Genomic DNA, 144,179 nt, shown 5'->3' with positions numbered 1-144,179 from the left:
TCCTTGAAAATAAGACTTGGTCTTATTTATTTATTTGCCTCTAAAAGAGGCACTAGGTCTTATTTTGGGGGGGATGTCTTATCCACTTACCTCAGGAGTGCCGCAACCAGGCCTCCCACACCCTGACACCTGTTGCACTACCGCCTGACTTCTTCTGTGGCCATTCACTGTAGGAGGCCATGTGGTGCATCATGCCGGTGCCACTGTTCGTGGCAGGAGGCCATGTGACATGTCGCCCCAGTGCTACTGCTTGTGGCAGGACACCATGTGGTACATTGCACTATGGCACATTCGACTGGTGGCACCAGCATGATGTACCACATGGTGTCCTGCACCAGTGCAACACACCACACAGCATCCTACCAGTAGGCTGACTCTGTAAACTACTTAGAGAGGGCTGTAAAGCACTGTGAAGCCATATATAAGTTTAAGTGCTATTGCTAACAACAATGGCAAGAAAGGTCATGAAATGGGGTAAAACTCATTTAACAACTGTCTCACTTGTAAACAGAAATTTTGGGTCAATTGTGGTTTCAAGTCGAGGACTAACTGTATCACCATATTTATATTTGAATAAAAGCTCAGCTTTTAGACTGCTTATTTTAATGTATCGCTCATATTTCTATTTCAATGAAAGCAGCAGTACACAGAAGAGGAGAATGCTTTATCCATATTATAGGGGTGCATTTTAAATGAAAAAAGTGATTGCCATCAAGATTTTAATCGATGATGTCCTAATACCACCAAAGCCATAATTTGATTTTTATTTCAATACATGACAAAACACCAGCAGCTATCTGACATACTACCATTTCGATTTGATTTCTTAGATAATTAAGAAGATATTGTTTTATGGGGGAAATGGGAATAGCTCTATACTGCAAGAAAAGTGCAGTAGATCAAGAAGCAATGGCTGTTTTAACACAGAAATGACTTTTTATTAGAAGCACTCCTGGGAATAAAGACATTTCCAATGCAAATTCAGTTTCTCCAATGGACAAATCATGTTTTTCTACCAAATAGGAAGGTTATCAACATGCCTTACCTTTTCTTCTGCTGCACATTTGGATGTGGCAAACATGGACACTTCAAGTGTTTCATGTTCATACAAATGTCAGAGGAAAGAAAAGGAATATACCAAAAGGTATCTCAACTAAGATGTTAATTAGAAGAGAATAGAGCTGGAAGGGGCCTTGGAGGTCTTCTAGTCCAGCCCTCTGCTCAAGCAGGAGAACCTGAACCATCTCAGACAGGTGATTGTCCAGTCTCTTCTTTAAAATTTCCAGCGATGGAGCACCCACAATTTCTGGGGGGTAAGCTGTTCCACTGGTTGATTGTCCTCACTGTCAGGAAGTTTCTCCTTAATTCCAAGTTGCTTCTCTCTGATCAATTTCCAACCATTGTTTCTTGTCCTGCCCTCTGGTGCTCTGGTGAACAACCTGACCCCCTCTTCCTTGTGGCAGCAGTATTCATATACTGGAATACTGCTATCATGTCTCCCTATTTCTTCTTTTCTTTAGACTAGCCAAACCCAAGTTCCGCAGCCGTTCTTTTTTTTTATTGAAAAGTTTTATAAAAGGTTACAATATTATCCCATTCCCAACCCCCCCAGGCCCCCCTCCCCCACTTCCCAGAGCTGATTACAGGGTTACAAATATATAGTAATCATAATCTAACTAACATTAATCAACTATATAAAAAACCAAATACATAATACACTTTAACCCGCCTTTAACATAATTACCAACACTCTAAAATACCCAACTTCTAGAAAAAAATTAAATTATAACAATAACAATCTAAAATTTACTCATAAGCTAAGTGATGAGCCTTGGTGGAGCAGTAGGCTAATGCCTCCTTAAGTAACACCAGCTGCCTGCAATTAGTGCAGGTTGGCATCCCACCAGGCTCAAGGTTGACTCAGCCTTCCAAGGTAGGTAAAATGAGGACCCAGATTGTTGTGGGCAATAAGCTGACATTGTAATAATGCCGCTTGGGGGGGGGGCGAAAGCCCTAATAAGCAGGCATATACATAGAATGAAGGCTATTGCTAAGCACATTGGTTTGTGCTTAAAATTGTAAGCCGCCCTGAGTCTTCGGAGAAGGGCGGGATATAAATGGGATTTAAAAAAAAGTGAAACTTTTTAGTCCCATATTTTTTCTGAATATAATCTATCCATCTTCTCCAAACCGAAATGTATCTTTGTTGTGAATGATCCCTCAAGTAAGCAGAAATCTTAGCCATTTCTGCTAGATTTGACACTTTAAGCGTCCACTCCTCTATAGTAGGCAGACATTCCTTCTTCCAATATTGCCTTACCAATAACCTCACAGCTGTTATCAAGTTCAACATCAAATTAATTTCTTTAGCATCACAGTCTGTAATAACATCCAATAAAAATAATTGTGGAGTAAACTTTATCTTTCTCTTAAAAATCTTTTGAATGTTCCACCAAATTTTAATCCAAAAAGCTTTTATATTTCTACAAGTCCACCAAATATGAAAATAAGTAGCATCCAAACTACCACATCTCCAACATTTGGGCTGTAAATTGGAATACATACAAGACAGCTTTTTAGGATCCAAATGCCATCTATGAAACATTTTATAAAAGTTTTCTCTTAAGTCCGCAGCCGTTCTTTATATGTTTTGGTCTCCAGGCCTTTGATAATCTTACTTGCTCTTCTCTGAATTTTTTCCAAACTCTCAACATCTTTTTTGTGATATGGTGACCAAAATCGGCTGCAGTATTCGAGGTGTGGTGTTACTGGGGCTTTATAATGAAGTAGTAATACTTTGCATGATCTTGCATCCTCTGTTTATACAACCCAGGATTTTATTAGCTTTTTTGTTTGCTGCTGCACACTGCTGGCTCATAGTTAAGTGATTGTCCACTAGGATGCCAAGGTCCCTCCATCTGTTAAGATAGGCTTGATGGAACAATTCTGGAATTATTGACAACAAAGCAATAAAAGTTGCAAGACGTCAAACAAAATTGCAAGAAAAGTGAATATAGTTTGGTTGTGCTGTGTTCACACTTAGATATGTCAACAGCAGTGAAATTCATTCTTTACAAGAACCTTCCTGAAGTTGTTAACATTTACAAGAAGAAAATCCTTCAAAGAAATCTGAGGAAACAAAAAAAAACCCTCAGCAAAGATTTTCCTTTAGAAAGAGTCCGTCTGTGACTTTAACAGCTATAAAATATTAAATTATTTTAATGAAATTCTATACAGGAGGCAGTGCCTGGCATCTATGAATGTCAAAATCTCCAGTACCGTAGTCAGAGATCCATCTGTGAAGCAATGCTGGTTGATGAATCTGAAGAATATAGGAGGATTTGGCCTTTGTGTAGTTGCTGGAGTGGACGTCAGATACATCTTCAGTTTTTAAATCTCATTTTAGCATAACAAGCATACGGTTGTTAAGTGAATCTGCCTTCCCCATTGACTTTGCTTGTCAGAAGGTTGCAAAAGATGATCACATGACCCCGGGAGACTGCAACTATCATAAATATGAGTGAGCTGCCAAGCGTCTGAATTTTGATCATGTGACCATGGGGATGCTGCAAACGGTGGTAAGTGTGAAGAATGGCGATCAGCCACTTTTTTCAGTGCCATTGTAACTTTGAACGGTCACTAAGCAAAGTGTTGTAAGTTGAGGACTACCTGTACACCAACCTGACCCTCACTAAACATGGACTTAAAAACAATGCTAATGGAGGGAGGGGATGAAAGATTGCAAAAGACGCCAACGTGGCCTTATAAAAGCTGAAAATCAACAAAGATGCATATTGGAGGTGGAAATGAGGACAGGCCACAAAGGAAGAGTGCATATACAGATGGCTGGGATTTTCTCCATTGGAGAAGTGATGCCGTTTGACGAAGCTGGAGAACATAAAACTAGAAGGATCTGGGCCTTATGTAGTTGCTGGAGTGGACGTCAGATGCATCTTCAGCCTCCCAATGTACCACGTTAGCAACGACATAAAATTATAATGCTGGAGGAGGCAAAAATGAGGCATAACCTTTAAGACTAGCAAATCCCACACTAATCCCTGGGTGTTTTGCTGCATCAGAACACTTCTGCTACACTGCAGCCAATTGATTTACATTCCCTACAGATTCTTGCAATAATGATGTTTTTTGTTTCCAGGACTTCACACCTGGCTTCAGCTTTCTTTTTGAGATGCTTCCCATTTAGATGCGAAAACATCAGTTGGATTTCTTTTTTTCCAAAATCCTCTATTATTTTCTGAAGCACAGCATTGTTGCTCTTTCAGAATATATTGTACGGTACATGCTGAGTTCAGGAACACAAGCTATTTAGTCTATTTTATCCTCCTTGAGTTCCCCCCCCCCAAAAAAAAGAAGGTGCTGAGGGTTTGTTGATAGGGTTGTGCTATAATCAGTTATGTAAAAGAATGCTCCAAAATAATTTAATAGTACATCATCAGAATCCTGCAGATTCTGGGGGGATTAAAACATTCTTTTTTATTGGATATAAATTTTGAACACTTTTCCCCACAGGGGATGTAATCTTCATGTATTTTTCTAATAACCAGTTTTCGTACTGCTTTTCAGAATTGGCTATACTGTAAGGTCAGTCCTACCATTAGGCAGAACGAAGTGGTCAGTTCAAGCATATGAAGCTAGATGTCTCGAAAGCACACTGCCTAACAGGGCTGTTGTGAGGGCACAAATGTGCTAACAAACATGAATGTCCCCATGAGCTCCTGAAGTCAAGGAGCACTATGAAGTTCTGTTTGTGCTTCTGTAAATAGAGCATTTTTAGACAGTTCGCCTATTTGAAATTATTATTATTATTATTATTATTATTATTATTATTATTATTATTATTATTATTATTATTATTATTATTATTAAAATAAAGTCCAAACTACTGTTCTACCATGTAAAGAAAAAACCGTAAACTTTTGGAAAGAACTGTGGGAAAACCCAGTGGAACATAATAAAACTGCCTCCTGGATCAAAGATATCCAAAAACAAGCAACACAAAACAAAATGGAGACTATTGTAATAACCACTGATATGGTTGCAAAACAAGTAAAGAAGGTCAAGAACTGGAGTGCACCTGGCCTGGACGAGCTGCATGGATACTAGTTGAAACACCTCACCAGCCTCCATCACCACATGGCCACTCAGTTTGATGAAATGCTTCTAAATGCCACAAGTGAAGAATGGTTAACAGCTGGTCAAATATACTTGATAATGAAAGACCCTGAAAAGAGCAAAGAACCAAGCAACTACCGCCCAATTACTTGTCTGCCAACAACATTCAAACTTTTTACAAGAATACCGGCAAATTCAGTATTCAATCATCTGATGGAAAACAATTTGTATCCAGCAGAACAAAAAGGAAATTATAAAAAATCAAGAGGAACAAAAGATCAGCTGCTCATTGACAAAATGGTACTTAAAAATGCAAAACGATGAAAAACAAATTTAAATATGGCATGGATTGATTACAAGAAAGCATTTGACTCATTACCCCACAGTTGGATTAATGCGTGTTTGGAAAACTTTGGAATTAGCAAAAACATCTGTACACTTTTGAAATCAACATCAGACGAGGAATCTTCCAAGGGGACTCACTTTCACCACTACTGTTCAACATCGCATTAATTCCATTGAAAATAATATTACGAAACACAAAACTGGGATTCCACATCTCAAGCCAGCATGGCAAGATAAACCATCTATTATACATGGATGACTTAAAACTGTATGCGAAAAGCCACACTGAACTTGAATCAATACTCAACGCAGTTCAACTGTTTAGCAGCGACATCAGAATGGACTTCAGACTTGGAAAATTTATTTATTTATTTATTTATTAATATAATTTATATACCGCCCTTCTCCCAGGGGACTCAGGGCGGTGAACAGGGCAATACATAAAAACTAGATACAAAAATTAAAATTATTAAAACATGATTAAACAATGCCCATAAAATTAATACAAATTTAAAATTAAAGTCGTTTATAAAAATCCCACCCCATCCCATCAGGCCAGGCTATATGTGCTATATTATCCATGCAATGAGGAAAAATGGGAAAAATAGAAGGAATAGAACTGGGAAACGGAAGTATTATGAAAGCAGTAGCAAAGCATGACAGTTACAAATACCTAGACATATTGGAAGCAGATAACATCTTGAATGGAAAAGTCAAAGAGTCAACACAAAAGGAATACATCAGAAGAGTCTGCAAAATACTAAAATCAAAGCTGAATGGTGGAAATATAATTAAAGCCATTAATACATGGGCAGTCCCAGTGATACGCTACCCAGCTGGAATGATCAACTGGACATTGGCCAAATTGGAGCACCTAGACTGGAAAACGCATAAACTGCCAAGAAGAATAGGGGGCAGAGGGCTACTGCAAATCCACCAAACTGTAGAAGAAGAAAAACGAAGTTTGAATGACTATGTGAATCAAAGTATAGAAAAATTGCTGCAGGCTGTGAAAACAGAGAGCATTATCAAAATAACAGAAACAAAGGAAGAATATAAGGAAAAACGGCTGGATGATAGATTAAATAGATGGAAAACCAAAGCTTTGCATGAAGAACATTTGAAAAACATTGAAGGAAAATGTGATAACAACTTGACATGGGCATGGCTTAAGATGGGAACCATCAAGAAAGAAACGGAAGGCTTAATACTGGCTGCTCAAGAACAAGCACTACAAACTAATGCCATGAAAGCAAAGATACAAAAATCTACTGACAATCCAAATTGCCGACTTTGCAACAACAAAGCTGAAATTGTTTCACATTTAATATGTGAGTGCAGCAAAATCACGCAAACTGATTACAAAACTAGACATGACCGAGTTGCTAAACTAATCCACTGGGCTTTGTGTAAAAAATATGACTTGCCTGTCCAAAAAGTCGGGAACATAGGGTGGGAAAAGTTGTCGAGAATGAGATGGTGAAGATCTTGTGGTACTTCCGAATACAGACAGATTGCCATTTGGAACACAACACGCCAGATATCACAGTTGTAGAGAACCGAAGCGTACAGCTGATTGATATCACTGTACCAGGAGATGCCAGAGTCAAAGAAAAAGAACTGGAAAAAATTATGAAATACTGCAACCTGGCCATCAAAACTGCACGATTATGGATGAAATGTGTAACAGTGATACCCATTGTCATCGGGGCACTGGGACCTATGTCCAAAAACTTTACAAAATACATCAAGAAATTGCAACTTCCTGCAATAACTCCAGCAAAGCTACAAAAAACTGTGCTACTCGGAACATCTTACATTTTAAGGAGATACCTGGTTGACACTTAGGATGCTGGCAGCAACCCGAGTCAACCATTAATGCCAGTCAATTTGAGTGTTCAGTTGACTGAATTTCATGTTTTATGAATAAAAGTTTTATAATAATAATAATAATGATGTTGATGTTGGAAGTGACCTTGGAGGTCATATAGTCCAACACCCTGCTCAGGCAGGAAACCCTATACCATTTCAGACGAATGGCTGTCCAGTCTCTTCTTAAAAACTTCCAGTGTTGGAGAATTCACAACTTCTGGAGGCAGGTTGTTACACTAATTAATTATTCTGTCAGGAAAATTCTCCTTAGTTCTAGGTTGCTTTTCTCTTTGATTTAGTTTCCATCCATTGCTTCTTTTCTTGCCTTAAGGTGCTTTGGAGAATAGCTTGACTCCCTCATCTTTGTAGCAACCCATGAGATATTGGAACACTGCTATCATGTCACCCCTAGTCCTTCTCTTCCTTAAACTAGACATACCCAATTCCAGCAATGTTCCTTATACGTTTTAGCCTCCAGTCCCCTAATCATCATTGTTGGTCTTCTCTGTACTCTTTCTAGTCACAACATCTTTTTTACATCATGGTGACCAAAACTGGATGCAGTATTCCAAGTGTGGCCTTACCAAGGCATTGTAAGTAGTATTAACACTTCGTGTGATCTTGATTCTATCCCTGTTAATGCAGCACAACAATGTGTTGGCTTTTTGGGTAGCTGCAGCACACTGCTGGCTCATATCTAAGTGATTGTCCACTAGGACTCTGAGATCCCTCTCACAGTTGCTACTATTGAGCAAGGTATCACCTATACTATACCTGTACATTTGGTTTTTCTTGCCTAAATGTAGAACCTTACTTTTTTCACCATTGAATTTCATTTTGTTAGATAGCTTCCAGTGTTCAAGTCTGTCCAGATCCTCCTGTATCTTAAGCCTATCTTCTGGAGTTTTGGCTATTCCTGCCAACTTGGTGTCATCTGCACATTTGATCCCCTCATCAAAATCATTGATGAAGATGTTGAAGAGCACTGGGCCTAGAACAGAGCCCTGGGGCACCCCACTACACACTTCCCTTCATGTAGATGCAGTTCCATTGAGGACCACACACTGCGTACGGCCGGTCAGCCAACTATAAATCTGGTGGTGATGCTGTCTAACCCACATTTTTCTATCTAATCAAGTAGTAGCTTTGGACATTAAAAGTATGCCATATTATGTCTTGTGTCACAGAGTAAAATAGCTAGGTCTGGCTCTGATCCATTACTATTTTGAACGCCATAGAAGCTTCTTTGGACCTTCAAATTGATCAAAAAGTAACTTGGAGTGACATTTTAAATCAAGTGCTAAACTTCGACAAAATTAAATCTCTGCTGAACAAAGAAACTCACTAGGTAACACTCTCTCACAGTTTAGACCATACAGTGCATTTTGCTGTGGTTCTTAGAGCCCAATTTATTATTATCTCCATGCTGTGAGACTTCAATAGATCATATTCCTCCATCCTCCCCCAAACCAAAGAAATTGCTTATCATACCTAATACATTTTGCACAATGCATTGTTTTGTGAAAACTAAACAGTATCATCATAATTCCATAACTGAGTTGCTAGGAGATAGCTTCAGCCAGTAGGCAATTTTATGATGGCCTATTAGTACATGGAATGAAGGACATTGTTAGATTGAATAAACTCACAGTCTCCCCTAAGAGCAGGGGTGTCAAACTCAATTTCATTGAGGGCTGCATCAGCATTGCGGTTGCCCTCAGGGGGCTGGGTAGGTGTGGCCAGGGTGGGTGCAGCCTACTGGGTGGGGGTGGCTGGAGTGTGTGTGGCCTACTGGGTGGGTATGGTCAGCTCTACATCATTCACCTCAATGGTGCCTTTGAGGGCCTGTGCAGGAGTGGGACAGATTTGAGAGTCTCTGGCAGAAGGAGATGGGACTGGGGCAAGTGAGGAGACCTGGCTTTGTATCCAAAGCTTCCTTAGCAATAGGATGGGAGACCCCCCCCCAAGATAGGCCAGGAGGAGGGGGCAAAGGGATGGTGAAAGGGCAGCAGGGAAGGACTAAGGCAGGACTTCCCTCAGATCTTCCCCTCCCTCCCTCCCTCCCTTCCTTCCTTCCTTCCTTCCTTCCTTCCTTCCTTCCTTCCTTCCTTCCTTCCTTCCTTCCTTCCTAAGAGTGGTGAGAAAATATTTGAGATGAGGGAGGGAGAAAAACAGGCAAGAAATGCAGCTGGGGAAGTCTCATCCTTCATGACGAATGAAGAAATGCACCATCGCCTGGAAGTGGCCAGCACATGGCCCTCACCTACTTCACATATCTGGCTTGGTGGGCTCTGGGGAAGGGGATGCCATGATCAGCATGAGAGTTGATGTTACCTGGGCAATGCTGTCCAGACCCCAGCCTTCCGGGTTTTGGCAGGCAGCAGGGCGCTCTCCTCACAGTGCTGAGAGGCTGAGCTGGGTGGCATGAATCTGAAGAGAAGCGCAATGCTGCCCAGCCCCTAGCCTGCCTGAAGTAGGCTGGGCCATGTGCTGGCCACTTCCAAGCAATGGTGCATTTCTTCATTCCTCACAAAGGGTGATACCTCACCAGCACGCACCCAGTGGGCAGGGCCGATGCAGCAGGGGCTGGTCCCTTGCTGTTTCCAGATGGCTTTGTGGAGCTAAGACTGAATGTGTTTCAGCATAGATGGCCACCACAAAATTGTACATTGGCGGCTGGCCTGGGACAGATCTGAGGGTCTCTGGCAGAAGGAAGGTCTCAGGGCCAAGGCAGTGGGGGCCGTTCCCTTACTGTTTCCGGGATGGGTTTGCAGGCCACATGAAACCATTTCACGGGCCGAATCCGGCCCCCAGGCCTTGTGTTTGACATGTCTGCCTAAGAGGCTTGGTTTTATTTATCTTTTCAATCTAAAAAATGTGACAAAATTGTTCTTTAGGAAACCAGAACAAAAAGCAAGAACTGGACTATAAAAAGGCAAGGACAAGCAAGGGACCAAACCATTCCTTTTTGCACTGAAACTTACACTGTTCTGAAATTTAAGGCCCATTCAGAGTTTAGTGATAATTCTAGCTTTTCTTTATGCTATCTATTTTCTCCTTTCCACCCCAAGTAAACATTTTTGTATCTGGCATTTTTAGATAATTCACCTGTTTGAAACAGCAACTGAGCATTAAATCACTCTTTTTTATTTAAGCAGTAATCAGCATTAAGTACTAAGAATTAATGAAGTATTAAGTGGTAATTAGGATTGTCTCTCAGTGGATGTGCTGATAACATTTTATTTCAAATTCAAAATGAACTGCTGCAGCATTAACTCCTCCAACCCCCTACCCTATCTCTGCAAATAAGTAGAAAATGCATGATCATTGGGTTATATTCTACTGGGTAAAGTCAGTAAATACTTTCCTTTTTAAATTAAAATTGCAAATCATTCAGATTTGCAAAACTGACCTTAAAATAGCAGCCAATGTTTTACTAAATTTTCCCATTTACATTTCTAGCTCACTTGTCTTCAACCTCTTTCAATCAATTATAGTATTTGCAGTTTTGCTCTACTGCAATTAGCCTTAGAAATTGTCATATTTTACAACATTTTTTTATGAGTTAACCAAAACATTGCCTGCTAAAATCAGAATAAATTATTCTGAGGATAGGAAGAATAAGCTGATGTTACCCTTAAAAGCCAAAACATCACAAAAATACTATCTTCCCTCTTTTGATCCTGGGTTTGTCTACATTGTTACTCCAGGTCTGAGGTGGGGAACTATGGCTCCTTTATGACTTGTGGACTTCAACTTCCAGAACTTCTGAGACAGCATGGTTTAGGGTACAAATCTAAGTGCTGTTGCTATTGCTATTATTGTTTGGTTTTTTTAATCTTGCCCAAGTAATTGGTTTGACTACTTAACAGTTGATAGAGTAATCTTAGCAGCGAATCATTATTAAATCATACCTGTTTGACTGCAACATGGTTTCTAGTCTTGGTCAGTTACTTGAGACAGTGGGGGAAAGAATTTTCTGTGGTTATTAAAATTCTTCCCACCAAAGGTAATAGAAAAAGAAGCCCAGCTGGAAGGGAAAGTGCTAAAGAAAGAAATATTTTGGGGTTTTTTTTCCAATCAGTTATGTCTGTAATTTTCTCATCAAGGTTTTTCAGAAGGAGTTGCCATTGCCTGTTTCCTAGGACTGAGAGAAAGTGACTTGTCCTCAATGGGTTTCTGCCTAAGGCAAGACTAGAACTTACAATCTTCTGATTTCTAGCTAGTTGTTAAGTGAGTTTTGCCCTACTTTACTACCTTTCTTGCCACAGTTGTTAAGTGAATCACTGCACTTGTTAAGTTAGTAACACAGTTGTGTTACTGAGCTAATTTAAGGCAGTGGGTTAGGACACGGAGCTTGTCGATCAGAAGGTTGGCAGTTTGGCGGGTCGAATCCCGAGTGCCGCATAGCAGAGTGAGTGCCTGTTACTCGTCCCAGCTTCTGCCAACCTAGCAGTTCAAAAGCACGTAAAAATGCAAGTAGAAAAATAGGGACCACTATGGTGGGAAGGTAACAGCGTTCATGCCGGCCACATGACCACGGAGATGTCCTCGGACAAGCGCTGGCTCTTTGGCTTTGAAACAGAGATGAGCACCGGCCCCTAGAGTCGGAAACGACTAGCATGCATGTGCAGGGGAACCTTTACCTTTACCTTTTTATAAAAACAGCAAAGCAGGCCTATAGTCAGAAAGTACAGAATTTCTTTCAGGCTCCTATGGACCCTAGACATAAATGGCAAGGTATTCAGGCTATGAGCAACTGTAAGGCAGTTTCCCTGACATGTAAGGATGACATGGATTTTCTAAAAAAAGCTAAATATGTTTTTTGGGATGATCTGAGCTGCAAACAACATTCCAGCAAGGAAGGCTGTTCCCCTTCCTGATGAACAGGTGATCATGTTTGATACAACTGCTGTTTGTAAGGTCCTGCTGAAAGTCAACATTCGAAAATCTGCAGGCCCTGGTAATAACCCTGGGTGAGTACTTAAGGAGCATGTTGACCAGGTGGCCACCATTCTCACAGACATCTTCAATCTCTCGTTGCATCAGGCTGTGGTTCCATCATGTTTTAAGACTTCAATCATTGTACCAGTGCCCAAAAAAATCTATAATCATATGCCTTAATGATTACTGTCCAGTTGCACTCACTTCCATTATGGAAGTGAGAGATTTTTGAGAGATTGGTAAATGATTATATGGTTTCATGCCATCCCTCTACATTTGACTCATTACAGTTTGCCTATCAGAAGAATCACTCTATAGATGATGCACTTTCCTATGGGCTTCACCTTAGCTTGGCGCACCTGGAGGGGAAGAATACTCATGTGCAAATGTTGTCTATTGATTTTATTTCTGTGTTCAACCCAATCATTTCTCAGCATTTGGTGAACAAACTGGGCCTATTAGGTTTTAATACTGCCTTATGTAACTAGATACTTGATTTCCTTATTGATTGGCCCCAGTTTGTGTGAGTTAGAAAAAAAGTTTCTAACTCCATCTCCTTGAGTACAGGTTCTCCACAGGACTGTGTCTTGAGTCCATTACTGTTCACCTTCATGACCCACGACTGTTGTGCCAAATCTGCTACAAATGATATTGTGAAATATGTGGATGACACAGCAGTGGTGGGTCTTATCCAGGCTGAAAATGAAGACTGCAACTCATAAAAAATGAATTATGCATATCGAAGCACAGCAGAAATATTTTATTCCGCTAATTATAAGATATATAGAATTTGGAGGAATTATCTATTGGTTCTGCATCCTGACCCAGAAACAACATGGTGCTTTGAAAGATGCAAACTCATCCTCAATTCTCTGCCTCAGTTTTAAATTTGGAACAAGATGCATTACTATGTTTACCTTGAAAGAATCTACAGCATTCATAGGAAATTTCATGAAAGTATTAGCATTGGAAGGTAGGAAAATTTTAAGAAAGATTTCTCCGCTGCAGCTTGCTAACAGGTTTCTTTCAAACAAAATATATACTATAAACACACGTAGAAAGTCGGCACCCACCCACCTTCCTAGAGAAGGAAATATTTTGTGGGATATTTTTTTAAAAAAGGCAAAATATTATATTTCCTCGAAGGAATAATGGAGAAAAAAATCTTAAAAGGCAGAAACCATCCCCTGCCCCAAGCAGAAACTGAGGAGGCCATTTTTTAGAAATGCAGATTTGGTAATCCATTCAGAAAGACCGAGGGCAAGAAGGCTGGAGCTGAGGGGATTAAAAAAACAAAAACTCCAAGGGCAGGACATGAGCTTTAGGACATAAAGAAGAGCCTTGGTGGAGCAGTGGGCTAATGCCTCCTTAAGTAACACCAGCTGCCTGCAATTAGTGCAGGTTCGAGTCCCACCAGGCTCAAGGTTGACTCAGCCTTCCATCCTTCCGAGGTAGGTAAAATGAGGACCCAGATTGTTGGGGGCAATTAAGCTGACTTTGTAATAATGCCGCTTGGGGTGTGTGTGAAAGCCCTAATAAGCAGGCATATACATAGAATGAAGGCTACTGCTAAGCTTGTAAGCCGCCCTTAGTCTTCGGAGAAGGGCGGGATATAAATGGAATTAAAAATAAAAAATAATAAAAAAAATAATAGGATTAGCCCACCACCGTTAGAATAGGGAAAAGCACAAGACTCACTAGATTGCACAGCATCTCACAGAACCCTATAAAGATACACCCACTCTTAATTCCATTTGGTCAGCTGTCCCAGAACCACATGCTGTTGTTGGTTCTGTTCATCAATAAACGCCTTCAGATCAGTCCTAAATTCCTTTCATGTTTTTTTAAAAAATTATTTTTTTAAAAAAAAATAACTTTTAGCTTTAATTTTTTTAAAAAATAAATGTAGCTTTGGGTAGTTCTGCTTTTAGTGAACTCTCTTAGCAAAGGTAAAAGTACTGATCCTTAAGACTGCAAATAATTTATAACAAGGTCCTCTGTCATTTCAAGGTATTGGATACAACTCTGTCGGAGGAACTTCGTGTGTGCCATGAGCAACTCACTCAGGGTTTTAGGACTGGATCCAGTGTTCTTTTCACCTCTATTAATTAGCTGCAGGGGCTCAGGCATCCTGCCTTCTGCTGACAGAGATGCATAAACTCTACAAACTCTACAAATTAAACTCCAGTCATGAATTCCCCTGATCACTTTAAACTATACGGCAAGCTCAAATCCATAATCCAGCCAAAGGCAAATAAATTCGCTCTCTGTGAGAACAACAGACACACGGAACAGGGGGAACAGATGCTTTACGTAACAAAGCCAATGATCCAAGCCTGAATCACCAGGTCTGAATTTGCCTGGTGGAGCACAGTGAACAAGGGGGAGAAATAACCTATGTCGGTAAGGGAGAGAGTCGTCACCTTATATGCTGGGATATAACATGGAGAAAAAGGGCTGAAGAACATCAAAGTAGCTCCAGATTGTTCAGAATGTAGCCAAGGCCACCTCCTCTTCTCATCTGATCTCCTTACCCACCCACCCACTGGTCAAAACGTAAATGCCAATGCAAGCAATATCGTATAAGAGCTTCATCATAGTTTTGCAGCCCATGATTAGGAAGTCATATTAGATAGACAGTTAGAATAAGTAGGTGGGAAAGCCTGCAAGTCTTACCATCTCCAACAGAGGTTTGCCCCCATCCCTCACCAACCCTTGACAGTGGCAGGTGGACTAGTGGCTGGTAACATGAAGCCTTCCAGTCTGCTCACAATCAATCATTCCTCATATAAAGTTCTTACCTGGGAAAGTGGCTGGCAAGGCATGGAAATTGGTTGAAGATGTGATATTGTCATGGAAAGCCTCAATCATCCAGGTCATCATTGTCCCAAAGGTGCTTTTTCAAAAGGCAACTGGACTTTCTTGATTTTCCTTGAAGACATTTTGCTTCTCATCCAAGAAGCTTCTTCAGTTCTGACTGAGTTGAGTTTGCTATTATCAATAAAGTTGTGACTCTGAAGCTTCTTGTCTTAAACCCAGTGCTTTTTTTGTAAAAGAAAAAGGTGCCGGAACTCCGTTCTGAGTGTTCTATGACAAAAAAAGCCCTGCTTAAATCTCTCCATTCTGGCTCTGAAATCTGCTAAACCAACTCTTTTGTCCAAAGCAACAGGATGCAGCATACTTGCTTAATCCCTACAAAGAATTCCTTGTGCATTTTCTGCATGTACCTGCAAGGAGTATCTACAATGGAAAGAATTCTCTACATTATCATTACTCTTTTGAAATGAAGAAAAGTTCAAATGAAATTGCAGTAGATCTCATTTAATCCTTGGTACATTTTGAATGTGTTCTTAGCTGCACAATTCAAAAGTTTTTAGAAAATGAAGACGTGTGTTTGTGTGTGCATGTGTGTGTGCGTGCGTGTGTGCATGCTTGTGTGCGTGCTTGTGTGTGTGTGTGTAAAGAGAAATTCCATTTGCTCAGCTACACCATTCTCCTATTGAAGTATCAGCTATATCACAGATTGTTTTCATAAAGTGTGGGGGGGAAATCACTCCTTATAGATGTCAACAAGCTCTTAAGTATAGATATTGTATTAATACTCTATTTATCTATGATTGTAGCAAAAGTGAGGCATGCTTTATTTTCTCAGGAAAAGTGGCATAATTTCTAATCCACATCTCCCTTCCATTATATTGGTGCCACCTTTGTTCACTGAAATGTGTGAAAAATCAAACTTCCTATTGTGAGTGAAGTATAGTCCAGAATTTTTATTTGCATCCTTCCTTTTCTACAACCATCATTCTCTGTCATCAAAGCTGGCTGGTTACAGGTTTTTCAGTGCCCTGGGCATAACGCTTTAAAAGCTTCTCAAAACAGAAGAGCTTATTTATTATTTAGAAAAAATTATATGGCCATCCAGCTCACTCTCAGTGACTCCGGGCCACTTACAAATATCAAAACCCAATAGAAAAACAATAAAAAGCAATAATCTCTCCCCCTCCAGTGACAACAATCAAATGAGTCATTCTGGGGGGCCCAGGCCTGTTGGCAAAAGCAGGTCTTTGTGTTTATATTGTGAGGTAATACTTGTACATATTTAATTCTTCACTTATTTCCATATTGGCACTGGGATGGATAGAATTATACCCAGGACAGAAGGTCAGTAGCAATAGCACTTAGACTTATATACCGCTTCACAGTGCTTTACAGTCCTGTCTAAGCGGTTTACAGAGTCAGCATATTGCCGCCAACAATCTGGGTCCTCAGTAATGACAGAGATGGTAGTTGTTCTGTTATTTGTGGTTGTCCATAATTTCTGGAGCGTTGGAAGAGGAATAAGAGAAAAGAGGACCAAAGAGGACCATAGGTAACCTCCTGAAAGTGCTGTCTACTCCTTTTGGGCTTTCATGGAAGAGCAAGCTTCCCATATTTGATTAGAGCATATCTAGGGTGAGAAGAAGTAGCAAGAGAAATTAAGCACTGATGATGTTACCTAGTTTGGCTAATGAAACATCTGCAAGAAAACAACCAAGCTCAGAGAGCACCAAGGACTCCTCACTTCAACCCTGAGCTACAAATATTCTCTTCTATTGGTAGAATGCAGTGATTAAAAAGTGGGGACAAACAGCCCAAGACTTAAACCTCAGTTCTGCCTCACTGTTGTTTACTGTACATGGGGGGGGATATTCAAACGGATGAATAATTGATGCTATTTAAGGCAAGGTATCTAGTTAAGAAAGTATCTGCCATTCAAAACTGGGAAGCCCTTTGCTGTTTCACCTCTGAAATATCGTATTTCAGGATGCTGACTTATCTAGCTTGAACTTTTAAACCAATGTTTGCCAAGTAACACCGTTACACTTCCACATGAACCACAATACCTGAAAACATTTCTGTTGGTATGCTGTTAGCCAGGGAACTAGCAAATTAAAATGCCATGAAAACATGCAGTCTTTCTGGCCAGAAATTCTTTATTTATTTTTAAGTAATTTTATGAAAAGTGTTTTTTTAAAGATAAAAACTAGTGCAAAGTAATAAAAAGTAAGAAAGAGAAAAAGAAAATTAAAGGAATCATCAGTGAGAAATGTAAAAGTGTTAAGAAAACAACATATAAAGGAGTGGTTTCTGATATTTTTTTACAGCAATGGTAAGTACCAATGAAGGAGAATATTTGCAGCTCAGGGTTGAAATGAGGGCTGATGATGTTACCTAGTTAGGGTAATGAAACGTCTGCAAGAAAACAAGCAAGCTCAGAGAGCACCAAGGACCCCTAATTATAATTATAAATTTATCTCTTTCTCTAAATTTACAACATGGCTTTCTTCTTTCTATAAACTACCCTGTCCAATCATCAGAATGATAAATTTAAGTTCATTTTTTTCTGTTTTCTGCAAAAAGTCCATAAGGGATCTCCGCTCAGGAATAAATGTGGAAATTGTCTTTTCTCTAATCAAAAATGTCAGTTTGGCCATCTCAGCATCTCTTACCATCTTCACCAACCAATCTTCCATTGTGGATAGTCAAGTCTTTCCATCTTTGTGCATATAATAATCTTGCTGCAGTTATCATATACAAAAAACAATGTTCCATGACTTTTTTTTCCCAACTATGTGTTCATTCAAAAGACCTCTGGTCTCAATTATATATTAATCTTTAAAACTTTCTGAATCAGTGTGTGTATTTGAATCCAAATATTTCTTGCTCTATAATAAAATGCCCCTTCCTGTTCTTCATATTTCCAACATGTATTTAAAGTGCCTTTGTATATTTTAGGCAATTTCTCTGGTGACATACAACAGTTCATCATTTTGTAAACTTCTCTCTGAGATTATAACATGGTGTAAATTTCAGTCCATTTCAGCTACATATTTTCCCATTGTTCCATCTCTATATTACAGTCAAAAATTTTAGCCCACCTTATCGTATATTCTTTCACTTGTTCTGTTCCAAATTTCAATAGATGTTTTGTCAATTCCATGGCCATCACTTGTAGATAATTCCATATCCAACTCAGTTTTACAATGTTCAAAACCATAGCGTCTTTTGTCAGGTTCTTTATTATTCAAATGACCTGACATCTATTAATTAAGCACCAAGTAATATATACTTATTTCTTCTTCTTTTGCCTTCAACACACATATTCCAACTAGGCATTTAATAATAAAATTAAAGATGTAGATATCTGTGACAAGATGATACTCAAACATCACCTTCATAAATACATATACAAACACACATAATCCCCACCCAATCAGCACACTTCCACTCACAGAACACACCCCCTCTGGCAGTTTAAAAAAGAAAAACAAACAGCCACATACTTCTCCCAGAAGAAGGAAGCAGAAACCACTAGCCTGATGATGACGGATGGGATTTCGTCGAAACGTTGCGCCTACACCTTTAGTTCTACGCGGGGAAAAACCCGAAAAACCAAGGATCCACATACAGGCACCCGCGAAAACCTCAGAAAACAAATATCTTACCTCTACGGGGAGGAAATCTACCAGCTAACCAAGACCTACGAAAAACTCGAAGTACGAAGAGCTTCCATTCTGTGTGACCTCACATTTCTACGCAACTGCCGAGATCAAAATTTAATCCCCACATCCTTCCAATTGAAATTCCACTCCAACTCTGCAGCCATCAAACGCATCCTGATAAGAACTGAACTGGCCCTAATCAGAAACGAACTCCACACAAAAAGATTCCTCCTGGACCGAATCAACAGAGACCTCCTCACACTTCACCTCAAACTCAGCAACAAGATCCACCCCACACTTTGGGACAAATTCAAACAAATTGCTGTCTGGAGAGCTGAAACAGAGACTGCCTACAAAACAGACACACACACCAATAAACTCCGAAGACTAAAGGAACGCCAGAAACAAACCCCCCCTCCTCTCCCACAGCAACACATGAAACAAACTGTGCACAACATCTCAGATAGGATTCTCACCAAAGCCGAAACCAACGTCCTGTCTAAAGGATTTAATTTTGCAGTCGCTCCCAAACACATTCCCACGGAAACCATTATATGCGGAGTCGAATCCAGCCTGACCAAAATCAACCCTGATGACGCCAACAAAATCAGACTCGAAGTTACCAACATCCTCTGCACCAGCAAACCACCCAAAAGCAACTTACCCAAAGAGGAACAGACAGCACTACTTAACCTAAAAAAAGACACCAGCATAATCATTCTGCCAGCAGACAAAGGCAATGCCACGGTGGTAATGAACTCATCTGACTACCATACCAAATTATCCAACCTACTCCGAGACTCCACATACAAACTCCTCAAGACAGACCCCACCACCTACCTGAAAAAACCACAAAATCCAAAATAAAAGCCACCCCCATCAGTGAAGAGATCCAGAAAACAATCATTCCCAGAGAAAAATCATCCAGATGTCCCAAGCTCTATGGTCTGCCCAAGATACACAAAGAAGGAACCCCTCTCAGACCCATAGTCAGCTCCATAGGCTCACCTCTACAAAATCTAGCCAAATTTCTTGCCAAACAACTACAGCCTTACGCAAATTCCATCACCTCACACGTACAAGATTCATTCCAATTCATAGAGATCATAAGTAAACTAAACTTACAGCCCTGTGACCTACTTGTGAGCTTCGATGTCGTATCCCTCTTCACCCAAGTGCCAATCAAAGAAGCCTTGACAGCTATCCTAAATAAATACAACCCCCCAAAACACATCCTAGATCTGACCAACCACTGCCTATCTAACACATACTTCATCTACAATGGACAAAGATACAAACAAATGGAAGGAGCACCCATGGGATCACCCCTTTCACCTGTCATCGCAAACCTCTACATGGAACACTTTGAAACCCTCGCTCTAGAAAAATCCAACCACAAACCCAAACTCTGGCTCAGATACGTAGATGACACCTTCGTAATCTGGCCACATGGCAAAGAAAAACTGGATGACTTCCTCACACACCTCAATAGCCTACACCCCAAAATACAATTCACCATGGAAACAGAAGCTAACAACCAACTTCCCTTCCTTGATGTTTTAGTCTACAAGAAATCCAACGGCTCCCTAGGACACACTATCTACCATAAAAAAATGCACACAAACCGCTATCTGAATGCACTCTCAAACCACCACCCAGCACAGATCAACTCCGTAGCCAAGACACTCATCTCCAGAACAAAACAACTAGCTGACAAACAACACCTAAAAACCGAACTACACAACCTCACTAATGTACTAACAGCCAATGGATTCCAAAGAAACATGATTACCAACTTAATCCGAAGAGAGACACCCACAAAAACCCAAGACAGAGAACAAGAAAAAGGCAAAGCCCTCCTCCCATACTTAAAAGGGACCACAGACAGAATCAGCAAAGTCCTCCAAAAACACAACATCAAAACAGCATTCTACACAGACAGAAAAGTATCCACCATCCTAAGAAACCCCAAGGACATAATTGGGTTAGAAAACCAAGGAGTATACGAAATCCCATGCACCACCTGCCCCACCACATACATCGGACAGACCAACAGAAGAATAAGTGCATGCATTGAAGAGCACAGGAACTCACTCAGAAAGGGAGAACAAACTTCATCCCTGGTCCAACACTTTGAAGCCACGGGACATGAAATTGATTTTAAAAAAACCAAAACTATCGCCAAAATTGAACATTTTAACAACAGAATAATCAGAGAAGCCATTGAGATAGAAAAACACCCCCACAGCATGAACAAACGAGATGATACCTCTCGCCTACCAGCTATTTGGAAACCCGCCTTGATTGACAGACGAGTCTCAACCACCAAGAATGATACCAGACCCAAACTCATGATAACATCACATGACATCACCACCACACAACTATTCAAAAAGCAAATCCGAACCCACAATGATAAAGAGGCACAACCACAAAACAGAAACCTAACTACAGCTGCAACATCAGCCACTTTAAACCCCTCCAAACCACATAATAAGCAAACTGACACCCACTATAAAAACATGGCACCACCACAAACACGAAGGCAAACAAAAACAGCACAACTCACCAGCTCAGGTCTAAGGCTGGCAGCTGAGACCAGCCCATCCACTCAAAACACACCCCCACCCAATCAGAACACCCTCACCATTCAAAACACACTCCCATCCAATCAGAACACACATAATCCCCACCCAATCAGCACACTTCCACTCACAGAACACACCCCCTCTGGCAGTTTAAAAAAGAAAAACAAACAGCCACATACTTCTCCCAGAAGAAGGAAGCAGAAACCACTAGCCTGATGATGACGGATGGGATTTCGTCGAAACGTTGCGCCTACACCTTTAGTTCTACGCGGGGAAAAACCCGAAAAACCAAGGATCCCCAAACACACACACACACACACACACACACACACACACACACACACACACACACATATATATATATATATATATATATATATATATATATATATATATATATATATATATATTGCCTTTGTATGCCACCTAAATCTAGACAAAATATTAAAACACCACAATGGCCACAAAGGTAAATGTTGCCAAGGTTATGATTTTCTAAGTCTAAGACATAATATATGACTGTGCAAGTTGGACCATCAGAAAGGCCGAACAAATAAAAATTGATGCCTTTCAATTGTGGTGCTTGAGAAAATTGCTGAAAATTCCTTGGAACACAAGAAGAACAAATCATACAATATCATTTGAAGGAAAATCACAAATGAGAAAACAAATAGATCCAGAGGGCCCAGTGGAAGTACTGATAAAATAAGCTAAAACCTTGGTACTTTAGACATATCGTGTTAAGGAAAGAGTCATTGGAGAAGACTCAATACTTGCTAGAATAAAGGCAATCAGAAAAGAGGTTTACAAAAAACACAGTGGCTAGATTTTATCGCTGATGACACAAGTGGAAACTAAAAGCACTGCAATAAATGAGTTGCTGATAGAGAATCCTGGCCAACTGATAGGTCCACGAAAAGTTGGAAACAACTGAATGACTTCACACAAATAATGCTGTCTACAACAGAAAACTCTTGGATGGCTTCTAACAGGATTTTTTTTAATGGCCAACATTTCTGCCCACCACCACTACTACCAAAAATTTGGCACAATGTATTTCATTCATTCATTCATTCATTCATTCATTCATACATTCATTTGCTGCCCATGACACTATCCAAAGTGACTCCAGGCAATTTACAATATAATATGTTTTGGAAGCCCAAACTAATCATATTGATGTGACAATTTCAAAAATGTCTCTTCCAGGTAAACCTGGATTTACAGTTAATTGCATCCTGACCTTTGAAGCAGATTAGTTAGCTTGAATCATCCAGAGGCAGCTCCTGAATTAGCAGGATTTGCCTAGCACAGCTGACACCAAGAGAAAAGGTAAATGCTTAGCACAGTAATAGACCCACAACAACCATTTGCTTTTTAAGAAGATGCTGACTAGACCACAGGTCTGCAACCCGCGGCTCCAGAGCCGCATGCGACTCTTTCAACCGTCTCCTGCGGCTCCCAGTCCTCTGCTATGTGTACTCCAAAAAAAAAAAAAGTGAGACTAAAAAGTTCAACCAACTAATTCAAATATGCAGGGTAGGTTCATATCTCGCCTTGGCTCCACTCTTCAGTCAAACTCTGTTCTGCGCATGCACGCATGTATGCACATGCGCACACATTTTTTGCGGCTCCCAGTTTTTCCTTTTGTGAGGGAACTGGTTCCGAGTGGCTCTTTCACTGTTTCAGGTTGCTGACCCCTGGACTAGACAGTCACTTATCTGAAATGGTATAGGTTCTCCTGTTTGAGCAGAGGGCTGGACTAGAAGACCTCCAAGATCCCTTCCAGCATTATTCTGCTCTGTTCTGTTCTTTACCTAATCCCCTTGACAAATGTGGGCTTTGTGGACAGCCTGCTTAAATGGCATCTAGTAAGGGCACAGTGCCTCAGACATTTGTTAAAACTATTTTAAGCAATTTGTAATTTTGTAGCCTTTTTTTTAATAACACAACATCCCCAAAAAGTCATCATCCAGTCTCTTTTTAAACAATTCCAATGTAGGAAAGTCCACAGCCTTCCAAGACAATCTGTTCTACAAGTCTGAAGGTTAGGAATTGTTCCCTAATGTTCAAAGGAAATGTACTTCCTCGTAATTTAAATTTGCTGTTCTTGTCCTGTCTTCTGGAACAACTGGGAGCAATTCTGTCCTTCCTTTACATGATGGTCCTTCATATATTGACAAACCCCACCCCCAAACCTCCTGCTGTATTTTCCATGTTAACTATACCAGAAGCCTTCAATTATTCCTCATAAGTTTATCTGGGGTTGTTTTTCCTAGACTTCAAATTATCTTTTTTTAATAGAAGTTTTATTGATTTTTTTAGTTTTACATCCAGGTATTTATGAAGTAATACGGTGGTTGGGTAGTTAAAAGTAAACAGTAGTAAATAACAAAGTCATTTGTAGATAGGTTAAGTTACATCAACAAGAATTCTCTCTCCAATTCCCTTAGTTATGACAGCATAGTCTAATTAATCAAATTAATACATTTCTAATTGTAACACAATCAGTTAGAACAATTTTCAATATATTTTCACATATACATATGTCCTGTTTTACCTAATTGGAATAAGATATTCCGAACTAGCCTATAATATATAAAAGAAAACTTAATTTTCGGGTAGCCCCCATTTCCCCCATTTCATTATATAGTAGTTATCCTGTCTAAAATACATATATTGTTCATTTCAGTGTATTCTTATGTTATACAAATTTATTCTATTTAACATCTTAATAGTTCACCAATTATTGAAAAAATATCTTTTGTTGTCTCCTTCCAAATTCTGTAATATAAGTCAATTCTAACAGCTAACTTTCCTTTCCTTTAAAGGTCTAAAAGTTAAGTATAAAATCAATATGTATCTTTTAAAGATTCCCCTTAGCCCATTAAGAAAAAAAATTAGCTCTGTCATTACAACAAATATATTCTCTTTATCATCTTAGTAGTTCATCAATTTTTAAAATAATATCTTTTATTATATCATTGCAAATTCTATAAGTTATATTCTGATAGCTAATCTATTTCATTCTATAGTAATTATCATGTCTGAAATACATACATATTCTATTTGTCATCCTTACAATTCATCTATAGTTAACAAAGTAGGTTTTATTGTTTGTAGCTAATTTTCATTCCCTTAAAAATCTAGATCGTAAATATAGACTCAGTTTATATCTTTTAACAGTTCTCTTTGGCCCATTGAGAGAAAAAAATAAGCTTTATTATTGCAAGTCCCAACACTTACAAGAGAAAAAGGAGAAAAGTTCATTTATTTTATTTATTTTTTTCTTAAACCTAATTTTAGCTTTCTTCTTGTGCCAGGCAGGCTTCCATATCATTGCCTTTAGCTTCTCAAATGTGTCTCCCTTTCTTCCTACACATGATGTTTGAATCCAGGGAGACCATCCAGTTATCAATTTTTCATAGAGAGTGACCACTTTGTAGTCATTAAATTTTCATTCCAGTAAATCCAATCTCCATGTTTGGCATAGTGCAGTTGTCATAATTTAGTTTGGTCTTCTTCTTCTTTCAAATCCATCTGGCTTAGGTAAGAGGTCATGTCTGATGTTGTAGTTATTGTTTGGTTGGTTGAAGTCTTGGTGTACTGTATTTGAAGGCCTTTGGCATCCTCCATCTTAGTATTGCTTTCTTCAGGTTCTGTTGCTTGTTGGATTGTAGGTTTTATAGTTGAAATCAATGTTTGGGCATCAAGGTTCTCAGTAGATTGTACTTGTTGTACTTTAAAGTCCCCTGTTTTGTTGTTAAATTCCTCATCCTCTGTTTGTTTTTGGATTGGCAGGTCATCAATTAAAGTAAGAGTCTCATTTGGTGAGTTTGTGATGTCAGATTTGTTTATGTTTTGTTTGTTTATGTTTTATTTGATTTCTATACCGCCCTTCTCCCTAGGGACTCAGGGCGGTTGTCTTTAAGTCTGGCTTTTATTTCTGCAGTCATTGGCAAAATTGTGTCAAGTATGAGTTTATAGTCAAGTGGTAGAATATATTCTTCCATTTCTTTAGTATTTTACAGATAGGCCTTTAGTGGAAGCTATTTTAATCAAAGTCAATAAATGTCCACTTCCAGTATTCCTAAAAGTTGTTTTCAGCACCAGGTGTTCCCAATTTTTATCTTTAAAGATAATGTCAAGGACAAATCTGTTAGAGCCAAATCTCAAAGTAAAAAAAAAAGTTTACTTGCTATACCAGGTTTCGCCACAAAATGTCCTTAATAGCATGTACAATCCTTTTGCAGACTAAGATAAGTCTTTTATCCAATTAATTCATTTTTAGTAGTAAATAGGGTAGTAGGTCCCTGTAAAAATAAGCAATAAAAACTTTTTAGTGGCCCCAAAATTTCAGAGGTACAAATAAGGTTGCTTAGTTATTTAGCTTAGTCATTTGATTTCTTTTGAGGCTTTAAGGTTGTAAATCCCCAAGTAAGCAATCGCTGATCTTTCAAGAAGTGGGGAAAAGATTTTCAAGAGAGTCCCACAGGAATGTAATTAGGGAAGTAAGAAAGGTAAGGTCTCACCCAAATCCTCCAGATTGCTTCATTGTGCTTGATAGTGATTTTGGCTTTCGGCAGAGAACGGCTTAGTGATTGGCCATTAACATAGCTGATCTCTTCTTCTTCAGGCCCGAGAAGTAACTTTGGATCAAATGGAGGGCTGCCACCCTTCCGCGATCGCAGAGAAAGCCTCCTCATGGTGGTTGCCGCTCCAGGGTGACTTTTAACCCTTTGCAGGGTCCTCCGAGGGAGAAAGACTGGACGGTGGGGGGAGAGCTTCTCCCGGAACGTCCGCCAGCACCGCACGTGCAAACCAGAACTTCCAATTATCTTAATTATTCTTCTTTGGACAATCCTTCTAATTTGTCACTATTCTTCCTAAAATGCAGTGTCCAGAATTGAAAACAATATTTTAGATGCCTTATCACTACAGAATAGAAAGGAAGAATAAAGATTAACTTAATTGGAAATTTATTCCCAATCAGTCAATTTGACCTATCATCTGACTGCTGTAAAAAAAAAGCAGTTAACAAGTAATCCCCAAAACAATCTAAATGTCAAAGCCCTCTCTTAATGCAGATGGGCTATCACTTTGCCCCAGAATATTTTAAGTGCAGGGGCTATTAGGTGACCTCCATTGGACTAGAAAAATTTCAGAATTGTGCCCACTGTGCATTTTCCGTACAAGAGACTTAGGGAAGGTAATGCCTAAAGCCTGAAATTAGGTTTCTTTGTCATTGCACATCAGGGAACATATGCATCTGTCATTTGGGCATGGTTGCATAGGTATTCCATTTATGTTTCTCCCAATGTTAACCTTCTGGCTAGGGGCGCTGAAATAGCAAAGCACAGAACAGGAAGTCAATCAACCAATCAGCATGCAGGATGCACACTTCCACACAACAGGCAGCTGGGATTCAGGAGGTGTGTGCATTGGCCTAGCACAGTTGTGGCCAACTCTAAATCAAGCTTAAGTGGCATTGCTCTATTTGTTGGGCACTGATTGTTCATCTGTGTTTACTGCTACTTCTACCAAAAAAGACCACCTTTGTTTTAGCATAAGTTATTCTCATTTTTTCTCTTTCACAATAACCAGCTAATCTGGCTAATAATCTTATATTTTTATTTTTATTTTTTTGGCGGGGGGGACCTGGGGCAGCGTGGTGGCTCAGCAGTTAAGATGCTGGGCTTGTCAGCTGAAAAGTCAGCAGCTCAGGTTCAAGACCCAAGTGCCACATGATGGGGTAAGCTCCCATTACTTGCCCCAGCTCCTGTCAACTTAGCAGTTGGAAAGCATGCAAGTAGATAAATGTAAGTAGATAAACAGGTACCACTTTGATGGGAAGGTAACAGCACTCCATGACATCATGCTGGCCACATGACCATGCAAATGTCTTCAGACTGCTGGCTCAGTGGCCTTGAAACAGAGATAAGCACCACCTCCTATAGTCGGCAATGACTAGCAGAATAAAATCCTTAGGGACTCCTTTACCTTTTTTAACTTCTTTTGATGCAGCCCATAATTCCATTTACTTTTATTTGCAGCTGCACCCCTCTGTTCTCTCCTATTTAGCTCATTATCAAGATACCCAAATCGTTTTTGCATGTTTTGCTGTTCAGGTTGATCCTCCAATTCTTTACTTTGATGATTCCAATAAAAGACTTTGCATGGGTCTTGAAATGCATCTTACCGGTTTCTACTCATTTTTCCAGCTTGTTAAAATACTCCTAAATCTTGGTAGTCTCCTAAGTTATATTGCTTTCCTCCTTTCTTTCTGTCATCTATAAATTGGACAGAATCTGTATTTTCTAACCCCTCAGTCAAGCTATATATCGGGGTTTCCCGATACTCCCATGTAACACCTCTACTCCGCGAGCTGCATTGGCTCCCGGTTGCCCTCCGGGTGAGATTCAAGGTGCTGGTGATGACCTATAAAGCCCTAAATGGCTTGGGTCCGGGATATCTGAGGGAACACCTCAGGGAGGGTCTTCTCAAGGTGCCACCGGTAAGAGATTGCCGGCGGATGACACCCAGGGATAGGGCCTTCTCAGTGGGTGCGCCTGCCCTTTGGAACCAGCTGCCCATGGAGCTGAGGACTGCCCCCGACCTCCGTTCATTCCGCCGGGACCTGAAGACCTGGCTCTTCGAGCTCTCTGGCACAGGCTGAGAATTTTAATTTTAATTTTAACTGGGGTTTTATTTGTTCAGGGACGGATATAATTTTTAAAAATTGTTTTTAACTTTTGTATTTTTGTTTTTAATCACCCTGTAAACCGCCCTGAGTCCTTCGGGAAAGGACGGTATATAAATGTAATAAAATAAATAAAATAAATAAAATAATATATAAATACTGTGTATATGTATATGTATACGTATACATATACCAAAAGACCCATTAGGTCTTATTTTGGGGGGGGGATATCTTATTTTGTAGCCACCCACCTGCTCCCTCCCACCATCTGCTTGCCCGCAGCCACAACGGCTTACAGGGCTTCCCTTTTAAATATCCTGTAAACCGCCCTGAGTCCTTCGGGAAAGGGTGGTATATAAATCTAAATAATAAATAAATAATAAATAATAAGGCAGATGCCACTTTTCTCCCAGAGGGAGAACTGAGAGAGACTGGAAGCGTCATCTAATTGCAAAGTGGGCGCTTTGAAAGGGAGCAATGCGAGGGTTGCTCAATTATCTTTTTCCATTATTTTCCCAACTCCATCCAGTTGCTAAACAAGGCAGTTGCCAGACAAGGACTGCCAGTACTACAATCACATAGGAGACTTTGCTGAATGTTTTGATTAAGTCAAGATAATTACCACGTTCCTCTGATTAAAAAATGATGCTCAGGTTGATTTGGAATGAATACATTACACAGATAGTCCTCAACATACGACTACAATTGAGCCCAACATTTTTTGTTGCTAAGTGAAACACTTGTTAAGTGAGTTTTGCTCCATTTTATGACCTTACTTGCCACAGTGGTTAAGTGAATCACTGCAGTTGTTAAATTATTAACATGGTTGTTAAGTGAATCTAACTTCCCCACTGACTTTGCTTATCAGAAGGTCACAAAAAATGATCATGTAATCCTGGTATTCTGCAACTGTCATGAATGTGAATCAGTTGCCAAGCATCTGAATTTTGATCACACGACAATAGGGATGTTGGAATGGTCATAAGTGTGAAAAATGGTCATAAGTCACTTTTTTGGTGCCATTGTAACCTTGAACAGTCACTAAAGAAACTGTTGTAAGTTGAGAACTACCTATACATTGTGGAATTGCATTGATTGGATGGTTTAGGTATTCTTTTACTGCTTTACCTAAGTACACTTTATTCTTATTGGTCTCAATAAGTACATAGCATACACATTATTTATATATATACATATTTTACATTTATGCATATTCATAAATATGAATATTTATCCCAGTGGTGGGATTTAGCCGGTTCGCACCACTTCGGCAGAACCAGTAGCTAATTTTTTTGTTGCCCACACCCAGAACGGACTTCAGGAAGTGGCATCCACACACAGAGAACCAGTTGTTCACATATTTGAATTACCCCACTGCTTATATCTTATATTTGGATTTATATGGTTTGGAGTAGGTGTATATCTAATGCATTATCATACTACTAGAATCAGTTTTTCCATGGACAGTAGGGTAAAGGAGCTTGAAATAGTTAAGACTTGAAAAGATTATATAAAAACCTACAAAGCTGCTTCCAGAATATACTAAATTTTGCTGATAGATCAACAGTTTGACTCACTATTAAGAAGCTTTGGGCATAACATTATCCACACTCTTACGTTAGCATTAATTTAGGAGGATGATAGCAGCAGATTAAGTATTTTTTTTAAAAAAAATCTTTCTATGCCACATGCTATCAGTATGTTTAAAGCCAAGTTCTAAACCAAATGAATCATCCAGGGTACAACTCCAGTATTAATTGGACTTAGACTAATCAGTCTCCATGTCTTTTCTGAGAAATAAAACAAGCTCTTTGTGTCTCCCTCAAAATGAAAAATGTATAGCTCAGTTTTAATGACATTTTAAACATTTCCACTTAAGAAAAGATGAAGTATTAATTTAGTATGTAGCTGTCTCTGCAAAAGCAAAAACACGGCCAACAAATCATGATTTAGAAAAGCAATCTCTTTTGTGCTTCTGTAGCTGTCGATTGGCAAAGAAATAGGAAACACCAGGAGAGCATTTTGTGTAAGCAGCTGAACAATTTTTAGCATTCTGCATTTTTACTGATTCCATTGTAATAGGCCAAGTTAACCTCAACTAGCCATTGTAATTTCTTAGGTGATAAAATCCTGGATGACCCTTTTGGCAGCTGATACTACTTATACATTTTGGAAGCATCTTGAGGGCTGCAAAGGAATGAGGCTGGTACCAATAAAAGAGAATAATTTTAGCTCAGGGTTGAAATGAGGAGTCCTTGGTGCTCTTGGAGCTTGGTTGTTTTCCTGCAGACATTTCATTACCCAGACTAGGTAACATCTTCAGTACTATGAGGCTGGGTTATTTTCCTGGATTTGGGAAAGGAGTGTTTGGAATTTTATTAACAAAACAAAGAAAAAACATCACCTGTTGTCTAATGATAAGACTAAGCAACTGGTCATAACCAGCCACTCTGGTTTCTAAATAGGGACATACATTGTTGCCCGCCTCAAAATATTATTCAGTCAATTCTTATACAATTCTTCTTGCGGTGGTTAGTATGCAGTACTGCATCCAAACTCTGCCCACTGCCAGGAGTTTCATCCTGACTGGCTCAAGGTGGACTCAAACTTCCATCCTTCTGAGATTGATAAAATGAGGGCCCAAACTGTTGGGAGCAACAGGCTGATTCTGTAAAACCCTTAGAGAGGGCTGTAAAGCACTATGAAGTGGTATATAAGTCTAAGTGCTATTGCTATTGCTACATTTGAGATATGGTTAGAGATGTGTACAGTAAGGTTAATCCAAAGAATATAAAAACATGAAAATTTATAGTAATAAGATTAATTAATAATTCTGCATCTTTTGTTGCTGCCTACATGATAGTGGACCTGACAGCCAGTTCTTCCTTGCTTGATAGAGAAAATTATCTGCATTTCAATCCATGCCACCTGCTCAAATCCAAAGGTGCTCTGGGACTTGCTATGCCTAAGCTACTGACAAAAATGCACAGAAACGAGGAGAGGCAGGGCTTAAGTGCAAAATGTTGTTGTTTACTTTGCGTCAACTTGGCAAGAATATCTGCAGGATGAGACAGGGGTTTCTGCTCCATTCATTTTTCAATCTCACATCTTTTAATTGGATCAGTGCAAGTAGTCCCTGACCCCGAGCACAACTGAGTCCAAAATTTACATTGCTCAGTAAGACAGTTGTTAAGTTGCCCCATTTTACAACCTGTCTTGCCCCAATTGTTAAAGTGAATGACTGCAGTTGTTAAGTTAGTAACAAGGTTTTCAAGTGAATCTGGCTTCCCCATTGACTTTGCTCATCAGAAGGTCGCAAAAGGTGATCACATGACCCTGGGACACTGTGACCGTCATAAATACAGGTCAATTGCCATGGGTCTTAATATTGGTCACGTGATCATGGGGATGTTGCAACGGTCATATGAAAAATGGCCATAAATCACTTTTTTCAGTGCCATTGTAACTTTAAACAGTCACTAACAAATGGTTGTAAGTCAAGGACTACCTGAAGGAAAAGGGGGTTATAAAATTGTACTTGGTTTTTTGTCTGAGCTTCATTAAGGTGTGCTAAATCTTAAACCTTAAACCACCAGGCAGCATATGCCGTTTTAAGGATGAAATATCACAGAGTACAGCTCTCATATAAGAACAAGCTTTTTTTAAAAAAAGAAATCCACCCTGCAGCAAAATATCTGAAGTAATTTACTATGTCTCCTATGGTGTGATACAGAAGATTGGGCCCCAAGTGAGATGTACCAGTTTTGCCATAGATATAATTCTCTTGAATTTCTTCTTTTCTTTATTTCTTTCCAACGTGTATAGAGACTTCAGACATGGATGAAAAACCATTCCAATGTATTAAACCTGTCAAAGAAAAGAATACCAAGAGTTCAAGGTTCAAGGAAAGGAAACATCTGAATGTATCGATAGTAGAAATCAGCCCTGAAGGAAATATCTGTGGTATCATATAGGGTCAGTAAAAATAATAATGTTTTCCCATCTCAGAACACTGGAATGTTACCTCATTAAGAAATTTTTTGGCATAAGTGAAAAACATAAACAAAAAACTGATATACCTGGTATTGGTAAGAAATGTAATATTATTCCTCCATGAAACAATGATAATTGTCAGGAAGGAAGGAAGGAAGGAAGGAAGGAAGGAAGGAAGGAAGGAAGGAAGGAAGGAAGGAAGGAAGGGGAAGGGAAGGGAAGGGAAGGGAAGGGAAGGGAAGGGAAGGGAGGAAGGAAGGAAGGAAGGAAGGGAGGGAGGGAGGGAGGGAGGGAGGGAAGGGAAGGGAGGAAGGGAGGAAGGAAGGAAGGAAGGAAGGAAGGAAGGAAGGAAGGAAGGAAGGAAAGAAAGAAGGAAGTCTAAAAGCATCATACATTAAATAACCTAGCAAATTTGTTTTCATATAAGCTTTATGGTTTTCCATCACTTTTATCAGATTCATGGAGTAAAGTCCTGAAGAAAAAAGTTATAAATGCACAGTTCATGTTGGCCTTGGAAAAAAGAAAGCTGAGACAGGAAGAAGAATTGAGGGGAAGCGGCCAAATTTCTGAAAAGGCTGAAGCTGGAGATGTTCAAGTTCTTAGCATGCTAATTGTTAAGTGGTGGGCTCTTGGGTGCAGGAATGACGACACGAGGCTGAGTACAGGATAACTCATACTTTATTCTTGCTAGAACTGTACTGAAACTTGGGCTGCAACCAGCCACAATATACTGTATAGTCTAGCCCAGGGGTCGGCAACCTCGGCTCTTTTATGACTCGTGGACTTCAACTGCCAGAATTCCTGAGCCAGCATAGCTGGCTCAGCATAGCTGGCTCAGGAATTCTGGGAGTTGAAGTCCACGAGTCATAAAAGAGCCGAGGTTGCCGACCCCTGGTCTAGCCCCTAGGCAGCAGCCAATAGGTTTGAACCCACTCTTGCCGCCTAGGGCTAGCCAATTGCAGGACCGGAGACAGCTAGTCTGGGTTGCTGGAGAGCTGTTAGCTGCTCCAGCAACGCATGTGGTGTATCACCACAAGCCCAGTACATAACACTAATCATGAATAATAGTGAGAATAAAAGAATCCTCTTTCAAGAGGAGTGTCTCTTTTCAGTGAGAGCTACCAAGAGTCTTTTTTTTTATTGAAAAGTTTTAAAATACAGTTTTCCTTTAAAAAACCCCCCTTCCCCCTCCCCCCTCCCCCCTACCTCCCCTCCTCCCCCCCTCCCTCCTCCCCCCCTACCTCCCCCCCTCCCCCCCGACTTCCCAGAGCTAAATACAAGGTATATATAAAAAGCAATCATAAACAATCATATACTAACAACTATAAATACTAAAATCCATCACTCTCTAATTTATATAGGATAAAACAAACCTTAGCAATATTAAATATATATAAAAAACTAAAAGAGAAAAAGAGAAAGAAAAAAAAAGAAAACGAAAGAAGACTTATTCGAATGCTACATAAAATTTCTTAACCCTATACTTGTTCTGGATAAACTCAATCCATTTTCTCCATTCCATAATATAGCGTTCTTGCGAGTGGTCTTTCAAATAAGCCGAAATCTTCGCCATCTCAGCCAGGTCGGAAACCTTTAAAGTCCATTCTTCTATAGTCGGCAGTTCCTCTTTCTTCCAATACTGGCCTATCAAAAGTCTCGCTGCCGTAATTAAATTCAACATCAACTTAGTGTCCACAACTGTAGCGTCTACAATTATTCCCAACAAGAAAAGCTGCGGACAAAACTTTATCCTCTGTTTAAAAATCTTCTGCATATTCCACCAAACTTTTATCCAAAAGGCTTTAACCTTCTTACATGTCCACCATATGTGAAAATAAGTTGCATCTTCATCACCACACCTCCAACATTTAGGCTGATACTTCGGATACATACTTGCAAGCTTTTTAGGATCTAAATGCCATCTATAAAACATTTTATAAAAGTTCTCTCTTAAATTTTGAGCTTGAGTAAATTTTACGTTCCTGACCCAAATCTTTTCCCAAGTATCCATTGTAATAACTTCCTGAATATTTTGGGCCCATTTTATCATACAATCCTTAACAAGCTCTGTTTCTGAATCGATCTCTATCAATGCAAGATATATCCGTTTGATATGTGCTGGTCCCTGATTTCTAATTTGCTTTATCAAATTTTCATCAGTCATTGCAAATCCATTTTTCTGGTCCTCTTTCCACCTGGCCCGTAACTGAGTATATTGAAACCAGTTTTGAACAACCTTCTCTTCTCGCAAGAGGCTATATGATTTCAAACACCAAGCATTTCTTTCCAAACTAAGAATCTCCTTGTAGGTAGTCACATCATGTTTGAAGCCAGCATGTATATTTTCTATTGCGTGTTTTGGAATTGCCCACAATGGTATCCTACAACTTAACTTATGTCTATACTTCTTCCAAACTCTCAACAATGCCTGTCTTAAAATATGCAGCCTAAACACGTTGTCTACCTTCTTATCATACAACAAATATGCATGCCAGCCAAACAACAAATCATGGCCCTCAAGATTTAATAACCTCGATTGCGTCAAATTAATCCAATCACTTATTCCTACTAATGCAGCAGCTTCATAATATAATTTGAAATTAGGCAATTTAAGGCCACCTCTCTCACGAGTATCCTGCATAATCTTAAGTTTAACTCGTGGCTTTTTCCCTGCCCAAACAAATTTATTGATACCACGCTGCCATTCCTCCAAATTAGAATCTTTCTTAAGAATCGGTATCATTTGAAATAAGAATAAAAATTTGGGCAGGACATTCATTTTCACTGCTGCAATCCGTCCCAACAAAGACAATTGCAATTTTTCCCAACTCTCCAATTCTTTTTGAATTTTCCCCCATAATTTTTCATAATTATTTTTATATAGCTTTGTATTAGAGGGCGACAAAATCACCCCCAAATATTTAACCCTTTTAACAATCTCAAATCCGGTTAATCCTTCTAAGAGGGCCTTCTGTGAAGCTGTCATATTTCTAGCCAGAATTTTAGTTTTCTGTGTATTTACTTTAAATCCAGAAACCTTACCATATTGTGTTATTATCTCCATCAGGTCCACAACAGAGTTCTCTGGCTGGGTCACTGTAACAACCAGATCATCTGCAAATGCTCTCAATCTATAGTCCTGATCTCCAACTTGTATCCCCTTAATTTTTTGCGAATTCCGAATCTTAACCAATAATATCTCTAACGTTAACACAAATAACAAGGGCGATAGCGGACACCCTTGCCTTGTGCCCTTCTCAATATTACATGCTGCTGTCAAGCTATTGTTAACTATAATTCGGGCAGTTTGTTTTTGATATAATGCCCTAATCGGTTGTAAAATTTTTTCCCCAAAATCCATTTTGTCTAAAACTTTCAACAAAAATTGCCAATTCAATTGATCAAAGGCCTTTTCAGCATCTAAAAAGATTAGCGCTGCAGAGATCTGGTTGTGCCTTTCCAAAAACTCTAACACATCAACTATATGTCTCACATTATTTTTCATCTGCCTACCACAAATAAACCCCGTTTGATCCCCATGAATCACCTGTTGCAGAACCCTCATCAATCTATTAGCCAAAACCTTAGCAAATATCTTATAATCTGTATTTAAAAGCGATATCGGTCTGTAATTTTTAACTAGAGTAGCATCCTGGTCTTCCTTCGGAATCAAAGAAATAAAAGCTGTTCTCCAAGACGGTGGCACCTTTCCCCCCCTCTGGATTGCCTGGAACAATTCCTTTAACGGTTTTATCATCTCTAACTTTAAATTTTTATAATAGGCCGCAGTCAAGCCATCCGTGCCTGGTGCTTTATCCATCTTCAGTTCCTTAATTGCTGTAAAAATTTCTTCTTCTGAAATCAGTTGGTTAATCCCCTCTTTTTGTACTTGCGTAAGAACCGGGATGCTAGCATTCTCCAGATATATATCAATATCTTTTACATTAATTTCCTCTTTGGTATATAATTTCGAATAAAAATCCACAAAAGCATCCTTAATAAAATTCTGTTGAAACACAACCCTTCCTTTATACTCAATCTTATCTATATTAGAGGCCCTTTGTTTTTTCCTCAGTCTGTAAGCTAACCATCTGCCTGGTTTATTAGCGTTGCAAAAAGTATTATGCCTGGCAAACCGCAGATTGGTCGCCACTTGATCAGCCATTAATTTATCAAATTGTCCTCTTAGCAGTCTAATAGCCTCCTTAATCTTCACATCCTCTGTGTTCAAAATCAAAGCCTTTTCTTTTTCCTTTATTTCATTCTCCAGTTCTTTCCTTCTAGTTTCCACTGCACGTCTATGTCTATTATTCATGTATATCAACACCCCTCTCATATAGGCCTTGCTAGCATCCCAAACCATATCCATAGAGGTACCCTTATTCATATTAATCTCAAAGAAATCCTTCATCCGCTGTTTACATTCTTCCACATTTCTCTGATTTCTAAACAAATTCTCATTTACGCGCCACGAGCGCCTATCTCTTTTCTCCTTATCAATCTCCAACCAAACTGGACTGTGGTCAGAGATAGTTCTTGGACAAATCTTCACCTTTTTAGTTCTCAAAAAAAAATCATTAGTCAACAAAATAAAATCAATCCTCGAAAAAGATTTATGTCTGTCAGAGTAAAAAGTATAATCCTTCTCCCGCAAGTGTCTCTCACGCCAAATATCTCGCAATTCCAGGTCTTCCTTCATTTCAAAAAAAGATTTAGGCAGTCTAGCATGGCTTGGAGTGCTCTTAAAAGCTCCAGCCTTATCCAACTGCACATCCAAAACACCATTCCAATCCCCCATAAAAATAAAAGATTTATAATCCAACTGGGTAAGCTTTGTGTGAAGTAAGCTAAAAAAGTCAGTTCGTTGTTGGTTAGGTGCATATAATCCAACTAAAAGCGTCTTTTTACCTTCTAACAACAGCTCAATCATAACATATCTTCCATTCTTATCTGCTTCAATTAAGTCTGCTGTTAAGGCACTTTTAACATAAACAACCACTCCATTTTTCTTATTCTCTGCAGAAGCAACAAATTGCGTACCCAGTCCCGAGTTCATTAAATACTTTTGATCCAAAACTCTAATATGCGTTTCTTGCAGACATATAACATCTATCTTAAATTGTTTTAAATATTGAAAAACTTTCTTCCTACCAAGAGTCTTATATTTCCTCAAAGGGCAGTAAATTCATTACTGGGACTTTTATTATCCCAAGAGAGGCACATGCTTATACAATCAGTTGTTTAGGAGAAGAAAGGAAATAATGAAGGAAAGTTAAAACACAGATTTTAAAAGCTAGAATTTTTACATTGTGACAAGAAGCTATACTCTTTAAATTCAAGAGAGAAAAAAAAACCTTTTCCCATATAAATAGTCATTCCAAACCAATTATTATATGTATATGCTTCCTCTATACTAATTTTGTTGCCTTTTCTGTATTAAATGTGTGTTCCTGGAGGAGGAGGAGGGAAGGAAGGAAGGAAGGAAGGAAGGAAGGAAGGAAGGAAGGAAGGAAGGAAGGAAGGAAGGAAGGAAGGAAGGAAAGAAAGAAAGAAAGAAAGAAAGAAAGAAAGAAAGAAAGAAAGAAAGAAAGAAAGAAAGAAAGAAAGAAAGAAAGAAAGAAAAATTCCATATCTCATTGGAATTCATACTTGTTTGAGGAGGTGGACAAATTCAATCTCTCCTTTTCCACCACAATAATTTGAGCAGATTTTTCTTACCTTTAAAAAGACTCTGACAAATTCTCCTCCTTACCTTCTGACAGTGTTTGGACTAGTGATTCCATTTTGCCATAATGAAATCTCCAAGGGTTTTGGGCCTTCAGAATTTTTCCATACCGGAACAGGCCAAAAGAATTTTTTTCTTAGCTGAATCTTCAGAAATTGCCTACTTAAGCAACTGCAGTTCAGTATATCAGGTTTTAAAGAGAGGCAGGCTGGCATAAACTTTCAGAAGCTCCATATTGTTTCAGTAAATTGTAGTTGTGCCAGATCCTAAGGGGTTTTATATCTCTGCCATAAACACTATGGATTAAAAAGAGAGAGAGAGAGGAAACATTTCCTGAAGCGTTTGTCCTTCCCTTTTTCTTCCCACTTTACAGTTCATTGCGGACCTTCTCAAAGCTGATTTGTCCTGATGCAGTCATTGCTTCTTCCCTTCTCTTTTACTAGATGAATTTCAGCAAGTTTGTTTTAGCAATTATACTCAGAAGATAAAGGCACAAGTTAAGGTCTTGAAAATGCCTTTGGAAAGCTGCAAGAACATACACTGCTCTGACAGAAAACTGCAGTATAATAAATAATACTTATCATCAAAACACAGACCTCTAAACAGCCAGCCAGCTTTCTACATGTGGTAATGTGATCAGACAGAGACAACTGAAGGGAGGAAGCTGTTTTTGCTGAAGGAAGACTTTTGTAACAACATTGCGCTTTTCGATAAAACATTCTTTGCAGATGAATAGGCTTTGATACTGCTGAAGGGACTTTCTTGCATCAGGGTTTCACAATTAATGCAGAATTAGGTCTTGGGCAAAGTAGAAGCAAAAGCAGAAGAGCAGTTCAAAGGAAATGGGGGAGGGAGTTGGCCAATATATTTACCATAACGAGTGGGTCATTACATGGCACTGAAAGTTGGATGTCTCAGGGGAACTGATGGGACCAGATAATTCTGGGAGAAAAATGTGCTTTATCATTTCCACTGGCAATAGAAAATAACAGAACAGCAGCACCAAATGTGTGCCTTCCAGATGTGTTTGGATTACAGCAACCAAGAGACTTAGCCATCAAGGCCAGTGACAATATCTGATTCCTCTTCCTTCCAGCTGTATCCATTCAAGCTGCTCCAGATAAGATTACAGTACAATATTAAAAATGTATCACAAGTGGTCCTTAAAAGAACCTTATAATCTTGAGTGCCATCTACTGGTCGTAAGATAGAATATCAGTCCTAGAAGGAAGCAAACAAGGTGGCCGTATATTTTTGTTCTCTGTTTTTCCAATCCCTTTTTCCTTATCTGGATATGTCTTTTTTAATATTATAATCTTCAGAATAGAGCCTTGACTTTCTTTTTTAAGAAAAATGATATGTACTATTAGTAAGTCGAAGGTCTTTCCAGCTAAGAGGTGGCTATAAATGGTTTAAACGAACATACAACAGGGCCACAATCATGTATGAACCCAAGAGAGAAGAGAAAAAAAATACATATCAAACTCTGAGGAAGAGGAAGACTAGAGAAAGAATTCCTAATCATTCAAACACTACCCCCATGACCATTCTGTTTCTTGCACAGCTGCTACATAAAAATGTATTAATTGAAATGTGATTTCAGTGATTAATTGATTGATCACGTGCTATCTAGTAAAGGTTGGTTCTTAGCAGTCACACAGATAGATTTTATCCAAGATGATCCATCCCCAGTTTGAGCTTTCAGATCTATCGATAGTGCACTCTTTCACTACTGTGATTACAATCATGCTGTAAGAGACAAGTATCCAGGGACAGGTTGTTGTTGTTAGTTGCGAAGTCATGTCCAACCCATTGCGACCCCATGGACAACGTTCCTCCAGGCCTTCCTGTCCTCTACCATCTTCTGGAGTCCATTTAAGCTCATGCCTACTGCTTCCGTGACTCCATCCAGCCATCTCATTCTCTGTCGACCCCTTCTTCTCTTGCCCTCAATCTTTCCCAGCATTAGGCTCTTCTCCAGTGAGTCCTTCCTTCTCATTAGATGGCCAAAGTATTTGAGTTTTAGCTTCAGGATCTGGCTTTCTAAAGAGCAGTCATGGTTGATCTCCTCTAGGACTGACCGGTTTGATCGCCTTGCAGTCCAAGGGACTCGCAGGAGTCTTCTCCAGCACCATACTTCAAAGGCTTGAATTCTTTTTGGTGCTCAGCCTTTCTTATGGTCCAACTTTCACAGCCATACATTGCAACTGGGAAGGCCATAGCCTTGACTATATGCACTTTTGTTGACAGGGTGATGTCTCTGCTTTTTAGTGTGCTGTCTAGATTTGCCAACCAGGGACAGGAGTTTAGTTCACTTCTAATTTATTCCATGCTACCTATAGACAAGACTTTGATCTACTAACAGTCAAGGAAATAGACTTCAAGGGGAGGCTGAAATTAGACCCACCTCAGTTAACCACCCAAGAAAGCAGAACTCTTGAAACAGGCATTGCCTCAAAAGGAACTGTTATTAGGGGTTAGCGACAGTAGGAAAGTCAAGGCGAGATCTGGGGGAAATTCCGCCTAAACAGTATAGTTAAACTAGCAATCTTCCTCCACCCAGCAAAGTCATAGTGTCCATTTGAAATCCAGCCAATCCACAGGTGGCACAATATTTGGGTAACTGGCACAGTTGGCGGCATCTCAAGGTCTTCTCCAGTTTTGTTTCTCCACAATCATCTCCCTGATAAGAGAGACACATTCTTTTCTCAAGTGGATAGAGGCAGGAGAAGAAAAGCAGAAAGTGAAAGTTATCCCAAGCAAAAGCAAATTCCTCCCACCCCCACCTCCCAGCAAAATGGCAGGCCCCAAACAAGGGCACATATGCAGGGAAAACAATAAGGATTTGGGGACCTGACATTAGGGCTCTTGTCGGAGTGCCAACTTGATGTCTCTAAATTGATGACGTGCCTGACCCATGCCCTCGGACTCAGCCCAGTCATCTCCTACACTTCCACCTTGCTACTAGTCATCCACTTCTTCTCTTTCCCCCCACTTCTCAAAGGAGATGAGATTTTGCATAATGTTTTCAAAATGTGACCATTTCAACCTGGTGATTTGTTCCTGAGGTGACAACTCTGGATTAATTCATTCCATCATCCATTTGTTTTATTTTCATGGCTATCTGTGGCAACAAAGGTGGCACTGTAAAATATAACCTATGGACCATTGCATTCCAAATGTTGCAATTGTTAGGGGTTAGGAAGAAACCACAGTCTCCACAGTTGAAGCTCTCCTGAGATCTAATCCTAAGTGCTTCCACTGGGACAGTAAAATGGAAGTTGTGGGAGGGGGCACTTGTTTGAGGGAGGAATGTTTACAGGGCCATTCTAGGAAGTGCTAGAAAAGAAGGCCGTGCAGTTCAAAATGGCTGAGGTTGCTGTACACGTTTTGTCTTAAAATTTTAGAAATGACTGCTGAGCCATCTTGCTGAAGTGTTTAATCTAAGTACAGCGAGACCCCAGATTCTAATCTGATTATCTTCTGCAGATCGTTAAGATTAAACAAGATAGAAATTTACCAGGTCACAAATCTGTTCTTTAAAAACAGACTGTAAAAAAGGCAGAATAAATGAACCCTGTTTGGCTTGTTGTGATTCTGTCTTCAGAACATATCACTGAAGGAAGTTTGACAACTGAGGTCTGAACCACAAGTAGAAAGTAGAATAAGCTTGTAAAATAAAAGAAATAAAAATGTGAGTCAGTTGGACATTTGATGAGAAAATATGAAGGAGGAGATGGATTGATGTGATTGCTTTTCTTGAGAGCCAGACATTGTTTTGAAATCTTACTGGATATTGCAAGCTGGGAAGTACATGTGAAGAAGAATACAGAAAAACAGAATTGGAAGGGGCATTGCAGGACTTCTAGCTCAAGTAGAAGACTCCAGACCATTTCAAATGACTGCCCAATCTCTTAAAAACTTCCAGTGATGGGGACTTCTGGTCTTGCACAGTAGTGCAGCAGCCAAGGGATTTTGGGGTTCTGTGCCCTTTGGCTGAATTTCTTTCTGTTAGGGGACCCTAAATGGGCCAGAAGATGCCTCGAAGAGGAGGCAAAAAAGGAAGAAAGACCCGTGGATCATGGAGAGATGGCGGTCGATCCAATCTGTCCAGGAGAAGCCTTCCAGAAACCAACAGGAGAAAGGCTGGCCTAAGTTCAAAGTCTAGCCCAAGCTTCAAGCAACCAAAGTCAAAAGGCCCTATTTTAACCTGATTGTAATCAGTGCGTTTGAATCTGGGTAAGAAAATTGATTTTCTATATCCTACTTATTAACTTTTCTTGGGGAAAAATCCCAAGAAGCAAAAAACCTCCAAACGTGAAGGAAGGGGATTTTTGCCCCACCCTTTTACTAACTGAAGTGGAAAATTAAACTTTTTATGGAGGACCAAAACATACAGAAATGAAATGAAATGAATATAAAACCTAAATTTGGATAAGTTTGGAATTGTTGTATGGTTAAGATTCTCATTTTAAAGGCAATTTTCTATTTTGATAATTTGAAAAATAAACTGGTGCTGACATCTACTGGTAGATAAAGACTATGACAGCTATGGCTTTTATACAGGACTTGGCAAAATCTGGAAAAAAACTAAACTGTGTTTGTGACCTTCAAAGCTATAAGGATAGAGAACAGCTGTGACAAAAAAAGAAAACAATTTGGGTTGCAGACAAAGAGAGGATTATAAACTTCACAAAACCTTTTTGAACCTTTTTGAATTATAAATATCTACTAAACTGTGATTCTAAAGCTATTTGCAAAGAAAAGAAAACAGAGACTTGCAGAAAGAACTTATCAAGAAAAAATAAATACCTTTCAAGAGGAGACATACTGTATGAGATGCTGCAACTAATTCAAACAACGACTTCAAACCACAAAGAAATCCAAAATAACTTTGAAAACATAAACCAATTCATCTCTAATTTAACTTTACAACAAAAAACCCCCAGGAAATAACAATAGAGATTGCAGAGAAGTCAGGAACACCACTAGAACTGGAGAGACAAAAAGTGATAAGAGATACAGAGAGAAAAAGAAAGAAAAAGATTTTCAACAAACATGAAAGAGCAAATGCTTCTTACAAAGATATTGTACTTGACTTATTTTTTTATATCTACAGTGACACCTACAAGAATATGGAAAGACTCTTTGATTCAGCAGAATGTATTGATTAAAGATATTGGGCAAAAGAAGAAGGCCAAAGTGAAAATTAAGAAAACAGGTGATGGGACTTATCAGAGAGAATATTTAAAAAACAAACACCTGTTTGGATATGGTTAAAGTAATAGAAAGATTTTGGAGTAAGTAAGGCAAAAGTTATTCCTTAGGTAAGGTAAAAGTTACATGAGAGAAAATAGAACCAAATATCTAAATGTAATTAACTTTGAGAAAATTTTAACCAGTAAGAATGTCTTGAATATGGTGGGAAAAAGAAATGTAAACAAGAACTGTAAATGGGATCTATGATGAGGCAACCAGAATGACTAGATAGAAAAGAAATATTGTATTGATGTGATTATTATTTGTGGAAATATTAGAATTTTTTGTATATTCAATTGTTATCTATTGAAACAATAAGAATTGTATTAACCTAAGGCTGGTAAAAGAGAACATTATGGGAAGAAGAAGAAATCAAGTAAAGCTATTATGTGGATTATAGATCATAAAAACCAATTGTTAGCAAATGTTTTTTAAATATAAACCCAGACAACACACTGTTTACCGAATATTAAGGTGACCATGTTAAAAAATTAATAAAATATATTATAAAAAATTTTTTCCAGTGATGGAATGCCCACAACTTCTGAAGGCAAGCCGTTCCACTGATTGATTGTTCTCAGGGACAAGAAATTTCTCCTTATTTCTAGGTTGGTTCTCTCTTTGATTAGATTCCATCCATTGCTCCTTGTCCTGCCTTCAGATGCTTTGGAGAATAAGTTGAAATAGGAAGAAGAAGGAAGAATACAGATTCCCCTTCAAGACATCAGCATCTTGAATAGAATAGAATAGAATAGAATAGAATAGAATAGAATAGAATAGAATAGAATAGAATAGAATAGAATAGAATAGAATAGAATAGAATAGAATGGAATGGAATGGAATGGAATGGAATGGAATGGAATGGAATGGAATGGAATGGAATAGAATAGAATAGAATAGAATAGAATAGAATAGAATAGAATAGAATAGAATAGAATAGAATAGAATAGAATAGAATAGAATAGAATAGAGGAATGGAATGGAATGGAATAACAGAATAGAACAATGACTTTATTGTCACTTTAAATGTACATTAATCAGCACACATTAAAAATGAAATTTCATTGCATACAGCTCTCAAAGGGTAACCACCTCCAATATACACTCCATAAATATGACCAAAAAATAATAATTATGAATATATATATATATATATATATATATATATATATATACCCATGGGCCAGATGCATCATCATCCCAAAACTGCGCCCACCCATTGCCAGCAATGGAGAAAAAGCTCCGATATGTTGTGCAACATCACATGACGTCGTAGGTTTGACTTGTCTGACCTAGAGAAACAACACAGTCTAGTTCAGATGTATACATATACATGGCGAGAAAAACAAATCTTACAAGTTTACCAGACAGATGAAATAAGGAACAAAGCTGTTACAGAATCTGGTAGTCCTACTAGAAATACTTTGAAACCTCCTACCAGAGGGGAGCAAAAGAAACAGACCGTGAAGTGGGTGTGTGGGGTCTCTAACAATGCTTTGAGCTCTAAGCACATAGCACTTATAAGCCTTGTCCTGAATCATGGGAAGCAAGCTTCCTATGATCTTCTCAGCTGTCCTTACGACTCTCTGTGTGGACCTTTTATCTGAGGCACTGCTACCACCAAACCAAACAGTAAGCACTTTGTTAAGACACTCTCAATCGTAACTCTGTAAAAAGTGGCCAGGACAGAAGGAGAAAGATGTGCTGTCCTCATCTGATGCAGGAAATGCAGACGCTGGTTTGCACGCTTCACTAAGGATAAGTTAATACTTAACTGTATAAGCGTAGGAACAATTGTCATTGTCTTTTCTTATAGCGTTTTTCTGTCCTCCCTCCACAAGCTCAAAATCAGTTCTCTTATTAACAAGCTCAAAATCAGTTCTCTTATTAACAACAAATGCTGCTCTTACTTGAGACGAAGCGTGGGAGAAAGAGCTGAGTCTTCCACTCCTGGCCCAACACCTTTACCCCAGAACAAAGCTGGCTCTCTTATTTTTTCCAATGGCTTCAGTGGGCAAGCTAGAGGTAAAATGATGGCATGGGCGAAAGCAAGATGATATTCTGGACCGGTTTGTTTGTTTGTTTGTTTGTTTTCATTTACAGGAGGATTTTCCCCCCTGAAATCAGTGCATTGTTTCCTGCCAAAACTCAGAGGGAAACTGCATTGCTATTTTGCAGCACCTTGTTGCTAAAAATCAGCAATGTGATATTTGGGAAGTACATGAAGAATGCAGAATTACAGAATAGCAGAATAATAGTTGGAAAGCACTCTGGAGTTCTTCTAATACAGGAATACCTGACTATTAGTGGCCTATCCCATTCTAAATATAACACCCAAAAGACACGGGGGGGGGGCTTCCCTGAAAAATGCTGAACTTCAACTACTATATACCTACCCTTGTATCTCTATGGTGGGAAAGTTTTTCATTTGTATTGACATGAAAAGAGGCAGCTTCAATCAGATGTTTTCCCATTGAAGATGTTTGACACACATCAACATTGATAATTATGCTAATTAGTACAAAGTAATTTGTTCTGTAGTCATGCCAACAAATGCTGGAAGAATAGAAAGGGCAGCACATTTGTCTAGATAAAGAGGGTTTATTTATGAGTTTGCAGCCTAAAGATAAAAGCATGTCATTAAAGCTGTATATCATATCATTGTTTTGTCTGGCGGGTTATAAGCAAGAAAATGATCCGACACATATAATCAAGAGGGTTCCTTGGAAGGATATTTTTGTGACCAGAAAACTAATATGGGTATAAGCAAATGCTTTATTATGAGAGTTTATTTTCTTTGATAAAAGCTGGCAAATTCAATTGCAGTCCATTTCATAATTTGGATGTATTGTGTTATCTTGAGATTTAGAGGAGAGGAAAGGAAAGGAAAGGAAAGGAAAGGAAAGGAAAGGAAAGGAAAGGAAAGGAAAGGAAAGGAAAGGAAAGGAAAGGAAAGGAAAGGAAAGGAAAGGAAAGGAAAGGAAAGGAAAGGAAAGGAAAGGAAAGGAAAGGAAAGGAAAGGAAAGGAAAGGAAAGGAAAGGAAATTACAGTTTTGGCCTATATATTTTCTCAGATGAAGATCAGCCTTCTACAGCCTGGTACTATCCAGGAACTTTAGGATTACAGCCTCCAGAAATCTGATATAAATGCATCTAAATTTGAAGAAGATAATATTTGTAGCCCAGGGTTGAAGAGTGAGGTCCTTGACGTTTGCTGAGCTTGATTGTTTTCTTGCAGACATTTCATTTTCAAACTAGATAACATCATCAGTGCGAGTGGGAAGCAGGGTTTGCTTTCTTTTTATATAATAGTGGCTTGCCCTACTTGAGGTTTACAGAAATAAAGAATGCCAATATCATCTTTTTAAACTGTTCTGTGGATACAGTGGTATTCACAGTGAAGTCTTTAATCGCAAAGCCTTTTAAACATCTCCTTACATGGGCAAAAGTCAGAAAGAACCTTACTGATTCAACTTCGTGATTACATTTTTTTTTTCTTCTGTTCCAATCATGTCTGATTCTTGGACACTGCTTGGACAAGTCCCTGCAGCTTTCTTGACAAGGCTTTTCAGAAGTGGTTTGCCACTGGCTCCTTCCTGGGGCTAAGCGACTGGCCCAAGGTCACCCAATTTGTTTCGTGTCCAAGGCAGGACTAGAACTCACAGCCTCCCAGTTTGTAAACCTGGTGCCTCGATCACTACACCAAACTGGCTCTCAGTGATTACATAATGGAAAGCAATTTGTTTCATCTCTTCCTCTGACCTGTTCTCTCCCATAAAGGCATGGAGACAGAATGAGAAACAGGCAACTATCTGACACTGGACAGAGGGACTTTGCATATGGGAATCCCGCAAAGTCAATGGGGAAGCCAGATTCATTTTACAGCCGTGTTGCTAACGGAACAACTGCAGTGATGCACTTAAAAACTGTGACAAGAATGGTCATAAAACTCACTTGAAAACTGTCTTGCTTAGCAATGGAAATTTTGGTCTCAATTGTGGTTGTAAGTCGGGGGCTATCTGTCCCTCTGTTGGGTTTTATGTTGTATATAGTATGTTTAAATGTGTGTTATGTATCCATACACTTTCAGAGCAAGCAACTAAATTTCATTTTTAATGTGTGCCATTGTGCCCACAGTAAAAAATGACAATAAAGGTTATCTAATTTATTCCCCGCCACGTAGTCCACTCTGTGTAAAAAGCACTTTGTAATCCCTGGTTAAAGTTTTTAGGAATACATAGTGCTGCATTCTCACCATTTTCTCTCTTCCCTCATCCCTTTACTACTTATCTTCCGACAGTGGAAGAGATCCATTTACCATCCGCAGTGAGTGGTCAGGCATGATAGCAATCACATGGACCAGTTACTAAAATGGTAAATGAAACTATTTCTTTCTGTCTTTTTTTTTAAAAGAACATTCTGGAAGATTCCTGTGAAAGGAAAGATACTCAGCAAATACTCTGCGCTGTAAAAAAATTTTGTCTCCTAATTCTGAAGGATGTAAGGTGAACTAACCGATGATGATTCATTTAGAAAAACCTCTTAGATTTCAGATGACACAGGACTCACAGGTTGACCGATGAGCGTAGAAATGCAATACAGGTAGTCCTCGACTTCTGAGCATGACTGAGCCCAACGTTTCTGCTGTTAAGCAAGGCAGTTGTGAACTGAGCTGTGCCCCATTTTACGACCATGTTTGCCACAGTTGTTAAGTGAATCACTGCAGTTGTTAAGTGAATCATGTGATTTTTAGACAAATCTGGCTTCCCCCATTGGCTTTGCTTGTCGGAAGCCGGCTGGGAAGGTTACAAAAGGTGATCACAGGAACCCAAGACAGTGCTACTGCCACAAATACACAACAGTTGCCCAAAGCACCTGAATTCTGATCACATGACTGTGTGGAGGCAGCAGTGGTAGTAAGTGTGAAAAACAACCTTTTCCAGTGCTGTTATAACTTCGAACAGTCATGACATGAATAGTTGTAAATTGAGGACTACCTGTCATAATATTCATTTTATCTCTGGAGAGAATTAGTATTTCCCGGTGTTCAAAAGTAACGTACCCATTGAGACTGAAACCAGCGGCATCTAAATCTTTTTCAGATCAAGCCGCCCACCAGGAAATCGGATCGGCCCTAAACCTGCTGTCTTTTTCACAAGACCCTGAAGACAGATAGGCATGGGAATCTAGAAATGTGGTAGAGCCAGTGGAGTGGCTGTATGAATAGAATAGAATAGAATAGAATAGAATAGAATAGAATAGAATAGAATAGAATAGAATAGAATAGAATAGAATAGAATGGAATGGAATGGAATGGAATGGAATGGAATGGAATGGAATGGAATGGCATGGCATGGCATGGCATGGCATGGCATGGCATGGAATGGCATGGCATGGCATGGCATGGCATGGCATGGCATGGAATGGCATGGCATGGCATGGCATGGCATGGCATGGCATGGCATGGCATGGAATGGCATGGCATGGCATGGCATGGCATGGCATGGCATGGCATGGCATGGCATGGCATGGCATGGAATGGAATGGAATGGAATGGAATGGAATGGGATGGGATGGGATGGGATGGGATGGGATGGGATGGGATGGGATGGGATGGGATGGGGGATAGCAGAGTTGGAAGGGATGTTGGAGGTCTTCTAGTCCAACCCCCTGCTCCCATTGCTTTGATGAATTGGAATACCTCAGCTGCAAGTTCTATGTATTTTGTGATGGCTTTTTGTATGTTTTCCTATCGCTTTGGAATTGTTGTGGTTTTTAGATTTGTTTTTAATTATTCGTAGCTGCCCAAAGTCATATATATAAAATGGCTGCATGACTGAATAATAATACAGAAGTATATAAATTCTCCCAATCTGAAAAACCTTCCTTCCCATACATTTCTTGCTATCCCCTCTTCTAAAAAATTTGTAGACTGATATAGTTCTTGATTTACAACTGCAACTGGAAACCAGAATTTTAAGCAATTAGAACGTGATTGTTAAGGGACTCAGGCCTGACATCACATCTTTCTTTCTTTTTTTTTGCTATGGTTGTTAAGAAAAAATGCTGCAGTTGTTAAGCGGAACTCTGAAGGCATTAAGCAAAACTGTCTTCTGTCTTGGAATTTGCTTGTCACAGACTGGATGGGAAGGTCGCAAATGGCAACCACAGGACCCCAGGATGCTGTAATTGTTGAAAATGAATGCTGGGTTGCCAAGTGCCCAAATTTTGATTACAGGACCCTGGGAATTCTGCAACAGTCACGAGTGTGAGGTTGAGTTGTGAGTCATTTTTTTCAGTGCTGTTGTAACTTCAAATGGTCATTAAACAAGCAGTTGTAAATTGAGGACTACTTGTACTTCCATGTCCAATTCCACAAAGTCTCAAAGTTTGGCATGTAAAGCGATCGTTTGCATTTCTCTTCCTTATGACCAGTTGCAATGGCTGCATTGTGAGCTTCTTTACGGTCATCCTCACTAAAAAAAAAAGTACAGCATCGAAAGACGTAGGCAATGCCTCACAGGCTTCATTTTGCATTTCAGTGGGTGAAGTCATCCAGTTGCATTGTCAAAAACAAAAACAAAGGACTGCTCATCTCCTGGAAGCTATAATTTTCTGGCAGAAGTATAATGCTTTTAATAATCTCCCATTCCCCAAATGACACGTTTGCATCGAAACGACTGAAGTGAAAAGAATTGGACTGTTTTTCCTGAAGCTTTCTTTTGAAACTTTGTTCTTTCGGTGCCATCTAGAGGTCTCGTCATCATACTCACAAGTTTTCAAAAAATCCACTTTATTTTCTCCACTAATGCCTCCTTTAAGAACTGGGTTCTTCTTCTTCTTCTTCTTCTTCTTCTTCTTCTTCTTCTTCTTCTTCTTCTTCTTCTTCTTCTTCTTCTTCTTCTTCTTCTTCTTCTTCTTCTTCTTCTTCTTCTTCTTCTCCTTCTTCTTCTTCTTCTTCTCCTTCTCCTCCTCCTCCTCCTCCTCCCACTTCTTTCTTCTCTCTCTCTCTCTCTCTCTCTCTCTCTCTCTCTCTCTCTCTCTCTCTCTCTCTCTCTCTCTCTCTCTCTCTCTCTCTCTCTCTCTCCCTTTGAGTCATTTTTTGATTCCTGGTCACTGTTTTTTATTATTATTATTTTAATTCCATTTATATCCCGCCCTTCTCCGAAGACTCAGGGCAGCTTACAAGCTTAGCAATAGCCTTCATTGTATGTATATGCCTGCTTGTTAGGGCTTTCACACACACCCCAAGCGGCATTATTACAAAGTCAGCTTAATTGCCCCCAACAATCTGGGTCCTCATTTTACCTACCTCGGAAGCATGGAAGTCTGAGTCAACCTTGAGCCTGGTGGGATGTGAACCTGCACTAATTGCAGGCAGCTGGTGTTACTTAAGGAGGCATTAGCCCACTGCTCCACCAAGACTCTTTATATTAGTCCCTGCAGTTTTCTTGGCAGGTGTTTTTTCAGAAATGATTTACCATTGTTTGCTTCCTAGCCCTGAGAGAGAGTGACTGGCCCAGCTGGCTTTGTGCCTTCCCAATCCTTGGTCCATGACCCAGTGTCAGGCTGTGCCCTGTTGGGAACTGGGCCATGCAAGCTGCAGGCAAATGCAAAGCTGCATTTGCATAAGCACCGGGCCTGTTGTAATCATCCCCTCTATCCCCACACTGTCACCAGTCTGCAGAGCTGGAAAGGTTGGGGACCGCTACCTTAAGCAGAACTATAATTCATGGTGTCCTGGTTTCTAACCTGGTGCCCTAACCACTACTCCACTACTCTCCTACAAGGACCAATGAGCTTAGCAATATATTTCCCATTCTTGGCCTTGTACAGAGACAGCTTTAATTATGAAGATTCCACCTCATTTAGACTGAGATGAACCATTCTCAATGAAGGACAATCATGCTATAGGAAAACTGTGCCTTAAAAAATGATCGGCTCCAGACTGCCTTTCAAACTTAAATGGCCCAGAATTTACCATGAGCATGTGCTGCCTAGAGCTGCTTCAAAGAAAGGTGCAGAAGTGTTTCCAATCTTGTGTGAGTGTAGCACCTGTAGGAATGGCACCCCTATCTGCTGGCTATGCCTGGGCAGCTGATGGTTCTTTGGTCTCTCAAGCAAGAATGGGACAAAATGAGTTTGACAACTAATTTGTTGCCTGTTTGTCACAAAGCAGAATGCCCAGCTGGAGGCCCCAATGCTCTGTGCCATGGGTCTCCAAACTTGGCAACTTTAAGACTTGTGGACTTCAACTCCCAGAACTCCTGGCTGAGGAATTCTGGGAGTAGAAGTCCACAAGTCTTAAAGTTGCTAAGTATGGAGATCCCTGCTTTATGCTGGCATGCAAAAACTCTGGTGCCACCCTTGGTGACCTCTAAAGAAAAAAAATAAAGCCCAACTACTGTAAATCTCAACTTTGGATCATTTCATGGAAAACATTTGTGCTCTTTTCTTGGCAACATTACTCTAGTTTCCCAATGGCCTTTTTTTGGGATTTGACTTCTCAGTCTGATGTGCAGCACCATGATTTCCTGGTAGTCCCCCACCCAAATATAAACAGGTCCAGCTCCAGTTCACATTTCAAAATTGATTGGGTGCATTAGCCTAGCTGGACAATTGGCAAAAGTCAAAGCTAAATTATCATTTTAAATGCAAAAAAACATAGGAATAGCCTGGCTGGATCCGATTTACATTGGATTCAGGAGCTTAAAGCAATTATCATAGACTGCCTCCTCCTATTTTCCTACAGCAGCAGTTCTGTGTGTAAAGCTGGACAAAGAGAGAGTGACAGATTCAAAGTCTGCCAATGGATCTCTTTTCCATTGCACCACATGCCCGCCACAGGATCCTTGTGAAATATAGTCCTCGACTTAAAACCACAGCTGAGTCCAAAATTTCTGTTCCTAAGTGAGACATTTGTTAAGTGAGTTTTCACACCACTTCACAACCTTTCTTGCCCCAGTTGTTAAAGTGACCCATTGCTGTTGTTAAGTTAGTAGCATGGTTGTGAAGTGAATCTGGCTTCCCTGTTGACTTTGCTCATCAGAAAGTTGCAAAAATTGATCACATGACCCCGGGACCCTGAACTGTCATAAATACATGCCAGTTGCTATACATCTGAATTCTGATCACGTGACCCTGGGGATGCTGCAATGGTTGTAAATGTGAAAAATTGTCATAAATCACTTACGGTATTTCAGTGCCGTTGTAACCTCCTCTTCAGGTTAGAGACAAATGGCCTGTCTCAGGAGAATAAACTCATAGGTTATTGATAGGCTGTTGCAGAAATGCTTGTTTTGGTCAGTGCTAGATCATCATCCCCTTCCATACATGGCCCCATATTTTACCATTTTCCTCCCTGCCCATTTTGTCCATGCATTGCATGATTTTACCTGCCTCTGTCATGTCAAAAGCACCCGTTTCCTAAGTCCTGAGCATTTTAGCTTTTGTTCATAGAGACATTTTGGTTGCCATGTTGCCTGTTTTCAATGTATAGTAATAGAAAAAAAACATTATTTAATATACGACTAGAGATTAGTAGTCCTTCACTTACAACCCCAATTGAGCCCAAAATTCGTCCTCCTAATTTCTGATCGCATGACTGTGGAGATGCTGCAATGGTCGTAAGTGTGTAAAACAGTCATAAGTCACTTTTTTTTCAGTGCCGTTCTAACTCTAAACGGTCCCTAAACAAACTGTTGTAAGTAGAGGACTATCTGTAAACAGGCTATTATGGTATGCCATCTCTCTGCACAAACCTTAAAAAAAATTCAAATAAAGTAGCTTCTCTGAAGTCTAAGAAGGGGGGATCTAGGTGGCCATTATTAAAAAAATCTTTAGAAAATAGCATTCTGGCAAGTACTAATATCTTTACTTCAGCAAAAGATTAAATGTCATCATAAATTCTTTTCCTCATACCTGAAAGGTAATGGCTGAGGCTTAGTTAGCTAAAATGGGCCAGCTAACAGCATAGTCAAGAGGAGTTTAACCTTGTCTTCAGTGCCCAAGGATACTTCTCAAAGGCTGCCAGAATGCAAAATAATAAATTGAGTCTCTATTTTTCTCCCCATCTCACCCCCTCTGTGTATGCAGGTGTGTTTGCTAAAAGGATATCATCAGTGAATCTGGATTACTTTAGATTACTGTTTCTGAACCTTAGTAACTTTAGGATCTGAGGACTTCAACTCCACACACACACACACACACATATATATATATATATATATATATATATATATATATATATATATATATATATATATATATATATATATATATATATATATATATATATTTTCTGAGGTTTTCGCGGGTGTTTGTTGGTCATTCGGGGTTTTTTTCCCCCACGTAGAATTGGAGGTATCAGGGCAACGTTTATTATTTATTTGCCATTCATCTTGCTTCAAAGCAATTCTATTAGAGGACAATGCTGTATGTTCCAGGCAGATACCCTAAATCTCCTAAATTTGTCTCCTTTCCTCAAATAAGACAGAGGAGTATGTACCATAATCAATATTGGAATAAGAATAAACTATAACTTTGGTCACTTCCTGTATGTGGAACGTTAGGGAACCCATCTTATTTTTTACCTCAGGTAGTAAAATGTATTGGCCAGCATAAATAAATAAATAAATAAATAAATAAATAAATAAATAAATAAATAAATAAATAAATAAATAAATAATAAATTTCATGTTCTTATCTAACTCCCTGATACAAAACCAATGAATAATCCCACTAAAGTAATGTGAAATTTCTGGCTTGGGCTACAAAGACAGAGAGAGGGAGTTGACTACCTGAAGAAGACCCTAGTGAAAAGCAAAGGTGTCCATTCCTGACTATGATCATGCCAAAAGGATGAAGATGAGTTGTGATATCATGACATACTGTAAGCTCAGTCCTTTTGCTTCTCCATCCCATTCAAGTAGATAATGGGTAAGATTTGCACCACAACACACATCATTGGTCTCTCCCTACCTCACCCAAAGACACCTATGGTTGCAAATACAATAGCAATAGCACTTATATACCTTTTCATGCCACGCTGTTTGGTTTCTGGAGCCCTTGTTGCCGCGGATCAGCTGTGGATGCCACGGATCAGCTGTAGATGCCGCGGATCAGCTCTGGATGCCATTTTCGGCGGCGCTGAGGTTTCTTCCTCCCTCCAGAATGGTGGTTAGGGGTTTGAGAGGCTTGGCATTCATGGACTTTTTTGCCATTTAAAACAACTGATGGATGCCGTTTTTAGGACGCTGTGGCCTTCCCCCCCCCCAAGTGGTAATTGATAGCTGGAAGATTATGGTGGCTATAGGTCGTTTTTGGCTGCCTTGGAATCAGCTGATGGGCGCCTTTTCTGTGGCATAAAGATTGGGGATTGTCATAAAAGAGCCTGAGATTAATCTTGCACCTCGGAATAGCGATTAGATGCTGCTTTGCCTTCCTTCCTTTTGGAATGGTGACAATGGCTGGGATATCATGGCGGCTTGAAGATCAATCGTGGCCACAATTGCGCCTTGGAACTGTTTATGGGTACCGCTCTATGATGCGGTTCCCTCCCCCCAAAGCATGTCCCTGGAACATCTCCGCCAATTGCTACCTTGCCACCCATTGGGTCGGCTTGGCTGGATATGGACATGGTGGATATATTCTTGCTTCCATGACTCTCCTCTGAATAGCCTGGAATGGACCCAGGAATCAACCGTGGTGAGAGGGCGGTTGAACTGACCATCTACCCACCCCACTGATGTGAGAGATCAGTTGGGGTGGGTCTATCCCGGAGGTCTGTGATCAGTCTACCCCAGATTTGACACCCCAACTGCTGTGAGAGGACAGTTGTGGTTCCTTTGTCGGGTTGCCAGCTCGGGTGAGAGCGTAGCCGGATTGGTGGATCTGAGACATTCTCCGGACTTAACATTCTTAACTTCATTGTAACATTAATTGACCATCTGCCTGTTCATAACTGCCCTAGCGGACATTGTTAGTATATGGTTCTGTTGTATTATTCTAGCACGGACTTGTATGCCCTCAGGAGGGTTCCTCCCTCCTGGGTACGACCTGCTGCTCTATCCCTTGCTTCCCTTAAGGACGGGCCCAATTGTTGGGACCCTGAGAGGTGGTTGGGCATTGAAAGGGTCCATTGGTGGAAACGTATCAAGAAGCCCCTGGTATGTTTTTAGCCGGTTGTTTTAAGGGGTTAGGGATGGAGGGGAATGGTAGGGTTGGGAGGGATATGGGGTGTATTTTATCAACCGCTTTTCAGTCCGGGCCTGAGACGGTTCCCGGTGAGATGGGGTTGGGGTTGGGGACCTCCAGTTTTCCCAGCAGTGGGGTGGGGTTTTCAATCCCCACGATGATTGGGAATGGCAGCAGGCGGTTACACGGAGGGCCATATCAACATCTGGGATCACGCCCCCGCTACCTTCAAGTGGTGGCGTGCTCCGACCCTCTGGCTGGTACCCATTTATCCGGGGGTGAGGGGGATCAGGCCACTGATCTCAGGCTGGTATATTTTAATGCCAGATCCATTGTGAACAAAGCTCCCCTCATCTGTGACTTGATCGAGGAGGAACACGTGGATCTGGCATGCATTACCGAAACCTGGTTGGGCTCAGAGGGAGGTGTCCCTCTGACTGAGCTTTGTCCTCCGGGTTTCTGCATGCTTCACCGGCCGTGGGCTCGGGTAAGGGCGGGGATGTGGCGGTGGTTATACAAGAGACCTTATGTCCGCGGGAAAGTACTGTTGTACAGATGGGCCACACTCTAAACCTAGTTTTTCTATCTGGACAGTGGTTTGATGATCTGGGAGGGTGCTTGCCAACTATTGTCCCCCTGTCATGGTCCGATCATCACCTCCTGTGGCTGGTCTTCTGTTTTTGCCACCCCTCACTGCTGGGCTGCGGAACCGAATCTGACCGATTGCGGTTGAGAGCCGCTACGAGGACTTACCTTGTGGCGATGAGGACGGCGAAGTCTAACTACTTTGCTGCCCTCATCGCGTCCACCGATAATCACCCGGCCACCCTGTTTAGGGTGACTCGCTCCCTCCTTAATCGGGAGGTGAGGGAGGAGCCCTTGCAGGGGCAGGCCGAGGAGTTTAATCACCATCTTGCAGACAAAATCGCTCAGATTCGGGCCGGTCTGGACACTGACTGGACAGAGACTGATGGGGAGGAATCGAGCGGTCTTGAGAATGTCATTTGGAGTGAGTTTGATCCTGTTACCCCAGATGAGGTGGATAGGACCATGAGGAGATTGAGTTCCACCATGTGTTTATTGGACCTGTGCCCCTCCTGCCTGGTGTATTCAGCTCGAGAGGAGACATGAGGCTGGTTCCAGGCAGTAATAACTGCTTCTTTGAGAGAGGGTACCTTCCCTACCGCCTTGAAAGAGGTGGTGGTGAGGCCTCTTCTCAAGAAGCCTGCTCTGGACCCGGCTATTTTGAATAACTATCGTCCAGTCTCCAACCTTCGCTTTTTAGCAAAGGTTGTTGAGAGTGTGGTGGCGCATCAGCTCCCTTTGTTGCTGGAGGAAACTGATTATCTAGACCCATACCAATCAGGTTTTAGGCCCAGGTACAGCACAGAGATGGCATTGGTCACACTGGTGAATGATCTCTGGCGGGCTCGAGACAGGGGTTGTTCCTCTGTCCTAGTCCTATTAGACCTCTCAGCGGCTTTTGATACCATCGACAATGGTATCCTACTGCGGCGTCTCAGAGGGTTGGGAGTGGGGGCACTGTTTTACAGTGGTTCTCCTCCTACCTCCTGTGCCGTTTGCAGTCGGTGTTGATGGGAGGGCAGAGATCCGCCCCGAGGCCTCTCGTTTGTGGAGTTCCTCAGGGGTTGGTTCTCTCTCCCCTCTTGTTCAACATCTATATGAAGCCACTGGGTGAGATCATTTGTGGTTTCGGGGTGGGGTATCATCAGTACGCTGAAGATACCCAGCTTTTTCTTTCCACCCCGAACCAACCCAGTGTTGCCCTCGACGTGATGTCCCGTTGCCTGGAGGTGGTCCGGGTTTGGATGGGGAAGAACAGGCTTCGACTCAATCCTGCCAAGACTGAGTGGCTGTGCATACCGGCATCTCGGGAGAACCAGTTTTGTCCATCATTAACTATGAGGGGTGAGGTGTTACCCCCTGTAGATAGGGCCCGCAACTTGGGTGTCCTCCTGGATTCACGGCTCAGTTTGGAAGACCACATAGGAGCCATGACCAGGGGGGCTTTTACCCAGGTTCGCCTCGTGCGCCAGTTGTGGCCCTAACTGGACTGAGATGCCCTACGCACAGTCACTCATGCGCTCGTGACCTCCCAGTTAGACTACTGCAATGCTCTCTACCTGGGGCTGCTCTTGAGGACCACTCAGAGGCTTCAGCTGGTGCAGAATGCAGCCGCGCGAGTTGTGATGGAAGTCTCCCAATACTCCCGTGTAACACCTCTTCTCTGCGAGCTGCATTGGCTTCCAGTTGCCCTCTGGATGAGATTCAAGGTGCTGGTGATGACCTATAAAGCCCTACATGGCATGGGTCTGGATTATCTTAGGGAGCACCTGCTGCCAGCATCAACTTCCCATCGTCCTGTGCGCTCCCATAGAGAGGGCCTCCTTAGGGTGCCGCCAGTTAGGGAGTGCCAGCAGGTGATCCCCAGAGGGAGGGCATTTTCTGTGGGCGCGCCTGCCCTTTGGAATGATTTACCTGTGGAACTCCGGACCGCCCCCAATCTGCGATCATTTCGCCGGGACCTGAAAACCTGGCTTTTTGATTTATCAGGCCTGGACTGAACAGGTTTTAGCTTTTTAATATTGTTTTAACTGTTGGGCTTTAATTAATTTAATTCATTTTAATTTTATATTATTTTTTTATATTGTCTTTTATATTCTGCCCTGTAAACCGCCCTGAGTCCTTCGGGAATAGGGCGGTATAGAAAACTAATTAAATAAAATAAATAAAATAAATGGTGCTTTACAGCCCTCTCTAGGTGGTTTATAGAGTCTGCATATTGTCCCTAACAATCTGGCTCCTCAGTTTACCTAACTCAGAAGGATGGAAGGCTGAGTCAACCTTGAGCTGGTCAGGATCAAACTGCTGGCAGTCGGCAGAATTAGCCTGCAATACTGCATCACCCTAGGCTGCTACCAAATACCAGTTCCTGGTTTCCAACTTCCACTATAAAAAGGGAAAATAATGTGGCTAATGGAGCGACTCTAAGTAGCCATCATTTACTTGTTTTATTGTGAATCCATGATCTGCCTCCTGCCAGCTGTGAAACTGCAACAGACCATAATTAAACAGCCAAAGGAAGGAAACACAACTAAGTTAAGAGTGATTTGGTGCAGAGAGACAACCACAAGGTGACTTTTTTGGAGCTTTTTATTAGCACAAAGCAGGGGGGAGAAACAAACAACTGTGAAACTTATGATTTAAATGAGTCCGCAGTGACTGTAAAGTATGACTAAAGATTTGCTTGCACTACAAAATAGCAATGTCACAAAGGATAACTTAGAAGGTCATGTGTTCAGCTCCTCTGATTTATTTGCAGCTGCAGTCCTCGATTTGTTTACATTGCTACAGCGTTGTTGTTTTTTAGTTCAGCGGGGATTTGCAAAAGCCACGAGAGTCACAGCTCATATTAAGAAGCGGCGCTCCTGATCTATAGCTAAGCAGTTCCCAATTTCCACTTGCAAGACAGAGAATTGCATTTCATGGATAGAAAGAACCATGATTGAAACAGAAGCTCCTGACAGCTGCCATGGTTATTGTCTTTTACTACTGGCAAGCCATAGGACACTCCTATTGGGAGTGATGTCATTGCCAACTGTGATGCCATTAATAAGAAAGAGACTAAGGTGCAGCCTTCAGAAAAACATAACTGTCTTCTAGACATCGCCAATTTTCTATTGCAGAGCTACTATACAAGCAAAACTACAGCTTCTCTCTAGCCTTTTGTTCATCAAGCACACTCGTTTCCCAAAATGTTTCTTCCCATTTATAATTATTCACCTGGCTTCGCAGGTATCGCCTTTACTCTATCACCTGAGAGAGGTTTAATGTCAGGTATCTCTTCCCCGTGCTTGTACACGCTGATGGTGACATCTACTATCTCTCCCCCATATTTGTTCTTGACACTGATGCTGTATTTTCCAGAGTCTTCTGATGACACCCCCTTAATTACCAAACTGGCAAGCTTCCCTTGTTCCAATTTAGCTATGTAATGATCACTCTGTTCGATTTCCCTGTCATTCTTAAACCAGATCACATCAGGATCAGGACTACCAAACACGGTGCAGGTCAGATTCAGGGTCTAAAAGAAAAAGAAGAAGAAAAAAATAAGCAGTGGTTTTAGACAATGAGAGGTTTAAGGAAAGGGAAGATTGTAGAACACTCCAGAATTTCAGACTGTATATAAGAGAATCCAAGAGAGGATGAGAAAAATTTCTTCCATTTATTTAACTTCATACCCAAGTCATTGTAAACTGGCCTCACTCTACCCTGGCACTGGCTAAAGACTTTGTTGTGGGTTTTTTTGTGTGTGTGTGTGCTTTGGTATGCTGCTTCCATGATGCCGTTCATTAAATCTCTTGTGTGTTTATTCACAATTTCTTCTTGTCTTAGCTGCAATACCAAAAACACTAAGTGTGTTCTTCAAAAATAAATTTGCATTAGATATACCTGCAAATTAGCATCTATTGTAGACTTATATGGGATGTATCTTTTACTGATTGATTGTATGCTATTGAGTTGATGTAAATTCTCACATAGATGGATTTTCTCCAATACATTCTGTTCCCAACCTGATTCTCTGGGTCGTCCAATGGGACACCCATTGGTACTACAACTGAGTTCATTCACCTTTGTAATCATCTTCTTCTCTTCCAAGAGGTGTGTCTTCACATATTTTTTCTGAGTATGATGATTTGAGCCTGGTCATTTGTGCATCAAGAAAAAACTCTAGGTAGATTTGTTTGCTGATTCATCTATCTATCTATCTATCTATCTATCTGTCTGTCTGTCTGTCTGTCTGTCTGTCTGTCTGTCTGTCTGTCTGTCTGTCGGTCTGTCGGTCTGTCTATCTGTCTATCTGCCTTATCTATCTATCATTTATTTATTCTTGGTATTCTTGGGCATTTTCTCCAATATCAAATTTAAAAACATCTATACACTTTCTATCCTGCTTCTTCAAAGTTGAATGGGTTCATATTACTCAAATGTTCTCTCGAGGAAGCCCTTTTTGCTCTATACACAAAGGCTCCTATTCAAAACTATCCAAGCCAACCAAGTTGTTTTATCCATACCTTGTCTTCCATTATGGTCACAACATCTGGCAAACCACCAACCAGTTTACCACGATCTGTGAATATACAAATATAAAGTTACTATGCTCTGTCCAAGTCCTCTGGCTACTTCAGAGAAAATATAGCATAGCAGGTTCCAATAGCACCCAGTCCTTCTTATGCAGGAGCCTAGGTGCTCTGACGCCATGCTTTATGGGATCTATGGCAGCCACTCCAAAAGAATCTCCTATGACTCTGAGGGACATTGGCAATTAAGAAATATGAAATAAAGAAAGAGAGAAAGAAGAAAGCGAAAGAAAGGGAAAGAAAGAAAGAAAGAAAGAAAGAAAGAAAGAAAGAAAGAAAGGAAGGAAGGAAGGAAGGAAGGAAGGAAGGAAGGAAGGAAGGAAGGAAGGAAGGAAGGAAGGAAGGAAGAAAGAGAAAGAAAGAAAGAAAGAAAGAAAGAAAGAAAGAAAGAAAGAAAGAAAGAAAGAAAGAAAGAAAGAAAGAGAGGGAGGGAGGGAGGGGGGAGGGAGGGAGGAAGGAAGGAAGGAAGGAAGGAAGGAAGGAAGGAAGGAAGGAAGGAAGGAAGGAAGGAAGGAAGGAAGTCTGCAGTAATCAGAAGAACACCACAGCAGCCTTTGCTACCTCAAAACCTCACTCCAAATCAGGACTCTGTCCTACTCTAGCAGTGCTTTAAGCCCACAACAGCCCTCAAGAGAGTTGGATGTGGTTACCTTTGCCACCCATCTTTGAAAAGAGAATCTCAGTGCAAGAATGAAGCAGACATTCTTGAACATTTGTTTTTTAACCATAGTAGAGAGCCTAGTTTGCATCTATCGGTTTAGCAGGCTTTTTGTACAGATATTAGTGGGGGGGGGAAATATTGATTCATTCAGTAGTAGTAAAGAGTTGCTACAGAAAATCTGAAATGACTGGATATAGTCATGATTAGAAATGAAATGACCACAAGGTCATCAGGATGCTTCATCAAAATGGCAACAGACTGCATTAGCAAATGTCCAGGACTCAATGATGAAATAAGACATACTGCTGAAAGCCTGATGTTAGATGACAATACTAAACACATTAGAGTCACAGAAAGAGATCTGAAGTTAGATAGGAGCACTGAGAGGACCATGTTTGCTGGCAATCTGGAATTGTTTGGGGTAATTAGAATTTAAAAAAGAAGCAAAGGCATCCTGGAGGGTTATGATATATAGTTGGATGAAAACATAAACCCCAGATGTGGCAGCTGTGAAATGGCAAATTCTAAAATAGAACTGCAAACAACCTTTTATATAAATCTATGATACAACTGAATTTGGAATATTGCACTCAATTCTGAGCCTGTATAGCTAGAAATTGTACATAGAAGGGAAACAAGCATTATTTAGATTCCAGGCGCAGAAGCAACTGCTCGCAAGGGAAGTTTCAGCTTTTAGGGAAAAAAGGATGAATAAGTGGAACCTGATATAGCCATATAAAATGACACCTTTGAGGAAGCTGAATGAGGAAAGATTCGAGAGACATGAAGTCCTTCATCATAGCTAAACTAGAAAATTTGCTAACTCAAGATGCAATGACGGCTACTAACTTGGGTGGCTTTATGCCTCTTTGATTAATGTGGTTCTTTATTATCTCCATTATCAGAGGCACTTATGCCTCTCAATATCAATTGCTAGGAAATTGGGCAGCAGAGTTTAGTACCCCTGTCTCTTTCTTGGGAGCTTCCTATAAGCACTGGTCCAATGGATGTCTGCAGCAAATGGATGTTTCATCTAAATAGCAAAACATACAACCTCAGGACACAAGTACAAACAGGATGGAATTTGCACTTTGATATTGTGGCACACATTTTGCTTCTTCCCCACCTCTAACATCCATAACTGATCACCCATTGTGGATGTAGAAAGCTGATGTAGGCCTGAGGCCATGAGATCTTCCTAAATTCTTAACTGTGCTTGGGGCTGAGATGCCAAGTGCGTTACACAACTTATGAAGATAATCCTCTGATATTTCTGCACCATCTAAACTTCTTGGCACCTCGCTAACTCACAGACTGTTTTTGTGTCTCTAATAAAAAGTAAAGGTAACAGTTCCTTTATACAGTCATGTCCAAGTTTAGGGGGGGCAGTGTTCATCTCTGTTTCTTGGCCGAGTGAGACAGTGTTGTTTGAAGATGCTTCCATGGTCATGTGGCCAGCATGGCTATACACCAAGGCACACAGAATGCTGTTCCCTTCCCACCAAAGTGGTGCCTATAATCTACTCGCATTTGCCTGCTTTCGAATTGATAGGTTTGCAGGAACAGGGGCAAGTAGCTGGACTCGAACCCAGGATGTCAGTTTTCCAGCTGACAAGCTCAGCATCTTTAACCACTGAGCCACTGTGCCCCTTGTCTCTAATAGGCCTTACAGAAATTTACCTGTACCACTGTTAGTTCTTAAAATTTACCTGTACCACTGTTAGTTCTTAAACACAAATTAAGATAGCTATTGAGCTTGAAGATTAACACTACTTATTCTCACCTGCTAACTCACTTCCTAGAATTATTCAAATATTTAATTTCTCTTTGCCAGGTTACTAATCATCCCCCAGCTTTTCTTCACTTCCATGCACATAGCAAAAAACAAGATTTGTATTGTTCCCTGAAAGATATCACATATGCGGAGCCTAGAGAGCTGTTGGGAGATCCAGCCGGTCTGAATCTGACCGATTGCGGTTAAGAACCTTTATGAGGTCTTATCTCGCAGCGATGGAGGCAGCGAAGTCCAACTACTTTGCTGCCCTCATCGCGTCCGCAGATAATCGCCCGGCCGCCCTGTTTAGGATGACTCACTCCCTCCTTAATCAGGAGGTGAGGGAGGAGCCCTTGCAGGATCGTGCCGAGGAGTTTAGTCAACATCTGGCGGACAAAATCACTCAGATTCAGGCCGGTCTGGATTCCGACTGGGCGGAGTCTGATGGGGGGAGACGAGCGGTCTTGGGAATGTTATCTGGGAAGAATTCGACCCTGTGACTCTGGAAGAGGTGGACAGGATAATGGGGAGGCTGAGTTCCACCACGTGTTTATTGGACCTGTGCCCCTCCTGGCTGGTATATGCAGCTCAGGAGGGGACACAAGGCTGCTCCAGGCAGTAATAACTGCTTCTTTGAGGAAGGGTAGCTTCCCTGCTGCCTTGAAGGGGCTGGTGGTGAGGCCCCTCCTCAAGAAGCCTGCCCTGGACCCGGCTATTTTGAACAACTATCATCCGGTCTCCAACCTTCGCTTTTTGGCAAAGGTTGTTGAGAGTGTGGTGGCACATCAGCTCCCTCTGTTCCTGGAGGAAGCGCATTATCTGGACCCCTACCAATCGGGTTTTAGGCCCGGGTACAGCATGGAGACGGCATTGGTCGCACTGGTGAATGATCTCTGGCGGGCTCGGGACAGGGGTTGTTCCTCTGTCCTAGTCCTATTAGACCTCTCAGCGGCTTTTGATACCATTGACCATGGTATCTTACTGCGGCACCTCAGGGGGTTGAGAGTGGGTGGCACTGTTTTACCGTGGTTCTCCTCCTACCTCCTGGGTCATTCGCAGTCAGTGTTGGCAGGGGGGCAGAGGTCGGCCTCAAGGCTTCTCATTTGTGGAGTCCCTCAGGGGTCTGTCCTCTCGCCCCTCCTGTTCAACATCTATATGAAGCCGCTGGGTGAGATCATTCGTGGTTTGGGGGTGGGGTATCATCAGTATGTTGATGATACCCAACTTTTTTATTTCCACCCCAAATCAACCCAGTGATGCCCTCGCCGTGATGTCCCGTTGCCTGGAGGCGGTGAGGGTCTGGATGGGGAGGAACAAGCTTTGTCTTAATCCCAACAAGACTGAGTGGCTGTGCATACCGGCATCTTGGGTTACCCAGTTTATTCCATCTTTAACTATGGGGGGTGAGGTGTTACCCCCTGTAGATAGGGCTCGCAACTTGGGTGTCCTCCTGGATTCACAGCTCAGTTTAGAAGATCATATAGGAGCCGTGACCAGGGGGGCTTTTGCCCAGGTTCGCCTGGTGCGCCAGTTGTGGCCCTATTTGGATCAAGATGCCCTACGTACAGTCACTCATGTGCTCATGACCTCTTGGATTTACTACTGCAATGCTCTCTACATGGGGCTGCCCTTGAGGACCACTCAGAGGCTCCAACTGGTGCAGAATGCGGCCGCGCGAGTGGTGATGGGGGTCTCCTGATACTCCCATATAACACCTCTGCTCCGTGAGCTGCATTGGCTTCAAGTTGCCCTTCGGGTGAGATTCAAGGTGCTGGTGATGACCTATAAAGCCCTAAATGGAATGGGTCCGGATTATTTACGGGAGCACCTTCTGCTGGTGTTAACTTCCCATCGTCCTGTGCGCTCCCACAGAGTGGGCCTCCTCAGGGTGCCATCAGCCAGGGAATGCCGACTGGCTGCCCCCAGGGGGAGAGAATTCTCTGTGGGTGCACCTGCCCTCTGGAACCAGCTCCCTGTTGAGCTCCGGATGTCTCCCGACCTTCGCTCCTTTTGCCACGACCTGAAAACTTGGTTATTTGAGCTTGCCGGCCTGGACTGAGGGATTGGAATTTTAAATTTTTAGAATGTGATTTATTTGTTGGGGCTAATTTAATTTAATTTATTTTTAATTTAGTATATTGTGTTTTAACTGCCCTGTACACCGCCCCGAGTCCTTCAGGAGAAGGGTGGTATATAAATCCAATAAAATAAATAAAAATAAAATAAATATGCAATACACTGAGTTATGTAGGTCTCCCCAAAGGCATACCTACATATTCCCAAGCTGTGGATTTTATTCCAGGTAGGTGTATTCATTTGATTCCCCAAACATACCTAGCTTGTGCAGATAAACTTGACAGAAACCATTGAGGTGTCACAAGTGGATTCTCAGGGAAGAAACAGATATATTTTTCCCACTTAAGAATAATACTAGGATAGCAAATGGAGAAAGGAACAGAGAGGACAGTCACAGTGTGCAGCTGACAGCCCTAGCTTCAAATTATGGCGAATTGTTTTCCAGACTGATTGCCTAAAGTGCTTTAGGAGCAGTGAAATATCATAGTAAAATATCATAGCAATATTCTAATTCTCAGTGCTCATTGCTTTTATCTCAGTACACCCTGCTTTGGTGTAAAATGTGTTTGTGGGGGGGATGCAAGAGCACATCTTTAAATATCCATTTGGAAAGTGGGGTGAACTACCATTATAATTTTCTTTGGGGTCAAAAAAAAAGACTTAATATCATCCTACCATAATCCTTGCACCTATCTTTTTTGAAATCTTCTGTAATTTTCCAGATTTATTGCCTTAGGGCAGCTCTTTTCTTTGGAACATTTTTTCAAATAAATTGCCCTACCAGTAATACCCCTATGGAAAGGCAAATGAGTGAAAAACATGCCCTCCCACAGATATACTGTAGTCTATCCAGACGAATGTGAAACTTGCCGTCCAAGATGAATGTGAAGCTTGCATCTATCCTTGTAAAACAAGGGCCCCCAACCCCAGAGCCATGGCCCGGAACTGGGCTGTGCAAATGGTGGGCAAGCATGCGCGCAAGCAGTTTCACTTGCACAAATGGAGCTCCACTTGTGCAAGTGGAACGGCATGTACTCCCACACACCCCCTCTCCTCCCCTCTGCTGGTCCGCAAAGCCAGAACGGTTGGGGGACCACTGTTCTAAAATATTGTGAGCTTCTTAGCAAGGGCAACCTTGATCCTGTATGCATTTGCATACACACAAATCCTTACCATGATCATTTTTATTTCAAAGGAGGGGATAGCAATAGCAGTAGCACTTACACTTACGTACCACTTCACAGTGCTTTACAGCCCTCTCTAAGCGGTTTACTGAGTCAGCATATTTCCCCCAACAACCTGGGTCCTCATTTTATGGACCTTGGATGGATGGAAGGCTGAGTCAACCATGAGCAGGTGAGAATTGAATTGCTATCAGTTGCACAATGAGCCTGCAATACTGAATTCTGACCACTGCGCCACCATTAGGGAGTGCCCTAATGGAAAGAATTCTGTTGTGTACAAGTACATCAGCCTAATCATATGAAAATTATCAAGCTCAATCCTTGCAGTAGAGTCAACTTTGTCTACAAATTTCCAGTTCACCGAGAAACAAAAATTGCATCTGAAATTTCATTTCTTTTAACCAAAAGATGACGAACGTAAGAGCATTTTTGCACTTAATATTTGACATGCCTTATACCTCGTAAGTCATGTCTATTTCTATTCTCACTGTTTTTATTCCATTCCGTCAATGTGGGAAAAAAAATCTAGTTATTTGTTGAAGTTCATTTACCAAACTAATGAATTCTTTATTATAGCCAATGGCTAGAGGTTCAAATAGCCTTCTGCAGTAAACATCCATACCATAACACAATAATAAGAGAAAGCAACATGAGATTGTATGAGACAACTGGATCTGTTGAGAGAAATTGCCTCTCAGTTTTGCTGACGTACTCTCATTATCTTCTGCTGACGGGGCACCAGCAGAACTGATAATCCATCACTCTCCCCAGTTGCAATCTTATAGTCTATCACTTCTATGTTTGTCTACACCTGTTTTATTGCATATATATTATTGCTTGGATGTTCTAGTTCTAAACTATTGGATAGCCCTCAGCAATAATAAAGAATTCATTCATCCATCCAATAATATCAAATTATTAACTAGATAAAAGAGGGGAAACAGATTTCTGGATCAAGATTTGTATTCATGTTTCTTGACCGAATGGGGAAGGGAATGTCCTGGTCAGTCTAAGGTGGGTCAAATTGTTTGCCAACTCACTAAACCAAAGAAGCAAATCTGGTTAGCTGTACACAACTCATATTTCTACCACAATCATTAAGCATTTTTGATGAGAATCATTCTTTGTATAAGATCACCTTTTTCATAATACAATCAAAACTTTTCATTTTTATTAGAATGCTATCTCCTATTCTTCCATATTCATACTGGATATTCCTTTATATATTTACTTTCAAATACTCACTTTTCTCAGCAAAAGCAGCTGCCCTAAAGTGAGGAAAAAAGTAGAGAAAATTAACATCCCCGTACAATGATGCTGATGGCCCAAATAAAGTAATTGCAAAATTTGTGTCTAAAGCAAAAAAAAAAAGTTAAAATCTTACTTGAGCCGTTGGAATTCTTCATAGGCCTCATCAAAAGCTGCAGTGAAACATTTCAGCATGTTAGGAAGTTGACTTCATGAGTTGGCAGAAATGCTAGCATGTATTTCTTTCTGCACCCTCCCCCCGGCCCGGCCACAGCCTACAGTGTGATATAAAATCTAAAAACAGGAATCAAAGTCAGTCTTCATGAGACGTGGAATGAATAAAGATAATGCATGTTCCTTGAACATTCCAAGCACACAATTAGTGCTTATTAATAAACCAAAGAGAAAATAGGCAATTTCCACAATATGTTTGATGTTCAATGGGTGGTAAAAATTCCTACCTTGCCCAGATAGGTCGATTGTCCGCTTGTGGGCTTCTTTGCCATCAAACAGCTCAAAAGTATATTTCCCTTTATCTTTTTCAGTAGGCTCACATATCTGCATCCATGCAACTTCATCGCTACCACCGATTCTCATCTTTTCACTTGAAGAAACCTTAGCTTCCCTAGTTAAACAAAGAGGCCGCGTTCAAGCAAACATGCACCATTTTGATATACCTGGATGTTACAAAACAGGAGAGGGGTTGTCAGATCTGCCACAACTGAAATCCCTAAATAGAAATGATAGTGGGCTCCACTTGTTGAGAAAGGCATAGTTTATTAGAGATCAAGTGTATTGCAGTATTGCAAAGCCAGAACTGAAAATGATGTGCCAAAATCCCTAGGTTTTACTTTTCCTTCCCTTAACTGTCTTCATTGCCCTGCCAGTATAACCAATCAGGTTCAGGCATTGATGTTTTCCTAATGGTCAGTCCAAGCGTAGTTTGCTATGCAGCCCCCTCCTTTTTTCAACTGGGTGACCTTGAGGCAGCATCTCGAGGAGATATAGCACTTACTTTCATTTCCCAAAGCATTCTCTTCTTCATCCCCGCTCCCCACAGTTCATGGCAGTCTGTCACTGCATAACAGCAAAACACAAGCAAGCACAAGGTGGCAGCTGACAGGGATGTTCCTGTTTCTCTTAAAACTAGTTTCAAGCAGCCAGAAAGTCTCAAGCAAAAGTATAAATGCCACATGAATCCTAAAAGTGCATGTTTAAAAAAAATGTCTGTGGGAAGCTGGTGTTCAAAAAAGTACCAATAGATTCCACCAATTATGTTCAAATCCTTTGTGTATCTTAAGCAAGCAAACATAGATATTATAGTTAAAGTTGTAAATGTAAGTTTGTTGCAAGAGAGTACTGAAGCTGCAGTTCAAGAAAAGTTTTCTACATTTTCATTATTGGAGGTATGTGAGCTATCTGACTATCAAGAAATCTAATAATTAAAAAAAGCTGATTTTTCTTCACATTGCAGCCTCAATACAATCTTGCAAAAGATTGGGAATTTGCAAACTTCAATCCGAAGGACTGTCTTTGAGCAAAAAGACTGTTGAAGCATTATATCCTCTGTACCTATAAAGAACAGGAAATTCTGAGATAATTTTTTAAAAAAAATTCAGCAAGATTGTTTTTTCAGAAAATAACATCTCCAGCTGGCCTTTCCTTTAAATTCTTTCCTCTTTCATTTCTATTTTATACTTATTTTTGCTCTGTTTGTATTTCAATGTAATAATCTACATGAAGCTTAAAAGCATTTCATTTTGTTTTTCTTTTGCTTTTTAAAGAAAAGCATTTCCCTCCTAGGGAGTTTTATATTACTTCTGCTGTTTATCATTTATAGTGGTTTCAGGATGCATCTTGCATTTTCTGAGAGAGAGAGGGGTGAGGGGGGAAAAGACAAGGAAGAATAGCTGAATATTCTGAGGGGAAATTGGCACAATTAAAGAGATGAGCAAAAGGAGAGCAAGCAAAAGCATGCAGTTGTATGACTGGTTAATCAAAGTTTTGTGAGTCACAAACAGGAAGGAAACAGAGGCAAAGAAAAATGACAGTTTCAGCTCTGGATCAAAACATATCCTGAGTACAATCTCCAATACCTGCAGACAGGGCTGGGAAAACACTTATTTGGAGCTTCATAGAACTACTAACAACTGTAGCAGATAATTATGAACTTTGTAGAACTGCAGCCACATTCAGAAATGAGGTGCTGGCTATGAAGAAGAATAGCTGAAGAATCAGAGACATTTCTTCAATCCTATGGGGCAGTCATGAAAAATTCAAAGGAAACCTGATATTTCATCTAAAGTTTTCAAGTTTAAAAAAGTCTCTGGGAATCATAGCATGCTTTACTTCTTTGTGCTTTTGTTAACGGATAACTTTAGGTACGATGACCTTCATATTGCTTTGCATATTTAATGCTGAGGTCTAAATTGCTCCCCGGTAGAGTGTGAGATTAAATCAGGAAAAGAACCAGCTCACATTCCACCTGTCCAGAACAGAACAATACAAACTGATGGGATTTGACCTAACAAGAAACTGATCTAGGAAGGAATGGTTAAAGATGTAGTGATTAATGTGTTGTCCTAGAAACCAGGAGACTGTGAATTCTAGTCCCGTCTCTGCCATGAAAGCCAGCTGGGTGCGTCACAGGGTTGTTGTGGGGGAAAATAGGAGGAGGAAAGAGTATTAGGTGTGTTTATTGTCTTGAGTTATTCATAAAGTAATAAAGGTGGGGGTGGGAAAATCAATAAATAATAAGCATCAACTTCCTCAGCCAAACAGACCTACAGCTTGAAGCTCCATTAGATCTCCACTTTTCAGTGGGTGGATGATTGGCTGCTGTGAGTGGCCGCTGGCTTGAAGATTTGTCCCAGGCTTCCTGCTTTGCAAGGTCCTGAGGATGATTCAGGGATGACTGGGGATTTGCAGCCAATGCTGGCAGCTGTGCTGATGACAGTATGAAAACATATATCGGCTCATTTGTCATGCAAAACCTGTCACTGGGGGATATAATTTATTCCTTTTTTAAAAAGTTGGAAATGACCATCTGAGCTGTAATTTTCCTGCCTGCATCATCAACATCATTCCCAAAATGAGTTTTCAATAGCTACTGAATACCAGATGACATTCATGCAGGATGCAGAACTTTGTTCTCTCTTACTTGTGATACCAGCTTGATTTCATTTCCTCCATGTAATATTTCAAGAAACACTGCAGCCTTATTCCTTCCGGAGTGCAATGGATCTTCAGAGGAAAAGCTGATTTACCTGCAGTCAGAAAAAAAACGTTGTTCATAAACAGTCTTAAATTATAAGGTCTAACCTCTTAAATAATAACAGCAGTTTCTTAATGCAGTGGGCTTTGTGCTCGAAATTCACAGTTTGAAACCCCAAATACTTCTACTGGAGGTTTTCCACAAAATACACCTCACCTTAAAACTGTACAAGAGTCTTTTGTTATATGTAAACATAAATGACATTTATTTCAAAAGTTGTTACTGGCCCTTGTTGATCGATTAAAAAAAAATTCTGCCATCAGAAAACTATCCAATGTCCTCTCTCCAAATTACAAAGTATTATCTTCATTACCAAAATGTACAAACATTATGAGCCGTGGCGCAGTGGTTAGAATGCAGTACTGCAGGCTACTTCGGTTGACTGCCGGCTGCCAGCAGTTTAGCAGTTTGAGTCTCACCAGCTCAAGGTTGACTCTACCTTCCATCCTTCTGAGGTTGGTAAAATGAGGACCCAGATTGTTGGAGGCAATTATGCTGACTCTGTCAACTACTCAGAGAGGTGCTATAAAGCACTGTGAAGCAATATATAAGTCTAAGTGCTATTACTATTTACTACATAATAATGATAAATGTCAAAAATAGAAAATATTACTATCAACTTCTGCTATTCTTATAAAGTGCCAGTAAATGCCAATTTTCTAATTTTTAGTTTAAGACATGCATTTCTATTTAAGGTGATGTACTAAATTTAAAATGATTTAGTATTGAATTGAATCCTTGACTAAGAACATGGTACTGTCTGATAGATTCTTATTTACAGATATAACAAACTGTATTGTCTTAAGTCTACTTCAGTAAATGAAGCAAAACCTAACAGATGGAAAAATATTTTACTTCTGCCAGATAGTAGCACCTTGCTGATTCTGGGTCACCTCAAGCTAAGCACAACTGCACCTCTTTAGTACTTGGATTCTAATCAAATTCTAACCACCCAGGTGATATGAATATGCTACGTAATATTCTCTATGTTAATGAATGCTCAAAGATTTTATATTTATTTCCTAAAACCTGGAAATACAGAATAACAGAGTTGGAAGGACCTTGGAGGACTTCTAGTACAACACGCTGTTCAGGCAGGAAATCCTACCTACACCATTTCAGACAAATGGTTGTCTAATATCTTCTTTAAAACCTCCAGTGATAGAGTACCAGAACTTCTGGAGGCGGGTTGTTCCACTGATTAATTGTTTAACTGTCAGAAAATTTCTCCTTAGTTCTAGGTTGGTTCTCTTCTTACAGAGTGATCTTCAATGATCACCTTTTAACCTTTCAGAAGGCCATCAGAGCTGGCCTTTTACCCAGGCACTGGGACAGTATGAGGATATCTGAAGCTGGTGGTGAGGTATCCCAAGGAAATGATGCTGACTATAGCGGACTCATCTCCCTTTCAAGGCCATTGAACCAGCTCGGTCTGAAGACGTTTCTGCAATCATGTAGCCAGCATGATGTCACGGAGTGCTGTTACCTTCCCACCAAATTGGTACCTATTTGTCCACTAGTATTTGTATGCTTTCAAACTGCTAGGTTGGCAGGAGCTGTAGCAAGAACGGGAGCTCACCCCGTCACGTGGCACTCGGGTCTCAAACCTAGGCTGCCGGCTTTCCAGCCGACAAGTCCAGCCTCTTAACCACTGAGCCACTGCGCTGCTTGGTTTATGATTTTATAGTTATTCATTTTATTGTTCTGAGCTATCCAGAGTTATGCTTAAGATGAGCGGCCATATAAATCTAAATAAAACAAATAAAAATGACATTTACTCACCACTGATTCTACTCAATCCCTGAATTATATCATCATATACTGAGGAGAAAAGGAGAAACAATATTCAATCAGTATAGAACAGACTGCTATGTGGTATTCATATGAAAAAACATTCAGATAAACATCAAAAATGCCATAAGAATTATTTCAGAAAACCTTACAGTTTGTATCTCTTCCTTTTGCATTTACCTGTTGTAGTCCTCATAGAGGTAAAGTACATAGATAAGCCTAATGAGACCTGTTTAAACTTTGCCTCTGGTACATCGTGTCTCATTGGTGATTTTAATAAATCTGTTGCCAATCAACAGTGTTGCCATTTTACAGATGGGTATGCATTTAAAGTGGCAGCAAAACAGGAATCCTAAGAGGAGGAGATGGCAGCAGTTGTATCAACTGCTGAAGGAATTATTATTATTATTATTATTATTATTATTATTATTATTATTATTATTATTATTATTATTTTATTATTATTTTATTTATATACCGCCCTTCTCCCGAAGGACTCAGGGAACACAACACTTAGAAGACAACTATCAAGCACAAAAGTAAAACCATCTTTGGAGGCCCATTAAATGGACATGGTCAGAGAACAATACCTACGAGGCAACTGCTGCCTCAGAGAACAAAGGCCTAAACTGACTTTTGCTCATGAGCACAGCTCTCTCAAAAAGTGTACACTTCTGGGAAGTATCTTTTTTTCTTTTTCTACTCTGAATTAATAAAACTGGCAGTGCAAACTGGACAACAGCTGCAAGTTTTAATTGCTACTCCTAATAATGCTGCTGTTTTCATTAAGTAGGAAGTATTTGCCCAAAAGCAGGACACTTAAGTCTCAAAAAGGATAGAACTGCCATTTGGAAATAGGGAAGAGTTTGTAAATACGTGGAGCTTTCTAAAGGACATTTTTGTACTGCTTGAAATCATTATCTCAAAGATAGGAAGGTTAATGATTGCAAAGGTGTGTTCACACACCTGCTCATTTGCTAACATCCTGGGGACATTTGTTATCATTTTCTCCAATTATGATTTTTTTCTTATTTTAAAGAATAACAAATCTCCTCCATCCTCTTTTTCTCCAAAGTTTGCCACTGTGCAAAGAATCATTAGGTAGCAGATGTTACCGTACCCTCGGGAGAATTGAGATGTCAGCAAGAGAAGGGAGAGATTGGCATTTGTGATTGACCTCCCAGCCAACTCATGGATGGGTAAGCTTCTTTGTGGCTGTGAGTCTATCAGGAGCCAGAGTAAAGCACTCTGGGATGACAAATGTCAAATGGCTTATCCTTCCACAGACATTCCTCTTTCCTGAAAAGGTTGCTATGGTGGATATTAGGCTGTAATTGTCCTGTAGAACAGAGGCTGCTGATAAGGTTTCTTTATCAGTTGCTATCAAGTGGAAATCTGTGAAAGCTACGTTTGTATTCTCTTTTTGCATGCATTGTTACTTCATGTCACATACGCAAACCTCTGGAATTAACCAATCTACTTCCCATGTTCCCATGCCTTATGTTGTCCAATAAACCACTCTATTTCATGAACTATCTGATTCACACAATAATGTAAGACAATGGCTGAGTCTCCTCAATTAACGAATTACAAATAACTTGCTTAATTTTAACTTAATCTAGCTTAATTTATGTGTAGCAGCAGACACTACACAAACGCCACTCTGAAATACTGTAAAATATTTTCATGAGGTTGTCACAAGTGACAGCAGGAGGTTACAGGCCCCAACATATCTGAAAGATGTCGAGTTTTTCTATAACTTGTATTTTAGATTTAAAGGAAGGCATCAGAAAACAGGCTCTAAATCTTGTGAGGTACCCATAGAAGAACAACCACAACAGATGGAGAACTGCGGTGCCAAGTTAGAGAACAATTATGGAGAACTTGAGATCACCAAATATGTTGTTCTTCTTCACCCCTCCTAAATTGTGGGAATTGCCAAAGGTAATGTGGGTAATTGCAATATTAGGCATGTGGGTGCATGAGTGTTAGCAATTTTGTGTGGTTCTAAGTGGTAGGAGACAATACACAAACTATGGTTATGGCAATGCTGAACCAGGTTCTACTGGATTTCTGGCTTCTGCTGGGCTTGGTAAATCTCCTTTCTCCATCCCAAGTCAAAAATCCAAAAGTTGCCACTTTCAGTTTTAAAGGAAAGGATCATTCTTTGTGGTTCGAGGGAAGGTTCTAGAGCGCTGTGAGAAATATTTTGTGGGACCTGTCTACACTAGATGCAGCATAGAGGAATATTCATATTGCCTACTTTAAGAGAAGGCAAAATACTACTTTGTTCCTATGGTCTTCAGTTTTAGGATTTTCCAGCCCAACCAGTATGGCCACTGGAAAGACATTTGTGGCAGTGGCATTCAAAATATCTGGAAAGCAACTGGATGTCCTCGTCCAGTCAACCCTAACTAAATGAAACTCTTTCTCGTGTTTCGGGATAATGATGAACCATTCACTTGCTCAAAATGTGGCATTACCTTTCCCTGATAAGTCAAGTTCTGAAATATCCTGGCCTCTGTCATCTGACAGCGTTGCCTTATATTCACCTTGGTCCTTTTTGGACAGCTAGGAGAAAAATACGGTAACATTATTGTGACATGAAAATTAATAAAAACCATTTATAATCAGGCTACATTCCCTCTATCAGAAAGCAAATTTCTTTTGAATTTTGTCTGAGCAGAAACGACATGAGGAGATTCCCAATGTGGGCCTAGCAAGTTGAGGCAATTATTGTATTCGTACTTTTAACACCTTCCACTTCAAATGAACAAAGCTGCCTATCACACTTTTTAATTCAAAAGGCAATCTTAAGTGAGCATAATCTATATAAATCACAAATGACTCGATAAAGCTCAGGGATTTACTCATTTTGACAGAAAGGCAATCAGGTATTAAATGCTTATACAGAAGCACTTCTGAACATGTCTTCTCAGTTTCTGTTTACATCCATTATTATACATTTTCATCTAAAACAAGAAATTATCTAGCAATTGCCACCTTGTAAATGAACTGGAGAATGCATCCATGTAAGCATAGTTATTTGGAAGCCTTGAAATCAACAATAAATTTCAGTTATAATCCAGTCAAATCTTTTAGCCCCAGTGATTTCAGTTCTGAACTTGAATATAAATTTTATTTTTCCAGAGAAATCAATTGATAATACATGTGGGGGAGGTGGAGCCAGCTGTCAAACGGAATGGCTGTGTTGAGATGCCGCTCCGAATGAGCGTGCCGATCTCACAGCTGTTTCTCTGTTCCCGGTGGGTTTTTTAAAAAGCCCCAGATCTCTCGGAGGGAGATTAGAAGCAGAGGTGCCCAGCTGAGCAGCTCAGGATGGCGGTTCAAGCTGCAGAAAGCAGGAAAGCCTAGGAGAGAGCCAGGTGAAGGAGACGGCCCATTATGGCAGCCGTGAAGAAATGACAGCTGTCAAAAATAGTGGTGAGCCAGTGGGACAGCAATTCATCTAACCTGGCAGAAGAAACACTCAGTGAACTCTTGTAAGTTTTCCGGATGGTGAAATCTTTCCGGAGAATTTCACAGAAGAGAAGAGAAGAGAAGAGGCCCCAGAGCAAAAGGGGAATTCATCTCCCCTGTCAGATAAGGGCGAGAAGGAGACAGGGGAAAAAGAGATCTGACCTTAAAGCAATAGGCTCACAGGCTGTAAGGACTGGAGATCCAGGGTGGTTTCTCTTTCTGGCTCTTGCAGTAAAGCCAAGAAGGAGTTTAAAAAAAAACAAAATAAACTTGAAGAGTGACAGCGCGGACTGAGCTGAGAGAGCGGACATCTTGAAGAAAAACTAACGACCAATTAGCATCAAAGGAGGGAAGAGTGATACACATAACTTAAGAAGTGAACTATTTGTTTCAAAAAGTTTCTAAAACAAAAGGGATAAATGGTAATTGTTTTGAGAATTTAGACCAATAAGAATTAATTGAATATAACCTATGGTATGATTGATTTGGAGGAGACTAATTAGGAACAAAAAGGTTGAATTTTTAAGGAGGGAGAGAAAATCTATTTCTCCCCTTGTATATAATAATATTTATAACTGAACTGACTGTGAAATCTGGTTTTTATTGTTAAAGAATTGAATAATATTGGTTATATTATTGTTACATGTTTCTATATAGAAAAGTTAAGACTGTTTGGAATATAGATATTTGAAATTGATTAATAATGATTATTATGTTTTAGTGTAATAGGTGTAATAGGTTGGATATTGTGTTAGCAACAAAATCTAGCATTGTTAAGATATAAGGCACTAGTGATTATAACCTTGGAAGAACAATAAACTCCCCAAGTGTGGTGGATGGAAAGACAAAGATTGTGTATAAGTGGGAGGGTTGGCTGACGTCATTTAGAAAGATGACAAGCATCCCAAATCTCACGAGAGTTGGGACTGGAAGAAGGCAGATGACCCAAGCCGCATCAGCAGAATTAAGCCAAGCAGGGCAAAGATCTATAGAGGAGATGATGCCGCGGGAGACAGCAAGCTCACTTAAAGAATACAAGCAATATTACAATCCATGCAAGAGGTTATGTTGAGAAATCATGAGGATTTAAAAAGAGAAATAGGTGAAATAAGGAATGATACTGGAGAACTCAAAGAGAGGATGGGAGCAATGGATGGAAAATTTGAATGTTTTCAACAGCAAATATTGAAAAATGAACGGAAATTATTAGAAATGGAGGATAGAATGAATAAGGAGGAAAGAAGAGTAGATGAAATGAATGAAAAACTTTTGCAAGCAAATAAAGAGTTAGAAAAAACCATTATACTGCTTGAAACTGAGAAAGCAGACCACTATTTAGGTTTCCAAAACATGAAGGAAGAGAAGGGGGAGGACCTCCCAGAAATGATGATGGACTTGCTAGCAAGGGCCGTAGGGACAGGGAAAGATGAGATGGCAAATGAGATTGATGAAATATATAGAATTCACACAAATTATGCGAGAAGAAATAACTTACCCAAGGAGGTACATATCAGATTTGTGAAGGTCAATTAGGGATGAGATTTTGCACAGAACAAGGGACGACCTAATAGAACATAGAGGTAAAAAACTAATTGTCCTCAAACAAGTCCCTAGGAGGGTAAGAGATCTGAGAAGGCCCTACCAACGTATTACATCAAAATTAATAAGACAAAATATTAATTTTAGGTGGCTGATGCCAGAAGAGATTATGGTGATCTGGCAAGAAAAGAGATATAGGTTAGATTCGATTGATAAAGCAGAAGAGTTTTTCCAGCAGCATATAGGAAATGAAGATGAACTAGAAGAAAGAGAGTTAAGAGAAGGGAACAATGCAGAGAGATATAATAGAAAGACACGGGAATCACAAGACAAAGAACAGGAAACAGAGAGAAGAGAAAAAATGAGAATGCACCATGACAACAATGATGAGTGTAGACACAAAGAAGTTAAGGAAGATAGACCGACAAGGGCAACAAAATCAAAACAAAGGCAGTAATATAGAAGTATTAACAGTATTATCATTAAATGTGAATGGACTAAACTCCCCAGCTAAGAGAAATATTATTTTGAATAAGCTCAGTAAGAAAAATTTAGATATAACAATTCTACAAAAAACTCATATAAAGACTCAAGATCAGGATTTATTAAACTACCCTAAGTTAGGAATTACATTTGTATCACTTTCACAGCAGAAGAAAGGAGGTATTGTGATATACGTTAAAGAAAGAATCCCAGCAAGACAAATTTATCGACATGAGGAAGGTAGAATATTGATTATTGAAATTTCCTTGAACAAAAAAAGGTTGCCCTGGTAGGAATTTATGCCCCCAATGAAAAACAAAGACAATTTTATAAGAAATTGCACAAGGTTATTGTTGATATGGATTATGAGAATATTTGTATAATTGGTGATTTTAATGCAATTACAGACAGAGAATTAGATTATAAGAGTGAGGAAGTTAGGAAACGAACCAGGAGAATATTACCCGGTACTTTTTTTTCAAATGGTGGAGGAATTAAATATTCAAGATATATTTATATTTATATTTATTTGATTTATATACCGCCCTTCTCCCGAAGGACTCAGGGTGGATATTGAAGATATTGAATGAAAAGCAATTTACATACTATTCAGGGCGGTATCAATTGTGGTCTAGAATTGATATGGTCTGGACAATGAAAGAACTAAATTCAGATATTGATGATACTTGGGCAGATCATAATCCCATTGTAATTAAATGGAAAGAACAGAAGACAACAACAAGGAGGTGGACTCTTAAAAAGGCAATCCTAAACCAAACAGAATTTAAACATAAGATGGAGGAACAAATGCGGACATTCTTCCAGATAAATAAGAAAGAGGAGACTAGCACTCAAAATTTATGGGATACGGCCAAAGCAGTTATGAGAGGAACTGCAATTGCGTATATGGCCAATGAATATAAAAAGAAAAGGCAATATCAAAAAAGTTTAGAGGATGAACATAAAAAATTAGAATTAGAACTACAAAAAACCCACAATGTAGAGATTTAAAGCAACAGTAGGATTTAAATAAGCATAAATTGAATATTATAGAAAAGGGAGAATTGGCACAAAAAATAAAAAGCACTAGACAAAATTTTTTTGAGCAGGCAAATAAACCTGGGAGATGGCTGGCCTATAGGTTGAAAAAACAAAAAGATCATAGATGGATTAGTAAATTACATAATCAAGCAGGGGAGATAGTACATCAAAATGATGGGGAAAAATCGGTCACGTATGAATTCTATAAAAATCTTTATAAAGAGGAGGAAATGATCACTGAGGAAAAAATATCATAATATCTTATGAAAGCAGACCTACCGAAGGTTTCAGAAGAATTTCAAAATATATTAAATAAAGATATAACAGTTCAGGAAATTATGGAAGCTATTGAAAAACAAAAAAGTAATAAAACACCTGGCCCTGATGGACTACCGTCCGAAATATATAAAAACTTCCAAGAACTTATGGTCCCAACACTATTGGATTTATTTAATGAGGTACTAAACACACCAAAAATTCCAAACTCATGGAAAGAAGCAATCACCTCACTAATCCCTAAAGAAAACTCTGATTTGACCTGTATTAAAAATTATAGACCCATTTCTTTACTGAACATGGATTATAAGATTTTCATGACTATAATGGCAGAAAGATTTAAAAAATATTTAGCGGAATTTATTCATACTGACCAAAATGGCTTCTTGCCTAAAGGACAAATTAGACATAACGTCAGGATCATACTATACATCTTAGAATACTATGAATAGCGAAAAACAAGTGGCATTAATTTTTGTTGATGCTCAGAAAGCCTTTGATAATGTCAAATGGAATTTTATGTTGACTGAACTCAAACAGATGGAATTCGGAGAAAAATTTATAAATATGTTTAAAGCAATCTATTCCAAGCAAGAGGCAAAAGTAATCATAAACGGAAAATTAACAAATAGCATTCAAATCCAAAAAGGTACAAGACAAGGCTGTCCACTATCTCCTTTATTATTCATTCTTTCTTTAGAAGTACTCACAAGAATAATCCGAAAAGATAAGATGATTAAAGGATTAGAAATCAGAAAAGAGACATTTAAATTACAGGTTTATGCGGATGATTTAGTTTTCCTTTAGAATCTGGAACAAGATTAATACAGGTGCTAGAAAATTATGGAGATGTTGCAGATTAAAAATTAACAAAATTAACAAAGAAAAAACTAAAATGCTCGTTAAAAATATGCCCAACTTACAACTTACAAGAGACTGAGTTAGTAGAAAAAAATTGACATCCAGACATCTAAAAGAGTAAAGTATTTGGGGATCCAACTATCAGCAAGATGTACTACACTTAAAAGAGAAAATTATGATAAATTATTGGACCAAATTATAGTAGACCTAGATAGATGGAAAAACTTGCAGCTCTCTTTTATGGGAAGAATAGCGACGATCAAGATGAATATACTGCCCAAATTACTCTTTTTATTCCAATGTGTACCAATTAAATTAGGTAAGGATTTTTTTGAAAATTTAAATAGAGTTACATCTAAATTTATCTGGCAAGGTAAAAAACCGAGAATCAAGTTAAAATTATTACAGGATGCAAAGGAAAGAGGAGGGCTCGGCCTCCCAGATTGGGAAAAATATTATCAAGCAGCAATAGCAGTATGGATAAAGGATTGGATACATTTAAGGAATACAAGACTACTAGCCTTAGAAGGTCATGACATGCAAATTGGGTGGCATGCTATAATGTGGGATGGAAAATATAAGGCTCATCATTTTTTTCAGAATCATCATATTAGACGGGCACTATTAGATGTGTGGATAAAAATTAAAAAAAATAGCTATATAGAAATTCCCAATTGGCTATCTATATTAGAGATTTTTATGCACCCCAAATTTATAAATCTAGGAAGCCGCCCTGAGTCTTCGGAGAAGGGCGGGATATAAATGGAATTAAAATAAAAATAAAAAAAATATAAAGATCTCTTAGATGAAAATGGAGACCTGAAAAAAGAGAAAAAGATTATCAGAAGATGGTGTAGAGTTGGAATGGTGGGCATACTTACAAATACAGTCATGAAACAGAAAAGATAAAAAAGAACCAGGGATAAAATTAGAGCATACACAATTAGATAAAATTCTTCTAGGAACAGAAGATCGATTGATAAAAAAAGATATACCAATATTTATTAGAACAGGATTTATTAGAAGAACAGGTAAAAGAAACAATGCTAACCTGGAGTAAAAATTTTCGTTATAATATTGACTTAGATAATTGGCAACTACTATGGGATAGAAATAGGAGGTTAACGCTAGCCACCTCCTATAAAGAGAATTTGTACCAGATGTTTTATAGATGGCATCTTCCCTCTACAAGGTTAGCAAAAATAGATAAAAAAATCTCACCAATGTGCTGGAAATGCAGAAGGCTTCCAGGGACTTATTATCATAAGTGGTGGGAATGTTCAGAATCGAAAAATTTTTGGCAGCAGATTAAAAAATGGTTGGAAGAAATATTACAACAAAACCAGAATTTTTTTATTAGGGATTATTAACGATAATCTCAGTAAAGCATCTCTCTACTTATTAGTACATATCTTAACCGCAGCAAGACTGGCATATGCCCAAAAATGGAAAAGAAAGGAAACACCCACTGAAGAAGAAATAATAGATAAAATTTTATCCTGCGCTGAAATGGACAGGTTAACCCTAGAGATCAAAAATAAGAACGAAATGGAGTATTATGAAATTTGGCAAAATTTGTACAATTGGTTAGAGTTAAGGAGGATCGCTGAGATGAAGATTGTTTGATTGGTTGATAATGTAAGGATTTTTTATTAGCATCTATATAATGGACATAACTGAAAGATACGTAAATATGACGCTGAGGACTGAATGACAGTTTACTAAAAAAAACCCGACCAGATCTTATATGTACATTTTTTATACACTGTCCTGTTATAGATTGTATTTTAGGTTTTTGTTATTTCTTTCTGTAACATAAAATAATGCTAATAGTAGTGTTGTAGTTAGGGAAGTTGAATCATGTCCACTTTTGTTTTTAAATGTATATTTAATAAAAAAATTAAAAAGATAATACATGTGAGTTTGGTTAGATTATATCTGTAATTAGGACTGATCTAAGAATGCATGAACAGCAAGTTTCTATCTTTTTCCTTCCTTCCTTCCTTCCTTCCTTCCTTCCTTCCTTCCTTCCTTCCTTCCTTCCTTCCTTCCCAAAGTCAAATGTTTCAAATGAGGCCATTAAAGCAGTGTTATGCAGGAGTTACAACATTTTGTAATCAAAAGAAACTGTACATATTGAACAAAAAGAGAAGTTTAAAAGTTTGGGAATATCTGGGGATCTGTTAAATAGGGTAAAGATCTTATTTTGCTCCATTAGCTAGACCTTTTTGATAATGAGGAAGCTAAAAGTCAATAAAAGTATAGTTGTAAAAATTGGCTAAGGTTAAAAGGAAATCATAAAGCAAATAGAACTGCTTTTGTACCACTGAAGAAAGAGTATCCCGAAAATAAAGCTAAAGAACAAGTAAGCCTGAAGACTGATATCCAGAGAGTTGAAAGAGGTGTCACAGAGCTCTTTTGCCTCTTTTAAATAGGCTCTCAGAATGTTTGTTGTTTCAAAAAGGCAGGCAAACATTTTGACAGAATTAAAACATGGTTCTCCAAGTCTGGTTGGCTTTTATAGTCAAGTACATCATTGTTATTAAAACTTTGGTAAATCCAACCATTCTCTGTCGGTATTGAGGGCAACATCTTTATCCACAGTTAGAACAGGAGGGCTGTCCATCTTTTTACATATCTGCCTTCATAAAATTGTAACATCATAACACTGGAGAAGACCTTGGAAGTCTCTTAGTCTAACCTCCTGCCCTGATGCCATCCAGGACAAATGGTTGGCCAATTTTGTCTTGAAACTTTCAGTGAAGCTGTTCCATTTATCTGTCACTTTCAGGATATTCTTCCTTAATTTCAGGTTGGATCTCTTTCTGATGAGCTTCCACCCATGACTTCTTCTCCTGCCCTCAGGTGCTGTGGAGAATAAATCAATCCCCTCTTCCCTGTGACAATCCTTCAAGTATTGGAAGACTGCTAACAGGTCTCCTCTGAACCTTCTCTTGATTGGGCTAAACATATCAAGTGTCCTTAGCAATTTAGCTTCCAGATGCCTTGTTATCTTTGTAACTATTCTCTGCACACTATCTAGGGCCTCAATGTCATTTTTGTAACGTGGTGACCAAAACTGGATGCAGTATTCTAAGTGTGGCCTCACCAGTGCAGTATAGAGTGGCACTATCAGTTTCCAAAATCTTGATGCTATTCAAGGATTGTGTTAGCTTTTTTGGCAGCTGCAGCACACTGCTGGCTCATCCTTAAAGCCTTCATTATGATGTCTTAACTTCCTTAAGTTTTAAGTTATTAACACAATGTTTTTATTAATAACTAAAAAGTTATTGTCTATCCTGGCTGACATTTGTTTAAAAATATAACCTGCACATGCAGTGGCCTGGGAAGAGGAAGCACTGAATATTATCAAGAATGAAACTTTTACTTTTACACTTCCAGACTATCCAGGCAATACAACTCTATGCTGCTGAGCTACCCAGAGGCACAGTTAGGTCCATTGTATTCATACCTTTGGAATAGTCAGGCAGCAAATGCCTTTTTGCAAGTCGGGTGGCTCTTTGACATCCATCCCAGCTCCATCTCGGTACCACTTCATAAAAGTCTCCTTCTTGGTATTTGCCACCTGAATAAGGACAACAGTAAACACAATGAAAAATCCCATCCCAAGAGCCAGATGGTTCTCTGTGGCTTGTGTCCTTGATCAGTCAAAAGAAATCCTACATTCCCCCCCCCCCCAATTTTGATTTCAGGTGGAAGGGAAGGGACATCTGTGTAGCAGTGAATAAAGTCACTATTTTATTTTAAAAACTGAATTCTTGCTTAGTTGTATAGATGTATGTGGAATTGCTCCTCTCAAAAAACAACAGCAAACTTCAGAAATTATGCAGCAAGGTTGTGAGGTACGCTCTATGCAATCTTTATTTTAAAAATACAATATTCCTGCATCTCTGGGTAAATGATCCTGCAGCTAACAGACTTAAAAAAAGAAAGTTTGAATCAGCAGGTGAGTTCCTGTTTCTCCCCAACTACAGTACTGTTTTGTGGCTTGTGGTAGTACCACATGGTCTTTCAAGGATCATCTGTTTGTCTCATAATTACAGTTTAGTCCACTGATATGTGCACTTGATCGTGTTATGAAGGCTGTGGATATTGCTCTGTATTCATTAACATAGCTCTGTGATCAGCAATTTTGTTTAAATATAGATATAACCATGGGTCTGAGGCTAACTATTGCCCATCAGAAGGTGGGAAAGAGACAGAAAGTGAAACACCCCAAATTCTGATAATTAAAGGAGGACTGAGGAAAATCTGAACCTTCTAAACTTTAAAATAAGTACAGGAGTCAAGAATCTCAGTTAATCAGATAAGGTCCCTTTCAAAAGGTATGAAGTATTTTAGTGTGTATATACTATATGTATGTGTTTGTATGTATGTGCACATGGGTATATGCACACTTTTAAGAGATATTTAGCATTAAATATAGACAGAATTAATACTTTGGTGCTGCAATCCAGAATTTTTTTTTTTGCATTATTCTATTGTACTTAATGGGACTTGTTCGGAGATAACAAGCACATGATTATACTGCAAATATGCTTAAGCCTGATTGGCATAATCATGAGTTCATTTGTTTTAGCTTATTAGTTTGTTTTGTTGTTTCTGCAAAACAGCTCCAAATTACAAAATGTTTCATAAATAAAGAGCATACCTTTGCTTTAAATTCATACTCTCGTTGCAAGAAATGACATATGTGGCCCTTCGGGAAGCAATTTTGTTAAAATACATCCAAAAATAATTGTTCACCTTACACAGCAGCAGGACTTCACATTCATCAGAAACCTCCCAGTGCAAATACTCCTCAAAATGAGGACCTAGGAGGGGAAAAATGTAGATATACCATATTCAAATCTTCAGAGAATTAATAAATGTGACAGGAAAAATAAATCTGGAAAGAGATTGTTCATTAAGTGAATACACCTGGTTTGTCCATTCAAGAAAGCTACTTATTAAGTGAATGGAATCCTTGGATTTGTGAGCAAAGAAAATTTGTAGGACTGTTCCAGTTCTTCAGCAAAGATAAATAAGTGTTTTAGAAATGTTAACTTTCTATAAAGACTTAGTAAGAACGTAGCTGGGTTCATTATTCCAATACTAAAAGAAAGATGTTAAAATTGCAATCCCATAACCAAAGTGTTTTTTTCAGCAACTGGATCTGTTGAGGAGGAAGTCATCGTATGTTGAATACTGATTTATCAACTTTAGAAGCTCCTACAGTGATGAAAGCACCACTGTTCAGGATGAAAAAAAGAGAGCAAAACATATTCTACACTCACCCAAGTTAGCCCTGAATTATGAACTGAGGCAATGTTAATTCTCCTTTATATCTCAGAAAGTCCAACTGCAGGATCCCAAAAATCTGAATGTATTGTATTGTTTTTCTCTGGATTTGGGATGCATATATTATTGCAGTTGTGTGTATCAAAATGCTGCATGCCAGAAACCTTGGGTACTTTCCAGAGATTCTGTTAGAAACAGAACTATTGGCACAACACTTCAGAGAGCTCCTGATGTCTAGGGTGGCACAGGAGATCAGGCACAGGTCACAAGGAAAATAAAAGAGGTTCCCTATTATTGACATATAAGAACTGGAAAAATGTGTAGATGGATAGGCTTTGGAATGGGAATGGGAATAAAATAAAGCAGATGAGCAAACTCTGAGGTTCCAGGTTCACATGGAATCCCAGACATTCCCAGCTATCTTTAAACATTGGACTGATAATAGTTTGTAGTGTCTTGGGTGAAAAGGCATGATAATTAGTGAACACAGATTAGAGAATATTATATACATAAATTATAAAGATTAAAGAAACCAGAAAAAGTTCTATTTTGGTTCCATCCAGCAGTTTCTCCATATTAGTCAAAGGCCAAAGACAATCCTCATTCTGGGGGAAAATGCACAGTCTTTGATTAAATTGTGGTAATTTAACATTTATCTTCACAAAAGTATCCATGAATAAAGTACTGGCTTTTTAAATACAAAACTCTAAGCAAAATGTAAGGAAGGAAGGAAAGAAGGAAGGAAGGAAGGAAGGAAGGAAGGAAGGAAGGAAGGAAGGAAGGAAGGAAGGAAGGAAGGAAGGAGGGAGGGAAGAAAGAAAGAAAGAAAGAAAGAAATTTCTAAAATATAGGGGAAACTAAATGCATGTGAGACAAGAAAACAAAAAGACAGAGTGCCAAATATTTTTGCTGCACTGAAAAAATATTGACTTGGAATTATATTTTATATAATTAAGAGCCTTGGTGGAGCAGTGGGCTAATGCCTCCTTAAGTAACACCAGCTGCCTGCAATTAGTGCAGGTTCTCATCCCACCAGGCTCAGGGTTGACTCAGCCTTCCATCCTTCCGAGGTAGGTAAAATGAGGACCCAGATTATTGGGGGCAATTAAGCTGACTTTGTAATAATGCCGCTTGGGGGGTGTATGAAAGCCCTAATAAGCAGGCATATACATAGAATGAAGGCTACTGCTAAGCTTGTAAGCCGCCCTGAGTCTTCGGAGAAGGGCGGGATATAAATGGAATTAAAATTAAAAATTAAAAATTAAAATTAAATTATATATTCTGCATGAAGCTCCTATATTACTTTTATTTTTGTGTTCCAAAAAAGAGTTTGAGAGCAAATCATAATCCAATGTTATTATCACTAAACTGCTTGCCTTATGTTAACAATGGCAAATGAATAGGGTGAAGCAGGAGGAAACTGAATTTATTTGCTACAGTATGGAGATATATTAGAAATTAATCAGAAAGAATATAAAATTGACAAAAGTATGTAATAACCAAATTAAATTCAGCATACGGGCTATTATTGCTTTCTTTTGTATTTTCAATTGTGCAAAGATTTGATTACTATAAAGTGTTATGTAAACCTCGCTAATCCCAGTGTGAATTAAGGATGTGTGTTTTTTTTATAGAATGTTCCTGCCATGAAAGAAACAAAAAAAGGAATATTATTCTCCAGTTGATCCCATTTTACCTTGTTTCCTCAGGAATTCCTTTCTCTGCAATTGGGCCTCAGCCAAAACAGCCTTAAAAGCTGAAAAAGGACACAAGAGGAGGAATAAACGGATGAATCAGATATTCCAAAAGATTTTTTAAACTTATCATATACAATCCAGGTCAAAACATTTAGGCCACTTACCATCACCAATGAGAACCAAAGAGGATTGACCCTTGGCTTTCCCATCTTGAAGTTGAACTGTGTAGGTACCTTCATTTTCAAGAGTAAAGTGGTCCATAACCATCTCAATAGTGCCAGTTGCATGGTCACACTTAATCTTATGTGTCTGGAAAATAGATAGGTCAAAGATGATCTGAGGCATAGGACAGCTGCAGCTGAGAATTGCCACAGAATGAAATATGCTGGCACAATGATTGAAATCTTGGAGACGAAATTAACTCAGTGGGAATTATAACTACAGTACCTTAATCTCTCTTAAGGAGTAGACAGAGTTTAACAACTGGGTCTTTTATATTTATTTTTTATTCATCAAACAAAAATTACAAATGTGAATAAGCAAAATAAGAAAATTAAAATGTGACAGGGATGATAGGCAAATTAGTGCACTTAGGCACGCACCCTTTAAGGACCTTTTAAATATGAAGAGAGGTCCCAAGGAAGTTAAAAATGGTTGCATCCTATGGATCACATCTATGGATCTGTCCGTACTATCTGCCACTTCTATAACAGCAGGCACTCACTATGTCTCAAAAAAAAAGATTTACTTATCAGGTATTCCCCTTCACTATCTCTACACATTCCTTGTTTAGATGGTATGAGAACGAAGACCTGCTTCAAATGGCTACTGCAATTCTACAGTGCCCCAGGCTCCATTTTAGATACTTGCACAGCAGGGAACTGATGCATGCATATGCTGTGCAGCATTTGTTTAATCTTATGTATGTGAAAAACAATCATAGCTATCTTGGTCCACAGGGAAAGAAATCCATGACAAAGGCACATAAAATTGTTCCCCGGAAGGGTGTTAAAAAAAAATCCGGCAGGAATCCTGCTGGGAACAAAGGACAATTTCTTTCCTCTAATGAATCTGTGATAGGATAAATACTACCCAAATCAAAACTGAATATTCAGATGAGGATGTAGGACGGAAGCACTCTTAGTGCTTGGACCAACTCTGCTTTTAATAATAGAATAAAAGCAGAGAATCCTACCAAACTCCCAGAAAAGATATTCTGTCCCTAAATTGATATAGAAAAGAGAAATATTAACCAAGAACGTTCACTCGGAAGGGACACCAAGTCAAAATGGTGGATGCAACCAGATAATCAAAGGTCTACCTCTTATTTAACAGACACTGAAAACTTCTTCTAAGATAGAAAATGGGTGGGGCTACATTGCTGAGTCACACCCACAGTTATGGAAATATCGACCACCCTCTAGGGCAGGGGCCTCCAAACCTGGCAACTTTAAGACTGGCTGAGGAATTCTGGGAGTTGAAGTCCACAAGTCTTTAAGTTGCCAAGTTTGGAGGCTCTATGGGAGCCTCTAACCTTAACTGTACCCTTTCTACACTGGATGTGGAAAGTTTTGGCCACTAGTTATGGTTGAGTTATAATTCCCAATAGGACTTGCTGGATCAGCTACTGAAATAGAATGCCGGGAGGTGTAGTTCAACAAGCTATGGAGAGCCATTGGTTCTCAGTCTTAGCCAAAAAGAAACATACAATTTGTTGTTCATGTGATGTTTGCATATAATACTTTTCCTATTTTATAGCCACAGTTCCTGAGATAAAAACTACCAGCTAGAGATATTAATAAAATTCATCTTCTTTTAATGATACATTTTTATTTTAAATATATATTTCAGAGATAAAATAATATATAGGTAAAGGTAAAGGTTCCCCTGCACATGCGTGCTAGTTGTTTCCAACTCTAGGGGCCAGTGCTCATCTCCGTTTCAAAGCTGAAGAGCCAGCGCTTGTCCGAGGACATCTCCATGGTCATGTGGCTGGCATGACTAGACACCAAAGGTGCACGGAGCGCTGTTCCCTTCCCACCATAGTGGTCCCTATTTTTCTACTTGCATTTTTACGTGCTTTCGAACTGCTAGGTTGGCAGAAGCTGGGACGAGTAACAGGCGCTCACTCTGTTACGCAGCACTGGGGATTCGACCCACCAAACTGCCGACCTTCTGATCAACAAGCTCAGCGTCCTAACCCACTGAGCCACCGCATCCCTCAAAATAATATATAGTACTTCGAAAATAAAAACAGTGGCCCTGATGCTAAAGCTTTTGTAGCATTGCCAAAAATATAGAAGTTAAAAAAGAAAGGGTAAATTAAGAGTTTATTCGCTCTGGGAATGCAAACAACAAAAATCAGCTACTGTCAGTCAGGATTAGGACTCCACTAAGAGTATGAACAGTGAGCAAGTTACAATTTTCTAATGCAGAATGTTTCTTGTTTAGACCTGTCTCTATATAATAGAACAGTGAAATGAAATGAAAGAATATTTTATAAGACCTAAAAAGCTTTTCATGTAACACTAGCATTATAAAACCTCTTCAGTGAAGAAAAAGGGAAAAATGTATGTGCATTTTTAAATATACTGATGCTACTAAACCCATTTCTATTTGTACATTTAATTCCAGGCATTCACTGAGTTGGACTCATCTAGGAAGCTGACTGAGCTGACCTTGGCTGAAAGAAAGAAGCTAAGCAAGATGAGATGGAGACAGCTGTAAACTAGAATGTTAATTTTGGGGAAAATGCCCCAAAAGAAGGTAGTGGCGAGCCATGTTCATATTGTGAACAGAAAAACTATTTGACTATGCCTCTGAAGTCATCGGGAGTGGAGACCTTACTTGGGTTGAGAGGAGGGATCAGTTTAAAAAAAAAATTGGAATCTGCATTGTACTCTAAAACATTGAAAGAGAAGGAATGAAAGGGAAATGACCTCCTAGTTGGTCCTATGAAACTTAGAGGGAAGCAGAACACCTTGCTCTTTATAGTAAAAGGAGCAAGAGCTACTTCTTGTATAATGTAATGAAGAACCGGAGGGTGCAAATGAGGACGCCAGAAGCAAGACTGTCCTCTCTTTGTTAAAACAGTGGTTCATGCTTTAAAAATACTGCTTTGCAAAAAGTTATCCATACCCCTCAAGGGCAATAAGGGAAATTATGCACTATAAGCACAGACATCTTATGGACTAATGTGATTGCCCTCCATCTTTAACACTGTCTACTGCAGAAAGTTAGGAAAAGTGAAGGAAGGATAGAAAAATGAAGCTGGGGGCAAATTCTCAGCTTCTCTATTAGCCAATTCCCACCAAGCAGGTTGAGCACCAGCACCTGACATTTTCACCAGATTCCTCATGTCCTCCTACCTAATGTCCATAATTAAAGCACATCTTCCTAATGCTACAAGAAGAAATGATTATTTTCCCACATGTTCCTGGGGCAGATCAGTCTTCTGGGGCATTATGGGAAAGGTTGATGTCAGAATATTTTTGGTGTCTGCCTCTGCGGTACCTTCACTAAAATGAAGGAAAGGCCCATCAGATCTTTTCACAGAGGTTCTTGGATAAGAGTTTGTCTTGCCTGTGCAACCCATATGTGGCTGGTGCTACTCTGTATTCCTAACAAACATCAACGTTATGTTATTTCCTCTATCCTGACATTACTGGAAGGCATTTCTCTAATTAACAGTTAGCACCTGACATGTCAAAGTCATCCCTTGGGCAATCCACCACCCATTGGACATTGAATTGTTCAGATGCCAAGCAAAGCCCTACCTTTTCCAAAAAGGCATTTAATCTTAATTTTTAATAAGTTTGCAGGTAGTGCTCGACTTGCACCCATTTGTTTAATGACCATTTGATGTTACAACTGCACTGAAAAACAGGTGACTTATGACTATTTTTCACACATACAACTGTTAGGTGATCAAAATTCGGATGGCATATCCCATCATATTTATGATGGTTGCAGTGTCCCAGGGTCATGTGATCACCTTTTGGGAACCTCTGACAAGCAAAGTTAATGGGAAAGCCAGTTTTACTTAACAACTGTGTTACTGACTAAACAACTGCAGTGATTCACTTAACAACTGTGGCAAGAAAGGCCATAAAAACGGCGAAGCTGAATAACTTTTGCTTAGCAGTGGAAATTTTAGGTTCAGTTGTGGTTGTAAGAGGAGCTTTTTAATGCTGCCATTTAAAACATCTTCATGTGTGATTGCCTTTTTAAAAAGTATATGTTTTGCTCAGTCATAATATCACTAAAGATATTTGCCACATAGGTGGGAAATTAATTAAATTGCAAACAATTTTATAAAGTCATGCCTATTATCTGCATTTCATACATATATATATATATATATATATACAATAAAATTTTGCATTCTTTCATGACTGAATTGGACTACTTCTCCCAAGTTTGCTTTATATCATCCACATTTTATACTTACATCATTATTGGAAACTTCATTATCATTGATTACAAATCGATAGGTGGCCTCAGATGAAAGGCTCTCCGTCTGAATCCAGAAACGCACTTCTCCTTTGTCCAAAATCTCATAGGCTAATTCAGACTTCAGAGGAATAGCTGGAAGAAAACAGCATATATAAAGCAACTCTGTGAAGACCTATCCAGAACATAAGTGCCAGTAGCTTGACGCTTCTAAAAATCGTAACCAACACACAACAGAAATACAATGAAAGCTTTGCAACTTTTCCAGTGTATTTTCACAGGTATGTGGAGTCTTTGATGCTTTCTGAGCTTAGTGATTTTCTTGCAGATATTTCATTACCCAACTAGATAACATCAGCATTGATGATCATCATCATCCTCTCTGCACTTGTGATGTTACCGAGCCGAACTGGCATAGTGGTTAGAATGCAGTACTGGAGCTACTTCTGTTGATTGCTGGTTCCAGCATTTCAGCAGTTTGAGTCTCACCAGCTCAAGGTTGACTCAGCCTTCCATCCTTCCAAGGTCAGTAAACTCAGATTGTTGGGGGCAATATACTAACTCAGTAAACCACTTAGAGAGGGCTGTAAAGCACTATGAAGTGGTATATAAGTCTAAGTGCTATTGCTATTGCTACTACCTAGTTGAGTAACGGAACATCTGCAAGAAAACCACCAAGGATGCCACAATTCAACCCTGAGCTACAAATATTCTCTTCTGCCTGTATCACAGGTATTTATTAAAAAAACATTCTGCACAATTAAGGACACAAACTTCACCTGCATTTATTTCACCATTTACAGCTCTTAAATACATAATCCAACAAATATTGGATATATTCCATATGACTCCATTCATCCAAATACATTTGCAATAGTGAAGAAGATCTCCCTTAAACAGAAACTAATATTTGCATTTAATTAATAGAAGGATAAGCAAGCTGTTCTACTAAAAAGGTTTTTATTGCTTAACTTCAATCACCGTGTACAAATGCATTACTTCAGGGACTGCGCATTAGATTCAGACCTCCTACTTACTTGGATTCTTGACTTCACGGCTTAGCGTCATCAAACGTTCAAGCTCTGAAATGAAGAGCAAATTTTAACCTATTGTTTTAATATATGTTGGTTGTCAAACTAAACATTAATAAGAATGTATGAGTCCATGAAATACCAAGAAACTTTAGAATAAAGGAACACAAGTCTGAAAATTCAAGCTTTGAAAGACAGGAGATAAGAAGAGGCAAAGTTTGGATTCTGGTATCATGACAAAGCATCCTATGATGGAATCAAACCTTGATGATAAACTATCTTGTGACAGAATCAAGCTTAGCTGCACCCCCATCCCATGTATTCCCCTTGGATAAAACCTGAAGGGGCACTACCTTTAAAGATTCATTTTAGTAGTATCATCCAACCACCAAATGTGTAATTTTAATTGTGGTCTAATGGAAACAAGCTACCATTCAACCATTGCTTTCAAAACTGGATTATTAAAGCAACTATAACTGATGCTGGCTATAGCTCAAATAATGAAGCAAGAATTTTTGACCTTCTTACAGCTCCACTAAAAAGTGAGGAAAATACAATAGTTCAGGAAATGTAGACACGTTCACATGCTAAATCATAGCTTATCATAATAATCCAATGCAACACAAGTTTAAAAATAATGGCCCACATTTTAATGATAAAGAAATGCACTAAAATGTAAATATGAGGTAAAATATCCACAGGTTCTATATCTTGCTTTATCTGCCAACATAATTCCATAGCCTATCATTTTAAAAGGGGTCTCATTTCAGCAAAAGCATGAAATCTGGTGAGGAGCAAATGTTTTTTAGTGTATGTAGTAACTGTCAGTAAGCTCTCACAAAAATTGTGCAAAGCACCGGAGACTAGGATTAGCTCGACTTAACATATTAGAATTGCTAATAAAGTCTCAGGAAGTGGAAGTAATTGCAGGGTCTGCCAATTTTCAAATAACAAAATGAAATGACAAAATTAACTAGTGTAACACTGAAGAAACGAACAAATGTTTAGCTCTCATTTCTATCTTTATTAGAAGCAAGCCAGCCCATTTAAAAGTTTTATTATCTATAGAAACAGAGAGATATTACTCCCCATGAGATACAAAAGTTGGTGAAGGTTGGCTTCGAATACAATAATGTCTTGAGGGAATAACCCTAATGAATTTTGTGGAAGACTTTGATTGTAAAATATTAATGCATATTTACAACACAAAAATGCCAATTCTGCCAGTTTAAAATTCCAAATATTTATTTTATGAATAGCTTTTTTCTTTTAAAAATGTAACAAATCCTTTCAGGCCTAGAAAGAAGAAAATGTGGATAACAGCTTTACTCAAATGTGCAGATTAACAAGAAAATATGAATTTTGGCAACGGAGTAAGTTCCCAAATCATCTTTGTCAGGATTTTTAAAATAAAGTTTAGAGCTGAAATACATGTTTTTAATTTGCAAAAAAAGGAAGATCAGTATTTTGCTAAAGGGAACCATACTTTTAAAAACATTCATAAAGAACCTGACAAACTTACTGATCTCCAATGGTTTCGATGTTAAATTTATTGGTATCCTCTATCTCTTCATAGAACTTACTCCAGGTGAAATGAGAAGCATCTGAAATTTCTTTGCAGTCGAACTCAAGATAAATATTGCCTTCCTCATTCACACCAGCACTGATCTCCTTTGTACCTATAAGACAGGATTGTAGTTCGAAATATAAGCATTGGGATAAATGTTTGTTCTCCCCAAATCTGAGTCATTAAGGCTTTTATATACTGGGTTCATTGCTTGATTGATGAGACGAGGCAAGTGAGTTCAGCAAGAATCATTCTTTATTTGCTTACAGGAACTGAACTGAGAAACAGGGCTGCGAATGCAGCTATTTATACCTTGGCCTCTAGGTGGCAGCCAATAGGTTTAAAGCAACCAATTGCCACCCTAGAGGCAGCCAATGGCAGCGCTGAAGACAGGTTGTCTGAGGAGCTGGGAGCTGTTAGCCAGCTTCCCTGCTTAAACAACCTTCCAGCAATTAACCCCATGTGATACTCTTTAGTAAGACAAAACCCAATACATTACAAAGGCTTTATTGGCTTTAATTAGTCCAAACGTTATCTTAATTGTTTCACTTTCCTGCTGCAACCTGAAAGAATTCATAGAAATTACAAATCAAAAAAGAAAGGCAGCTTAATTTTAGAATTCTTTACAGAAAAATAAAAAACAGAACTGTTGAAGTTGGTAATACTTCATCCAGCATATTCACAGAATCAAATGCCAGAAGCAGGCAGAGTGCAAAAAAAAATGGTGACATTGCTCGAGTCTGTATCCATGCAGTACCTCTAGACTTGTTATCCTAGTAGCAGCCGCAGTGCCTGCCATAGTTACCAGCACGCTTAACCATACCGAATGACCCGTCATCTCATCTTCTGTATTGTTTAAAGAGATCATTGGTGCTATACAGTATGAATTTCTGCATCTTTCTAGGGTTCCTCATCCTTCTGAAGGTATCATTCCCAGCAAATTCCCTGTCTTAATATGCCCTCGGTCAACTTTGAAGGGGAAAATGGATCATCTTGTTCCCTGAAATGAATCCACAAATCTCTTGATAAACTGGAACAGAAGGAACTGGAGGTCAAAATAAAAGCTGAAGGGGAGCTGGAGGCTTTTGAATACCATGTTTTGGATTTCTTAATCCCTGCATATTCAGCCATGTTTTAGGTGATAAATTTTCAGTAGCAGCTCTGTGTTTTTATTTTATATCATGAGAACAAGTGCTTCTACCGAATTTGGTTGTGGGAACATCCGTGGTTCTGATCAGTTATGATATGAACCTACCAATCTTTGCAAACTTTAAATGGCTGAAAAAGAATGAAAGATTTTTTTAAAAAAACTTGGCTTTAGGAGTAAACAAATCTGACAGAGTGAGGTCCTATTTCTTACCAGGCTTAGCCTGTACAAGGACAGCTTCAGAAACATCAGACGGCTTGCCTATACCAGCATTATTCACTGGCCGAACTCGAAACATGTAGCATTTGCCTTCATGTAGTTCTGTGACCTGAAAGAAGATACACCAAGAAGATTTAATAAGTTAAATATATAGTTCATGGAACTTAAGAAATAGTGTAAGAGTTTGCTTTGATACTGTGATAGAATGTAGTAAGGACGTGAATTCCCAGGAGGGAGGGGAGTAAGATGTCAGATGTTATGTGTGAGAGAAAGACGGTGAAGACAGCCTCTTCCTAGTAATTCTCAGAATGCATGGTAGATGCATATAGATGGTGTTCAGTTTGGCAAGATTCTGTCTATAAGTATGAAACAGTAAAGAAATCTAGTTGGATCAATCAGCATATGTCTTTCTTGGGTTTGGCTCTAATAGATCCTCTCTGTCAAATACATTTTTGCAAGCTTGTAAATCCAAAATCTTCCCTAGTGGTTCCCTTGTCTTATTCATAGAAAAGAAACTATAACAATAAAATGCATAAAGCTGGTTAACAAAGGGTTAAGAGAATTATAGCAATGAGGGACAAAGAATGACTGGTACTTTAGTTTATTGTTTAAAAAAAGCAAACGAAATGGTTAATTGGTATAGGCTTTCATGGGCTGTATCTGTTGGACAATGTTGAGCTTCAAAGGTTTAGTGGCTATGATCTGGATTGCAGATTTCCTGATGTTTCACTAGGAACTATGTCTGGCCTCTTCCATAGCAAGGTGGTCTGCTACACAAAGACCCAATAAGGACACAGCTGCTTAGATTAACCAACTAGAACCCAGCATGTACTAAGAATCAATCAGGAATCAGCACTTCAAAACTGACCAATCGGAAGTCATCATGAGCAAAGGACCAGTCAGGAACCAAGACTATCAAAGTGACCAATCAAGATCAGGCACAAAGAAAGAACCAATGGAGATGAGTCTTCACCAATCTGCACCATTTGGAAAATAGCTCAGCCAAAGACCAATCAAAGTTAGGTTACCCAGCTATAAAGACAGGACCCCTGCTCAACTGCCTGGAGTCATAGCAGACCACCTTGTTTCTGAAGATACTAAGTACAATTTTGGTGAAATGTCAGGAAATCTGCTGTTTAGACCATAATCACTAAATCCTGGAGCTCAAAACAGCTCAACCAAAAGAAGCAAATTATTAACAGCATACCTATTTTTAAATATATTAAGTACAGTGCTTTTTTGTCATAGAACACACCAGAACGGGGTTCTGGTACCTTATTTTGATGGATTTTCCAAGTTTTAAAAGTAACTTTTGAAAATTTGATGTTTGGTCCATGTGGATTTGAATCACCCTCTCGAGCACAGCAGGTCGGCAGCAAAATCAGTAAAACAGTGCACGCGTGCTGCTTGTGTGTTGAGTCTGATATATCCATACTTCATCTGCGCTGGTTGTGATAGCGCTGCTCGGCTTGTGGCACTGCTCGGCTTGTGATTGGTTGTGTGGTCGCCTGCTGAGTGCTTACTGTGAGTGGCAACTGTTATGTTTCGTTACACAACTGACATGTGTGGGTGTGTGTACAGCGATTGACTACGTGGAAAAGGTAAATAATTTCTTTCTTTTAAAAAATGGTTGGTGAATTGAAAATACTTTTTTTAATTTTTAGTGTAAAATTTACTATGAATATTTGCCTTAAACACAATACATTAAATTTATGTTAAGAATTGAATTTTTTTTAAATAAAAGATAAACAAAATATAAGTTCTGGCATCTTTTTTTCTTACAAAAAAAGCACTGATTAAGTGTAATTGTTAAGACTGGTGGAATTACAAAATTAAAGCAAAAATGCAGCCGACAGAACACGTTTTTACCTTTAAGTAACGGTGTGATATTGGTTTCTCACTGAATGTGGTCCAGTTTTCCTCTTCTTCCTCTTTGTAGTCAACAAAATATCCAGTAACAGGGCTGTTCCCAATATAAATAGGAGCTTTCCAGAGTATTACAAGGGAGGTATTTCTAATCTCGCAAAATGTAAGATCATAGGGAGGACCTAAAGAGATAAAGGATGGTGCATCATTGTACTTTGTTTTTTTAATATTTATTGCCCTGTACACCGCCCTGAGTCCTTCAGGAGAAGGGCGGTATAAAAATTTAATAAATATAAATATATCTTATTTAAAAGATTTTTTTTAAAAAAAAAAGCCAACTAGGAGCAGACATCTGCTGGCTATCAAAGGAAAAGTCTGTGTCTCTGAGCATCTGAATGCCTACATTTGGTTTAGCAATCCAAGCCACAAAATGTGCCACATCTGCCAACCCCCATCACGTCCACAATATTGCTGAAATGACGATACTGATTTTTGGGCAAAAGAATGGCGTTCTGACATGCTCCAGTGTATTAAAAATTATTTAATCTGAACGGAGACTTTTTTTCCCTAGGCACCAATCAGTAGATTCAAATTAAAATATGCGTAAGTTTGAAATCTGTTTGTGTGGCTCTCATATTGTAGAGCTCACCGGGTACATAGGATATATGATCTCCTTTTTATTACAATTTTAGTTTGGGAGATCAAAAGCATATATTGTCCCATTTTTAATCCAAACACAATTTTGGTACGCAAATGTGGACTTTCTTAATGGATGATCTGGATCTAAATCTCCCATCAAATCATAAAAGTGGTTCCTTACTTTGGACAAAATGGCTAATGCTTAACTTCAATTTAATATCAATCAAATAATTAATGTTAGCTAACTGTTGTAATGCCCAGATCTAAAAGATACCATTTGCTGACCCTGTAAACTGCACAGAGATGGCTGTAAAGCACTGAGAAGCAGTATATACCGTAAGTCTAAGTGCTATTGCTATTGCTATTTTTTTAAAAAAGAGGCCTCTTTTCTCCAAAAAGAAGACATATGAGTTTTATGGAGCATTGTATGACATTGTGTGTGTGTGTGTGTGTGTGTATGTGTGTGTGTATTGCAGAAATGATCTTTCACCCATCATTATTTCCTTAGCTACATAATCTTGTTTGTTTTATGTCATAATTTGATTGCATCCTGTGTTAATAGTGCAGACAACCAAAGCTGGTCTTGTTGTGAGCTACAAAGGGAGTGGTACAGCTATTCCAGCATTTTCCAAATCATTTCCATGCAGAGGTGTTAGGATCAAAAGAGACCATTTGTCTGAAATGTTATAGGATTTCCTGCTTGAGCAGGGGGTTGGACTAGCAGACCTCCAGGGTCCCTTCCAACTCTGTTACTCTGTTATTCAAGGAAGGAAGGAAGGAAGGAAGGAAGGAAGGAAGGAAGGAAGGAAGGAAGGAAGGAAGGAAGGAAGGAAGGAAGGAAGGAAGGAAGGAAGGAAGGAAGGAAGGAAGGAAGGAAGGTGGGTGCATGACTATGAAAAGATTGAAAGGGTTGCCCATGCAATCCAACTGAAATCCCCAGCTTAGGCAGCAGGAAACAAGATAAGACCACAGTCTCTGGGAAACTTTCCTGTTGCCAAGGCCTTGGAGCTCCAGCTTCACAAACTGCTACATGGAAGTTCTGCATTGTGAGCTGTGTCACCACCAAGGTGGAAGAGCAATGTTGTTGGAACACCACATGCAAGATTGATATCAGATTGACAGAAAGGCCATTGATGGAGGGGCCCTTAAAAGGAAGGAAGAATCTGGCACCATCTTTTGAGTCTTTCTGGTTACGAACTTAGTAATGCCAGTGCAGACAGCTCTCCATATTAATATTTATATCTCAGTGTTAAAATAACATCCTATTAAAAGAACAAGAGCAGATTTGTTCCAATCTCCCTACTTCATTATTCAATCCCTTTTATTCAAATAATGCAGGACAAAGCAGGTTGTATATAAACCAAACATTTTCTCTGTTCCGGATGCATCCGTTGTAGATGAAGGGACTGCTTGAAATTCAACAGACACTTTGCAAACATGTACAAAGGCAATAATCTATAGTAGAAGGTGAGAGAAAGGACTCTGGGAGATAAACAACAATTCCTTCCCTATCAGCATGAGAATTGTTGTTTTCTTGACAGCTTCATTCATTTTGGATCAAAAACTTGAGCCTGAAGGCATATTCCCCACAACAAAAGAAACAAACATTAAGTATAAATTGCTGTTTGCTTTCCTTAATTATAGAGACAAACAAACAATCCAAAGCTAACTTGGGTTAAACTTGGAAATTATCTAAATTTTACCTTCAACCTTTAAAGAACCTTTTTAAAAAAGCAGGAACTGGGGATAATTTTTCCCTTCAAAAACTGCATGTCCCATGTTCCCTTGGTGTCTTGAATCTTGATACAAACATTTCTTCTGTGCCTGCTCCTATTCCTCATACTTCAATGCCAAGTGTGTGCTTTGGGGTTTGAAGAACTGACTCACTTAGTTGGGGAAGGTAAAAGCAGAATAAGGAAAGGGTTTTGAGAAATGGGAAGGGAGGGAGGGAGGGAGGGAGGGAGGAAGGAAGGAAGGAAGGAAGGAAGGAAGGAAGGAAGGAAGGAAGGAAGGAAGGAAGGAAGGAAGGAAGGAAGGAAGGAAAGATCTGAGTTAATCTAAAGGAAGGAAGGAAGGAAGGAAGGAAGGAAGGAAGGAAGGAAGGAAGGAAGGAAGGAAGGAAGGAAAGATCTGAGTTAATCTAAAAGGAAGGAAGGAAGGAAGGAAGGAAGGGCAGGAAGGAAGGATCTGTTAATCTAAAAGGAAGGAAGGAAGGAAGGAAGGAAGGAAGGAAGGAAGGAAGGAAGGAAGGAAGGAAGGAAGGAAAGATCTGAGTTAATCTAAAAGGAAGGAAGGAAGGAAGGAAGGAAGGAAGGAAGGAAGGAAGGAAGGAAAGATCTGAGTTAATCTAAAAGGAAGGAAGGAAGGAAGGAAGGAAGGAAGGAAGGAAGGAAGGAAGGAAGGAAGGAAGGAAGGGCAGGAAGGAAGGATCTGTTAATCTAAAAGGAAGGAAGGAAGGAAGGAAGGAAGGAAGGAAGGAAGGAAGGAAGGAAGGAAGGAAGGAAAGATCTGAGTTAATCTAAAAGGAAGGAAGGAAGGAAGGAAGGAAGGGAAGGAAGGAAGGATCTGTTAATCTAAAAGGAAGGAAGGAAGGAAGGAAGGAAGGAAGGAAGGAAGGAAGGAAGGAAGGAAGGAAGGAAGGAAGGAAAGATCTGAGTTAATCTAAAAGGAAGGAAGGAAGGAAGGAAGGAAGGAAGGAAGGAAGGAAGGAAGGAAGGAAGGAAAGAAAGATAGATCTGAGTCAATCCAAAGCAAACTTGGAACCAGGAGCATTTGTGGGTGGAAGGTTAAAGAAGTGAAGAAGACAGCTGTGACCATGTGGATGAACTCCTGCACCTTTTTAATGTATATGATACATGTAAAAAAGAGACAAAGTTTCCATTATGCAGTCATAGCTGCCATCTTAACTTCTTAATTCCCCATTCCCAGCCCATAGACACACCTGCTTGGAACATAACGGCTGCTCCTCAGAACCAACTTCCTATAGATGCTAAACCAAATGTATCTTCCCCTGGCTTCTAAGTTTTAGAATCCTGACAACGTGGGCATACTCTTAGCTATGGGATACATAGGAAGTATGGTTTAAAAACAAGCATGTTAATTATTATTAAGATACAGCATTTTTTGAACACTAATCAATGTTAAAGATGGTAAGTACTTTCATATCCAAATTACCTACCTGGTTCTGGCATGTTCCAAGCCTCACATTTGAAAAGCTCACTGGGTTCGGACGATTTCCCTACGCCAGTAATATTTGTAGCAGCAATTTTGAATTCATAGTATGCATTTTCTTGCAAATCCTCTACCTTTACAGAAGAGTTAGGATTAAAAAAAATAATAATAATCCAAAATTAATGTAGGTAATAACTGTATGACCTCATAATAAGAGAAAACCAGTTAAAAACTGTTTATTTCACCTGGACTTAATTCCTGCAAAGCTGAATAAACAAGATTTTTTTAAAAAAGAAAATAAAAATGATTACAAATATGGTGAAATCCTAAAAGGGAAGCTTGTTTGCAATTCAAAAGTAATGATGGAAAAGCGACCTGTGATGCCTTAAAGCAGCGGCCCCCAACCTTTTGGCCACCAGGGACCAGATCCATGGAAAGAAGTTTTTCCACGGACCAGAGCGGGCATGGTTTCATGTGGCTGCCTGCATCCTGTGGATGGGGCTTTGCTTGTTTGTGCACCCTGGTTTTTGGCATGCTGCGGACCACTGCTGATCCATGGACCAGAAGTTGGGGACCCCTGCCTTAATGGATAAAATAGCTTTTGGCATTGTGAACATTTGTAGATGGCAGCCTAGAGTTGAGTCCGCTCTTGTTCAAAATTGTTCATATTCCAATAAATTAACTAATTTCTTTTACCTATTTATCATATTTAATGCTGGGCAACGTACAATAATCTTGAGCACACTACAGCTGTGTCTATCTACACAGGCTTTGCTGCAGTCTCATGCAAGTTCCACTCCCATATTGGATCAGGAAAATAGGGTGTACACTAGGTTTTCTTGATCAGAATGATTCAGAATACATTCTGAAGGAGAATTATTCCAATGGGTGAGAAAGAGGAACAGCGTATCTTACTATTTGACCTAAGCAAGCATAATATGCATCCTCAATAATAATACAAAAGAGAGATACAACTATTTATTGAGTGGAGAGGGCATTAAGAAACACTCTGTTTTGCTGGCTGAAAAGAAACCTCCCAAATCACAACTCTTTTGGCTGGTTTCCCAGTAAAGTATATTTTTGTCCTTTCCTAGACTCAGCTCAAACTGCTTCCATAGGATCAACAAATAGCTTTATGTTACGCTGAGATAACCCAAGCTTTCTATGTGAGGTTGCTAATTTGGAAGGTCGATGCAAGAGAGACAAGTTTGATAATCTGGATCATCAGAGGGTGCATAATTTCAAATCAGGCAGGAATTAAATTGCATTATATTAACTTTCTATAGTTTTTTTTTCCTTGCTTGCATTTTCCTGCAAGTGCAGTGTCCACTTTGTTCAGATCCAACCAGTATCAATCTATTGATTGTGACTGGAAATGATACCATTGAATGAAAGAAGAATAGAATAGAATAGAATAGAATAGAATAGAATAGAATAGAATAGAATAGAATAGAATAGAATAGAATAGAATAGAATAGAATAGAATAGAATAGAATAGAATAGAATAGAATAGAATAGAATAGAATAGAATAGAATAGAATAGAATAGATTCAGACAAATCAATAAACAAAGAAATGAGTTTTGAACATTTCATTTTTTTTTCTTATAATGTATGTTTGTATGTGTGTGTGTATGAACATGAACAGGCATTATTGAGAGCCATGGCACAGTGGTTAGAATGGAGTACTGCAGGCTACTTCTGCTGACCGCTGGCTGCCTGCAATTTAGCAGTTCGAGTCTTACCAGCTCAAGGTTGACTCAGCCTTCCATTCTTCTGAGGTCAGTAAAATGAGGCCCAAGACTGTTCGGGGCAATATGCTGATTCTGTAAACCGCTTAGAGATGGTTGTATAAGTCTAAGTGCTATTGCTATTGCTATTATTTCTATGTGTATGGTATGCTCATCAAATAGTTAATATCGGATTTGTACTTAGATAACGAAAAAATAATATTGTTATTTTTTTTACAAAAAAAGTGTAGTGTGAAAGATACACAAAAATAAAATACTGCTTAGTCTATATTGTGGAATCTGATCTGGATCAGTCCATCACATCTGCTATGAAATTGGCAAACTCAAGCAATCTTGGCTGCAAGTATTTAGAGTATGCAACAATACAGACCTTATAAATCCTCTCTTTAACAAGGGAAGAGTTGACTTCATGCCAGTTGTGGTGTTCTGCCTCCCGTTTGTCTATGTAATAACCCAGAATAGTTGATCCACCGCTGTATCTTGGAAGCTTCCAGCCAATAGTCATAGATTGGCCATTGCAGTTGAGAAGGGTGATACCATAAGGATAGGACGGGCAAGCTATAAAAGTCAAGCAAACTTCTGAATAGTTCACATACAATGCAATAATATCTTATTGTTTTCTTTTATACTTTGATTACATTATGATGAATTTATGGATTGACTTGTCTAAGAAAATGATGCATTTAAGGCAGTCATGCATGTTTTCTAAGAGGTAAGACCCTTTATCATAAATGGGGATTATCCATAATAAATATATAGAATAGCATTTTTAAATCTAGGTATATTAGAAGTTAAGTAAACTTAACCAGAATATTACTTCTGCCTTTCTTGGAACAATATTTTCTTCTTTCTGTGGGTATTACTTTATTTGCTGAAATAATTTGCCCTAAAGTCTTAGATAAAAGATAAAATAAGGTTGTTCTCTCCAACTTTACATGTTCTTCTTCCAGTTTACATATTCTTCTTTGATATTAGTCTCCTTTTATAAGTCCAGCCCTTTCCGCAAAGCAGGTACCCACATTTTCATGTAACAATGACATCATATGGAAGCTTACAATTATGTGAAAAGTCCCCATGCTAGCAAAGGATGGAGGCATCAAGATGGGAAAAGTGAATATTGTAGAAAAGGGAGAAATGGCACAAAAAATAAAAAGCATTAGACAATTTTTTTTCGAACAGGCAAATAAACCCGGGAGATGGCTGGCCTATAGATTGAAAAAAACAAAAAGATAATAGATGGATTAGTAAATTATGTAATCAAGCAGGGGAGAGAGTACATCAAAATGAAGGGGAAAAAATGGGTGACATATGAATTCTATAAAAATCTTTATAAAGAGGATGAAATGATCACTGAGGAGAGAATATCACAATATCTTATGAAAGCAGACTTACCGAAGGTTCTGGAAGAATTTCAAAATATTTTAAATAAAGATATAACAGTCCAGGAAATTATAGAAGCCATTAAAAAAACAAAAAAGTAATAAAACACTTGTCCCTGATGGATTACCATCTGAAATATATAAAAACCTCCAAGAACCTTTGGTCCCAACCCTATTGGATTTTTTTAATGAGGTACTAAACACAGCAAAAAAACCCAAACTCATGGAAAGAAGCAATCACCTCACTAATTCCTAAAGAAAACTCTGATTTGACCTGCATTAAAAACTATAGGCCCATTTCTTGACTGAACACAGATTACAAGATTTTTCACAACTATAATAGCAGAAAGATTAAAAAAAATATTTAGCTGACCAAAACAGCTTCTTGCCTAAAAGACAAATTAGACATAATGTCAGGATCATACTATACATCTTAGAATATTATGAATTACACAGGGAAAAACAAGTGGCATTATTTTTTGTTGGTGCTCAGAAAGCGTTTGATAATGTCAAATGGAATTTTATGTTGACTCAACTCAAACAGATGGAATTCGGGGGGGAAATTTATAAATATGTTTAAAGCAATCTATTCCAAACAAGAGTAAAAAGTAATCATAAATGGAGAATTAACAAATAGCATTCAAATACAAAAAGGTACGAGACAAGGCTGTCCACTATCTCCTTTATTACTCATTCTTTCTTTAGAAGCACTCACAAGAATAATCTGAAAAGGTAAGCTGATTAAAGGATTAGAAATCAGAAAAGAGTCATTTAAATTACAGGCTTATGCAGACGATTTAGTTTTCATTCTGGAAGACCCCTTAGAATCTGGAACAAGATTATTACAGGTGCTGGAAAATTATGGACATGTTGCGGGATTGAAGATCAATAAAGAAAAAACTAAAATGTTAGTTAAAAATATGTCCAATTTACAAGAAACTGAGCTAGTAGAAAAAAATTAATATCCAGACATCCAAAAGAGTAAGGTACTTGGGGATCCAACTGTCGGCAAGATGTATTACACTCAAAAGAGAAAATTATGACAAGTTAATAGACCAAATTACAGCAGATCTAGACAGATGGAAAAACTTGCAGCTCTCCTTTATGGGGAGAATAGCAACAATCAAGATGAATATACTTCCCAAATTACTCTTTTTATTCCAATGTGTACCAATTAAATTAAGTAAGGATTTTTTTTTGAAAATTTAAACAGAATTACATCCAAATTTATCTGGCAAGGTAGAAAACTGAGAATTAAATTAAAATTATTACAGGATGCAAAGGAAAGGACTTCTTATTAGCACCTATATCAGGACACAACTGAAAGATATGTAAATATAATTCTGATGACTGAAAGACAGTTTACAATAAAATTTACAGATGTTATATGTACAATTTGTTATACTCTGTCCTCTCATAGAATGTATTTTAAGTTTTTGTTTTTCTTTCTGTAACATAAGGTAATATTAATAGTAGTGTTGTAGCCAGGAAAGTTGAATCATGTCCATTTTTGTTTTTAAATATATATTTGATAAAAATTTCTTTAAAAAAATGGGAAAAGTGTACATTATTGAGAGTACAGGTAATCCTCAACGTACAAACACAATTTAAGCCCAAAATTTCTGTTGCTAAGCAAAACAGTTGTTAAATGAGTTTTGTCCCACTTCACGACTTTTTTGTCATAGACTGTGGCGCGAATCATTGCTGTTGTTAAGTGAATCAATTGGTCATTAAGTGAATCTGGCTTCCCCATTGACTTTGTTTGTCGGAAATTTACTGGGAAGATCACAAAAGAGGATTCACATGACTCTGGGACACTGCAACCGTCATAAATACACCCCAGTATTTAGTCTGAAATTTTGATCATGTGACCACGAGGATGCACTATAGTCATAAGTGTGAAAGATGGTCATAAGCAGGGTTTTTTTTTGTCATAGAATGCCCAGAACGGAGTTCCGGCACCTTTTTTGGATGGAACCTTGTAGGGTAGGCAAGGCGGGTTGTATGACCTGTGTGAGTTCCAGCACCTTTTTTTTTTTTTACAAAAAAAGCACTGGTCATAAGTCACTGTTTCCAGTGCTGTTGTAACTTAAAACAGTCACTAAACGAATGGCTGTAAGTTGAGGACTACCCGTAATGGCTGCTGCTATTGGCTGTAGCTACTATAGTGTTACTAGGGAGAAATGGTTTCTAATGGATCAGACCACTCCTTAACCTTTCAAGGCATCTGCCTAACCAAGTCCCACTTACTGAGGGCTGCCTGTACCGTGATGGGGTCAGACTCCTGAGAATTTTCACTCATCCCCACTGCATTGGCTGCTTTCACACGGAAGATGTATTTCTCTCCTGTTGTCAGGCCGTGCGCAGTGAACCTGAAAAAAACAAGGCAGTGAGCTGCTATTGTGGTTTAATTTTAAAGGCATATGCTTGGATTGTTACAAAATGAAAAGCCTTCCCCTGTCCATGCAACAAACAATTTATTGGAACAAAAGAGACGTGAGGTGGAAAACCATGAATCTAGAAACACGCCCGCACTGTTTTTAAGATAGGAGGCCTGAACAGGTTATCTAATCCGTCCTGATATGCCCAATGGGATTTTTGCAGACTGTTGACCAGTTGCCATCTTACACAGTCAATGGATCGCTCAGAGAAATTGTACTTGCTCTTTTCAGAGAAGATTGTTTTATTTCTAGTCTTTGGGACAGAAGACAAATGCACACTTTCTGCTTGGCCCGTTGTAGGTACGGGCCAGTTACTCACCGCTTTGTGGGGACATTCTGCCACTCCAACACCATTGCAAATGCCTTTGTTTTCCAGCTTTAATTCAATTTAATTTACTGGTTCCCCACCTGAGCTGTCTTAAGCCCTTTAAGTGTGGATGATCTCCAGCGTGTCATTCCATTCCAGAAAGAGGCCCCACGACGATTGGCTGCAAAGCCGGCAACTCCCTCCCACCAACAGCCAGTGACATTCCTATGCAGCCCTCCTGCTGTGTTCTCTGCTGTTTTATTTGTTTGTTTGTTTATTGTATTTATTTGTTTATTATTTATTTATTTATTAATAATCTTGTGGTTGCTCATTAAATCAGTTGATTATCCTCACCCTAGTAGAAGGGTGTTCAACCTTGGCAACTTTAAGACCTCAGGATTTCAACTCCCAGAATTCTCCAGCCAGCCATGCTTGTAGAATGGACTAACCAAAATCTACACATGCATATTTAGAACAGCAAGCAATTCTTTAAACACATCACATTGCTTTTACCTGTTATACTTGATTGGCTTATGGTTACACGGTTCCCAGTGATTTGTTCCTACCACAGAATAATCAATGTAATAGCCGATCAGATCTTCTTCATATTTGGGCTTGTCCCAGTTCACAGTAACAGAGGTTTTTGTGTTTCTTGTCGCAACAACACGTCCAGGGGCTGATGGCGCCACTGCAGCACAAACAAAGACACTTACTTTCTCCATAGCAACACATTGGTATATTTCAAGATCGAATCTGGGTCAGTCACTGCGACCAGAGTTTTAATCTTCCAAGCTTTCAGACTCATCCTTCAGAGCTCAGCTTCAGGGAATTTGTCTGTGCTGGAATACATGCTTTGGAATATTCTATGAGTAGTATTTATGTGGTGCCTTCCTATTTGTTAATTGGTGTGTTGATGGCTGGTGATTAGCTGTTGTTTCCTTGTGCTGCCAAGTCCTCAGCTCCTAAGCACCTGATAAGCTGGTGGTAAATCAACACTCCTGTAGACTAATAAGGCACCCGTTTTCCAGGCTTCAATCATTTCCCTGGCTATCTTTGTACTTGCACGGCCAACAATATTAGTAACTGCAAAACTGAATGTATGTCCTTGATATATGGTATACCAAATATTGGTATATATTTGTAAACTGTCCAGAGTCACCTCTAGGCAAGATGGGCAGCATACAAGCCTAATAAATAAATAAATAATATAACCAACTTTTCTCAAGTCTTCCATGTGATTTTCCTAGCAAATATTAGAAGGTGCTATACACTGCAAATTTAAAATAATAATATTTTAGTCAGATATTTAGACTGAATCTGGCATTTTTGTCTACCTATCAAGTCCTTTCCATTACTAAATTCCTGAATTGGTCTTAACATTTCTAAAAGGGGAGGAGGTGTAATTTTCAAAAAGCAATCTTGGTTTCTGAACTATCAATTGGTCTAGGGATTTCCAAGTTGAAAATAAGTCCAGAATCCCTCTAAGAAATACAGTATGTAAATGAGACCTTTGGAGAAATTCACAAGGCTGACCTTGGGGAGAAAAACTCATTAAAATTCCTCCTCCCTCATTCACTGGGATCTGCCTCTGTTTGCACACAAAAAAGATCAGGGAGAAGATGGAGCTTCTCCATGACAACTAATACCCATTTCAGTAGCAGCTGGACCTGTCCTATGTATTTCAAAAGTGCTGATGCCTGAGACACCCCTGGAGCTAATGTCTCCTTCCCTACAACCCTCAACCCCACTGTGATAATGACCCTGTCTCCCACAAAGAAAGAATGCACTCATAAAAATTAGGAACCATATGAATTCATCAGAATTGGACTTTTTCTAGTGTTCTTCAAAGATGCTAATGACTTAATATCTTGATTCTAAACATTTAACCAAGAGGAATTCTTGTGTATTTTTTTCTCTTGTAAACAGAATTTTTAAAGCCACATTCACAAAGGGCCTTGGTAGAAAACGGTTGATGACGAAGTCATATTACACAGACTCTACTGACTGCTGTGATAGCACCAGGACTACTGTATATGTCCTGCAAAAGTACAGGTGGCAACAAATCCTGAGGTGGCAACAAAGACATACAGGAAATAAGTTGTGAATGTCTGGAGTTTTGCAGCCCAGGAACTATAACAACAGTGCTTGCAAGGGTGTTCCAAACTAGGAAGATGGCGGATGGAATGTCATGAAGCCAGCCCCGCCTCTTTTCATACATGGGCCATATAAAAGGGGCAGGGCTTTCATTGCAACATTCCGTCCAGCCTCTTGCCAATTTTGACATACATACAATACGTACTGCTCTGGACAGTATTGTGTGGTAGTTCTATTAAAACAAATTTTTAGAAATGGTAATCAAAATCCCTGAGAAACACCATTTTATAGCAGGGGTTCTCAACCCCCGAGCTGTGACCCACTGCCAGGCTGCACAAGCACCAGGTGTTTACACAAATGGAGATGTGCTTGTGGGTGCGTGCATGCCTGCCACCACTCATACATAACAATCTCCTCTCCCCCTGCCTCCATGCTGGGCTGCCACACAGAAAGACTGAGGACCGCTATTGTACAGCACAAATCATAACAAGTTAGATGGGTGTGTTTTGGAAAGCAATGGTTCCTAGGAAATACTAGGCCATGATTTGTACTCTGAGCTTTGACAAGTTATCTCAAAGTATCTCAGTCAGTTTTATGTTGCCAAACACAAGGTTGTTCATTACTAAATTAATTCTCATTGAGCCCTTTTCCCAGCATCGTTTCTTGTTCTATATAAGGGCTAGGCATCCTGAGGGCTCAGGATGAAATTCCTACTAGTCACGGTTTCTGGGATCCCCTTTGATAGCTATCTCTGAAAATCAGACATAGTTTAGAGCCATTTTGAGTGGGAAATATAACATCTGCATTATGAGCAAATAAGTTAAAAGTTTAAAGAAATAAGGAAAACCCTGAACTTTTTCAACCTAAAGAGAAGCTGGAAAATTAGCTCTTACCCACTTTATCCCCCTGTCTGGTCCAGCTGTATCCTTTCTCCCTTCAAAAACAATCAAGCTATCTGGCCTTGACCATCAAGAGTTTTCCCATCTATCACATACTTTAAGTTTATTTGTATTTATTTGACAGATTTATATTCTCCCTTCCTTCCAAGATGTCAAAACAAATAACCAGGGCTGTTTTTAAGCTAAGGATAAGAAAGCACCAGCCGAGAGGCACCAAAATATAAGGGGTATCAAAATGGTAAAGCTTCCAAAAACCACAGTAAAAAAGCAAAAAGCAGTAGCAGCAGAACCCATTAGCCTGCTTGAGGGTGAAATACAATTTCACAGAAATGTTACCATAAGGCAAAAATGGGTGCTGATGTAATGTTAACAACCATTTGTTTGAAATGGTAAACGATTCCCTGCTCGACCCAGGAGGTTGGACTAGAAGACCTCCAAGGTCCCTTCCCACTCTCTAATTCTGTTACTCAGTGTGCAATAGGGTGAAAATGTCTGAGAAAAGGAAAATAAAACAATTTTCCAAACCTGAAAATCGTAAAACTCGTAAAAGGGCACTTTTTTGCAATTCCTACCCAAATGGGAAGATGAGTCAAATCATACGAGGTGTCAGTTTATGATTTTGTCTAGGGTGCCAACATGTCTACAGCTAGCCCTGCAAATAACATTTCCCTTCAATTTCCCCCCGTAATAATCATTCTGAAAATTACACAGTGCTGAAGGTGGGCCCAAAATTAGACAGAGTTTCATAGCTGGAGACAGATTTGCTCCTGAATTATCCTAGCTCTAATCCAATGCAGTAGATTCCTCACCAATGGCCTCTTTTGCCTGAATAGGTGGTGTTATTTCAGAAGGATCACTAATCCCGTGCTTGTTGGCTGACAAAACTCGGAAAACATAGGATTTCCCTTCCGCAAGATCAAACACTGCATAGCGAGGAGATCGGACTGGCACTTGAGCGTTCACCCTCTGCCAAGTCCCACTGCCAACAACAGACTGTAAAGAAAAGATCAAGATCATTACTGCATGTACAGAGTTGCAAAGGCCCTCAAAGTACTTGAATTAAAAGTGCTTGAATTAATGAACTATAGCGACACAATCTTCTATTTCTTAGGTAATCTGCCAGATGCGATATGGATTTGCCAGAGCACATGGATTTGCTTGCTCTAGTTGGTGACTGTGTTTGACTTTAAACAGTTAAAGCAATAAATTCCTCTACTTCATACAAATAGATACAAATAGACTTCGTTCAAGCAGGGATTTTGATTTCTGAGAGTTTTGATACCATTTAGAGCACGGGTCGACAACCCGCGGCTCCGGAGCCACATGCGGCTCTTTGAGCTGTCTCCTGCGGCTCCCAGCCGCCCGTTGCGCACGCACCTCTTTGAACGGGCAGTGGTACGCGTGCACCTCTCCAAATGGAGAGTGGCACCGCCCATTTAGAGAGGTGCACGCGCACCTCTCCGAATGGGCGGAGGTGCGCGTGCACCTCCCCAAACCTTTGGAGAGGTGCGCGCGCACCTCTGCGCGAACGGGCAGCAGCGCTGCTCTTTGGGAAAGGTGCCGCGGCACGTTTGCAGGCTGCCGAAAGCGGCAGCTCTGCAGACGGACGGCGGCAGCTTTCCCAACAAACGGCGCCGCTGCCCATTCCGAGAGGTGCGCGCGCACCTCTCCGAATGACCGTAGGTGCACACGCACCTCCCCAAACCTTTGGAGAGGTGCGCGCGTACCTCCGCGCGAACGGGCAGCGGCGCCGCTCTTTGAGAAAGCTGCCGTGGCACGTTTACAGGCTGCCGAAAGCGGCAGCTTTGCAGATGGGCCGCGGCAGCTTTCCTAACAAGCGGCGCCACTGCCCATTCCAAGAGGTGCGCGCGCACCTCTCCGAACGACCGTAGTGCGCGCGCACCTCCCCAAACATTTGGAGAGGTGCGCGCGTACCTCCGCACAAACGGGCAGCGGCGCCGTTCTTTGGGAAAGCTGTCACGGCACGTTTGCAGGCTGCCAAAGGCAGTAGCTCTGCAAACGGGCCGTCACCGTCACGCAACCGGGAACTGGTTCCATCACACATAAAAAATGGCAACCGTGCGCGTCTGCGCATGCGTAAGAAAAAACCGTTTTGCGCATGTGCAAAACGTTTTTTGCGCATGTGCGTGCATGGACGCACGCATGCGGCTCCCACTTTTTTTTATGTGTGATGGAACCGGTTCCCAGTGGCTCTTTTCCTTTTTCAGGTTGCCGACCCCTGATTTAGAGCAATCTGACAAATAAATATATTGTGAGTCTTGCTCAATTCTGGTCATGTTACGATTTTGTTATGATTATCAACCTTGGCCACTTTAAGAAGGATGGACTTCAGTTCCAAGAATTCCCCAGCCAGGTTTCTGGAAGTTGAAGCCCACACATTTTAAAGTGGCCAGAGTTGACACAGCATGTTCTAGAGCAGGGGTTTCCAAGCCCTGAGCCACACCCCACTACCAGGCTTTGGCCTTTCAGAAGTGGGCCACTTGAGTGGCAAGTGAGCTTGTGTCCACGTACAGCTCCATTTGCATGAGTGGTGGGTGCTTGTGCTAGCACACAAAGCTCTATTTGTGTGAGCAGCGGGTACATGCACCCACCATTTTGGCAAATGGAGATGCACGCACTTGCGTGCATGCCTTCCACTCCCACAGAATCATCCCCTCTTCCCCCCACCCCACCGCCAGGCTGCCAAGCTGGAAAGGTTGAGGACCACTGATCTATTCTACAGGATGTCATTAGTTCATTCAAGGCCCAGCCTGAACGTATTTTTCCAGAAATAAAAGCTACACGGGGATTCTCTCTCAGATAGGTGCATCAAAGGAGTTTTGCTTAATCTGCCCCCCTCTAAATGTATGGGGTTTCAGCTTCCATGATTCCCCAAGTAACCTGATGCTGGCCATGCTGCTGAGAATTGTAAAATTTGAGTAGGTTCTATGTAGGGAAAGCTGGTGTACAGTGTTGCAACTTTAGTCACTGAACTGCTTTTTCTTATCATACACAATATTATGGAGTTAGGGGAACCTTATTTTCCTTTGCATATTGCCATCATAGACAATGCAATGTTTCTCAGCCTTGGCAACTTGAAGACATGTGTACTTCAGCTCCCAGAATTCCCCAGCCAGCATTTCTGAGAGTTGAAGTCCACACATCTTCAATCTGCCGAAGTTGAAAAATACTGGGCTAGTGAGTATCAGCTCTGGCCAATGGAGTGATAATGTCCTAAGATAGCTTACGTCAGCCACCAAGAACCTTCAGCTCTTCAGATATATTGAGAGGGCAACTCCCGGAGTGCCACTCAGCATGCCAGATGATATCATTGAGCTGTTTTTGGCAATAGCCCTCAAAGTTAAGCTGGATCAAACCTGGTTAGTATTCTAGTGTAAAATAACAATTTAAAAAAATCTACTGACTGTAAACTAGATCGCAAAACATCCCAGATGGCATCAATAGCAGCACTTTCTCCTAGTATTGCCTAGAAAACAACACATATTATGTTCTACCCACCAGGAATTCAGGTTATCTTGGGAGAGATTTTGCTTAGGTTGGGGTAGATTAGACTAATTTATCTATTCAGAGATGGTAAGATCAGAACAAGTACCAGTCTTTCTGCTTAGGTAGCTCCACACATGCTACAGGTGAAACTTGAAAAATTAGAATATCATGCAAAAGTTCATTTATTTCAGTAATACAACTTAAAAGGGGAAACTAATATATGAGATAGACTCATTACATGCAAAGCAAGATAGTTCAAGCCATGATTTGTCATAATTGTGATGATCATAGCGTACAGCTCATGAAAACCCCAAATCCACAATCTCAGAAAATTAGAATATTACATGCAATCAATAAAACAAGGAGTGTACATAGAACAATATCTGACCTCTGAAAAGTATAAGCATGCATATGTACTCAGTACTTAGTTTGGGCCCCTTTTGCAGCAATTACTGCCTCAATGCGGTGTGGCATGGAAGCTATCAGCCTGTGTCACTGCTGAGGTGTTATGGAAGACCAGGATGCTTCAATAGCGGCCTTCAGCTCTTCTGCATTGTTCGGTCTCTCATCTTTTTCTTGGCAATGCCCCATAGATTCTCTATGGGGTTCAGGTCAGGTGGGTTTGCTGGCCAATCAAGCACAGTAATCCCACGGTCATTGAACCAGGTTTTGGTGCTTTTGGCAGTGTGGGCAGGTGCCACGTCCTGCTGGAAAATGAAGTCAGCATCCCCATAAAGCTCGTCTGTGGAAGGAAGCATGAAGTGCTCCAAAATCTCCTGGTAGACAGGTGCATTGACCCTGGATTTAATGAACCACAATGGACCAACACCAGCAGACGACATGGCTCCCCATATCAACACAGACTGTGGAAACTTCACACTGGACTTCAAGCATCTTGCAGTGTGTGCCTCTCCATTCTTCCTCCAGACTCTGGGTCCTTGGTTTCCAAATGAGATGCAAAAGTTGCTCTCATCAGAAAAGAGGACTTTGGACCACTGAGCAACAGACCAGGTCTGTTTTTCTTTAGTCCAGGTAAGATGCTTCTGACGTTGTTTGTTGTTCAGGAGCGGCTTGACTAGAGGAATACGACATTTGAAGCCCATGTCCAGGATCCGTCTGTGTGTGGTGGCTCTTGATGCACTGACTCCAGCCTCAGTCCACTCCTTGTGAAAGTCCCCAAAACTTTTGAATGGCCTTTTCCTGACAATCCTCTCCAGGCTGCGGTCATCCCTGCTACTTGTGCACCTTTTTCTTCCACACTTATCCCTTCCACATAACTTTCTATTAATGTGCTTTGATACAGCACTTTGGGAACATCCAACTTCTTTTGCAATTACCTTTTGAGGCTTTCCCTCCTTATGGAGGGTGTCAGTGATGGTTTTCTGCAGAACTGTCAGGTCAGCAGTCTTCCCCATGATTGTGATTCCTACTGAACCAGACTGAGAGACCATTTAAAGGCTCAGGAACCCTTTGCAGGTGTTATGGCTTAATTAGCTGATTAGAGTGGGACACTTTGAGCCTGGAATATTGCACCTTTTCACAATATTCTAATTACCGAGATTGTGGATTTGGGATTTTCATGAGCTGTAAGCCATAATCATCACAATTATGACAAATCACGGCTTGAACTATCTTGCTTTGCATGTAATGAGTCTATCTCATATATTAGTTTCCCCTTTTAAGTTGCGTTACTGAAATAAATGAACTTTTGCACGATATTCTAATTTTTCGAGTTTCACCTGTAGATTTTTTTAGAAGGAAGGCTAAACTACTTCAGCATCTATGCTGCTCCTGTGGCTTGCTTACTCCCAAGTCTTATCTATCCAATGTTCCCCACTATGGAAAAAAGCACTTTTCCCCTGATCCTCAATTTCAGTGTCATTTAAATAAATGTAATTAAAGCATATATTTTTTTTGTCTTGGATCTCTTCAACCATCCCTATTACATTCCCGGATTTGTTTTTAAGAAGAGATTGGATAACCATTTGAATGAAATGGTATAGGGTCTCCTGCTTGAGCAGGGGATTGCACTAGAATAGGGTTCTCCAAACTTAGCAACTTTAAGGCTTGTGGACTTCAGCTCCCAGAATTCCCCAGCCAGCATGGCTAGCTAAGGAATTCTGGCAGTTGAAGTCCACAAGTCTTAAAAGTTTTCAAGTTTGGACACCTCTGAGCTAGAAGACCTCCAAGGTCCCTTCCAACTTTGTTCTGCTAATGTTCATATTTTTTCCTTTTCTGCTACTGAGCACCCTATTTGAAATGGATGTGGTCCTGAAATGCCATCCAGGCAAATACCACTATAAAACACAGTACCTTCTCGATGAAATATGATAGCGGGTCTCTGCCACGAGGAACAGGTGGGTCCCAACTGAGAACGACATATGTCCTGCTGGTTTCAGAAGCATGCACATTGGTGGGAGGTCCAAGGATTTTAACATCACCTAGAAGAGTAATACATTCAATGACTGCTCAGCGCCAGATTAATCTCCCAGGCTAGCATTGATGCAAAAAGTTGTCTTTCCAAACTATCTCATTAGAGCGCACTGCTCAGCTATTAAGGGCTCAACATCAGCTCTGTGACTTATCAAAGCTAATTTGTTTCCAGTTTGTGAAAACCAAGCAAGAAGAGTAGCAGCTATTTTTCATAGCTGGCTTTTAAAAAAATAAATACCGTAAATGAAGGGAAAAGGAGGAAAGATTGCATTCATCTCCTAAGATTTTTGTTTTACTTTGATCGTATTTGAATCGCTTTCGTGTGCGGTACTAAATGTCCTGATAAAGTCTTAATGCTTTATGCAAATAGGAGACAGGTTGATGAAAGTGAGGAGCCTGATAGTTCCTTGCCTCTGAAAAATGAGCCAGGAGGAAAATTTTCATGAAGGATCACAGCAATTAAATATAAAGTTGTACCGGCAAAAAAAAAAAGTAGGATGTAGAAACCTCTCCTAGTTTAGGAATGACAATTACAATCATTGGGTAATATGTGGCATAGGAATGAATTGTCATTTTCCTGTAACAGCTGTGGCTGCTCTCTGTTTCTCACCAAAGATCAGCAGTTCAAAGAGAGGATGGGAGTTTTAAGATCCATCTCGGATGGATCAGCTTGCTGAGCTGGTTAAATTTTAGTCCTAGTCAGAGAAAATCCCCAGCACTTTTTTTTAATACTATGACTACTGGGGCAGCTCTTGTATCTGGTATCTCCACACCTGTTTTCTTTCAAAAGCTGAGCCCTGAGATATTTGGTAGGCAAAATAGCTTGTCACAGAAAGAATGGTGGGGGGGAACAAAACCTGTGACTTGATTTGTCTTAACTATTATCATCGACATGCATTCTCTAGGCACTGAGAGAACTGCTAAGCTTGTAAGCCGCCCTGATTCTTCGGAGAAGGGCGGGATATAAATGGAATTAAAATAAATAAAATAAATAAACTATCACTGTGCATTTTAGCACATTGTACATATACATTTTGCACTGCAATTTGAATTTGGAAGGAAATAAGCCCTGTGCTGATTAACTAGCCTTTTCTGGCCCTCTTATGTTCCATATTCAAAAGAGCAAAACAGATGTTTCTGCTCTGGGAAGACAAATGTTAAAATATATTTACACTGTGGTCTTAAACTGCATCAGCGGGTATGATTTATTGCGCTTTAAACTTTAAAGCACTTCAACAAATTACTGTTCTTAATATCCTGTTGGAAAACCAGAAAAATTAAAACAGCAATACTGGGATAGCCTGATAATGCAAACATGCATAATGCTTACGTGCACAAAATGAAAATGGAATACTTTCCTGGTACTCACAAACAGTAATCACTCAAGAATGTATTAACTTAGTTCTGAAGTTCTCCTTCTACTAAATTCCTCATGTGGACAACAAGAGAGATGCATATGTTTACCTCTATATTAAATGCATAACAAAAGGAGTCTAGCCAGAAAAAGAAATCTGAATGTCAGCCGGAAGACAAAAGTTTTAGCATACCTTCAATGTCATCATGATGGAAGACAATGTCCCTGCCTCCTTCCATGTGAATGGCTGAAGGTGAAAGAAAACATTATTTATATTTAAGTTTCTGTACTAACAGAACGCCTTCTGAACATTAGATTGAATCATCCTCTTTGTAGCATTTGATTGCTTCTCACTGTTATGGATTTTTATATCAGCAGCATTATGCAAATGCTGATAGCTCTAGCATCTGAGGTTATTAATTCAGATGAGTGCTCTTTCCATGCTAAAGGTGAACAAACCCTTAAAAGATCACATTTTTATTCTGAACAAATTAATCAACTGACCAGAAACCCCTGACACTTCGGACAAAAATGAAGCACATGTTAGGCCTAATATAATTTATCAGTGGAATCCTCGACTTACAACAACGAGCTCAAGATTTCCACTGGTAAGCAAGACTGTTGATAAAGAGAATTGTGCTCATTTTAACCACCTTTTTTGCCACCGTTGTTAAACAGGTCATTGCAGTTGTTAAGTGACTCATGTGGTCGTTAAATGAATCTGGCTTCCCCCATTGACTTTGCTTGTGAAAGGCCAGCTGGAAAGGTTACCAATAGTGATCGCAGAACCCCCAGGACACTGCAACCGTCATAAATACATGCCAGTTGCCAAATGTCTGAATTTTGATCACATGACCATGGTGATGTTGCAAGGGTCATAAGAGTGAAAAAAATCATCATGTCACTTTTACCAGTGCTGTTGTAATTTTGAACAAGTCAAGGACTACTTATATACAGAGCGTGAGACAATTGTTGAAAGTTATTAGCCATAATAGTTCACAATGGGACCTCCACTCTTTGTGTGTGTGTGTGTGTGTGTGTGTGTGTGTGTGTGTGTGTGTGTGTGTAGATATATACATACATACATGGAAATATGTGGAAGAGAACTTCATCCTGGATAGACAATGGCTAAAATGATGATGATACATACATACATACATACAGTACATACATAGGCTGAAATCATAACACTTATTTTAAGTAGCCATAAGTAAGCTTGCGAGCGTGATTTATGGCTGGCTCAGAAATGAAATGTAACCTGCCCCACTCATTTAGCAGCAAGATTCATCTTTTATAAGACTGCTTATAATTTCCCCTGAAGAAATATGCCTTTTTTTCTTACTCTGTGATCTCTCCAGGTCCACGGGGTCAAGAGCTGCCACAGCATCAGAGGATCTGGAGGGCCGGCTGATCCCTGCCTGGTTGACTGCCCTCACTTGGAAAATGTAGGAACGCCCTTCCAACAAACCGGTGACTGGGTATTTGCAGATTTTTACAGGAGCATCATTGCATTGCACCCAGTTTTCAGTACCCACTTCACATCTGGTTTTAGCAAATGACAAAAAGATGGAGAGGAAAACTTCATTTCCAAGATTTTCTAACAATCTGCCAAAACTGTGAGAATGATTTCTTTAAACTGGGAGACTGGCTGAATCAGATACCAAAGATAGTTGAAATGAAGTATGTATAAAATAATACGTATTAGGATACAATATTGTAACTTCACAGGTATACAGTGAGGAAAAAGGAAATTGTAGTGGCTGTCTCATGGACTCATGGACATGGGCAACCACAATGATGTTAATTGGCTGTCAAATAGTAGGCACAACCAGGCAGTTGTGGTCCTGCTCCCTTTTATACGCATTTTAAAGCCAGTGACTATTGCTCTGGAAAGCAATAGCAATAACATTTAGACTTATATATCTCTTCACAGTGCTTTACAGCCCTCTCTAGACAGTTTACAGAGTCAACATATTGCCCCCAACAATCTGGGTCTTCATTTTACCGACCTCAGAAGGATGGAAGGGAGTCAACCTTGAGCAGGTCAGGATCAAACTCCTGGCAGTGAGCAGAGTTAGCCTGCAATGCTGCATTCTAACCACTGCACCAGCAGGGTTCCTATGCATCTCCTTCAAGCCCCAGAAATTTCCTAGGCAAGAGTTCAAAAGTGGTTTGTCCTTGCCTCCTTCCTAGGGCTGAGAAGTATGATTGGCCCAAGATGTCACCCAGCTGTGCCTAAGATGGAGCTAAAAGAAAGGTCTCCATATTTCCAGACTGGTGCTTTAGCCAGTAGCCCAAACTAGCACAGGCACTCTCCTAAATAGATTATCAAGGGGAATTGGAGAACTTAATGGATGACAAATCTATCAAGGGCTGGTAGAGCTGAGATGCAAGGTAGAGGATTGTGTGCCTTGAAATAATAATAGCGGGGCAGCAATGGCAAGGGAGGGGTATGTTTCTGTGTCCCACTTCCAAGTCCCCTTCAAGGAATTTGGCAAAATGCTAAACTAAGTTGGTTCTTGACTCGAACAGCAGGACCATTTTTATATAAGATGAACATGGGATATTTCCAAGGAAATGATTAGGATGACTCAGGAATGTTTGACAATTTAACCTATGGGATTATGTGGAATGGACAAAGCATGTGTATCGTTAGCAGGGTCACTGAATACACATTCAAGAAGTGACGTTAATGAAGCTTGGACATCAGTCATTGGAGATAAATAAGACCAGGAGAGCCAGTGTGGTCTAGTGGTTTAGGTGCTGGCCTAGGAACCAGGAGACAATCGGTCCCTCCTTAAGCATGGAAGCCAATTGGGTGATCTTGGGCCAATCACTTTAAAATAATAATAAAGACAGGATAAAAATCAAATAAATAAAATAAAATAATCCCACTATCACGTAATAAAAAGGGAAATTAACACATTAACCTAACAAGTAAGAAACCAGGAAGTAAGGAACTAAATGATCCACATGTGTATGTCGATCACTTGGTAATTGTGATCACCAAGCAGCAACTTGCAGGGAGGGATGTGTAGTGTAGATCATGCTTGTGCCATAATTACAGTGACTATATTTTCTCAGAAAAAAATAAAAAATATGATCTGAAACGGGCAAATCTGAAAGAGATTCATTAGATAAAAATTGTGATTGTTTAAACTCTGCTTTATGAAGGACAATTCAAGAGCAAAACAAAAACTTTACAAAAATGTACAGTATATTCTAATAAAAATACCTAAAATCAAATAGGGCATCTATCTCCTTAAAATCCATAGTTTTCACATGAATATGATAGGATTGTACATGATTAAGTCATCTCATTTGCACGGTAAAATTTAAATGACCAAAATAAAGGACTAAAATGAGTTTTTTTTTAAAAAAAACAATAAATAAATCTAGGACAGGTTTCTGAAATAAAGGACTGATCTTTATAACAAAATATGTTATATATTTTATATCCAGGACAGGCCTATTCAATGGAGTAATCATTTTTCCAGGGCTAATTTATCACATATTGAGCAATTAAAAGATCTTCATGTATGTGTAAACCAATTCAAAGAGATCCAAATTGAGTTGGAGGTTTGTAACTCGTTGATAAACCACAAAATGCCATAAATTCCATTGAAATAAAATTTTAACAATATTATAGTAACTTTCCACAGAAAGCAAAACCTACATCAAGTTCAAAAACTGTGTTTTTGAGCACTGGTAATTTATTTGAAATACAGAAGAATCAAATGCTACTCCTTCCACATATACCTGTCCACAAAATAGCCGATCACTGAAGCTTCATGGGTTGTATTTGGTGGTTTCCAGGTAACAATAACATAATCTCTGTTGGCATCGTGGCAGCTCACATCCATTGGTGCCCCAGGGGCCCCCATCACTAGGGCATCAGCATCTAAAACCCCAAGAAAAGCTCAGATAAAATCACTCTTCTATAATTCAGCTACTATAAATATGACACCATAAATAACACTACTGGGTAACAGTGGGGTTTCCCTCACAATCAAGTGAATTCATTTTTCCCCCATTCTTTTACTAGGAGAAAAGTATACCAGCATTAATTGTGCTGTCTTCATTAAGGGAGAATATTTGTAGATCAGGGTTGAAATGAGGGAGTCCTTGGTGCTCTCTGAGCTTGGTTGGTTGTGGGTGGGAATAGTCTTGGAGACTTTTCGGTTGGGCGGTTTATTGTTGGCTTGTTTGGCAGTTCCTTGATTGGGTATTGTTTACTTCTTGATCATTGGTCTGATGTTGACCATGGTGTTAATCTATGCTCATCTGGGTATCGATTGCTAGTGGGGAGGTGTTTGGGTCTTTTCTGAGTTGTCGATTGTCTCTTTTGTATATATGTAGATGTTGTTTATGTACATATGTCCATTGATAGCCAATTTGTCAGAGCAATCAACACCCAGATGAATCAAAAAGCCTCTAAGACCAGTCTCACCAATACTGACAGGGCAAGCCACTAGACTTTAAATTAAGAGCAAACCCCATTCCCTTCTAGCACTGATGATGTTTCCTAGTTTGAGTAATGAAATGTCTGCAAGAAAACAACCAGGCTCAGAGAACACCAAAGACCTCTCACTGTCTTCATTGCAGATCCCTTTTCTGTTTTTTAGAATTAGAATTAGAATAATAGAATTGGAAGGGACCTTGGAGGTCTTCTAATCCAAACCCCTGCTCAGGCAAGAAACCCTATACCATTTCAGACAAATGGTTGTCCAATCTCTTCTTAAAAACTTTCAGCGTTGGAGCATTCACAACTTCTGGAGTCAGGTTGTTCCACTGATTAATTGTTCTAACTGTCAGGAAATTTCTCCTTAGTTCTAGGTTGCTTCTCTCCTTGATTAGCTTCCATCCATTGCTTCTTGTCCTGCCTTCAGGTGCTTTGGGGAATAGCTTGACTCCCTCTTCTTTGTGGCAGCCCCTGAGATAGTGGAAGACTGCTATCATGTCACCCCTAGTCCTTCTCTTCATTAAACTAGACGTACCCAATTCCAGCAACTGCTCTTTATATGTTTTAGCCTCCAGTCCCCTGATTATCTTTGCTGCTTTTAAAAACAAAGACACAGAATGGTGCTGTCCTTACTGTTTAGTGTGAGTCATGTTAGGGAACGTGATTGGGGGATTCCCCAGACTGAATTTTCCCTTCCAGCAAACGTCACAGGTTGTTAGCAAAAACATTCATCAATAACTTTTCCTTAATAAAGGAAAGGCTGGGCTGGGGGATGGAGAGTAGATGAATTTTAACCAATGGCTACATCAGTGATTTTAGTCATCTATCAAATCTTGCTCTAGGTTTTATGCATGGAATAACACTATTCTGGAATAGAATTCTGTTCTGTTCCAAAGCAGGGTATTCTGAAACAATTCCATATCCATGTCAAAAAAGAGACCAAAATGGAGGATTGCTGAAAAGATGGTTGCAGATTTTAGTGGGAAAACTCCATCCTAAATTATCCCTCTATTCTCCTAATTGTCAGAAGCTGCTTGAACATCTTTCTTGACCAAGTTGCTCCTCTTGAGGTATAGGGACAGGGAGCATGTGAAGTTTTAAAAAATAGTAATTGCTGCTGAGAATTTGCAAGAGACTATCATTTATGGATGATGGGAGGAGGACCCACATGCCCACGAAACCTCACCTAAATTCCTTGACTTCCTTTCAGCTAGAGAAAGTAAGAGATGTTAACCACATCTTGGGACTTTTTTCAAATAAGATTTGCTTTCCTGTTCAGCCTGAGCTCAAACAATGGAGACATTGTAGATCATAGACAAGTTGGATTGACAGCTGCACTGTTCTAAACAGAGTGGGATGTGCTACTAAAGGCTCATTGTTACTATAGATGGGCAATATATAAGAGGAGAGGCCAGTCTGAAAAAACCGGTCTCTCCAGCTGATAAAAGCAGAATGAACCTGGAAAACAAAACTCAAGTATGAAAGAAAAGAGGGAAGGAGCAGTCCAAAGTGACCAATCAGAATTAAGCAGATCCCAGATCTTGATTACTTTATCACAAGCATTATCAAGGAAGTATGCATTATCAATCATTTGGAGGGCAGAACTCAAGAAAAGAGGGAAAACGCTACTTTCAAAATGGAATAGCTAAATATTCCTGTCTCCATGGGGGGGTTGGAGATGAGACAAAAGTAGCTACCTAAGGACATGTCCTTTAAAAATATTTTGTGAGGCATCTTCTTACTTCCTTAACAAGACCTTTATGGAAGATTCCTTTATGGAAGTAAGCAGTGGGACCTTTTAAAAGATGTTATATCCTAATTCAGGCTTTACTCTGAAATTCTCAATGGCTCTTTTATGTAAATTAAGTTGCTTTCAGCCAAATTTGCTGAAGGTTCAGTCTGACTTGTTCAGCAGGAGACACTGAACCAGCAGTAATCTCATAAAGAGGAACCTACATACACCAGGAGATAAGCCTCCATATCCAACACTTTCCATATTGCATGCCCATAACATGGAAACATTTTCATAACTCATATTGGCTCACATGCCAATAGTCTAAGGATTAATGGATGGATATATGAAATTAGCACACTAATCCTTTTCAGCTATTTTGGATTCCAACTCCCATTAACCCAGGCCAATAGATCTAATAGCAAGATATTTTAGGAGTTGTGTTACCCAGCATTTGACTGAAGTTAACAGTGGGCAACTTTAGCTTTCTCTGGCTTCCCTGGCTGAATTCTCCTAGTGCTATGTTTATTCTCCTGAGGTTGGTTTCTTCCTGTTGTTGAACAGCATGGAGCAATATTGTAGAAAAAGACAGCATAGCTCCAGGGAAGGCATGGAATAAGAATTGCTATGTTTTTTCACTGAGAATGTTGGTGCTTCCAGCCGAGAGAGAAATGAAAAAATGCAGTCCTCCTACCATTCACCCATGCAAAAACAAATGGAACAGTGTGGAAAGCGTGCAAGTACAACCTACTGTGTGTGTCAGTTGGTAAGCTTGGGTAAATTCCACTGAAATCAACTAGACTTGTTTACAAGATGGTGAGCTTGTCACCAGAGTCAAAATGTCCCAGATTATAAATCAGTTCACCTCTATAGCTTTCATCTGCTGAGAATGCTGGCTTAGATATTTAACTTAGTCTAAAAGGCTGTATATAAAGAAGGTATTCCAGCTGCACTTTTGCCCTTAAGGATTCGGATAATCCCATCCAGATTTGCTAGGGACTTGTCCATGTCAGGATGAGATCAAATTATGACCCTCATTCCATCTTATATAGTCACTTCCTTTTTTGTCAAACCAGAATGGCAACCATTCTCCTTTTCTTTCTCATGATACAAATATGGCAAAATACTCTGCTAACCATGAGTTCTCTCTTTAAGCGGACCACACCAAAGTTTTGTCTGTCTGTTTACAACCACCAGAACAATAGTTAAACATTTCAGGGGAACAGATTCAACATTTTTGGAAGGCCAAAAATTCCCTACTCCCTACCCCCTACCCTTAATGATCATCCCTCAAAAAAATCAAGCAGGATCAGCTCCTAAATAGCAAGGCTATCCTACCTCTGACAAACAGAAATGCACTATATTCATGCACTCCGCCTCTAGAAATTATGCGCAGGGTATATAAGCCTTCATCGTCCTTGTGCAAATGAGAGAAAGACAGTGCTGCTTGTCCTTCACCAAAGTAGGACTTTGTCCACTTGGAGTCTTTGATTAGCACATCTGGAAGACAGTTTGCAATTCAATACATGTTAATAAGATAGCAGCAATAAAGAAGTATTCTGCATTGCAATCTCCAAATCAGCCATTTTAGAGCAAATATATCTAGAAGAAACCATCATGCTTCAGATGGATGCTACTTCTAGTAATATATAAGTACCTGTGCCTTGTTTGGCAAAGTTTGGTGATATTGTGTGGGGTCCACTAATCTGTATCAATGTTAACTAATCTGAAACTTTACAATTTGTGTACTGGGAGACACTGTGTTGAAACCATGTCACAAAGATCTTGTCAAGCACCTGTATGAGCCAACATTAAAGCTTTTAAAACTCATAGAGTTGGGATAAATCACTTGTTTTCTTTCCCCTAAAGCAGGGGTGTCAAACTTGCAACATCACGTGACATGTCGCGACATATTGCAACTTTTTTCCATTGCTGGAAATGGGGTGGGTGCGGTTTCAACATAACGCATCTGGCCCGCAGGCTGACAGTTTGACAACCCTGCACTAAAGTCAACAGGATTTAAATATGTTTGGTTTGGTTTCAACCGTAGTCAGAATCAAGACTTATTTTTTTACATCTTTTTGATCTTTTCCAGTAAAATTTGCTAACTGAGGAATATATTCACATTAAACCTGGAAAGAGGCAAGAGAAAGCCAGTGTTAGGTTTAATCTTATGCTTCTTATAAAGATATATTTAATTTGAAATCTTTGGAGCATTCCTGTCAAATAGTTTGTGATTCTCACAGGTGAGAGGTTGCAACCTAACTTTAATATAAATTAAACTCACTGAGTAGTGCAATGGGGCAATAAAACATATAGGATGTTTTATCTCAGCTAAAGTAAACCCTATTATTTAGTTTTGTCCTATTACCTTACTAATTGACCAAGTAATTGTGTTTGGACTTTTGTGGAGATGGGGTTTTTGATCCTCAACAGCTATTTTGCTTAGGCACCCATTAATCAATGAGCCTTACATTTTAGGCTCTGAGCTCTGCAGAGGTATTCCAGTTATGAAAGAAATATGCAGAACTGTTCAAGAAATATAAAAAAGCCATTTGGTTAAGTGGCAACTATTGTGATTGGGATGGAGAGCTCACGAAAAGTTGTCACGGATTTCAACAATCCTTAGGAAATTCAGAAACGTAAAGGAAGCTCTGCAAATCACATTAAATCATTAAGGGTCTTACCATCTCTGTACCATTCAACCCGAGGATGGAGACGCTTCAGTTCTGGTGTGACCAAGATGTTACACCTTAAATTAAGGGTTTCCCCTTCCGTACCAAAGGTGACTCCAAACCTCTCCAAAAACTGAACATCAAAATGTGTGAAACAGATTTCATCTGGCAGTGGCACTGGAAGCAAACAAAAATGAGGTTAATTGAAAAGACCATTGTTGAGATAAACCTTTAAAATTATTTAATATGCATCAACATGCCTTGATATGTCTAGGTGTCTTTGAAGTGAATCAATGGGAGTCGAGTTTAATGCATCCACATCCTGTTTTTAAGTTTTATCTAATTTCAATACAGTGCTCCAAATTAGCCTATGGTATCTAAGAAACTTAATTTTCGGGTAACCCACATTTCCCCTATTTCATTATATAGTAGTTATCATATCTGAAATACATACATTGTTCATTTAAGTGCATTCTTGTTATATTTCAAAAACATATTCTATCTATCATCTTTAGAATTATCAATAATTAGCAAGGTATCTTTTGTTGTGTCATTCCAAGTTCTATAATATAATTCAAAGTTATGCTCTACTAGCTAATTTTCATTCCCTTAAAAATCTAGGTCCTAAATATAAAATCAGTTTGTATCTTTTAACAGTTCCCCTTAGCCCATTAAAAGCAATTTTAAGCTTTATTATTACAAATCCCAACATTTAAAAAACCAATTTTTTAAATCTAACTCTAGGTTTCTTTTTGTGCCAGGCAGGCTTCCATATCATTGCCTTTAACTTCTCAAATGTGTCTCCCTTTCTTCCTACACACATTGTTTGAATCCAGGGAGACCATCCACTTATCAATTTTTCAAAGAGAGTGACCCCTTTATAGTCATTAAATTGTCATTGTAATAAATCAGGTCTCCATGTTTGGCATAGTATAGTTGTCATTAATTCAGTCTGGTCTTCTTCTTCTTCTTTCAGTCCAATCTGGCTTAGGTAAGAGGTCATGTCCGGTGCTATAGTTTTTGTTTGTTTGGTTAGATTCTTAATGTACTGTATTTGAAGGCCTTTGGCATCCTCCATCTTAGTATTGCTTTCTTCAGCTTCTGTTTGTTGAATTGTAGATTTTATAGTTGAAATCAAAGTTTGGGCATTAAGGCTCTCAGTAAATTGTACTTGTTGTTCTTTAAAGTCCCCTATTTTGCTCTTGATTTCCTCCTCTTCTTTTAGTTTTTGGATTGTCAGTTCATCGATTGAAGTCAGAGTCTCATTTAGTGGGTTTATGCTGTCAGATTTGTCTTTAAGTCTGGCTTTCATTTGTTCAGTCATTGCCAAAATTGTATCAAGTATAAGTTTATAGTCAAGTGGTAGAATATAATTCTCCATTTCTTTGATGTTTACAGATAGGTCTTTAATGGAGGCTATTTTAATAAGAATCAGTGAATGTCCACCTCCACTATTCGTAAAGGTTGTTTTCAGTGCCAGCTGTTCCCAATTCTTATCTTTACAGATAATGTCAAGGACATATCTGTTACAGCCAGATCTAACAATAAAAAAAGGTTTACTTGCTATACCAGGTTTCGCCACAAGATGTCCTCAATAACATGTAGAATCTTTTTCCAGATTAATATGAGGCTTTTATCCAATTAGTCCATTTTTTTAGCAATAAATAGGGTAGAAGGTCCCCACAGAGATAAGAACGTTTTACTAGCCCAAAAATTCCAGAGGTACAAATAGGGTTGTTTAATTATTTAGCTTAGTCATTTGGTTTCTTTTGAGGCTTTAAGGTTAGTTCCCCAAGTAAGCGGTCGCTGATCTTTCAAGAGAGGGGGAGAAGATTTTCAGAAGAGTCCCACAGGGAAGTAATTAGGGAAGTAAGAAAGGTAAGGTCTCACCCAAATCCTCCAGATAGCTTCGTTGTGCTTGATGGTGATTTTGGCTTTTGGCAGGGAGCAGCTTAAGTGATCGACCATGTTGACGGCCGATCTCTTCTTCTTCAGGCCAGAGGAGCTGCTCCGGATCAAACGGAGGGTTGCCGCCCTTCCACAATCACAAGGAGGGCCTTCTCATGGTGGTCGCCCCTCCAGGGTGACTTTTGACCCTTTTTAGGGTCCTCCAAGGAAGATAGATTGGATGGTAGGGAGAGGCTTCTTCCTGCACATCCACTGGCACCACACGCACAGACTGGAAGCCTCGTTATTTCAAGTTATTTATATTAGATTAATGTATTAGACTTGTGGTCTACCAGAAACATTTCTTTTTGCAAATTTTATTTTAATCAACTTGCTGTTTTTCTATAATCTGAATAGATTTGTAATTAATGTTCTTTATTATTAGAATTGTGCATTTGGATCAGTTAACGTTACATTGTTTTGAAATTTTATTTCTTCTTTTTTTTAAAAAAATCACTTGATTTACTTTATCTCTTGTGAGATTGGTTTATCTCCCAAGGAAGGGTTATGTACCCAGAAACCTCTAAGTTACATAGCCAGGAGGTTGCATTTCAGAAATTTTCATTCATTGATTTACCTTTTTATTGCCGGAAAGCCAGCAGTAGGTATGAGAGCCTTAATTCCAGGGATAGGAGAAAGACAACCTTGGATAATTATTGATGGCAGCAAGAATTACCAAGCCACAATGCTATTACTGCAGCACTCATAGACACCTAGATAGCTGATGTAATTATATAGTTCAGTAATTCCAGCCTTATAGTCTATATACCTGGCCAGGTTCTGCTACATTGTGGCAAATATGGGATGAAATTAATACTAAAACTAAGCCCTCAATTTTTTTATAAAAAAACCCCTCTTTCTTTCAAGATTTTTAAGAGATTTTTATTCTGTGCCTGAATAGGTAGTTATTTTTATTTTTTATTATGTTTATTGCTTGTTCTCTATTTCCACCTATTGGGTTCAATAGCTAGGTTAGAATTAGGAGTCAAGCTCTTCTATAAGCTCCTGAAAAATGTCTTTACCTATCTAGTCAGGGGAAAAAAAGAGATTTCTGTGCTTGTGCAAGCCAAAGACACCAGCCTAAAGATGACGAGTGGGACCTCGTGAAAACATCACCAAGACACTCTCAATCTTACACAGGAAAAGACTCAGATACATCAAGACCTACATACGTGTACCCGTGAAATCCTAATAAGTGGTTTGGGTGTTGGAATTTCACAAGACCCTCTTTCAGAATTGGGAAAAAGTTTAGCATAAATAATAAAGTCAAGTGGATAAGACGTTCCTGCTCTTAATCCTTGTAGACATTATTTAGAACAGACATGTCAAACACAAGGCCCGGGGGCCGGATCCGGCCCACAAAGTTGTTTCATGTGGCCCGCGAAGCCATCCTGGAAACAGTGAGGGAACGGCCCCCACTGCCTTGGCCCTGGCCCAGAGACCCTCCTTTTGCCAGAGACCCTCAGATCTGTCCCACTCCTGCCCAGGCCCCCATAGGCACCCTTGATGTGAACGATGTAGAGCTGGCCATGCCCACCCAGTAGGCCATACGCACTCTAGCCACGCCCACCCAGTAGGCCACGCCCACCCTGGCCATACCCTCCTGGCCCCTTGAGGGAAACTGCAATGCTGATGCAGCCCTCAGTGAAATTGAGTTTGACACCCCTGATTTAGAAAGAGCACCTATCCAGGAGAGAGGCCCATCTTAAACTGAAAGCGGAGTGCAAGTTAATAGAAGGTTAAGTGCTCCTCATCCACTGGTTTGACTTTCTAGGTCAAAACCAACTTCTTGAATTGAGCCTAATAGTAAACTTCTCTGGTAGTCTTTTAAATGAGATTCTAGGGAAAGGAACATCTTTGAGGCTTATGACAGGTCTAGAGTTGCTTCGAACTACAAGGAGAACTTACAGCGATAGGGAAATATTCCAACAGGATACGGTTCTTCATCCCCTCTGTATCCTGGAAGAAAGTGATAACATTGTGAACCAAGTCATTCAAGTATCCCCACATTTGTATCTGTTTCACATCATCATGTGGCTTTACTCACTTCTCACAATCACAGCGGCATTGGTTGAGGCTTGTCCGTGTACATTTGTTGCCACTGCAGTATAGGTAGCAGTGTCATCATAGTGAGCCCTAAACAGCAAAAAGAACAAACGATGGATCACATCAAAGAAAATAACTGATATCTCCTCCCCTTGGGAGGAGGGGCGTTAATCTAGGAGGCAAACAGAATTTGACTATCACACAATCCCACTACGGACCCAGAAGGGCCTTTCTGTGGCCTGCATACAGGAGGGACAATTGTCAAGCATCTGGAGAGACAATTTAATGTTTAGTGGCTCTGATTATGCTGGTTTCTAACAGGTAGTTGCTTTCTTCTACATTTTATTACCTTACTTCCATAACTGAGATTTAATTTACTATAGGCTTTCATCAAACCAAGGAAAAGGGAAACACTACACATCACTTGCTGTATAATAGTAGAGAAACTTCTGCAACATGAACTACATTTTCTTGTGTATTTTTTTCCTTTGTCAGAGTAAATGAGATCTATCCTTTCTCTTTCCCGTCATTTCCCCCCAGCTCTTTCTGCTAAATAAAAGTGTGTCACAAATGGCCAATGCAATTGCTTCCATCACACTCTCTCTTGTCCTTTATCAGTCTTTCTCTCTGAAAATGAGAGGCCATGGGTTCAAGCCACCTTTGATCAGGACTGGATCAGCTGTAGGTCAAGCTATTACTTTTTTGGGCGGTGAGTTATTGTAGCTTCTGCACCCACTCAGCAACTTAAAATAACCTTGCAAGTACAGATAAAAACAATTTTGATGAGAGTATAAGATGGCATCCAGAAATATAGCACAGAAATAAATTCTGCTCTTTGTTAAATTAGTAACGTGGGACAGCTAAATGTCGTGAAGATTTTGTGACTGTCTTTGACTTCCCAGACAAATTAATGGCTGAATGAAGTTTTATTAGGAAACCTATGTTGACCAACTACAATTCTATTCGTAAAGGCAGGTACCTGATATTAGAATCAAAACTGTCCACTGCAACAAATGACTTGGTAAGAATAATATAAAATATCAAAAGCTGTTAGGGACTCGTATTAGAATGCTGTTTTCACTGGGCCTCCTAGCACCTAATCTCCTGCGAAAAATAAAAAATAAAATAATCTCTTTAATTCTTCTCCTGATATAAATGAGAAGGTGTGGCTGCATCTGGGATCATATTACTAAATTATAGACTTCATCTTTGTGGGTGTCTCTTTAAAGTTTCCATGCCTTTGATTGAAAGTTTAAGCATCAGATTTCCTCTCCAAAGTTCAAGTGGAGGGAGGAAAGAACTCTTGAGAACGTCCAGGAAAAGAAATGTAATGTTGCTTTCATACTTGACTGGGGATGTTACGCAAAGTGGTTTGAAGGACAAAAAGTGACACAGAAAGTCTGGGCAACAACTGCCACAGAGCTGGAGATTTTATGGTGAAGCAAGGTTATTTTCTACAAAAGACAGAAGGCTTATCAGAGCCCTATTTTAAATGAGAAGAAGGGACTGAAAGAGGAAGAAGACAAAAAACAACAACAACCATGAAGACCTTATAGTCAAAGGATTTAGGCATTATGACATCACTCAGAAGCAGCCTATTCATTTCGAGAACTCACTAAATGACTCACTTTAGTTATATATAAGGACTACAGCTCCCCCTAGAGGCAAATCTTCACTTATGCATTGCACTGCATTCTATTAGAAGTCACAAAAGCTCAGAAAAATTCTTGTGTTACAAAAATATATGACACGATTGCTGTTAAAAAAAAGTGAGGGATAAAGTTTGAATTGAAAGGATTTCTTTTTTAAAAAAAATCTTGTTGTTCATGTCAAGGAGCCTCAACATAGCTAACACTTAATCCTTGGGTTAGATTTATTCCATTTGGAGTGAATTTTTCAACTTAATGTTGCTGGAATGGTAGAAAATAGAATATATTCTGGGGTTCACCAATAATATAACAGAAAGTCTCATGTGGTTACCGCATCAATATTTATAGATCTCTGTTTACTGCCAACTCCCTTCAGCCTAGACGTGTTAAATTTCCAATTTCCTTGAGAAAAAGTAACAGCCTTGGTGACAAACAGTTCTTACAATTATCACTCCTGAAGCATCTTGTGGCTAAAGGAGTAGCACAGTAAAGAATGTGTATCAAAACAAAAAGGAAGAACATGAAAAAGACCACATAGATTTCAACTGTCCACACTGAACCAGAGATATTTCCTATGTATTTCCAGAAATTTATTCCTTGGGCACTGTTGTTCTTACAGTAGGCTTCTGTTTTTTCTTGCTTCCAAGTGGAATTAACAGAAATGGAGTGAGGAGAGCATTTCTCTTGGGAAAACAGCACGGGGCTTCTCTAACATTAATTCCCTAAGTTATTAGTTGGATCATCGTTTCACTCAGGCTGCTTGACTGTGTTGCAGAAGAATCACAGATCTGCATCATGGGAAGTCTGGCCCAAAGAGAAGCCTGAATGTTTACATTCATAAAAGCGAATTAGTAAGAGAGAATGTGACGGAAGGAAGGAAGGAAGGAAGGAAGGAAGGAAGGAAGGAAGGAAGGAAGGAAGGAAGGAAGGAGGGAGGGAGGGAGGGAGGGAGGGAGGGAAGGAAGGAAGGAAGGAAGGAAGGAAGGAAGGAAGGAAGGAAGGAAGGAAGGAAGGAAGGAAGGCATTAAATCAGATTATCCATGTGAGAGAATAATTGAATTTCATGTCAAAACAGAATTTAACTAATGAAAATTTTAAATATGCACTTCTGTCATTCAGTAAATATAATTACTACAAGGATTTGTCTAGATGGTTCAACAACAATGTAGCTACAGACATACTTCTTGGTAATTGTTAGGCTCCATGCCCACTAATTTTATTATGCTCTCTCTCACACATACACACACACACACAGAGAGAGAGAGAGAGAGAGAGAGAGAGAGAGAGAGAGAGAGAGAGAGAGAGAGAGAGAGAGAGAGAGAGAGAGAGAGAGAGAGGCTAGAAAATGGTTTTGTCTTTTCCTTTTTATGGCAGCTATAAAGTTATAATCAGGCAATGTTCCCAGCCACACCTAAGCAAATGCATCCATTAGCATATATTGCTTTGGCAAATGGCTTCCATTCTCAGAAGCAACCATATAATGTGATCCAGGATGAAATCAATGGATGCCAGAGGTTAAGAAACCAGACCATAAGAAATTGTACTGGAATCTATACACATAGTGCACATTGTGTAGAAACAAAGAAGAATTAAGAGTTGGGAATGAAAGTAAAGCCTTTTGTCTTTTTGCTTACCTTCAAGAAGGAAGTACATGAATATCTTTGGGGAGTCAAATAAGATTCCATATTTGGAGTGAGAGAGAGAGAATAATAGATAGAATGGATAGATGATAGCTAAGTAGTTAGGGGAGAGACAGAGAGAGATGGTAGAGGACAGAGGACAGAAGATATAGATAGATGACCACTGACAGATGATAGATAGATAGATAGATAGATAGATAGATAGATAGATAGATAGATAGATAGATAGATAGATAGATAGATAGATAGATGATAGATAGATAGATAGATAGATAGATAGATAGATAGATAGATAGATAGATAGATAGACGGATGGAGACAGAGGACAAAGACAGAGACAGAGACAGATGATAGGATTGGTTTGACCAAAATATAAAACCTTTAGACTTTAGGACAGATGTAAAAGTCCACCAAGATGTCCAATTGCATAGATAAAAAGGTACCCAGTAGCAACTTTAAAATGATGAGACGATACCATCACTTTGGCTCCTAAAGAATGTTCCCAGTGGAGCCAAGGAGCACTCGTATGTTCCTAGGAATGAATGTCACTCACTCACTCACATCAGAAGGAAAGGCTTTCTCAGCCTCAGCTTCAGAGACCCGGGGAAGATGAGAGCCAAGAAACTGCTCAGGGGCTTTAGGTGGCCACATATCAGATGACTTGAAACCCGGCTCAGTGGCATGAACAGCTGAGAAGAATACTGAAATACGTAGAGAATCCTAACTATTAGATATCCTGAAAATATCAGGCACTTATTCAGATATTTAATAACTGTATTACGTGTAGTGGGGGGGGAATAGGAATATTCGGTATAGGCCCCAAAACAACTTTGCATAAAAGGAAAAGAGTCCTACGAAGGGGAAGTTCACTCAGATATTAGCATTCAACTAAACCACATCCTCTGATGTGTATGGCAGCTAATTCCAGGGACCTTGATTTATAATAGTTAATAAACAATGGCCAAAGTAGATGAAATGTCACATCTATGATCTGATTTTTCTTCTGCGGAGCGTTTGGAAACCAAATTGCTTGTGGCAAAGATCCAGGGATGAATGCCACTGCATTAGATGTGTAGCAAGCTGCAACTGGATTTGGATATAATAATGGGCCAAAGGGAGGACAACTTACATCAGGACCATAATGCACAGCTAGGGAGAGTGGATCAAACTCTTTTAACTACAAGCTCTTCAAATTCTGCTCTCTCAGACTGTCCATTGACCCTACGGAAAGGAAAGCACACTCTCCTCTCCTTGGGGTTTCTGCTGTGGGAAAGATAGGGAGATTTTCATCAGATTTGCACTGGAACAAGAAGAATTACATCTCAAGGCCTGCTGCTTCCTTTTTTATGATATATTTGTAATGTTTTTATACATATATATATATATATATGTGTGTGTGTGTGTGTGTGTGTGTGTGTGTGTGTGTGTGTGTGTGAATGGACGTGGTGGCTCAGTGGGTTAGGACGCTGAGCTTGTTGATCAGATGGTCAGCAGTTTGGCGGGTCGAATCCCAAGTGCCACATAACAGAGTGAGCGCCTGTTACTCGTCCCAGCTTCTGCCAACCTAACAGTTCGAAAGCATGTAAAAATGCAAGTAGAAAAATAGGGACCACTACGGTGGGAAGGTAACAGCGTTCCGTGCGCCTTTGGTGTCTAGTCATGCCGGCCACATGATTACGAAGACGTCCTCGGACAAGCGCTGGCTCTTTGGCTTTGAAACGGAGGTGAGCACCAGTCCCTAGAGTTGGAAACGACTAGTATATATACATGGGACAAATCTTATTTTCTGTTTCAGCCAAACCCAAGGCCATCCACAGGCAGTGGTCACAGTAGTGACAGCTCATATTTGTGTAAATTTTTTGGATTGCTAACAAAGAATTAAAGGGAGACTGATATGCATTTCAAACTTATTTGTTCTCATCAGTCAGCCATACCCTTCTGAGATTCGAACCTGGGCTGATTGCACATTAAGCAATTGTGGCCTAGGGGTTAGAACAAGAAGAAGAAGAAGTCCAGCTGCCATGACTCACCTTCCAGACAATTCCACCTGGATGACTGAGAATTTCATCAACATACAGTATTATCAAGGTTGATAATATGGGTGGGTAGATCTGACCCAGCCAGGATCTCCCTTGCTTATGGTGTCTTTTTCATGGGTGACAATTCAGATGTAAGAGTTGGGTAGTGGACAGAAAACTAACTTTCACAAAGAACCCAAGCCACAATATGTATTCAACTGTAGGCAGATCTTCTATGCTCCATAACTGGCAATCAGTCTTATGCATTTTGATGGGATTGATTTTTTGTAAAACAAGTATCAAATTGCCTTAATAATGGTTCCATCAGAGACATGTACCTGTTTATATCCAACATGTGCACTCCATATTTGCTTTCAATTGTATATTTCCCAGGCTCACTTGCAGGAGTAATCAGTTCTTCATTTTTGTACCTAGGAAGCAAAACCAAACATACAAAAATCAAAAAAGAGCCTTGGTGGAACAGTGGGCTAATGCCTCCTTAAGTAACACCAGCTGCCTGCAATTAGTGCAGGTTCGCATCCCACCAGGCTTAAGGTTGACTCAGCCTTCCATCCTTCCGAGGTAGGTAAAATGAGGACCCAGATTGTTGGGGGCAATAAGCTGACTTTGTAAAAATGCCGCTGGGGGGGGGCGAAAGCCCTAATAAGCAGGTATATACATAGAATGAAGGCTATTGCTAAGCACATTGTGCTTTAGATTGTAAGCTGCCCTGAGTCTTCGGAGAAGGGCGGGATATAAATGGGATTTAAAAAAAAAGCTTGCAGCTTATGCTGAAAAGTAAATTGCAATGTAATTCAGGCAAAACTGATGTCACTCTATAGTTTGACAGGAAAGACACTAGCTGTTGGCTTCATTTTTGATGACCATCAACATAAATAGAAGTGTATTAGAAAACCATTGCATAAACAAGCAAGAATCAAAATCACCATGAGTTTTTGGGTGAAACCACAAGATTTGGCATGCTTGCAAAGGTTACACACAGAGGTACCCTGAGGTTAGATTTGAGGTACCTCAAGATTAGATTTTAGGGACGTGGTGGTTCAGTGGGTTAGGACGCTGAGCTTGTCGATCAGAAGGTCGGCAGTTTGGCGGGTCGAATCCCGAGTGCCGCGTAACAGTGAGCGCCTGTTACTTGTCCCAGCTTCTGCCAACCTAGCAGTTCAAAAGCATGTAAAAAATGCAAGTAGAAAAATAGGGACCACTACGGTGGGAAGGTAACAGCGTTCCGTGCGCCTTTGGTGTCTAGTCATGCCGGCCACATGACCACGGAGACGTCCTCGGACAAGCGCTGGCTCTTCAGCTTTGAAACGGAGATGAGCACTGGCCCCTAGAGTTGGAAATGACTAGCACGCATGTGTGGGGGAACCTTTACCTTTACTTTTAAGATTAGATTTACAATATGATGCTTGCTGCATATATCCATACTGTAGTTTTAATTGAATGTCATTTTCTCTGTTGAGTTTCAAGCTTTTATATTTTTATATCCTAATGAAGAAGCTCTCTTAAAATCAATTGGGACATAATGACTGATTGAAGGGTTATTCAACTTTGTCCAGAATGGCATATGGCACTCTGTCCCCTGATCTTTTTCTCAATGAACATCTCAGCATGTAACCCATTTCAAGCTCTGAAATCTCCAATCTATGCCTTGAAGTATATAGTCGGAAGCTTCTGTTTCATTCATGTCAAGGCAACGGCATCCATCCAGAATGTCTTTGAGGATTATAAAAGATTCTTAAACATAGCCAATATAAAAGTGACATTTAATAGCTGGGTTATTACATGAATAACACTTAGCACCATCTTGAGATTCCTGGAAAGAGTCAAAGGCTTACCATTGTACAACAGGGGTGGGAAATCCTTGGACTGTACAATAAAGCCTGACGGACATCTTTTCCCACACAGTATGAGATCTCAGCCGCACTAAAAATTCTGGGGCTCGGCTGATGTTTTCTTCAACTGCATATCTTTCCAAGGCCATTTTTTCTTCTACCTGTATAGTAATTGTGGGGAAATAATTCAGTAACCTGGAAAGAGCCCATGTGTTCATACATTGAGCTAAGTTATAATTTTATAGTGGTTTTTTTTTAATTTAGAAGATCTACAGCCCACATGTTAATGTTTTTTTTAATAATCCTAAGGACATGACCAACTAAGATGTGTTATTTTATTAACCGGAATTAGTTCATTTAATTCAAACTACCACTAAATAAAAAATTAGAATATTAAAAAATGCATTTAAAAAACCTCCAAATTCTACAGACATTGGATAGGAATACTCTCTAGAAAGAAACAAGCAATGGTGTCCATTAACCAAAGATGTCGATGACAAGTGTGACTTTGGGCCAACTTTAACTGTTGTGATAATGAGGTTGGCTTGCTTCATTTTGCCTTGACTTTATACAAGCAACAATGTTTTGTAAATTATGGGTCTCCAAATTTAGCAACTTTAAGACTTGTGGACTTCAAGTCCCATGCTGGTTAGGGAATTCTAGGAGCAGAAGTCCACAAGTCTTAAAGTTGCCAAGTTTGGAGACACCCTGGAATGCAGGACAACATGGCAATCCAGCCCTTCTGACTTATTCAACAAATCATGGTTCAAATAAATGATGGCTGAATGTGAGTTATGAACCCTGGTGTTCAGCCTGTTCTGGCAGGAAAACAAGTAATTGATGGACATTATTTTCTACCAATAGAAAAGAAATGAAAATAAGGTACCATCCTCTGTATGGCAACTTTATCCAATTGTTCTCTAGCAAGGAGTCGGGCTATGCGAAGCTCATCCTCTAAAGTAGCCAAACTCCTGACGTATCGGATCCTCCTCTGTTCACTCCAGTGCAGGGACTTTTGCTCCTGACTCCTGCAAGATCAGAGGGAAAACTAGTTAGATTTCACCCAGTATCAAAGTGATAGTACTGTTATCAAAAGGCCAAAGAAAGTTATGATAGTTATCCCTTTGACAGTATTAAGCTGGAAAAACTACATTCTGGTGTGTGGTGAAGGCACTGGCCTAGAAACCAGGAGATTGGGAGTTCTAGTCCCTCCTTAGCCATGAAAGCCTTTTGGGTGACCTTGGACCAGTCACTCTCTCTCAGCCCAAAAAGAATAGGAAAAATAGGAAGAGAAAGGAGTATCGGGTAAGTTCACCGCCTTGAGTTATTTACAAAAATAGTAAAGGTGGGTTCAGAATCAAATAAATAAATTCTATAAAAGTGACTGAGAACTTTGCAATCTCTCTTTAATTACAGGTAAGCTGAACCTTTCCTATAAGATGCCTCCATGTACATCCCATTTTATCCTCACAAAAATTCCTTGTGGTTGGTAATACTGTGATCAAAATCGTACAATAAACAATGAAACATCCAATAAGGGCATAGTATTGTCCAGATTTAATTTAATGCACTAAATATGTTAGACTATCTTGAGATTCTTTGGTGGAGAATCCTCTATCACAGAAAAGAAATTCATCAAAAAGCAGGAAAGTCCCTATTTTGAACAAAGATGTTTTGTGTTGTCTTTACAGAGAGGTTTACACAAAACAAATTTCCAGGGAACAATTCCTCCTGTCTCCACTCTATCATCTTTCTTGACACCCAAAAACCAATGTTAGCCAGCCCTCCTCTGCTTTACATAACAAGGGAGGGAGGGAGGGAGGGAGGGAGGGAGGGAGGGAGGGAGGAAGGAAGGAAGAAAGAAAGAAAGAAAGAAAGAAAGAAAGAAAGAAAGAAAGAAAGAAAGAAAGAAAGAAAGAAAGAAAGAAAGAAAGAAAGAAAGAAAGAAAGAAAGAATGAATCTTGGTACATCTCTCTAAAGAAGTGAAACCAATAAGAAGAACATTTAGACACCTACATAAATAACTTAAATAAATAACAGAGTGAGCGCCTGTTACTCGTACCAGCTTCTGCCAACCTAGCAGTTCGAAAGCACGTAAAAATGCAAGTAGAAAAATAGGGACCACTACGGTGGGAAGGTAACAGCGTTCCATGCGCCTTTGGCGTCTAGTCATGCCTGCCACATGACCACGGAGATGTCCTCGGACAAGCGCTGGCTCTTCGGCTTTGAAATGGAGATGAGCACCGGCCCCTAGAGTCGGAAACGACTAGCACGCATGTGAGAGGGAACCTTTACCTTTACCTTTTTATAAATAACTTGGAATTGCTTCAAGCACTAGAGAGATATTTTAAGTACTAAAAATACCATTTCAGGTTTCTCAAATAGCAATACATGATTCAGATATCTGGATAAATAGCCCAGCATATCCAACTCATTCCAAAGCCATACCCTGTGTGCATGTGTGTCTATACATCTCTAAAATAAATATGACTTTAAATGAGCAAAGGGCTGACAGGATAAGTAAAATATTTTCAATATTGTCACCTTTTTCTATTGCGTAGTTGGTTATGCAGCATATTCGAAGAGCTGATGCTATCATACTGCCATGGCAGAACTGCTATAAAATATTGATGACATTGATGACAGACATGCTAATATGATTTGGTGAGGTGAGGTAGTCAGATAAGTCTCTCTCTCTCTCTCTCTCTCTCTCTCTCTCTCACACACACACACACACACACACACACACACACACACACACACTCACACAGAGAGAGAAACACATATCCCACTTTCTCCTCTGGGGTATTCCTAATGTGAATGCTAGCTCCCTTGTTTCCAAGGGACCACCATATTAGTGGTACTGAGGCAGTATGAGAACTAAACAGGGAAGTCTTCCCTATCATGGCAACCATTTTTCCTCATGAGGAATCCCAGCTATTTTTTTACATTCTGGACCCAGTTCCTCATGGTAGACCAAATCACTAGCTATAGATTGGTCACTTGAACCAAGGTCAGCATTTATCTTCATTGCAGAAGTAAGACTGCCAAGAGGAAACATGAGGATCCTCAACTGAACTGCAGAGGAATGGGATGAAGATATCGCCATAACTTTACTTTTCATAACACACTGGGAGCAGGTCACTGATATATATTTGCTGTACGGAACGTCAGTGGGCACACAGCCATTCACACAAATAGGAAAAGAGTTGCCAGGAGGACATCTCCTGGTTTCAACTGTGAGATCACCTTAAACCTCCCCAATGATTAGAAGACAACTATATTCAAGATAAGTCGTTCAATGTTTCAGCATTTAGCTAGAACCTTGCATGTTTGTTTTAAACCGAAAAACTGATTTGCGTTCAACCCAATTTTAAAATCTATTTCTAGCATGGGAACATATCACATATGAGATTTAGGAGACACCCAATGCTTCGGTATTCTAGATCTAATAAATTAATGAAAAACCTGCTATGCAGCAAGTATATGCGTGTTGACAGTTCTCGTCAGCCAATCCACCAGAGCTCTGAGGATTTGAAAATTCTCAAGATAATTTTCTTTCCTTTCTGAAGGCCTTTGAGAGCAAGAGCAAGAGGGCCCTAAACAGTTTTTACAACAGTGTTCCAAGAGACATTCAGGGATATTCCTGAGACTCCATATCTGTGAAGCTATGGAGATAAGCATCACTCCCCAGGAATGTTAGAAGAAATTTTTAAAAAAAATGCTGTCCAAGATCTAGCTGAGTATTCTAACTCAACATGTAAACATGACCTTTGCTTTTTCAGCAACTGTTGACAATAAAAATCTTTCTCTTCTTTCTTTTTCCTAATGTCCTAACCTCTGGCTTTCTTCTTTATATGGACCAACTGCTACTCTACTTTTTTCACTCACCTTTGCTAGATCTAAGCATTTCAATCAAGGGCATTTTCTCCACATGCCAGTTCCCTAAAGCTGCTTAGCCAACCAGTAGACAAATGTTTGGCCCTGGATACCTTTATTGTTATAGCTGCAGAAAGTTTTACCTTTCCTGCGATTCCTGTGTGGCCTCTTCAGACGTTGTATGAACTTTTCGGGCACATAGTACGCATGTTGTTCTTCCTAGGCTGGATGATGTTTGGTAGGCCTGTCTAGAAGCAGCCCTTCAAAATGCAAAATAATACTTCTAGTAGTAGTGATAATAATAACAATGGCAGCAACACATTGAACAAGTTTAAGTTTTCTATAGCTTTTGAGGCAAAGAAAAAACTGACCATCGACAAATTTGTATACATCACCTATTCTTACATTTCACATCTGCCTTTGCCTACCTTTTAAATAGAAGAAGATAATCTAATATGATGTTTTATTCTGAATTGGGATCCTAATCTAGACCATTGCTGTTTCAGGTTAGATGACAAGGTCTTAGATCGCATAGAGTAGAGAGGTACAACCTACAAATGCCTTAGATATGATTCTTACATATGTATCTGCAAAAGTGTTACCAAGTTTATTCTGATAAAAAGAGAATACTAATTGCACAACTTCAATCATATTAACTGTATTTAGTTTTAATTAAATTTTAAAGTAAGTTGCATTTTAATTTAGCACTAACACCCAGCCATTCTTTTGGGGAGTGTAATCCTTGACCTACCACACAAAAGTCAAATGGATACAGAAATTATTTCAAATAATAAATTTGAGCTTTGAGATAGAAGAAGAAGAGGAAGGAGGTCAGAAACACTAACGTTCAACATCAGTTGTAGGAATCTGAAACAACACTTTCCCACTCTAAGCCTCATTCTGATTGAAATGATAAACCAACTTCAAACAATAAAGAAGGAGATGTTCCTCTTTCCAAGCAAAACATTCCCAGATAGAATAATTCAGTTATCTCCCATGAGGCTTGTTCATGGCATAATTCTGGACTCTTGCATAAAACTCTCCATCTTGGAGTTTGCAATAGCCCAAGTGGTGCTTGCATGGAGGTGGGGCCATAAGGGGCAAATCATCTGAAATCCTGTGATCTCTTGAACCACCCTCTAAAGCAGAGTAACTAGTGAAGGTTGAGATTGGCAAATTTGTATTTCTTTCTTTTGTTGGAGTTCATATCTCCCAGAAGTCTTATCTCATATGTCTCAGACTTTCTGAATGCAGGGAATCTTTCAGGCTCACTAAGTCCCACATGCAGTCAAGAGAATATAGTGAGGATACATTTCTACTTCTGTGCTGAGAGGAACTAGGGTCCCATTAGAGATTCAAATGGGAACAGAATACAGTGATACCTTGGTATTCTACTGCTTTGAAACTCATTGAATTTGGTACTCAACACTTTTTGACATGAAAAGTTTGTCTCAGTACTCATCATTTGTTTGGTATTCAATGCACAAGCTAGAATTTGTCAATGTTGACTGCCTTGTGACTCACTACATTATTCCTTATGGGAAAAATTTGTTTGGTACTCATCGTTTTTTGCACCTCCCAGAACCAATTAACAATGAGTACTGAGGTATCACTGTAATAGGAACATTCATGAACATTCAGAATGTTTTATCAATAAATTCATTATTCTAAAAACAATAAATGTAATATTTCTTATAGATATGGTGAAAATGCCAAATTTTGTGTTCTATAAAACAAAACGCAAGTTTGATTTTCTCTATTTTATTTGCTAAAATAATTCCTTGTTATTGTAGAAGGAAGAAGTTCATAACCCCTTGAAAAATGATGGTCCGACTGCAAATAGGAGCTGATCCTTTTCAAAATATGCCTGTAGAAGCATTTTGAAACTTTTTTAAAAAAAAATTGCATTGCATTGTTCTTATGACAGCTCTTCATCACCCTGAGATTTTTTTTAGGCCCCAATAGCCTCACATACATTTCCTAATGTCATCCTCCCATAATAATAAGGCAAATAATAATAAGGCAAAAAGTAGAACAGGTTGCCTATTTAATAATACCATTGTTCTTGTCATTATTCACTTTGATTAGTTTTATAAATCAAAAGGTATACAGATATGAATTGCTTTCATATGGGAACAGCGGTGATGCCCCTTACCTCCTTGCTGAATATTCCTGGAGCATGTATCTAGTATCACGGTTGCGATAAGACAGATCAAAATGCTTGTGACTTTTTTGATAGAATGGTACTCTCTTGGACGACATGGTGAAAATCTGCCACTGTTCACTATTCCTGTAAATTAAAAACATTACATTTCAATTTGGTCAGAGCTTTCTGGCCACTTCATTACATCCTTCAGACCGAAATCAACTGTATGTAAAAACATTCATTGAATGCCAGTGGCTGCAGCAATTAGATTCACAAAATATGCACATCAAAATATATTAGATTAAATGTTTCATTTCACTTTTTTAGGAGGTGTGCATTTCCATCCTAAAAATGCTTAAAAATCCATCAGTCAAGCTGCTCTTCAACTGACACAGCATAATATCAATGGCTTAGGTCCAACGCTCTTCATTTCACCATTTAATCACGTAATATTTACCATTCCAAAAATTTGGCCTAGGAATTGATATCCACAGTCAAAAATCACTCTTTACAATATTCATGCTTTTGTTCACAATTAGTTTCCACATAGAAACTATGTCACTTTTCCAAGATTATAGAATTGAAATCATGTTCAGTTTCATAGGATTTATTCCTCCCAGTTTTTGAAGCAGTGTGGTTTGCTACATAGTTATTTTATTTTGATAGTGTAATTATGCTAATACTATCAAATACCACTCAATTACTTTCCCTGCAAAACATGGCCTGTACATCTTATACTGTAGGTCATTTAAACAATTCCTCACTGTTTTATTTAGTTATGGGCACCATACG

The 144,179-nt window shown here is 39.5% G+C and overlaps 1 protein-coding gene and 1 long non-coding RNA gene across 2 annotated transcripts; both read right to left on the bottom strand.

The window, feature by feature from the left end:
* Window positions 1-23,673: 23,673 nt before the first annotated feature.
* On the bottom strand, window positions 23,674-38,310 carry LOC310632672. The gene is made up of 4 exons (XR_014490898.1): window positions 37,810-38,310; window positions 31,824-31,931; window positions 30,275-30,410; window positions 23,674-26,250 (listed from the first exon to the last, which is right to left on the bottom strand). It is a non-coding gene; the product is annotated as an uncharacterized lncRNA (long non-coding RNA).
* A 20,722-nt stretch (window positions 38,311-59,032) lies between these two features.
* Window positions 59,033-143,503, bottom strand: MYOM2 (myomesin 2; the record flags this gene model as incomplete). Its single annotated transcript, XM_083350171.1, is given in 37 exon segments — window positions 59,033-59,341; window positions 60,333-60,388; window positions 67,339-67,361; window positions 67,478-67,514; window positions 67,803-67,966; window positions 70,502-70,607; window positions 72,398-72,436; window positions 74,890-74,977; window positions 83,559-83,672; window positions 84,854-84,921; window positions 87,084-87,143; window positions 87,249-87,393; window positions 91,535-91,671; window positions 92,574-92,618; window positions 92,710-92,716; window positions 93,938-93,989; window positions 94,090-94,246; window positions 95,495-95,609; window positions 97,370-97,548; window positions 101,184-101,304; window positions 103,293-103,483; window positions 106,555-106,676; window positions 107,566-107,740; window positions 110,855-111,038; window positions 115,866-115,993; window positions 117,533-117,586; window positions 118,682-118,881; window positions 121,099-121,240; window positions 124,872-125,033; window positions 126,221-126,385; window positions 130,064-130,114; window positions 130,203-130,291; window positions 135,847-135,939; window positions 137,365-137,522; window positions 138,248-138,389; window positions 141,385-141,501; window positions 143,397-143,503. Coding segments are annotated over 37 exon segments (4,302 nt in total).
* Window positions 143,504-144,179: the final 676 nt, after the last annotated feature.

Source organism: Vipera ursinii (genome assembly GCF_947247035.1).
Source record: "Vipera ursinii genome assembly, chromosome: 1".
Lineage (NCBI taxonomy): Eukaryota > Metazoa > Chordata > Lepidosauria > Squamata > Viperidae > Vipera > Vipera ursinii.
This window is presented reverse-complemented; position numbering and strand designations above follow the sequence as displayed.